Raw genomic sequence first — 144,179 nt, forward strand, 5'->3', positions numbered from 1 at the left:
GATGCAAACCAGATCAAAAAAATAGCAAATTTTGAGGTAGTTGCTTCAGCTTCCTCAATATTATAAGATTTTTGAGTTCTTTAGAGAGGAGGTTGGATTGTGATAAGACAGCAAATAATATAAATAAATAGAAATATAATATAATATAATATAATATAATATAATATAATATAATATAATATAATATAATATAATATAATATAATATAATATATATAAAAAAATGTTTGGTTCAAGGCAGCTTGAATGCATCTTTTGGAAGCCAACCTGACAGGCCTTTTTTCCCTGCTTAATAACAGGAGAGGAAATGAAAATAAGAGTCTAATTTTGCCCTAGTTCTTCCATGCCCCTCACAGTGTGCAGTTATTTTTTTATTTCCTGATAGAAAAGGTGAGACACTTTAGAAAACCTTCATCCGCTTTTAAATTTTATTCGCTGGTGAGCCTTGGCTTCTGCAGTTTAGAAAATTGACCCCACTCCCTTCAATGAAAGGGAAAGAGGTGTGTCTGTTTTTCACTTTCCTGATACTGCAGGGTAACTGGCTCATATAAAACTCTGGGTATGATTACAATATCTGCTTATGGAGAAATAAAAGTTTTGCTAAACTATTTTTTAAGTACCTAAAATACACTTATTAGGTTGAAAAAAATGTGTCTGACAAAATATGTATGAATATATAAATATCATTTACTGCACCAGGCTTACACACATAGGAATAGATATTTTCCTAATGCCCCTAGATTCTTGGATAGAAATCAGTTTCCTGCAGTTCAGAGAAAGGGCCAATTGTATGTTTAAATGCAAAAAATACCCAATATTTTCATATACCCATGAAAAACTATAAACAAAAAAACAGGCAAGTTATGAATTTAAAAAAAAAAGGTTTTTGGACTGAAGAAAGCCTGTTCTTAGATACATATGTTTGAATGTGTTTCCCCAGCAAGTACAGGAATACAATCGCATTTTCAGTCAGAAAGTTTTACAGTCAGAAAGTTTTACTTTCAGCTATGAAACCCAAAATTTACTTTTTGAAAGTCCTCTACACAGTTACCTCTTTTTCTTTACATTTTATTATTATATAACATAGATTTTTTGGGGGGGGGAGGAAGATCACTTAATATACCATTGCATTGCATTCTGACAAATATAACTTATTTCAGGCTTTTATGTGTATTGTAAGAGCAATATTGACTGGCAGTTCATTCTCCCACTACTTTAAGAAATTACCCCAGTGAAAATAAAATTGTTTTGTAATTGAAAAATTCACCGACAATTGCAATTGAAAAATTCACAGACAATTTAGAATTAAATATCTACAAGAAAAAGAATAATTCATACAAATGAATAGCTTCAAAAACTGTAGACAGAGGTGCTCTGGGGCAGGTATATGCAATAATATTGTGTACATACAGCAACTTAAAAGCATAGCTGAAGAATCACTGTATGTTCACACAAGAAAAGGAGCTGTTTTTTTTCAGTGCTTCTTATGATTGATATCATTACAGATAAAAAACAAAACAAAACAAAACAAAATAATCAAACAAGAAAAAAAAAACACTAGAGAAATCAGATTTAGAATCTTCAGTTACAGAGAGAAAAAAAGTGTTAAACAATAAAAAACCCAAATTTTAATGAAAGCTTTTTTTTCTTTCTTTCTTTTTTTTTTTTTCTTTTGTCTTTTTTTTCTCCTTTTAAAGGGAAGAAAGACAAAATGGTGAAGCTCCATATATAAGATTGTACAACATTCATGGCGTATGGTTGTGCAATAGCAGTACACAAAAACTGAACTAATTTTTTGAGAATTCCTGGCTCCCAAGGTAAATGTGTTCCAATGCTAAGAGGGAAACTATGATTAATAGAGACTTAATAATGAATCAGTGCTTTACTTTGTCTTTTTTTTTTTTTTTAATATAAATTTTTTTCCAACAAATGTTAATTAAAAATGAAAATTTCCTAAGAAATCTGTGATACTTTGTTAACAAAGTGAACTGTGAAGGACTGAATTTAAAAGCAAATGTAAAAGTGGGACAAAATTGAATGTAATTGGCTGACCTAAGCTGATTTTCCAAAGCTAAGTCTAGGCTGAGGGTTTAGGAAGTCTGGCAGGAAGAACTGATTTCATCAGCTGATCTCTACCATTGAGAGAGAGATGGGCTGGTCTGGGGACACAAGTTCCTATTTCCTTATTGCTCTACTGCCCACATGCCCTGACAAGGACAGATATCAAGCTGCAGTTAGGTTTATGGAAAATAGAATTAAATGGACTAACCGTAGACTTTTTCCAGACTTAAGTGGAGACTGGGGTATGCAGGCTGCCTTAAATAGAAGATATAGTCATGGGATTTAGCTGCAGATAGAGCAGACCACATATCATTGGATCTGGGGTTTGTGTTTAGGAATGGATCACGAACAAGTAGGTTAACCAGCTGATTTTATGAGTGTTGCAAGAGCCTAGTGTTATGAATTCAGTATGTTATGGGAAGGAATATTTTTTATTAGGAAGCAAGTGATGTTGATGTTGAAATAAGTAGAAGATGATGAAGATGTTGAAATAAGTAGAATTGTCCAACAGCAACTTTTACCTTTAGATTAGTAATAAGTAAATGTGATAGCTGGCTATGGGTTTGGGCATGGGCTAGAGGACAAGCATTTTTGATGCACAAAATCACCATCCCTATACTTGTAACTTTAGTTATGTATGTTCAACATGTTGAATTCCTTTTACAGTTCAAACAGAAAGGTCTGATGTAGAAGAGAAAAAAGGCTGTCTAAAAATGACCAACAATGGTGGTACTTAGAATTATACTTCTGAGTGAGATAAATGTGTGCAAAATGTAATGTCTCTGTATTTTGAAGAGTAGTCTTAAAACAAAATGAAGTGGGATCACATAAATATAGTTTAACAGATAGATAACAGCAGAGATTATTATGCAATAACAATGCATGAAACTAAGAGAAGTATACTACTGCTGGCACATCTTGTTACTTCTGAGTTCTGTACACCAGACATGAAAAAAAATTTTGAAGGTATTTCTGCAAGCGGTTCATTTTCAGTGCAATAGCAACAGAAAAAGATAAACTTTTTTTTTTTTTTTTTTTTTTTTTTCATTGCACCATGAATGCAGTGGTGCGATATATTTAGATTTTGCTGCAAGTTCTTCCTATTTGTTTTAAGACTTTCTAAAATAAGCTTAAAGAATTGTGGTTGACATCTTTGATTTTCTGAACTGATTTTTAACAATTTGACACACTCCTTTCACCTACTATTTGGCTTACCCAGGATATCTTTTTCTTGTTATTTTCTAAAGATAGATAATGAAGATAGATAGATAGATAATGACATAACATGAGAGCCTTATAAAACCACTTTACTTCATGATTAAAGGTCCATAGAATTTATCAAGTCAGATATGATAAGATGTAATTTGAAATCAGCCAGTGGTAGATCAGGTAAATGGATTAGGTATAAGGTGATTTCTCCTGTGGATTGTCCTGTTATAGTCCTGTCCTGTAACTATTCAGGAATGCAGTTCTATAGGACGATAATATACATGAGTGCATTTTAATAAAGAAAAAATAAAAGTTCTCTCCAATTTATGCTACATTTTTCCAACTGTTTTTTACAAAATATACTTGTGTTTGTATTCAGAGTGTTTACAGATGTTTACAGATGACTTGTATTACCAAGTTGAACTGCGTTTTATAGTAGGAATATTTATTGCAGACTTTGTCTTTTTTGTAGTGAAAGGATGTTAATCCATGACAACTATCAAATTATTTTGAAGTCTATAGATTCTGTTCTAGAACGTAAGCAATATAAAAACAATATAAAGTTACATGGCTCTGTCTGGTTCAGGGATACCCAGGAAAAAGTCCACTAAAATAATTCAATCAATGTCAGTTATCTGAGAAGGAAGGGAAGACATTTACATGAAGTTAAACACTGAAAGCAATCTACAAACTACTATAAAAAGGAAGACATGTAGCCCTGGTTATTTACTCATGAAAGATAATAGAAGTTTGAACTCACTGTCAGCTTCAACACAAAACCTCCTTGGCCTTGTGAAAAGCTATGAAGCAACTGTGATTATCTTAAGATGATTATACTTCACCTAACTGAGGAGAAAGAGGACTAGCAGGAGGAATAGATTTGTAAAGACTGTTGAAAATGAAACGTCCTTTATTTTTAAGTTCTATCAAAAATAAATTATTTTATCAGAAATTAAAACAATTTTGGAGAGTGCAATGACAATTGAAAGATTGTTTTGTTACAGAAATGTTAATGATTGAGCAGTGATATAAAAATGAAGGTTTGGAGAGACCTGGTAGGAGGGGCTGGTAATGTCAACATTTCAAACAAAACTTCTTTCAGATGGCATATTGTTTCTCCACAAGTATTTCTACATTAATAAAGAATATGTAATGAAAGCGTGCTTAGCAGGCATTTATTTGGGGAGGCAGAAATCCCAAACCATTGATGTAATCTGAGTGATTTTTGCTTCTAATCAATTGTTGGGGAGCAGATGAAATTAATTTCTTATTTTTCCTCCTAGAGGAAAAAACTTGTCCTGAAACATAAAGGTGCCTAGTTATCTAGTAAAATTTAAGAGTTAACCACAAAGACATCAGCAAGTTTTAAAATTATTGTACTTACTGACAGTGTTGCTGAAATATAGACAAAATATTTTGAATAACAGTAACATAAGCATGTAATAAAAATGGACTAATAACATTTTGATATAGCTGTTGTACTGACAAGCTACAGAACAGGTCTACTGACTGCTTTGCTAGATACAAAAAATGGCTGTAAGTTTCTAATTTAAGGGAAAATTCCCCTTGTATATTAATAAATTGTCAATTTAAAAATGTTCTTGAAAGGCCAGAGTTCAATGATGTGTGTGTGTGCCCATGTTTGATAAAGAGGTTGGAGAGAGGTGCAAAATTATGTATAATGGATATAATGGATAGAAGGGAAAGTCTGTTTTTCATTTGAACTTTTTTTTTTTTTTTTTTTTGTTTGTTTGTTTGGTTTTTTTAGGGATGAGAAGAGATACTTGCAGAAAAATCTCTTTGGTCTTAGGCCAAAGGGGACAGAAGGGGAAGGTTCACTTCTCTGAGTGCTATATCCTGCAACAGGGAGACAGGGTTGATATGGACTATTTAGAAAAGGATACAAGTACCAAAACAAGTTGAAAGTGACTGAGAAGAGGAAATGGATTAGTGGAAGAAATCAAGGAAGGAAAAAAAAAAAAAAAAAAGAGGTAGCATTATCCTTTTCATAAACCTAAACTTAGATACCATATTTAAGGTTTTCCCTTCAACCTCAAATGTTAAAGAAAAATAAAACTTTCTGTATAGTTCCTGCTTCTGTGTTGGGGGGAAAAATCTTATGACAGCAAGACGGGCAAAGCAATTGCAGCTTGTCTTTTGCAGACCACTTAAACACTGGTGTATATAGAAATATGAGACTGCAGGGGAGCTCTAATGTCTATTAGAGCTGAATCTTATTATTATTTTCATTTGGGCTATGAATTGGAGCCTCTTGAACACCTTTTACCTCCCTGTTTCTCTTCCTAGACCCATACAACTCTGCGTGCAAAAGATGATATTATTTTTATAGATTCTGACAGAGTTTTCCCTGATGTCTTGAATGTCTAAAGTCTCTTAGTTGCCCTACATTTTTATAGTCTTTATGTAAATCTGTAAAACAGAGAAAATAATTTGTATTTTCTTGTGTCTTTTATAGTGTTGGTTTGTATGAAAGCAGGAATTTGTATGTTCTTCATGCAGTACATAGCACGATGTGACCTACCTCTTATCATTGTTTACCAGAAAACATTGAAATTTAAATAACAATGGAAAACAAACAAACAAACAGACATTAATAGAAGAACCCTTGATAGCTGCATTCTTGCTTGCTGAATATTTTTGGATTACAGGATTAACACATGAATATGATGTTTAAAATGATAGAAATTAGACTTGAATTTCAGCACTAAGGTTCAGCTAGAGTCTGCTGTGTTGTTTTTGTTTTTGTTTTTTTTTTTGTACTTGTATAACAACATTATAGTGGTGTCCTCAAAGTCTCAAAGTCCTCGACATGTAAAGAAAGAATCAGTCATCAACAAGGATCCTCCAAACTTCTTTACAGTGTTTTTTCCATTGCCTTAGTTATGATATTCTGTTTTTTTCCAGGACTACAGATGCTGATAAGTTTGTCTATAATGATGGATAAAATGATGCTCTGGAAAACAATTTGTACAACATAATTAAGAAGAAAACTTACTTTTCTTTATACTGTGTTTTAATGCTTTTGTCAACACTTTCTAGAATAGCTGAAATAGAGGCAACAAAGCCAAAAGATTGGCAGAACACATATTCTGGATACACCGTCTTCATGAAAAATTCCAATTACAGTTATACATATTGGTATATGTGTCTAGCTGATTGTCTATATCAAACGGAAACCTTATAGTAAGCAAAATTGTCATCAGGACTTTTTAACATGAACAAGTTTTTTTTTTTTTTTTGAACATTTGCAATTCTTGCAGTAGGCAGTTAGTATCAGTAGTGGCATCTATCATGAACCCAGAATTTAGAACAGACTCTTGATTGCACACAAGAAAACAAACAAACAAACAAACAAACACGGAATGTCAAATATAATAAGGCCAAAATAATATTTACAGCAATTATTTTTGTCCACTGCATCCTGGTGTAACAAAGTAGATGGAGTAGGTGGATTTATTTATTTATTTATTTTAACTCTTTAGGGCTACTTTGGACACACTTCATGCTTTTGATATTTAGTTTTATTGGACATTTATTCTGTTTATTCTTTTTAAATCTTCCAAAATGCATACATGAAAGACTGAATTTGTAAGATGGCCTAAGTTACAAAGATGCAGATAGTTCCATGAGATGAAGACAATGTAGGACTTCAAACGGATAGAAATTTTCCTATTTCATCTGATACCTGAAATCTAGGGATCCAAAATTACTAGTTATTACAAAATCACTCAAAAGAGCTCTGACAATTGTACTTGTAATTCTGAGGGTGATAAGTAACTGATACTATATTTTTAAATTTAGTTAATTTTAAACCCCCCAGTGTGTGTTAGACAGACTAATAGGCATGGGGATTCTTGGATATACATGTATACCTTCAGTTTTCATGTTACTACTAAGACCTCGTTTTGTGTGCATTTACTTTAAAAGGGTTACCTGGTATATGATCAATGGCAGCTTCACTTGATGCTAACCCAACATTATGGTTTTATATGACTTTCTCAGAAACCACAGATCATTAAATTTGGAAATTGCAAGGCTTCTCACCTATAGTGAAGTCTGATTGATTTAGATGAGTTTGTCATTGATCTTATTGAGGTCAACAATAGGTAGAAAATCTCCTTTAACTTCTCATAGTTGAACTGAAGGAACACATCTTTCATCTTGTCAACAGAATGTAGAAAGTAGGAAATCTCTGCAGGGCACTGAAGCCTGAGGGTTTACTGTGCATTGCTGTGCAAGAAAAAAAAAGTCATTGAGTTATGTAAGAACAAAGCATGAATTTCAAGCAGAACTATTTTAAAAGTATTTAAAATAATTATGTACAATATAATAAAACTTTGTATTTAGTAGCAGCAACTATTTCAGCTCTAATTATAATGATAAAGCATGATTACTATGTTTAAACTGATGGTCAAAAAAGAATACACTCACCTTTGGAAAGCTTGTTCAGATAACTCACAGCTTTTAAAGAACATGGATAATAAATGTTTATTCGTACTTGCAGTAGTAAAAAAAATAAAAGAAATATATCAAAACTGCTATATTATTTTGCTTTTTAAGCATTATGAGAACAAGGAAAGGAAACAAAACTAGTTATTCTATGATTTCCTTATTACTGTGTGTCAATAATGCTTTGAAACAGTTTACATATATTTTGTTTGTTTGTTTGTCATAATTACCGATTATATGAATCCAGGAATCTAGCAGGGTTATCCGCAGACCAGCGTACTTTGGAGAATATTGTTCCCAAGAAAAAGAGTCAAGAAAATGAGAAAAGAGATGGTTCAGAAGAAGCTGTGAGGACAGAATAGAAGATGACCATGGATTTTCAGTTACTGAGTACCCCTAGGGAAATTCCCATGCAGGTTTGGGAATCTCACAGGAGATATTTTTTAAACTTATGTGCAGTAATACACTGCACATTGGAAAGGGGTTTAGAGGAAAGTATAGACAGAAATTAACCAAGAAGATAAGCAGAATGTAATTATGTTAAGCACAACATGATCACTTAAGTAAATCCTTCCAGTGTTCCCTAATACTTAATATTTTTGAACAAGCTTGTAACTAAATTTTCATTTGTTTTGATGCAGTTTTTAGAACTGGACTTCTTTTGGTTAACTGTTCATCTTTTAAACATATATGTAAATTTAAAATTGGTACATGCTGATATTAGCTTGTTTTTGAGTAATTGCTAAAACCATTGCATTTTGTACACATGTACACATGCCTTTTCCCATGTTTGTCTCTCTTCTTCCTCTTCTACCTCCTCAAGTATACCACCAAAAAGAACAATTTTCCACACAATTACACATCCTGTATTGTTCAAAGCAAATTTTAATACAAATATTTAATTATATTAATTTTACTTAAACAGTGACATTAGATACAGGAATTTATTTCTTCATAACCTTGAACAACAGGATGACGCGTTGGTTATCTCCAGAATCTTGGAAGAATTTTTTACATCCTCGCCTGATGCAGATATTTGTTTCTCCCTCCCCCTCTTTCTCCACCCACATTCCTCTGAAGCTCTGGACATTTGCCATGGCTCAAAGGATGTTGAGCTGCATGTGCAAGTGTTGCTGTTTACTTGAGAAACTTCCCTGGTGCTTGGTTGTGTCATTTTGCTGCACTCTTAAACCACTTGCCAGATTTTTAGGTCAGCAGCACTGTACTTTTTCAGGGTCATCTGGGAAGTTTCATTTAACAAATTCTTTGCTGTAGGGGTGCCAATGATGTGTTCGATTTTTCCCTTCTTAGTGAAGTGTACTGTTTTGTGACCTTATGTCCTTTGTACAAAAGAGATGTGTCTAACCATCCTTCCCAGTGGATTTTTGTTGTATGTGTGTGGTAAGCATGCTGTGGAGCTTTCTGAAATTGGCCTCTTATGCGAAATTAGTGACCCAGGTGACTCTGTGCAGCCCTGTTCTTTTTTGCCCTACACAAAAAATACCCCCAACTGGGTCGCCTCTCTGACATGTAATTGTTTTTTGTAAATAATTAGTTACCAGCTTTTTTTATTATCCATTGTCATGCTCTCTCCAAACATTCCATATTGATTAGTATCGTAATTAAATTTCACACTGTGATCAATCCTCCTAGTCAGTCTTTTACTTTAGATTAGTTTAGATAAATAGGCCTCTGCTCTCAGTAGCTGTGTTTCGTTCAATAGAAGGAAATATGACAAAGAAAGCACCAACAGAAAATTAGAACTTTTTGAATCTTCTTTAATCTTTTGTTTTCTAACCAAAACAAATTGCTAATGCATACATTTTTAACTGAAAAATATATATATTTTCTACATTAGGAAAAGTCATAGAGCTTTTAAAACATTTCTTTATTCTTATTTTCTTAGAAGCTAAAACTACTACAACAACAAACAAAACCCCCACAAATATCTAAAATAAAATATAACAAAATATAACAAAAACAAATATCTAAAGAAAAATCAATTAATATTCATAATCTGGATTAAGTGAATTAACACCGAATAACTAAGAACTACATTTATTGATTTATCCAGATGTGAATTAATAGGCACTATTGAATTAAAAACTCAGGCTATAATGCTGATATTATTTCTCCACTAATATTTGTCTGTGTTCTTATCCCCATCCTCACCCCAAATCTTGCATGTGCACTGTCACAATTTCACAGAAAATTTTAGAGAAAGTTTTTTTTTTTTTTTTTTTTTTTTAAATATATATATACACAGTCCTGCCCTGGAGACCTAAAAATAAGAAGGTGATGATCAGTCTATCTTTGAAGTCCTGTGATCAAGAGAGGAAAAAAAGCATGGTGGGTACAAAAGCCACCAACATATACTTAATAAGCAGGGAAAAAGAGATATATGACTATAAATGATAGAAGCAGGGAAGAGCAAATGTGATATTAGAGCAGAGTTGGTAGAGTAAAGCTGTGTGTAAGTGAGACACAAACACAGAAAATCCAGAAGGATAGAAAACGATGGGGAAAATGATACTGTATGACTGGTGTTTTTTTAGTTTTGTTTTGTTTTAGTTTTGCAGAAGAAAAATAAACAAGGGTGATATTAACAGCAGTCAGAACTTAGCATCCTTTTCCAGACAATTGATACAAATAACTGACGTGGAAAAGTGTAATTAGGAGTAGAGTAGGTGATCTAAACACAGCTCAACACTGTTTTGATCATCTTATTTTCACTTTCTGAATAGAGTTTTACCCAAAGAATCTGTAACTAGAACATTAAATTTAAAATTTAGCTGTAGGAGTCCCCATATATCAATGTAAAATTACTTATTTTTAATTATACAGAAATAACATTATTGCTCAAAACTACTGCTATTTATTCCTTACAGAAGACAACATTTCCACATGATATAAGAGATGTTTTTTGTTGAGCAATATAGTTATTTGAACTGGCAGAGGGAAACGGCAGACCCTGTAACCCAGGGTTTTATGCCAAAATATTCTTAAAGCTAAAAGCCACAGACATATCCCAGACATCTTGGTAAGCAGAGCTCAGAGGCAGCAGGGGTGCAAGACTCCTCTGGGACCTTGTCCTGGGACAAGGCTGGACTTGGGAGCCTGCTGGTTCCTGGGGTTTCTTTACAGATCCTTAACACTTACATGAGGATTAAATTATATAGTATCAACCATATTATTGGAGGTCTTCTGTTGCTCATGTGAGTTAGCTCATAGCACTGCAGCAGAGTTGCACATCAGACACATATAATTAAAAAACATGTTTATCAGCTATATATTAGATATGTGAGCATATAAGGAATTCTGTAGTGCCATTCGTATTATGGTCAGTATCAGCAGGAGATAAATTTAACCACAAAGGGATAAATTCAATAGAGCTAATGAAGCACACATTCCAGAATGTGGGCAATTAGCCAAAGATGCATATTTTGACTCTGTAAGGTATGTAATGCCATTTTAAGTAGGTGGGAAAGCAGAAAAGCAGGTTTGCACATGTTACTTCTGCTTGAGAACCATCCTGGACTGTATAGGAACGCTGTTTAGATCAAATAATCTAAAAGAGAACAATACTTAGCATGATCGTCATTTCCTTCAAAGAAAAGGTGAAGTTTGAATCTCGTGCTGCAGAATTACTCCTCTGTTTTTAGCTGACGCTGTGCTATAAAAAAATCAGAGGGCACTGAACAATTTGAATGGTAGTAGGCTAGTTTAGAGCTGAAGAGAACATAAACACTATAAGATTTTTTTTTATTTGTATTTGTTATTTTTTTCTTTAGTGCTTTGCTGGAATGCTATATTAGCTGAGAGCAACAACTGTTAGCCTTTTCTTTTCTAAAAGTTGACTGAGCCAACCTGCCAAAATCACCATGTATGGTATGGTGGGTACATTCAGTTCCTGAGTAACATGTACTGCATGTTCTGTGATCTTACTGGTTCATTATTTAGCACAGCATTCTTTTTTTCAAGAAAAATAAATAAAACAAACTGTACACCCCTTGTAACAGCCCACTTTAAAAGAATGCGTATATATATGTTTAAGTTTATATATATACATGTATATATGTATGTTTGCAAGTATAGATAAGATTAAGGTGACATTTGAGAATAGTTCTTATACAAATATTCATACTTAGAGAGAACTACTCATTTTATTTCTATCAAAAACAGCTTGATACTGAAGAATATGCAAAATAAAGCTCAGTTATGAAAGGAAATGTTCTTTTATTTTAAAATAATTTTTAGATACAACCTATGTCCACCTGCTGCTAGCAGGAGAAAAAGTAATAATATAATAAACCAGCCATTTACAAATGTCGAACAAATTCATATCTTTATAGTGTCAAACTAGCCTTGCACTGTATAAGTACTCATTTAAATATAGTTAACATTATGGTGGCCAAGAGTCATTTTTGTGGAAAACTCATAGACCAAGGAAAGAAACACAGATATATTTTGAAAATTGGCTAGTCATGTTTTTAATCAGTTTGACAGGAACAATATATGATTCTGATATTTTCTCTGGTGTATTAAAGATGCAATCTCTAAAGAGGTTGCCTATTAAATTTTCACTATTCAGTTTCCACATTCCTATACTCTCAGAAGAATAAGACTGCTTAATTAATGGGGGACAGGATTGTTCCCATAATATAAGATTTTCCTGAATTTGTTGGACATGTATTTTTGACTGTTTCTTTTAAAGACTTTGAAAGGCACTCCCGATCCTCATATGAACCAAATGCTGTTTAATGTAAAATAGAAAATTTTATTGCATTTGATATGTCAAAATAAAATCGTGGCACTTGACTAGAATTGGCAGTAAGAAGGACCATGATAGTCAAAAAATGCCAGACAATTGAAAGTCGCTATCTAGCTGAGTATAAGAAGAGATGAGAGAAGGGTAGTGTTGTTAGTAGACCACATGTAAATTCTTTCCATGTATTTGTGGAGAATTCAGTGAACCATAAGATAGCTTGATGAGAAAAGCCTTTGGTTTAGATAGAGTAGTGAAGAAGAGCTATTTTAATGTCATCACATTTGTGTTCTAGTGTGTCTCTTGACAAAGATGAACTGAAGGCTTTCTAATGAGATCTCCTCCACTGCTTTTCGAACTCAAGCAAATGATAATTCATTCACAGGTTGTCATAAAGATACAGTACAATGAATTTTTTCAAGCACCAGGTGTGGAAGCAGTGCCACTATTTGACTTTTCCCTTTGACAGATGATTGGAATTGAAGATTTGTCTGGTGCAAACATTACCTCATAACATATTTGGCACCAGCACAACTGGAAAGGCTATAAAAGAAAATAGTAATGTGTTAAAATATGAAAAAGAATATAGTTTTTTTCCATCCAAAATCGCAACTTGAGCATTACTACTGCATAGATCACCTGTCTGAGAGTAGCTTATTTGACTATTTGGTGCATAGCAACAGCTGATGTTTGCTGGATAAGCTATGTATGGACATCTCTAACCACTGGAATGAAAAAACCTCTCTGTTTTTAATGATAGGTATTCTTATTTATCATGCTTAAGAAAGGTTAAAAAGGCAGTCTTGCTGTCATTTTGTGTACTAGCATACCAAGCTGCAGCTCTCTTCCTGTTTTCTCAGGCCTGTGAGCTACCAGTCAGATAGTAGCAAGCTAGTTTTAAAGTCATTTCTGTAACAAGAGCTGGTAAGAAGAGGCCTACAAGCTCCAAGACCCCTGGCAGTTGAGTCCACCCAGCAATCTGCTTTCAATTTTCACACAAGCATTCCAGGTTTAGCTTTTCAGCCATTGGGAACTTTATGGACCAGTTTTCCTTTTCCTCTCTGAAACAGCAGAGTCAAGATCCATAAACTCACTGCTGAAAAGTGAAAACAAAGTGCTGACTCAGTCATAGGGAGTTAGAACCAGGTTGCTCCCATAACAGGTTTACACAGAAATAGCTGCTCTGTTAGTTGGGAGGGTACTGTAAGTTTGTCTTTTATTGATATTTCCATATGGACATCTGTTATTGAGCTTTTGCATCATTGCTTGAATCACATGGTCTACATGAACTGTTTTGGAACACTGATATGATAACTCTTGTTGAGCCTACTTATTTATTTGTGTAGTTTTGAATCTGTATTGTCTGGTGTTGATCACTGTGTCCCTTTGCTCTGAAAGGTGGCAGTGCTCACTTTGGGGAACTGCACTGATACAGTTGAACTAGCAGGTACAGGCAAAGACTGAGTGTTTTATGACTTGTATTTTTTCTCCTCTCTTCTGATTATCTTAAGAAGGTGCAATCAAAATTATTCTTCATTTTTAGAGAACTTTATCTCTGAATTTGGTAGGATTTGCTCCTTTGAAGACCTTCCTTGTGCTTCCATTCATTTACATAATTTCTGCAGAGAGAGTTGGATGTAGCAAAACAAAACAAAACAAACAAACAAATAAAAAAACACGTTTCATTAGACTTAATTTTATAAATTTCCACAATAGGCAGTTATCTAGTTAACATATGTTATCTGTGATTGTACAATAGATGATACCAATGCTGTAAGTCACTCAAGGGATTCTGCTGCCGTGATCAATCACAGCACCATTTGCTCTAGGGCCATGTGTTATTATTTATAATATATACTGTTTATACTTCATAAAACTCCCTTATCACTCTTTATTTCATAAAATCAATTTATTGAAAGAAAGAGCCAAAAGATTCATCATTTTATAATGAAATATGTGACTTCACCTGCCAGAAGTAGCCAAATTGATTTTTAACGTCTGTTAATGATTTAACTTTCCCTTTTTACTGACGTCAATAACAGGGTGTTACCACTCCCAGTCCTCAGTGAAAGGGTATTGTCAGTATACAGGAAAATATAGCTTATCTCTGCATAATGTAGTGTACACTTTAATTGCTTACCTGTAAAATGTTGAAGAATTATTTAGTCTTGATAACAAGAAATTTAAAAACTCTTAGTACTGGAGAGTAAGTGGAGGTTTCTTAGTAAGTAATGTCTTAAATTTACTCTTTTTCTTCTATTTGTCATGACTACTTAAAGACATCACTTTGATTTGCCTATTTGTCGATACCATTGGTTACCATTCAGAGATACTCAGATCTAACACTGACTTAGTTAAGCCCCAAGTAGTGTGTGTGTACATTCTTTTTTAGAAAGAAAATCAATCTCAAAAGGATTGAAAATGAATACCATTAATTTAATCAATACTGTCTAATGCCACGTTGTATATAACAAAATTTAGTACACGTAACTAATGTCCAGAATCTTTCTAATTAACTACTTTAAACCTGTGGTCCACTGACAGATTAACTCTGCAGCCTTGTAGTGAAAGCACTGGTTTGGAAGTGTCATGGGAATCTGAATAGCAGTACTCATTTGTATATGCTGTGTCTCAACTTGTTGTGCTTAAATCTCAAATGATTTTTTTTTCCTCCTGATGTAAAGCAGAAAAAGAATGTGATGGTTTGAAATTTTTGAGATAACCATTGCCATGAGCTGTAGTCATGGCAGATACAACCATTGTATCTGTTTTCTTTTTTTTCTTAAAAATGATTGTTTCTTAACTCACTTTGTAGTCTCAAATCAGGTCCAGTCATTAAATAAATAAATAAATAAATAAATAAATAAATAAATAAATAAATATGTATATATTCTGAATAATAATCAGTTATCATTAATGCTTATTAAGACGTTATTTTTACCCATTAATATTATGTTACCAAATTTATTCAATTTTAATGTCTGTTTAAAGAGCATAGCCTTCTGGCTACTTTGGTCTGAACAATGATGAAATGCTGCATTCTTCTTGAAATCTGCTTACTGTGGCTTGAACAGTGGGTAAGCAGAATTGACAGAGTCTACCGTGCTGCAGAGTGAAGCTTGCCAAAAGAGAGTGTCCTAAGAATTCAAGTTCCTTCTGAAGTGCATACAACCAAATGCCCAAGAGTTACTGATGCAATTGATAATAGTGCTATATTACCCAAATTAAGAACTTTGCACAGTATGATCTGTAATCTCATATTAAATGAATGGGTCATGATGAGTGCGGTATTTCAAATTCTTCATTTTTTTTTTTTTTTGTTTGTTTCTTTGTTTTAAACTATATTAAAGAAAAGTACGGACCTCTTCCTTTCTTTCCTTTTCTTTCCCCTCTTCACACTTTTAGAAGAGACACTCTCCAAAGAGAAGAAGTCAGTTTTGAGGCTATCATCAAGAGACTGACAACTTCAGATTTATTTATTTATTTATTTATTTATTTATTTATTTATTTATTTATTTATTTATTTTATGTACCTGCATATCTCTGTTAATGCTCATATTAATATTTCAGCCTCAGGAAGAGAAGACCATTTCTTCTTACTTTATATTAATCTTGCTTGGGTTAATAACTGTCAAAGCAGTTTTTTGCCTACCTTAAATGTATAATTGATACATATATCTATGTAATTGCATTTGACCTAGACACAAGTCCCTCTTGATGGACTAAGCTACTTTGAATAACCAAGTACATAGCGGAGCTTGTCTGTACTGAGATTACTGACTATGGAAGGAGCACCAGAAGGAAAAAAAATCATGTCACAGTGGCAGCTCATAAAAACTAGGTGTGTAGATCATATCTAAGAAGTTTCAAGCTTTGGAAACATCAAAGGTTAATCAGGAGCCTCTAAATGTGGAAATGGATCTAACAAAAATATAAAGAATGTTTCACTTCAACAGCAAGGTTGACTCTTTCAGGAGTTAGAGGACAAGGTAACTTGGCAAAGACAGGTCACAGATGGATTTTCCAGTGCTTTGCAAGACACAATAAACTGTAAATATTTCAGCTACTGCTTATTTCAGTGCTACTGACTCAAAGTCCATTCCTTTATTGGGGCACCCAGAAGCCAGATAGCAGTTACCTGGAAGAATATGGCTGACCCTGAGATCTGTTAATGATTTCCTGAAAATAGGATAAGTCTGCTAAAACTCTTCTCTGAACAGCCCAGTGATAACTGGATCTTATATTTTGGCTTTCTATGGAGAAGTAACTTCAAACTGGCAGGATGAATATCACTTATGGTAATGAATGTATGGTTCAGTTAAATCAAATGATAAAGTTTCTTTGCCCCTGGGGATCCTTGCAGTTATTTATTGATTATGATAACATATGCTATTTTTTCATCAAGAAGCGTGACTATCCGTATAAAGAGCAAATCCACATAATGTAACTGTATCACTTCAGAAAATCAATTTCAAAGCTCTTTCTATAGGTGGGAGAAAAACTTTGAAATTACACTTGAGGACCTCTGCAATACAGTCATGAGTCTTGACTAAAAAGGCAGAAGCCCGTCTGTTTGTTTGCCTAACTATGTAAATATTCTTCCATGAGGTAACACAACTAGTAACAAGAAGATATGCATCACAGCAAAAATTGCTAGAGAAAAGGACTTGATTTAGTCATTGATATGGGATTAAAAATGTACAGTTGACATTAGATCATGGAACAAAACATGCACTGACATGCAATAGCAATGACATAGTTGCATTCACTTATAATCAGCTCTGTGCTCAAAATGGTTTTCATAAAACAAACAAATAAACAAACAAACAAAAATTTAAATACAGTAATGGATATGAGGAATTTAATAAGCTTCTAAAAACAAACAAACAAAGGTTAAAAAAAAAACACAAAACAAAGGTTAAGAAAACTCAAAAGCACTTATGAGAAAAGTTGACGAATTATTTTATTTTTATTTTATTATATTTTATTTTATTTATTTATTTAATGTTTTTATTTTATTTTATTTTATTTTATTTTATTTTATTTTATTTTATTTTATTTTATATTTAAAACTTAATTCTGATCTCAGATTTCTACTTGCAATAAGCTGTTAGCTAGGATGTGAATGATCTATCTACGTAATCCACTACAAGTGCAAAACTCGGTCTATAAAACAGACTGATTTTTCTAGTTCTTGTTTAATTTGATACTTGATTATTCTTACTATCTGGAGCACAAATTGTATTTCTTGCTGATACTGGAAAAACTGTTCACGTGCCCTGGCTTTCTGTGTCATGTAAGGTGTATAATACTGCAAATGAAAAGAGCATGTAATCTCTATGGGCAAGAGAGAAACAAGTCAGTACATGTGTGAGTCAGAAAGTTAAGAATGTAGGGATCTTCCAAATCAGAGTAGTAATAATACCCAGTTTGTTTTCTTACCTAGAGGTAGTTAACCATTTATTGCAATATTTTGAAGGACATTCTAATCACTTTGCTTGAATGCAGAACTTTTGCTGAAAATTGAGGTAAAAGTTACACTGAGCAAAGAGACCTTTTACATTTTTATATATAACTTTTTAACACCCATGGACATACTGAAATAAAAATTGCAGCTTTTAAGAGCCTCAGAGATTTGAACCAAATTGCAAAGAAGCCTGACGGTTTCAGAAACCTAAACAGAAATTGACCTCTAATGTAAGTTCTGGAACAATGTACCTTATGAACTAGAAATAACGTAATGTAGAAATAATGTAACAAGTAATTGGATAAACCAGAATATACTTGGGATGGATGAATAAGAAAAAAACTTTGAAAATATTAAAAATGCTCAAAATATCAACATTTTATTTTCAGAGGTGAAAATCTTTTACTAAAACTCAGTGAAATGTGGGTGCATATGAGCATTTTATCAAACAACTTTTTGGTTAGGTTAAAGAGTTTAAAGTAATATCACTAGAAATTGGAATAATTCATACAGTATTAATAATTTATATATAATAATTTTCATAGTATATAATAATTTTATATAATTATATATATAACTATATTAAGTATATAACTTATATAGTATATAATAATTTTTATATATAATTATATAGTTATATATAATTATATATAATATAAATTATATATATGTGTGTAATAATTTATATAGCATATAATAATTTATATAGTTTTTGTGGGCTAATCCCACATTTTTTTTTCTTAGAAATTTGTGTTATTTTGTTAAATAATGCTAGCCAAAATCCTTCTCAATCCTCTTTTGCTTTTTGCTAACATGATCTACTAGAGTCATGAATGCTGCATTACTTACCAGAAAAAATAAAAGTATTTCCTTTTAACTGGAGATAACAGCATTCTTAATTAAATATCTTTCCCTTTTAGATGCAAAGGAAAATGACTTCCATTTATACAGGCAGCTTGCCTAACTCTGAGCAACTGATAGTGAAGTTCCCAGCAAACTGCTGCATTCCACAAGTGCCTTTAGTTCCTTGCGAGTATTAAAGGGTACAGTGTGGCACTGGATTTGTCCCAGTTGGGTTGGACTGGAACTCAAATAGATCTCAAAATAGGTGTATATCTTTAAAAGATACTAGCTTGCCCCAAACCAAGCTCTTAATTAGATTCTCCAAGTGGCTGCATCTTGTAGAAGTCTGTTCTCTATGCCATGGAGCCTGAGTACTATGCTTCAGTTCTTAAACCTTATACCTCACAGAGGTCTTGCAAAGCCTGATACTGACATGCTGAAAAGGAAAGATTCTGTAGTTAGTTTAGAGCAATAGACAGGACAAGTCGCAGGTTTATATACTGTTCCTTCCTTCCTTCCTTCCTTCCTTCCTTCCTTCCTTCCTTCCTTCCTTCCTTCCTTCCTTCCTTCCTTCCTTCCTTCCTTCCTTCCTTCCTTCCTTCCTTCCTTCCTTCCTTTTTTTTATTTTTCTCAAGGTATGTCTCCTAATACTGCCAAGATGTAGTCAGTAAGTGCTAATAAAGGGCAAAATTCACAGCTTAAAATACCATTGTTACATTGTAAAATGGGACTAAGGTGAAACCTATGGCAAATGAGAGATAAGTTTTCAAAACAAAACAAAAGTAGGTCCTGTTTCTTACTCTTTTCAGTGTTCTTCTAAAGGTTTAAACTGTACTAAATGCCCTGTAGGATAATAAATTCCCGTGCTTTGAGATTAACATTTCACCTTTCTCCAAGCAAACCACACATACTAGACTTTTTAAAAAGTTTTCTCTCATTTCATAACAGAATATATTTTGGATTGGACTGCATCTTTGTTCATTGCCAAGAAGCTCCCAGATGAATGGAGCTGTGAAGGCAGCTGGCTGCCATTTGCTCTAGAGATCTTCTAGAGCTTAGAGATTCTAAGGAATTTGGAGATGAGTAAAGCATGTGAAAGCCGTACCTGTACCATTTCTTCCCTGCTTATGCTCATTAGATCAGGGAACATAAAGACTATATTGTACTGGACGTTACACTACTTTTGTACCACTTAAAAGCCGTATGTTGATTCCTGTATTCTACCTTAAAGCTGTACTTTAGCAACACAGTTAAAAATTCTGAAGAAGAGTAAAACTGACCAGACCTTACTTGGTGGGGTGCCAGAGAACTGTCGTTTACACCTTTTAATGGTGTATTCCTCAATAACTGGATTACACTCAAAATTTAAAAATCACATGCAACATCATAAAAAGTGGTTCAACTCACTAGCTACAATGTATGCAGGCCATCTTTGAAGAAGCATTTAGTTTTAGGAGTAGTTCTAATCAACTTTGTAGTGTATGGTGTATAACTATCTCTTTGTAGCTAATAGCAAGATGGCTTTTAAAATTGAGTTTCACTTTTCAACTGAGTAGTATTTACAGAATTACAGTAATCTGATATAAAGAAATAGATTCTTCTTCTTCTAAGCCAATCCCCAAGATTTTATTACATCCTTCATTTATTACATCCTTCAAGTTAGAAAGTTATTATGTCCTTGAAATTATATTCAACAATGAGATTTCAGCTTTTTAAGAAGATAAGTTTAAAAGTAAGTAAGAAAAAGAATATCTCAGTTGACTGTGGAAAATGAAAATTTGCTCCTTTTTAAAAATTTTAGACTAATTTAATATTTGCTTTAAAACTTAAAAAAAAATAAAAAAATAAAAATACCAAGTGTCTAAATGACCTATGAAAGATTTAAGATAAAATTAACTTATAACATGGGATCTCTTTAATAAGGGAATATGCAGAAACGGCAGTTCTAGCACTGTCATTAAATAATAATAATAATAATAATAATAATAATAATAATAATAATAATAATAATAATAATAATAGTAATAATATGAGTCTATGTAGGGATTCCTGTCCCTACATTATTATTATAATATAAGCTTATTTTAAAGTGCACAGCATCATGTTCAACACTTCAACTCTTTCATTACCTCTGACCAGCTTCTGTGTAATGTTTTCTCAGCTGTAAAGTGAGCACTCTCAGTGACACACAGAGAAAAGGACACAGACTCAAGAACTGAATACAAGACTCCTCATTCAACTAATCAACTAATCTCAATTTTGAGACCATTTCTTTTTCTTCCAGTTGAACCCAGTTTAGAAATGATCTATTGTTTCTGGATCCGTAATGGATTCTGTATCCAGATATAGACTAGGATCTACAATGTCTGTAGTGAGTTATTCTATTTATACATCTATAAACACTGAGAGAAAAGTGATAAATTTATATTAAAAAAAAAAATACACAAAATTATGTAATACTGGGTATTTTCAGTCTCCATTGGAGAAACTACATAGATATAATTATCATATCTTACATTAAATTGCTTATCCTGTATTTACTACTATTAGTGTTACTTTCAAATTATGTAAGTAGAAAAAACAGTAAAAGATATGTTCTTCACAATGAGTTGTGCTTGCTACATACATCTTAGTGTGTCCATTGAGAGCATACATATTCACTGGTAATTGTTTTCTGGATTTTCATTTGAGCTGAGGCATACCTGTGCTTGAACACCCCTAGTACTTTGGGATAAAAATGCCACATGAGAATATATTTTCTATTTTCTGATTTTAAATTCATAAGAAAAGCTAACAGAAAAAGTGACCTTAACTATGTTATCACTTATTGTGAGACAATATTGTATTTGGGATCTCCTATTATACATACAGTTGTGCAGCCAGATGACACATTGTGCTAGATCTTTTTTAAATAAAAACTCTTTCCGAGATGAAGAGTATAGTAAAGGTTAATAATATTATTTTCCTGCAGTTTCTTTTCGATAGACAGTGACTTCATTTTCATATTCCAGAGCTTTTACCCTTGTAGGTAAAATATCTAAGCCTAAAAATACGTGTATACGTGTATAACACATGTATAGAGGTTCTATAAAACTTCAGAGATGGCAACATCATGCCTAGCATGGCAGCACTTCTTAAAAGAAGTTTTGCAGAAGTTCTTATGTGAGAAACTAGCAGTCTCCTGGTGAAACAAGCAGGATGAGGAAGATTAGTAGCTGAAGCAAGCTGTAAAGAAGCAGAACCAAGATCTGCTCAGATCATCTCAGATTCTACTGAGAGGAGTAGAATTCTGTGATTCAGCACAGAAGATTGGATGTCCAGCCTCACTGAAGCTGAAGGTCTTGTGATCTGTAAAAACATTCCTTGAAATACAAAGCAAGTAAGGTGTTTTCACCACATTGGAAGTAGACCAGTACTGGAAAAACAGTACTGACATTTTAGGGAAAACAGTACTGACATTTTAGGAAAAAAGTTCTTCCTGCACTGTTGGGGATGGGTGAGAGTGGGTAGAAAGGTCAGAATGTGAGCACCTGGGGAAGGCTAGGCAAAGACAATAGTCTGGCAATTCAGCTACTGGAAAAATTATAGGATTCCGTGACAAAGGACAGCAAATCAAATGGGTTATAAACTTTACCAGAAGGTGTAGTTGTTTCACTATAAGCACTGGTGTAGGTGGTTTTCTAAACTGTAAAGGTACCATCAAAGGATAACAATCACAGTGCAGGATGTAATCTTGATCATTAGGTGGATTCAGCAAAAACATTCTGTGTGTAATACGCAACTATACTATTACATGAAGTATGTTATAGGCCTCTTTCTACTTGTAAGAAATTCTTTATTTTCTTACTTACTGCAACAGACTTCGTCTATCTGGTATGTCAATTATATATACCTGTAAATATTTCTACTTAAGCCTTTTAAGCCACAAGAAAATATTTTATGTAAGATGTTTTCTTTGGTTTTAGGTGGGGATTTTTCTAATAACTCCATGTAAGTTCCTGGAATATTAATACTTTGAGACTTCTGAACTATTATCTCTGGCTTCTTTTCACTTGTTAGTTTGAAAAGTCTGAGTTTGTTTTCTCTGTCCTTGGACAGGACAAATGGAACAGACATTTAATAAAAGAAAGATCAGACCACGGGAGGCAATCAAACTGATGTACAAGATTTTGTCCCTTCTTTTTTACCTGTGCTACCACTACAATGTCTAGCCTACCTGATAGTGGTAATGCTCAGGAGGTATAGGACTACATCCTGATGGTCCTTGAATCCTTAGTGGGATTTGGTTTCCTCATCTTCACTTTTATTGAAAAGCTGGATTTTACAGAATGCCCTTTCATGACGGGCAAGATTTATCTAAAATGTTATGAATGTCAGTGCTGAAATTCATCTCTCAGCCATGCTGTGAGACATCAGAGAAAGGTCACCACATGATATAACATTTGAAACAGAGAGTCTCATAAGATATGTTACCAAACACCTATTAAAACTTCTATTTTCAAGTAACTACCTGCAGATTTTCAAACTACATTCTCTGTGGTCAGATTTGGGGTTGTCTTGTGAAGTTCTGAATTATAATCCAGCCATAAGTGGGATGTTGATGAGGGAGAAGGATGCTGTGAACAAACAGGTTATGCACAGACACAAAGAATCTTTCAAGTCTGCTGATGTAACTCACCATTGCAACACAAAGCAAAACATATTCAGAAACTTCAAATTGCTTTATATTCATAATGACCTCCTTAAGGCAGAAAAGTTTTACCAGGGCCCCATCATTGCAATCCATGTTAAAATTTTGGAAGTCAGATGGAAAGAGAAGCAACCTGTCACCTTGAATTCCCTTGTACAATATAACAATATTATATGCAATTGCAATTCTACACTTATCTTTCAGAAAGTAGTTGACCACAGTCTGCTTCCTCGTTTAGTTAGATTCTTGAGGTATACTCCTCAAAATATTCTGTTAAGTATAAAACACTGAAACCTTTCCTCTTCAAGCAAAGATATTGAAGGCTTAATTTTAATGTTATATATCTAATTCTGAAAATATGTAGTATTATTTCAAATTTAATCTACTGTAAACAGTTACTGAGTTTGAGAAAACTAGCTTTACAGTGAGTATGAGAGTCTAAGCAGTTAGGTGATAATGGATAGCACATGTGCCAATTAAAACCAGGCTCAGCAACTTACATGCTGGAATGCATTTCAGTATTAGCTACACTGTTTTGATACTCAGAATTGGGTCTCCACTGGTTTCAGTGGGTAGGAAAACTTTGCTCTTTGCTGAAAACAAATAAGCCCTGAGGGTTTCAAATTTTCTGTGAATCAATGGGTCCTCTTGTCTCCTCTCTTCTTCCCCAGTTGTGTAAAAGTATATTCCACTTTCATATCTTGCCAGTTTAAGGTCCTCTTCTTTTTATAGTACAAAACAGTGGTCTAGAAAAGAGTACATATTTAACAATATATTATTGCTTTCCAGAATTATTCTGACCATGCTCAGCTCTTTTCTGCGAAGAGAGAATTTGTATGCTCCTATTCATACAGGAAGAGCAATCCACCTACTAATGTTATTCCACCGTTTTTGCAATAGCATAATCTACAACAGTATGAGAGTAAGGCAGATTGTTTTAAATTACATTGTCAGTGGACTGTTTTAAATTACATTGTCAGTGATTTTCCATATAAGGTCCATATTTCAATTTAAATATGTTAATGAAAATGATTATTACTAGATGTGAATCTTGATTTTATTTTTTTTAGTGATTTAGCTGCCCTGGTAATGCCCACAGCCCACTAGGTCCACTGTGATGTTCACATTTTGTCACATAGATCTATAGTATATATATAGACAAAGTTGGTTCTGCGGTTTGTCAGTACAGTGAATGAGACAGGAGTTCTGTGGATAAACATGTGGATAATTAAAGAGTGCATCTTAATGTATTCTTATAGGCTTAAGAACGCAGTGACAATTCTGAGTGAGTTGATTTCCCACTTTGCAAGAATGTGATCATTCACAAACTATGATCAGTCTTGGCTTACAACTAGAGGCATTCCTAAGCTAAGTACAGAGTGTGGCTCTTCAGTTTTACAAAAAATTCAGGGAAACATTAGCAAAAATGTAGCCTACAAATGTAAAATATTAGTTCTGCCTTGAGATACTTCATATTTGCAAATATTATAGTCTGTCACAATTCAAACATCTTGTTTTTATTTTTGAATAATAATCTCCAGGGTACACTTGCTGTTAAATCTTAATGTAAATAACAGCTCTATCTAAAAATGACATTAATGAAGAGTGCACAATAAGTGAAAAGAAGTACACTGTCATTTTCAAGTGCTAATGCATAGCTAAGATAATCCTTCTATGGAGTGATAATATTATAGCAAATAATGCATGATAACATCTGCCAATATGTTGATTTGACTAACTCAATAGTAATTCTTCTTGTTTCATTATGTGGAATGCCATTACTTGGTCAAGGTCCCACTGTGGTCATTGGAAGCATACATTATCCTCATATGTTACATATGATGTATGTAAAGTGCAGAGAGCTGGGGCAGGCTGGTGTTGTTACTGGTAGGTGACACCGTGTCTATATAACAGGCAGACTAAGAACACATGTTGGATGGTAACTTTTTCAGTTTTATATGCAGTATTATTAACAAATTAACAAAGTGGTTGTATTAGCAAACACTCTTAGCCTGTTCTGAGGGCTGGATTGTTTACTCAACAGCCAGAAGTGTCCAAAAGCAAAAAGAAGCATTCAGGTACAGTCAGTGTCTAATAGTTCTTGACCAGGTTCTTTTAAATAACACATACAAGGAAAGTGAAAGGTTATTCCACTGATTTTTATTGCCACTGTTTACAAGCCACTGTTACTTGAGAAGTAAGCTTTTGAAGAACTCCAGTAGCATCACTGACTCCAGTGAAAAACCTTCTCTTGAATCTTAGAACTTTGCTTTGCTATTTTATAAATGTAGTAACCATTAGTAAGAGATTTTCTGTAATTTTTGAGATTCAATTGTAGATAACATTACAGTGATTTCATTTTTTGGAAATCATGGTTTTGAAATGTATTAGTCTGTTTGTTTACTTCTTTGAATCTTATTTTCATAACTTATTCAACCAAGAAACTGAAATATTAAAATCAGGGAGAATTATCCCATACCTTGAAAGCTTGTTATAGATACTCTATAGATATCCTTTCAGTTCTACCTCTCCACTTAAAATATACCTAGAATGAAGTTTAGAGTGTTTTACTTGAGTAAGAAGTGCTAGAAAGATGTCTTGTTTTAGTATTTCCAGGTCTGGAATACCACACAGCAGTGGTAAAAGCCAAATAACCTAAACAGAAATGATGTGGTATTCTTCTAAGCTATTATGCAGTCTCACCTCTCATGGTTAGGACAGTGGAATTATATGAATATTATGAAAGATAGAATGGAACATAGGAACCAGCAACTTGGCTTTCAAAAACAAAGATGAATTTTTATTTGTTAGACAGTCAGAACAATTGTATTCTTGACTGTAAAATTCATAACCTTGATGTTGTCTTTGACAAAACAAACAAACAAACAAACAAACAAAACAGTTTTCAGTATCACTTGGACAAATCCAGTGTTATATATATTTGAGATGTCAAAATAGTAGTAATATTCACTGAATTTATATTTTGATTTCATAAGCATGATGGAATTCCTCATATATTCATTCATCAGCCACAAAATTTTAAAAGTATGTATTTCTGAGGGAAAAAAAAATTGAGATGGAGTGTAAACAAATATGCACGGGGAGGAGATAAAAGCCTACTAAAATAGGTAAGCTGATTTTGAAGAATAATATATGGGCGGATATAGTTTTGCTTTTGTTGTTTGTTTAATTGGAATGGAAAAGTAAGCCTGTTTTTAACTCTAACAGACTTTCCATGTAGTTTCACTATCTTTCCCATTGTTCTGCCATTTACCCATCTGTAAGATCAGGTTGGTACTTAATAAACATCTTTGGTTTCTAACTTTTATTGTGTGTATGTAGGCTGCAAAACATAACAGAACCATGGTTATATGAAATGGTCATCATGCTGATGTAGTAATGCTCAAAGATGCAAATAAGTGTGGAAAAACAAAGCAAAACAAAATAAAACTCTAAAAACATTACAACAGAGAAGAATTTGTGCTGAAACAATGAACAGGCAATGGGTTCATCAGTTACAAAACTGAATTACATGCTTAACTGAACAAAAAAATTGTGAATCACATACAAATTTGAGATTTTCCTTTTTCTGTTTTCTGTGTTGTTTTTGGGTGAATATTTTGTATGACACCCTGATGACATGAATAAGACAAAATCCTTGTCACCGTGAGGGTAGAATTGTGCCCAGGGTGCTATCTGACTAGGACATAAGAATCTGAAGACTGGGTGAAAACAACAATCCATCAAGACCATGCTATTGATCTCTGACATCAGGCGACAGTGAGAGCCAAGAGATTTTAGGCATGCAGTGCAGGTACACAATGATTTATTTTATTTTATTTTACTTCATTTATTTTATTTTATTTTATTTTATTTTATTTTATTTTATTTTATTTTATTTTATTTTATTTTATTTTATTTTATTTTATTTTATTTTATTTTATTTTATTTTATTTTATTTTATTTTAAATATAGGGCCTCTGGCTGTTTGCGTCTTAGTGGTGGATTATTTAATGACTGTGACCAACGATTCTTTGAGTCTGTGTATGCATCTGTGTATAAATATATTTGTTTCTTGGGATTATACAGTAGTAGTAGTTAGTTTTCAGTGTGTAGTTTATTTGCAAGCTTCCATGATGTTCCAAGATGAAACACCTCTTAGAAATTTTAGGTGGTCAGTAGCCAGTACCCCACCCCCCACCATAAAAAAAAAAAACAAACAAACAAACAAATGAAGCACTCCCCAAAAGCTGAAATCACAGACCAGCTTACACATGGCTCACACAAACAATGGATCAAGCAGTCACACCAAAACTGCTGAAGGTAATTTATTATAGCGAATGTGTTGACTGTTAGTGGTTTGATCCACATACGATTTTTAAAGAAAATCAGGGACATTTGCAGGAATTAAGGACTAAAGAAGTCAGCTATACTCTCCTCTCATACATCTACATCTACACTGGGAAGAGAGTTTGATATCTTACTGGAATTGTTTAGCTTAGAGCTTTTGCTGACTTTGCCTGAAGCACTGGTGTGCAGGAATCATAAGTGACAACACTGACAGTGGTGGATGAGAACTGTGAAATGAGAAGATTGAGTGATGGTGAAGTAATTGTCAAACCAAACCATTAAAGGTTTTTAATTCTACCCATGCCACACAGATACTTGGGTGTACGACTAACACAGAGTAATTTGACTTTATACATATACCAAAAAAATTATTGAAAATCACTTTTTCTTAAGTCCTCATGCAGTTTTATGGCTTCTCCTTTGTACATTTTTGTTATGGTTGGGTTGTTATCCTCTAGTTACTCTTTACTTGCAGATAAAATTACACACTAATTTGCATCTAATCAACAGAAATAATGTTATTTTCAAAGGTACGTTATCATATTGTTATTTGCAATGGTCAGAGTCAAGCAAGTGCTGACAAGCCACTTTGTGTGGCAGTTTCCTTGTCATTAACCTAGTCTGGTCTAGGCTTTGACTTCAAAATAGGAAGTTTTGCAATGGAGCTAGCAATTCTAGCTTGGTCTGAGCATGGATATGCTCAAGGAATTTACTTACATCTGTGTTAGCTTTTTCTTTTTTTTTTTTTTTTAATGCTTTGAAGTTCCAAAAATTGAAACCACAGTTTATGTGGTTTAGTCTTTAGCATAAATAGCACTTCCTGTTTATCTTCTGTAGAATTGTTTTCTTTAGATTTCTGTTATTGACATATATGCGATAATGCATGGCCATACACAACAATCTGGTTTAGGATTTTGAGAAAGTAAGAGTGAAATGCATAAAGCTAAAAAACTGTAGTGTGTTTTAATATATGAGTATATATACATATATGTTAGGAAGTGTAACTGAGGTCATAGGAGTCTTAGCTTTGGTACATCTCTGACTTCAAAACTCAACAGAGTAATTTTAGCAATCATTTTATATATATATATATATTTTTCTACACAGGAGAGATGGATCACTTGTAATATCCATGAGGTCCTCCCAGGAAGGAAAATTAAACTAGCTCATGGTTTAAAAAAAATGATAATAACCTCATTGCAGGTTATTCAGATAGGAAGGAAGAAATAACTATTACTTCCTTTGTTAGTGACAATGAAGCTTTAGTAAAAAGAATTATAGTTATTTATGACATTATAACAGAATATCTTGGACAAAGTATCTGTTAATTCTCTGTCAAACTACATGAACTTTGACTTGTTTTTAGTTTATACAGATATATTCATCTAATTCCTCAAACAATAAAAAGGAAAGCTTAGAATACCTCTGAGAATACAGCATTTATCATGCTTTTTATCATAATTCTATTTGTATTTGGTGTCTTTTTTTTTTTTTTTTTTTTTTTTTCCTTTTCTCTTTTTTCTTTTCAAGCTCCCTCTTGTGGAACTGTGTGAATGTGAAATCTTTCTTTGGAAAGAAAAAGTTTACAATTGCCCTGGTTGTGGAGAACATATTAAATGTGAATTCCAGCATTTTCAAGGAAGATAAAAAATCATCAAAAATTCCTTTGTAATTCTATGTTACCACTATCATTCCCAGAGACCTGAAATATAGTTTTGGAAGATGTGGGGTGACCAACAAGGTTTGTTGCATCTACCTGCACTGGAAATTGAACAGAATGATTCTACTGAAGTAAACTTTTGTGTAAAGCATTATAGATCTTTCCATGTGTAAAACTGCTTGCAGCTGTTTGTGGGAAGATATCTGCGAATTTTCAGAGGCAGTATGGGTAACAGTTGTGGGTAAGATATCATAATTTATTTATTTATTTTTTTATTTAATGGAATTAAAAGTGACAAAAACAAAACAATACAAATAAAACACAGAATGTCTGATACAGCATCTAGGATGCAGGTAAGTCTTTCTGAAGAGTTGATGGCTATTTTAACTTGGTTACCTAGACTAAAGTTATAATGACTTATATATAATATATATATTATTATATATATATAGTTATAATGAATCCATGGAACTATGGTTTTCACAGCTCCGGAGAGTTACCTCTTGCAGTTTAAAGTATCAGTCACCCAAGGCAATGGTTTCTTATCAGGCATTTCCCCTTCTTTCTCTGTCAATTCTGCAGCAGTTGTGACAAAAACACATACACTACAATAATAGTTTTCTAACACATTTGGATAAAACACCATAAAATCTGTCATTCAGAAGTATTCATAGCTTTGCTTTGATGGACAAAAGCATTTAGCTCTGGAGTGCAGCCATGAGATAATCCTGGTATAAAGCATGCCTGAGTATGCTCAGATGTTTTTGTCAATAGAACATTTTCTTCCATTTCTAAGCAGCATAGAGTTCAATGATGTTGCCCAGCTAAGAGAGTCTTTGTTGAGCTGATGCCTTACATTTGTTGTTTCTGCCTGGCTTGCATAAAGAAAACAGAACTCTTCCTTCTAAACACATTTTTTCTGATGCCCATCACCAGAAAGCATCAATTTTTCTCATTTTGGGTGGTCATGATCATTACCTTTTTGGAATCTTTGAACAGTACACTACTGATATGTGGTTGGTTCTTGTTTGTTTGTTTCTTCTCCTTCTCCTTCTCCTTCTCCTTCTCCTTCTCCTTCTCCTTCTCCTTCTCCTTCTCCTTCTCCTTCGCCTTCGCCTTCGCCTTCGCCTTCGCCTTCGCCTTCGCCTTCGCCTTCGCCTTCTTTGTTGTTATTGTTGTCAGAAAATGCAGATTCATTAAAACTGAAACAAAAGGTTTATAAGATTTTTTTGATCATGTTTTAAGCATATTTTAAAATTCTCAGAAAAGATGCGAGTGTTTTGTGTTACAGCAGCATTTTGTTTTGAAACATCAACTATTTGAAAAAATATATATATTTTGAAGCTATACTAATGAAAAGTGATAGCCTCAGAATTACTTTTTTTTTTTTCTTCTTATATTCTTAGGTAATCAATTATAATAATCAATTAGATTTATAAAAGAATTCTGATAATGAATATTTTTTAACTGTTTCTACACCAAAATAGCCTGGCTTCTGTATCTAGGTATTAGATCTTTTTATGCTTTCATTTATCAGTTGAGTTCTCTATTCTTGAAACTTATGCAGGCACTTAAAATTATGTTGAAAAAATCTATTATTATGTTAGTTATTAAACTAACTTTCTGAAAGCATTTGCTATGAGCCATAATGTTTCCTTGATTCCTCACATTATTTTTGTAGTCGATAAATCCATAACTTTTTTCATAATTTATGTATCATTTCTGAAGTGTCAGAAATGAAATGAAACTGAGTTAAGTGGTCCAATGATAGACTCATCAGTAAACATGTGATTGTAAAACAAGCATAACTAAACTTTTATAAAATCTTCCAACAAGAGAATGTGGATTTGGTATTCATAGTGTTTTCAAATTTCAAAAGAGGAGGTGCACATTTGTACACATACAAAGATCTTGGTTAAAGATCTTAACCTTTGTTAAGATTCAAAAATTATCTTGGTTACAAGTAATATAAGGGCTAAATCATATACATAGCATCTCTTAACTAGAGGATAAGGCCTTTAACTCTTTACAGATGTAAGTCTGAATTTTACTCTATTGGACTGAAAGTAATGTCAGGGTCTAGAAAACAAAACGTGACAGAAGTGGCTCACTAACACATAATCCCTGCAGTGAAAAAGAAACAGGGAAGACAAGACCAAAATTCTGCTGATTTGCTGATGCAAATAAAACTCATAGAAATAAAACCAGAAATACATTTTTCAGACTGCAACATTGAAATTCATAAGATATCACAGATTTATTATGACATAAAGACATATAATGACACTAGTGAAATGAATATCCTATTTGAAGGAAAGAAAAAAAAATGGCTTAGAGGAATTTAAGATCTCTCTTCCTAGCCATTTAATTTGGCTTGTCAGTTACCAGCAGGCATGTACAGAGTTGAATGGCTCTGATGTTGCATTTCTTGTCCATTTCCATCAATGGTATAACAAATCCCAGCACAGAACAAAAAATATTATATGATTTTGAGTGAAATCTGAAAGGATGTCATTTGTTAGGTGACAGCAGTTTCTGTCCTTGTGTAGTACTAGTTATGAAGACAGAGTTGTGCTTAAGCAAACCACCTTTTAATCAAGAATAAATGCGTTCCATCCATGACATAACTTCATGAAAGTAAAGAGCCAGAGGTGGACGAGTACCCAACATTTTATTACAGGACTAACTCTAAGGTCGTTTTTTCAGACTGATTGTAAATTGATTTTGCAATTGCCTTTACATAAAATTAAATAAAGATGTCTGAGGTGGTACTTTGACCTGAAGAACTTATTTTGTGTAGTATGTAAAATACATTAGATTTTGTACTTGCAGACTTTCATTATTGTGTGATACGTTGTAATTATCAGTACGGGTTTAAAGTAATACATAATTATTTCTTTATTTTGAATGATGCTCACTTAAACAGTGCAATTAAATATTGTTATCACTTTAAATCAATATTGATGAGTTATAAGGTATAACTGTACACAACATTTGAAAGGATATGATTTATGGTTAATTTAATACACCAGGGGCCATTCTAACCTGTTTTAACATGTGAATGTTGTTGTCTGTTGGGGTATGATTCAACTGCTATAATTGGTTATTGTTACTTACAACTTATAATTGGTTTGTATAGATATGATGAGGTATCTGCTGAAGAGTTTTATACAGTTACCTGAAAATATCAGGTATGAAAATAGTGACTTTCTCAGGGCCAGATTAAGTAAAATAAACTACTGCATAAACTGTGGATAAACTGTGAAGCTCTGACTTATCTCTTAGTCTTTCCTTTACTGGTGTTCCTTCCAGGTGTATATCATAATTCATTTCTCATGCAAGGATGGAATATGGACCTGTGGAAATGTTCTGTTAAATGTGAACAAATAAATAATAAAATAATAAAATTATTTATTTTATTCAAAATTGCAATGCTAGTGTGGTAGGACCATAAATGGAATTCATAAGTTTTGTGACTTACTTTGGATTGTACCTTAATTTTTTTGCAATACCAAAATTAATATATGGTCATAGGTGTCTTTCCAGTGGATATAGTTGGAGCTTTGACCTGCTTTGCTGGATGGTAGCTAAATACATTTTTACTCTCCTGACTCATCCTTACATAGTCAGTACTTCTCACCAGTGCAGGAGAATTTATCCTGGAAAAATGTAAATGTTCACAAAATGACTAGTGTTGCATAATTTAAGGATTTCAAAGCATGGAATAGCAACAAATTGCAAATGTTTACTTGCCATTTTGTGTGTGTGTGTGTGAACTAGGAAATACCTCTGCTTCTTAAAAGCCTGGTGCTTAGTGATATGAATAACCTATTTGTTATGTAATTACCTTTGAGGGGGCTGCCAAAACAACAACAACAATAGCAACAACAACAAAGCCAAGCCAATAAGGTTGAATTTCCCTGAGCTCAAGCACCACAGCCAGCTTGGTAGCTGTGGAGAAACAATGGCTTCATTCTGTTGCTGTTTTGCAGTTGTAGAGGGCAAAGATAAAAGGGAACACCAAGCCAGAAGCTGACTGTTATCCTCCCTCCTACCTCCTAGCCTAAGTAAAGGATATTTTTGGCATCACTGAAAGCTGCCAGGGAGCTTTTATGCACACAGTCAAAATTTGTGCTGCAAGATATTTTTACCTCATTAGGACAGGACCAAGGGGAGTTCACAGAAGCTAGTGTTAGAAAGTTAAATAATGAACAAACCTATGCATTCTGGCCAGGTAGTCATTTTGTCCTTGGCTCAACTTGTTTTGTAATTTTATGGAAATTAATAAGTATCATTTATTTCTGAGACATTTTTAGGTAACTTGCTTTAATGAAAAGTCCAAGGAGTGAAAGCACAGATAGGTATCAAATAATTTTGTTATTTTGAAATCAATACAGATAGCAAAGTTGGAGGTTTTATAACCAAGAGACCCACTCTAAGTGGTGGAACCAACTGGCAACCATAAGTAAATATCAGAAGACTATATTGTGTCTGAAAGTGACAGACAAAGAAAAAGACTGTTTCTCCTGAAGTGGTGCCAGCAGGCAAAGGTGTGCATCTTGAAAGTTATCCTAAAAACATCAACCTATCTGTTCATCCTGTTACCTTATAAACTCACTTGTCAAAGACTTTTTATTTGTTTAGCTGCTGAGAATTAGATACTTTCATAAAACATTTTTCCCATCCCAGTACAAAAAAAATGCATCTATGGTGGAACAAGCTTCTCTTGCACTTCTTAACATGTTTTTGCACAGTATGATGCTTCAAAAGAGGTCTTTGTAGCCTAATACAAGGTCTACATTAATACACAGATAACATCCTGAACATTATTTTTATTTCCTGCAGGGCTCAGTTGAAAATATTTTATTTTTTTTATTTTATTTATTTATTTGTATGTTTATTTATTTATTTTCCCCAGAAAATGTTGGTATTCAGTTAGCTTCCTAAAAACATTTAGATTGATGGGTTGGAATTTTTCAGTTGGGATTCAGAAACTGATATGATCATACTTAAGCTTAGTGTTAGGATAAGTTTGGTATACCTTATCTGCAGAACACTGAGTCCATATACTTTTTTTTGTTTGAATGTGATTGCTTTGAATTGGCTGAACCATTACCTTGTAGTAGGATCAGAGACACAATGAATGATTGACATTGGGTCACTGAGAGCAAGTTGCCAAGGTCCATGTCTAGACAGTTTCTGAAGATCTCCAAGGAGGGGGACTGCACAAATTCTCTGGGCAACCTGTTCCAGTGCGTGGTGACACTCACTGGAAAACCGGGTTTTCTGATCATGGAATAATAGAATGGTTTGGGTTGGAAGGAACCTGAAAGACCACATAGATCCAACTCCCCTATCCTGAGTAGGGACACCTTGCACTAGACCAGGTAGCTCAAAGCCACCTGGTCTTGAACACTTCCAGGAATCCATCTCTCCAGGCAATATGTTCCAGTGTCTCACCACCCTTTAAGTAAAGAATTTCTTCCTTATATCTAGTCTAAATCTTCCTTCTTTTAGTTTAAAACCATCCCACCTCCCCCCCCACCCCCGGTTTCATCATGTCACGATCCACCTGAGCAAAAAGTTGCTCTCCGTCTGTTTTATAAGCCCCCTTTAAGTATTGAAAAGGTGCAATGGGGTCTCCTCTGAGCCTTCTCTTCTTCGGGCTAAATACTCCCAGCTCTCTCAGACTTTATTTATAGGAGCTGTGAAAATTATCTTGACTGTGATTCTCACCTTCCATTCAGGGGAAGAAATTTAGCATTGTTTTCCCATATCTTACCAGCGAATTCTGTTGGCGTGTATAATTCCCACATTTTTCTGTCTATCTCGCTCCACTATGGTAAATGCATTCTTTGTAGGATCAGTATGATTTTTGTCTGCATAAGAAGAGATACCTTTGTAGAATTTTATATTCTATGTATATAGACCAAAATATGGATTAAAAACAGACACTACTTTAAGGAAGATTTAGATGTCATGCCTTTCATACCAACAAGCAGATGAACTAGATCTGTTATGAGGGCACTGGACTAGAGGACTTTTTTTTCACATTTATTTGCAAAACTCTCCAAGCAGTTCTAACATCTATTCAGTATCCATTCAATATACTTAAGAAATTGAAATAAAAGAGCTGATATCATGATATCTTAAAAAAGACAAACATTGGACAAAAGATCTCACATTCTTCAAGAAAAAAAAAATCAAAACTAAATACTGTAAGGGTGTGTGTGTTTTTTTTTTGCCTTTTTTTGTTTTGTTTTGTTTGTTTTTTTTTTTTTTTTTTTTCTCTTTTGTTTAAGATAAAGACCAACAAATAAAGCTTCATCCTTCTTTCTTCTATAGTTGGTTTTACATTTTTGCCAAAATGCCCACTAACATCTATATTTGTGTGTTTTCTAGCTGGGTTAATGTGTGTAAGTTAATCATCTTTACTTCCAAAGGTATGTTAAAAAGAGCTACTAAAGCCCTCCAAATTTGGGGCAAGTCCAAATGTAAGTAAAGGGAATGCAGAAAACAACATATTTCTATTTATTTACAAATCATATCATGTCAATTTAAATAAAAATATAAAGTGCAAAGTGAGAGATTCTTGTCTTCAAAACTTCTGCATGAACCATCTCTAGCACAGAAAAATTAGAGGAATTAAAGTCTCAAAGGGCATATAATTCTTAGTGAACCTAGAGAAGTATTTGTTGGCAAAGTATTTGTCTCACTACGGAAAACAGTATTCAGCCCTGTGGCTGGATGATGAGTGTTCTTCTCCAAATAAGTAAAAGGACAAGATGTCATGATCACTCATCGGCTTCAGTTTTTTCCTTAAGTAGTGAAATTTCCAGGCAGAGAATAAGATTTTTCATTAAAAATGATAAGACTATCTAAACCAAAAATTACAAAAAAATCTCACACTGAGTTTGCATTTACTGAGTGGGAACAAAATTGCTGTTGATATGGAAAGATATTTTAAATGAGTAAAGTAATATGTGAAGTGAGTGACAGACTACTCTCAAAAGGGACATACCACTGAATAATAGTGACCACAGGCATGATCAGTTTAGACCATATAGGCACAATGGAAAACATAGGGGAGTTTTCTTAATGCCTGTATATAATGAGACTTACATAAAAGCGTGGTTTATACAGCAACATTTCATAGTCAATCATTTACACATCCCTTCTTTTGAGGCATTTCTTCTGTTTTCTACCTCCATATGTCTTCCTCGATACCGCATCTAGAAAGACTAAGATATAAGACACTGGCTTATGATAGTTCTTTTGTATATTAAAACCTTTTAAAAATCACTTATTTCCATTGATAATTCAAACAATTTCAACTGATTTGCCCCAAAGGTGCATTCTTGCATTTGGAAATACACAATAACTTTAAAATCAAAAAATAAACAATTTTAATACTTATAAAGAAGAAACAACAAATTTATTAAAAGGGATAAGTTACTCTGTTTTTCCTAAAGTCCATTGCTTAACTGTTTACTTGAACAACTATATGTATTCTAGTTCATTCCAGTTCAGTTCTGCCTTTCATGTCTTGACACCCTGTTCTCTATAGAGCAAAAAATTGCCCTGAAAAGATATTTGGTTCATGTTGAAGAAGTATATTTTTGTACATTTGCACTTAATACCTGTAAATTTAATTCCTACTTTGCATAAATGAAAATGCTAAAGGCTATGGGTTAACACCATGTGATCTCCCAGGATAATGAGTTCAGCAAATGCTTGATGAGGAAATGAAGAGTTAGGATTGCAAGCACATAACTTAAACTCTGTTTTCTTGGAACTGGCAGAAGCCACTGGAAATTATCTGTAAGTGCTCCTGTTGCATTCATTATGTTCTTGTGTCCTCCTACTGTAGCTATGTTTTTCTGAGATGAGGAACACACTACAGTGCAATCTGTAGTCCCAGCTTGGAAGTCACTTGTGCACTTTCAGTTGGCCAACTGTTGCAAACTATTCTTCTAGGGTTTGCCTCTATATCTTTTTTTTGCCTGACCACTCTGGTTGTCCAAGCAAATACATAGATTGTTCTCAATAAGTCTAGGGCATCTGCTAATTCTTATTGCTAACACCTTAGTAATATATTCATTCAAAACTATATCCAGCGTTCTTATATACCTACTTTCCTCATATCACGAATAAATAAGAGTGTGACAAGCTTATAGCCTTGTGTAAATCCTATATTTGTCTGTGTATCAACTTTTGTTTCTTACACTATTCAGTGTGCAAGTGATTTCTAAATAATCCTGTTTGTATAAAGAATGTGTGTTAGACTGTGGTTAGATATACATTGCTGATAATTTGGTTTTGTAGGCACATGTAGTCATGAAAAGAATAGCTCTTGTGGTGATATAAGGTGATCTGAAATATGCTACTCTCCCGTCCCACACTTTTGAGAATGACCAAAAGTTTAAAATACCTGGCACAATTCTCCTAAGTGCTACTGAAGCTAATATATAATTTCTTAAATAGACATGCCTTAAAGTGCAGTAGAAAAGATTTTCAGTGAGCTAGCTCATTATCTTCATTCTGACTTTATTTTTTCCTCACCCAAAGGCAAAATTTGAAAGGGAACCTCTAAGAAGGGTGACTGCCTTTATTCAGTGTCTATCCTCCTTCTTTTGACTTCTGACCTCTCCCTTCTTGTATACCTAATTGAGAGATGTGATGTACATAAATATGTCCCTTTCCAATTCTTTAGCACTTTCTGTTTGAGGCATGTGTCCACCTTAGTTCTTCCTAGCTTTCCATGCAGTCAGAGGGACCAGTTTTCTGTAAGTGTTTTCTCTGATGGTTACTGGGGAAAGGTTACACAGAGCCAAGTACACATGGAGAAAAAAAGTGGAGAAATTCAGGACAGCTCATGTCCTTTCAGTTTTGTTTCTAACAATTACAAGGAACAAGATTGGTTACGTAAGGAAAAATAAAGAAGAAAGAGAGCTGGAGTAAGAAAAGAGTAAGTCACATCTGAAGGGGCAGAAACTTTTCCAGACCTGGACTTCTGCGGTTTAAAATACAGATGCAGAAGAAACTGCATGAGGAGTAAGGAACCTCTGATGATGGTGAGACTGTTTTAAATCTTTTGCTCTTTGCTGTTGTAATTATAAAATGAAGTGAAACATACACATCAAATCACTCAATAATGGAATATTTTAAGGGAGCAGGCCTTTTGGTTATTCTGCTCACATGAATTGGTTTGTGATGCTGGGTCCTGCCTGATGAGAGATTTTGGCTTAAGCATTACAGCTTTTGATTTTATTCTTCTCAAGGAGAATTAAATGCTCTGCAATAAAACAGTCAAATGAGGTTTTCAGATATAGCAAAATGACCAATCACAGTTTGAGCAATTTAAAAAAATACACTATTTGTACTGATCAATTGCTACTGAAGGGAATGGTAACCATTTATTTATTTATTTGTTTGTTGGTGGGAGGGACATGGGGAGTTGTAGGTTTTATCTTAGCTTAGCTCATTTGTCTGAAAGGCTGCTGAAGCTCATGAAATTATGAATGGCATGGATAGCCCATGAATAAAGAATAGGTGGTTATTATTTTTTCCAGTCCAAGAACTGGGGAATCATCAAGTTATAATGGTATTTGATAAATTAAAAGCAGGGGGGAAGGAAGGCAGGAGGAGGAGGGAAGGGACGAAAAGGCACTTTTCTTCAGAATGTACATAATTAAAGAATAGAAAGGTAAAAATTAAAAGTTATGTGGATTAATAGAAGAAAACATTTGGATTGCTATTAAATATGAAGATATTCCTTCTGATCAAGGACTTATCTGAGTTTCAAATAAGCTTATATTTGCTTTGTTTGTATACTCTCCCCTAAGTGATTGCTTTGGCTGTGGTGGAGGCAGAGTACTATTAGAAAATTTCACCACAATCAAGACTAGTTATCTATCTAGAAAAGAAAGCCACATTCTCTATCTGGAGAATAAAAGCTTTTTTTTTTTTTCTTCCCAACTGAAGGGGAAAAAAACTATGAAAAATCCTCCAGGCAACCATCTTCATTCCTGATGGACCAAGTTTAAATTAGCATAATTATAACCAGAAAACATTTCCTATGGCAATACTGGTTTTGCCTGACTGATCTGTGTACGAATATTCTAATATGATTATCACAGAGAGTGCACAACACTTGTTTATGAAAAATCTAGAATCACCAAAGAGTAAACTCATTTAAGTGAAACATTAGAATTTTTGAAAGTTGATATTATCTTAAATTTTAAAGAACAAATATTCAAGAAAAAAAAAAAAAAGGAAGAAAAAAAATGGTAAAAAAAAACACTATACCTTAAGTAAATCCCAAACAGGTTTGCCTGTACATCTATGAAATTTGTGGTGTTTTGTTTTTATGAATAAGTGAAGGAAGAATGCTCATATCTCATAAATTTTTGCAAGAACAATTCCAGCAGGAAAAAACACAGATGTAACTGCCAGTCTTAAGTATCTAACAAATTACTCTGCCAGTCCCATGTGAGGTTCATAATTCAAAATCTCTGTTATGCTGAAATTTAGTGGGGGTGTCTGTGTTTTAGTTGTTTGGATTATTTGCTTGTCTTGGAATCTAAAGTTTTTCATCTTTTTTTTGTATGTCTTTACTTTTACATTTCATATTGAGGATCACAATTAAAAATACCTCCTTCAAATCATTTTTTTCTATGTCATACTATTATTACTCCAAATATAATGCAAGCTTCACGCTTGTATATTACTGTCAAATATAATTAAACATAGTATGAAATCTACCTGAAAGGATTTGGCTTGCAGGCTCTACACTACATTAACCTGACGCAAGCAATAATCTAAATGGAATAATCCCAATGTTAGTAAAGTTTATGCATTCTTGGCAGAAAAGAAGAGAACAGAAAGAAAGATATCTCACTTTTCTATACTATAATCTCAGCTGTCCGAATCTCTTGATATTCTAAATCTCTCTCCTATCCTGCCTGCACATTCCACCATAGAAAGCTTCTTTAGTAGCTCAATACCTAGATTAGGAGTTTATACAGTGGCTGCAGTCCTGCTTGTAAATCTCTGCCTGACATTTGAGCCCACTTGCATGGTTGTTTCAGTGCTGACTATTCATTTTCAATTTTATTCACCGTCATTAAAAAAAGATAGCATGTGTCTGCTGCTGTTTCTGGAAAACATAAACAACTGTGCAGGAAGACTGATTTCTTTGGTTTGTGTGCGCTTTCAGACTGTCCTACAGGCATGCAGAGAAATTGTCTCTACCATTACTTCTTTATCATAAACTTCATAATCCCAGTGTGGATATTGAGTGGTTTCAGCCAATGCTAAAGAAATTATTAAAAGTGTAACGGTCAGAAAGGAATATGGAAGTAAAATTTAGAAGAACAATTAAAACTGGTACTTCAAATGAGTGTAGCTGAAGGGTAGAGAGATACACCACCAGTATTTTACCTTGTCTGTAGCTATCTTTTTTTTGCCTAAAAATAGTTGATATTAGAATTTCAGTAAGTAGGAGCTGCTCTTCTGGTCCAGAAATGATTCTTGTCTGCCATTGTATTGTGAACTTGTCTAGTGTCCTTAGAATATAAAGTGTCTTTTAAAGTATCTTTAGAACCTATGCCCATTGTAAATCATTAAAAATGCTATTTTTTATCACCATCTATGCAAGCTATTTATTTAAAAAGTCAATCTCAATGACAGTGTTTTTACCACTGATTGTTGCTTTCAGTAATATTTGTGCAGTAAAGTTACCTGGAATGTCATTATTTGTCCTCTAAGAGAAAATTAGCAAATTATTTTCTCTTGGAATTTGAGAGAAACAAGTGTTCATTTCCTCTCCATTCCCCTCTTCCTCCCCTCCCCCTCACTTCCCCCCCATCTCCCACTGGCTAAACTCACAATAACCAATAGTAAACAAGTATATCTGGAAAGAGTCCAGCAGAGGGCCACAAAGATTATACGGGGCCTGGAGCATCTTTCCTATGAGGAAAGGCTGAGAGACCTGGGTCTGTTCAGCCTGGAGAAAAGAAGACTGAGAGGGGATCTCCTCAATGTGTATAAATATCTGAGGTGTGGTAGACAAAGGGATTTGGCCAACCTCTTGTCAGTGGTTTGTGGGGACAGAACAAGGGGTAATGGCCACAAGGTGGAGCACAGGAAGTTCCGCACCAACATGTGAAAGAACTTCTCCGGACATATTCAAGTCCCGTCTGGATGCCTACCTGGGCAGCCTGCTCTAATGAACCTGCTTTGGCAGGGGGGTTGAACCTGATGATCTTTCAAGGTCCCATTCAACCCCTTCAAGTCCGTGATTCTGTGATTTGTACTTTAGCTCAGGAAAACTGATAAAGTGAATGTTATCAACCACACATTAATATAAGATTTGCCCAGGGAAGAGAAACATCACACTTCTTTGCAAGCAGAAGTTTTCTCAACTCAGTTGCAGGGTTAACGTGCGATGTATGGCAGAGCATATTTTAATAGGAAGTTTTTCAATGGAGGTATTACTGTAGAACTTCTGGGCCAAATCTTCAAAGACCACTCATTGTTTCCACTGCTTTAATACCACTGGAGAGGCTGGCAGGATGTCACATTATTAACTAGCTCTAAGGACATGTTTTAAGAAGACTATAAGTTGTTTCTGAGTGCTGCTTTGTAATTAATTTTCTGATGTATTTTATGCATAGAATGGGAAAACTGTAACCGTGTTCTGTAGCCATCAGTGTATTTTAATGTGGTATACTTGTCTGTAATCTTGCTTGGTCATTTTACCTAGAGTGCATGTGTATCCCTCATAGAAAATCAGGAAGGTGAGTGACTTTATTTCATTTCCCCTGTTATATATATATATATATATATATATATATATATATATATATATATATATATATATATATATATAAAGATTTTGTTGGAAAATGCATATTGCTATTTTAAATTAAAACTGTCTTAATATTTTTTAAAGTTGTTCAGACTAGTAGAGAAAAGATACTTTGGAATTCTCTCCAGCATTTGCTCTTGTTTAAAAGCTGTTTTGCTGAAAAACCTGGCTTTTGCATAACATAAAGTCCTCTTTTACAACATGCCTCTTGCTGTTAGGAGGATTGTTTGGCTGTTGTTGAGCCAGGCTGTACTCTAATTTCTGTCCAGGTTCAGAAAGGCAAAACCAAACTATTCACATACACTTCTGCTATTGTATCTCCTGGGTTTTGGCTATTTGTTTACCTCGTGGTTGTAATTATTATTATTAATAATAATAATTCTTCTTTTTGTTTGCTGCCGTTGCTTTTGTATGTTTCCTTGTAATTCAAAATTTTGATAACTTTTATAAAAATGAAATGAGTTAAATAGTGTGTACAAACACCACATGCTTGATCTGCATCTGGAAAAATACCCTGTTCCATTGTACGCTAGGCAAGCTGTAAAAAAAAAAAAAAAAAAAAAAAAAAAAAAGTAACTATATTGATCCTGTATCCTATATTGTTCTTGGGACTGCACAGCTAGATACAAAACTTTGTTTTCTTAAAGGTAAAGAGAAATGAGGAGAAAAGTGAACTGACTGCCACATTTCTTTCAACAGGCAGATCTGTAGATCCTAATTTAACTGCAGATATGTTTGTAACCAATTACAAGCATATCTGAATAGTTTCCATGATTTTACATGCCATTTGTGACTTTATTAATGTTAAGAAATTTCAGATGAGGTTTTGAATGGTGGTTGGTCTAGTTATGCTGTTATGCTACCACATACTGTATCATTCTTATTGAAAAATAAAAATAAAAATATTGGGAAATAGCAATTTTGGTGTGGTTCTAAAAAGCTAACTGACATATTTATAACATTTTTCTTTGCTCATCATTTGTGAAGATCTGCTCATGAATACTCTTATTCAGCATAAGAAAATCAGCTCAGTTCTTTCTTGTCAGAATAAATTAGTAATATTTGTCTTCTGAGGACAATAACTGTGTATATAGACTACTTCCATTCACTCTTTCTACTCATGTGAGTAGTTACACTGGTTTCCTTTATTATTTCCTGTACTTTTGGGCCTTCTCTCTCTTTAGCAGTTAAAAGAAGCTGTGTGTTGCACTAGGGAGACTTAGGTTAAAGACTTTCGGCCTTTGGCTTAAACTGCTACAGGGTATAGAGGTTACTACATTTAATGGGAGAATCTTATGGCTATGCTTAGCTGGTTTTGAGTTTCATGAGTGAAACTCAAACAGCCTTTATGATTGGTTTCAAACAATTTCTGCAGCAGGCATTGGCATCAGAGAAAAAATACTATTAAATATATTTGGAGAGTCTTGATCTTTTGGTGGCATAGGGAAGAATATTTCAAAACGTGTTTTTTAACAGCTGGAGAAGGAACTCTATGCAAATTAATTTCCCAGTTAACCCTCAAAAGGAAAGATGCTGAATCATGCAGGGTGCACTCACTTATCTATTCTCCCTATGAACATGCTTTCTCTGTGAAACACAGCATGATCTTTCTCAGTAGTTATTTGAAGTCCTATTCTGTTTTACAGAAAATAGTGCTTATTATCAACTTTGGAAAGAAACACTTTCAGCATATCTCTTCTTTGTACAATAATCTCTGTGATAAGCAAAGTGGTCTTCGTCCACTCGTGCATCCCTTTCTGCTGTTCAAAACAGAGGAAGTTGAGTGAATACTTTATCATGTCTGTTAGATGCTAGCCAAGCAAGCCCCTGAAGGTCACAGACAAGGGTATATTTTCTGCTGTTTTCCTAACACATCTGGAGGGACATACAGCTTCCTCAATGCTAATTGTTCATCTGTGAAAGGGGAGCTCCAGCGGCATGGGAATTTGCTACGGAGATGTAAATTCTTATGGTATTATAGAAATGACATAGCTGAATAATTAAATACTTCTCATGTTATGATTTTATGACAGGCAAATCCTTTAAATATAAGCTCTTTTGGACCTACAAAGGAGGGGTTAATTTACTGTAAAATTCTAATGCTCTCTGTACCACCAGAAGAACAAGGGGAGGACAGTCTGGTGCTCTAAGGGCTGGCTGGTGCCACCTTTTCTGTTCTAAGCCTCAGGGATGTATATTTAACCCAGAGATTTGAAACATCTCCTTTTATCACCTTGTCAGGAGAAGAGTAATCAATTTTGAATATGTCTGCATGTTCATCATGTAATTACATCCCAATTTTGCTACAAGCAAAAACACTGCAAGAAAGGCCAAAATTTTATATTCACTTGAAATAACAGGAAATAATTCAGTTTTGCCTTAGGTTAATTTCCTAGAGTATCTTCTATTCCTTGACTTGTAAATGTCTCATTTGGGGGAAAATGAGTTTGGGGTATTTAACAAGAAGGTAGAGGTGGTCCAACTTTCTGGTTATTGCTCTTTAAACATCCCCTGCTTTTGTGATTACTTCATATCTTTCTGCTTTGAACCACCTTTAAGAACAGAAAGTTATCCCCAGCTGAGTAACAATGCTGTTGACACTTTCAAAGCAGATGTGAACTGACTGCTGCTGAACCTCAAAGCAATTTGGATATGGACCCATGCTTTTCTGACTTTTGCTCATGCCCAGTTTTACATGAAGGATTTAAGGATTTTTGTTTTATTTTATTTTATTTTTTGAAATTTCTTTCTTAAAGGACCTGAAAGTTACTTTTAAACCTGCCATTCTTTTTAATGTTGTTGTAGTTGTTGCCATTAAAAGATCATCTTTCATTCCCTGTTAACATTTGTGGTGTTTTAAATAAGATTATCCAGGTTTAGAATAGGAAGGTACTGCAGAACTGTGCAGCAAATACTCTAATAAAGAAACTGATGTGAAGGAAATTGGATCTGCAGGAAAGGACATATTTCAAGCAAAAACCTTATTACTTTTGAAAGTTTGACCTTTATTGTTCTATGCCATTTGTCAAAAGAAAACTGTTCTTTTGTTAAGGAAAACCATCCTTTTGTTATTTATCTCTCTCTTTTATTTATTTTATTTTATTTTATTTTATTTTATTTTATTTTATTTTATTTTATTTTATTTTATTTTATTTTATTTTATTTTATTTTATTTTATGTTATTTTATTTTATTTTATTTTATTTTCACAGAATCACAGAATTTCCTAGGTTGGAAGAGACCTCAAGGTCATCGAGTCCAACCTCCAACCTAACGCTAACAGCCCTCCACTAAACCATATCCCTAAGCTCTACATCTAAACGTCTTTTGAAGACTTCCAGGGATGGTGACTCCACCACTTCCCTGGGCAGCCTGTTCCAGTGCCTCACAACCCTTTCAGTGAAGAAGTTCTTCCTAACATCTAACCTAAAACTCCCCTGGGTCAACTTAAACCCATTCCCCCTCGTCCTGTCACCAGGCACGTGGGAGAACAGGCCAACCCCCACCTCGCTACAGCCTCCCTTGAGGTACCTAAAAAGAGCAATAAGGTCACCCCTGAGCCTCCTCTTCTCCAGGCTGAACAAGCCCAGCTCCCTCAGCCGCTCCTCGTAGGACTTGTTCTCCAGGCCCCTCACCAGCTTCGTCACCCTTCTCTGCACCCGCTCAAGCACCTCCACGTCCTTCTTGTAGCGAGGGGCCCAAAACTGAACACAGTACTCGAGGTGCGGCCTCACCAGAGCTGAGTACAGGGGGACGATCACCTCCCTAGCCCTGCTGGTCACGCTGTTCCTGATACAAGCCAGGATGCCGTTGGCCTTCTTGGCCACCTGAGCACACTGCTGGCTCATATTCAGCCGACTGTCAACCATCACTCCCAGGTCCTTCTCTGCCTGGCAGCTTTCCAACCATTCCTCTCCCAGTCTGTAGCTCTGCTTGGGGTTGTTGCGCCCCAGGTGCAGGACCCGGCACTTGGCCTTGTTGAACTTCATGCAGTTGACCTCAGCCCATCGGTGCAGCCTATCCAGATCCTCCTGCAGAGCTTTCCTACCCTCAAGCAGATCGACACACGCACCTAACTTGGTGTCATCTGCGAACTTACTGAGGGTGCACTCGATGCCCTCGTCCAGATCATCGATGAAGATATTAAAGAGCACCGGCCCCAGCACCGAGCCCTGGGGGACGCCACTAGTGACTGGCCTCCAACTGGACTTGGCTCCATTCACCACGACTCTTTGGGCCCGGCTATCCAGCCAGTTTCTAACCCAACGAAGCGTGCGCCAGTCCAAGCCAAGAGCAGCCAGTTTCTTGAGGAGAATGCTGTGGGAAACAGTGTCAAAAGCCTTGCTGAAGTCAAGGTAGACCACATCCACAGCCTTTCCCTCATCCACCCAGCGCGTCACTCTGTCATAGAAGGAGATCAGGTTCGTCAGGCATGACCTGCCTTTCATAAATCCATGCTGACTGGGCCTGATCGCCTGCTTCCCCTTCAAGTGCTGCATGATGACTCTCAGGAGGATCTGCTCCATGAGCTTTCCTGGCACTGAGGTCAAACTGACAGGCCTGTAGTTTCCCGGGTCTGCCCTCCGGCCCTTCTTGTAGATGGGTGTCACGTTTGCTAGCCGCCAGTCGATTGGGACCTCCCCCGATAGCCAGGACTGTTGATAAATGATGGACAGATTTTATTTTATTTTATTTTATTTTATTTTATTTTATTTTATTTTATTTTATTTTATTTTATTTTATTTTATTTTATTTTATTTTATTTTATTTTATTTTATTTTATTTTATTTTATTTTTTATTTTATTGCCTCCTCCCCTCCTCCCCCCTCATTTTTTCTTCTTTTTTCTTTTCTCTGTTTAAAGGTGGTTTTAATTTATGTGAGGTTGGGTTTATACTTTACACTAGTAGATTATTTAACCTACTTTTCCACAGTGAATTTTTATCCCCCACATATAATTATTATTATGACATTTTCAATACTGTTACTGTAATTCTATTAGGTAAAAACCAAAAACCTCTAAAAAAAATTTAAAAAAATCCCTATTTCCCTACACACACACATACAAAATAAGCCCAAATGAGAAAATTCTGACATTAAATTTTTACTTCAGTAAATATCGTTTGGGAAAAGTCCATGTTGTTATCCATCCTAGTGTGGTGGTAGGGGGATGGTTGGATCAGTTGATCTTGGAGGTCTTTTCCAATCTTAATGATTTTATGACTCTATGATTCTATGTTATATATAAAAACTGGGGTTGTCTGTTTTAAATACTGTGCTATGCAAAATGTGGAATGAAATTTGTTAGACTATGTTAAATTGCATCTGTAGAAAATAAGGGGTAATTCAAAAATGAGTTTAATTTATTGCATATTTCATAATCAAAAGATAAAGAAAGTGGTAGCAGTGAATGGATCTCCCAGACTGATGTCTGAAACATTAATATCACATAAAGTAGTATAAAAGATGATTTTACACCATCTTATCCTTATTTTTAAAAGAAAATAAAGTTAAGTAAGATAACATTTAACATTTACTCTCTGCAAACATAAATGCTTGCATTAAGACTGCGACTTCTATTACATTTAGATATTTATCTTGTATTAATACAACTAAGATTTAGACCCCTCTTTGTCATCAGCATTTAGGTGCTTGCAGTGGTTGGGAGAATTATTTATTTATTTATTGCTATTGCAAATGGGACAGATTATACATCACTTATTTCACTTATTTGGAATACCTATGCAATCTCATCCTCATCCCTGGAATAAATACCATGAATACTTAGAGAGAGGCCAGTACAGATGCAAGTGATAACAGTTTCTTCATCAATACCTTTCTATAGAAATTGTTCCATAGTGTTTAGAAATCCAGACTTTTTATACTACTTTCCAATCACTTTATTCTGACTTAACTGGTAAAATACCTGTAATTCCCCTCATATTGTTGAAATATGGTCACTGTCAACCATGTGATCCATTTTCTACAGCTGTGGCTGTTTGGGCTGGGGATTCCTTAAATAAATAATTATTTTACTTATTTATTTTTGCACAATTGCTCCTTCCATCCTACTTCTCTGTTTCATATTCATGTCTTTCTTTCAAAATCTGGTGAAAATGTGAGACATTATGACCCTTTGAATATTGTAATATTTTCAAAGGACATTGTTGAGTCCTTTGTATTTGAAGTCTGGTCTAGTAGAATGATAGAATCATATAATATCCTGAGCTGGAATGGACCCAGAAGGACCAAGTCCAACTACTAGGTCCACACAGGACCACCCCAAAATCAGACCCTATGTCTGAGAGTGTTGTCCAAACACTTCTTCAATTCTGGCAGGCTCAGTGCTGTGACCACTGCCCTGGGGAGCCTGTCCCAGTGCCTCTTCACTGTCTCGGTGAAGAACCTTTTCATAAACCCAATCTGACCCTCCCTTGTTGCCGCTCCAAGCTGTCCCTAGAAATCAGAGATAGCACCTTGTCTCTTTGCTCCCCTCCTGTGGAAGTTGTAGGCCACTATGAGGCCTCCCCTCATTCTCCTCTTCCATAGGCTGAGCGAATCAAGGGACCTCAACTGTTCCTTACATATCTCTTCTTCTAGACCCTTCACCAACTTTGCAGCCCTCCTTTGGACACTCTCTAATAGTTTTATGTCTGTCTTATACTGTGCTGCCCAAAACTGCACAGTGCTCAAGGTGACGCTGCACCAGTGCAGAGCAGAGTGGGCCAATTCCTTTACTCAGCCAGCTAGCAATGCTGTGCTTGAAGTACCTTGAACACTGGAGTGAGAGGCAAAATACTAAAATTCCTGTTCACTGTTTTACCAGAGAATTATTGTGTAAGAAGGGAAAAGGGCATAAATCTGTTGAGGTGCCTGTGACAGAACAATACTTTTGTGAGGTTGAAATAAATACTTAGTTGGCTAAAATTTATCAGGAGCTCTGACACTTTTAATTGAATGCTTGCAGAGTTAACTCTGTGCACACATGAGTTTTGTGCCTTCACATTTCTTTTACCTAGTATTCAGTGTGGAAATAAGAGCATTTTCGCTGCATGAAATTTGGTGGGTTTGGCTGATCTAGGCTGTGAACTTACAGTCAAGATTATTTTGCTTTTTCTCAAGGGAGTTGGTAATTCTGCATTCATACAAAATATGACACAAACAAAATCAAATGACCTTTTTCTAATTTGGTTTCTATCTACAAGCAAAGAACAGTCTTGTATTGATCAGTAGCCTAGAACTGGAGCTACTGCTTTACAGTCAGGTTTGCTGATATATTACAACATACTGCAGAAGGCAACTTTTCATGAAAATGTGCATTTTCTTATAAACAATTGACCTGATTATTTAGTTAGTCTTCATGTGTGACAGGCTTGTAAAGGAGCTGTCTAGCCAATCTGTCTGTCATGGAGAGAGAAGGTGATAGAAGTTGCACATCCACAAAATTTTCTTAAGAGAGGTGATGTGGGAAGTCATAAGATGGGTTTGGAAATGAGAAACTGCAAGTCATAACCACATCTCCAAATGACAGCATGTACTTAAAGGAGAATTTCTGAAAGCTCTGTGAGAAGTTATACAGACTTCATTTCTCTCAAGTGGTGAAACCACACACAACCCATGCAAACTATTTGTGTTTTTTAAAGTTCCTCAGAGCTAAATTTCTCAGAGCTTCTTCTAGTATATGCTATTTTTGCAGCAGTTTGCAGATGTTCAATTCAAGCTTCCTCTTGAGAATCGTTCACTTAGTACTCTGGAACTGATACAAGGGAATCTTAGATCATTATAAATCGTCCCAAGTCTGTATATATAATCTGTAATAAAAACTGAGAAAAAAAAAGGAGAAAAAAGGGATGTCGGTTGGCAAATTTTAAATTGGTTTGTTTTCTAATCTGTTTAATGAGTTATGATTTTAGGACTGTATAGAGGTTTTCATTATTATTTTTATTAGGGTATTTTAAAAAGAAGGATCATATGTTTTAGGGGAAAAAATTAAGTCTTTTGTTTAGCCAATTAACTTGGCTAGCTTGCAGAACTTGTGGAATTCTTTTGGGAAGGTGTTAATGTATGAAGTAGTTGCTTTCTAAAATGTGTTATCGTGGATCTTTAAAAACAATTTTGTAGAACTTTAAAGAACTGTAGACCCTAAATTAGTTTAAAAATCCTTCCTTTATTGTAAAATAGCCTGAAATGAATAAAATACTTTGCCTCTGAAACCTGTTGAAGTTCTTTGAAAGAACTTCACTTGCTATCCAAGTATATGGATACAGAAAATTTGGTTGATATCACAGAATTAGAATGACTGAGGTTGGAAGGGATCTCTGGAAGTCATCTGGTCCTACTCCCCTACTCAAACAGGACCACCTACATCTGGTTGTGCAGGACCATATACAGGCAGCTTTTGAATATTTGTCTCCGAGGAGGGAGGCTCCACAAGCTCTCTGGGAAACTTATGCCAGTGCTCTGTCACCCTCACTGTAAAAAGTGTTTCCTGATATTCAGAGGGAACCTTCAGTGTTTCAGTATGTGTCCATTGCCTGTTGTCCTGTCACTGAGCACCACTGGACAGAGCCTGCCTCCAACCTCTTTGCATCGCATCCTGCCTTGTGGCATTTGTACTCATTGATGAGATCTCTCCTGAGACTTCTCTTCCCCAGGCTGAACAGTCCCTACTCTCTGCATCTTTTCTCACAGGAGAGATGTTCCAGTCCATTAACTATGTTTGTGGCCTTTTTTTTTTTTTTTTTTTCCAATAGCTTCATCTCTGTCTTGTACTGGTGAGTCCAGAACTGTGCTCCCAGAACTCGCTCCAGGTGTTTTTTAGGCAATCAAATATGTTGCCTGTATTAAGTTATATCAGACAGAAGCCAACATGAAGAGCTGAAAGAATAACACATGAAACTAATGAAAGGATGAACACTAAAATGGTAATTTAAATGAAATGTGGGTCAATCTGAAGTGACCTTTTTGTGGTAGAAGAGATATCTAATCTCTTCTAATCTCTTCTAATAAGAGATATCTAATCTCTTCTAATCTCACCGAATTTTGTAAGTGAAGGAACATAACCCACGAATATTAATTGACATAAGATATTCTATGGAAATGGTAATACCTAGCACCAGTGAAAAATGCTGAATGTTTAGGAAAGTAATAGAGAAAAATAGAGCATTATTATGCTTCTGCATAATAATAATTCTGCTTATGCTCCTGCAGTGCCTATTAACTTGATTGGTATGTGAACTACTGATCTAACCATCTCAGAAAAAAAAATATAAAAATATCTCCATATATATATATATCAGAATTTAGAAACATAGAATCATAGAATATCTGAATTTGAACTTTAGATTTAAATTTTATATTTTAGTTTTAGATTTAAGACATTTATATTTTTTTCTATGTAGATAATCTCTATTAACAGAGAGAACAATTTATATCAAAATGATGAATTTTGAATTCATAGAAATAAGATAAAGTAGTAAAGTAAATGTCATGAACTAACCTGTTTTTAAGAAGGTAATAGTGGAACAGTCCCTTAGATTGTATTCCTAATAGTCTTCATTGGTCCTATTCTTTTACTAGCTTTCCTGGTTGGCGTGAGACTTTTCTAGTCTGTCAGCTACTGGTATAAAACCTAAAAATATAGGAAATTCCCCAGTTAATTTTATTCTGCTAGACTGTACATAGTTCCTTTAAGGTCTCCTCACATTTTCCTATAACTTCCAACATGTGCTTATAATGGGTTTATGAGTTTTCTTTCCACTTAATGTGCAGTGTGTTGTTTGATGTAAACTGGGCTGCCATAGAACAGGCTGTTCTAAATTACAAGGAAAACGTGTATCCTCATTCTAATTCTCTTCTGAAAAATTTTAGGCCTCACAGCTGAAAATCAAACCCCCTAGCTGAATACTATGACTGGGCACTAAATGCAGTCCTCTTAGCAGAATGTCTCCAGTACTGGGCAGCATGTGGTTCACTTGTCAACTAGTTGCGCTATTGGGCATTTGTGGCGTAAATGCAGGACAGGAATGGTGAAAAAAAAAAAAAAAAAAAAAAAAAAGTAGTAGTGGGATGGCTGAATTTTATTGGAAAGATGAACTAGGTGAAGAATTTTGCCATAAAGTTTTTGGTGTTAAGTGTTTGCTCTAGAACATTTATTTATTTATTTATTTTTAAACAGTTGTCATGTTAGTGCAGAAGCCTGCAGAAAGGCTGCTTTTCTAAATGACAGGAAGACAAGAGCTAGTACAATAGTCTACTGAATACCTTGATAATTGATCAGAATAATATTAATTTTCACTAGCAGCTAATTATAATTTTCCTGCTTACATAAAGTACTTAGAATACCTGGGGAAAAGGGGACATCTCAATAATTAAAATTAAGCTCATCTCATACTGTCTGTAAAAAAAAAAAAAAAAAAAGTGATTAAAGAAAGCAAAACCAGGATATTGTAGGACATACATAAAACTAGGAACTGTGAAAGTTGTTATGTTATCAAATGATAAAGCAAGCTAATTCACGGCTGGAAAGCACTGTTAAATACTTGTGATTGTTTTCTGAACCTTTTATTAATCTTGCTGGAAATTTAAAAGTAGAAAAATAACATTTTTTTCTACTTGGCTATTAGTTGCCTAGTAACAGATTTAAAGCCTATTGAGGTTCTTAGAGAAGTTCCCAGTGTCTACTGTGAGACTTTCTCAGTTTCATGTGGTCAAAAGCTCTTTAAATGCCTTTTGAGTCATGTAAAAACACAATCTTTATCCGTCTGCGAGTTCTATGCACATTCAGAGTCTAGTTTGTATGTGCCAAGGTTCACAGAGGTTTATGCCAGCAGCAACCTATCTAATATATTAGAAAGTCAGCAGAATTTTTAAACTTGCTTACGTGAATTGAAGTATATTTATACAGCAGCTGATACATGAAATGAAGGCGCCTGAAATAACTAAAATTGTAAATTGTCAGGCTGTCAGTGTGCTCCCTGGTTTCCAGACCAGACTGAGTGTGAATATAGATCTGGTTCTGCCCTAAGGATAAATGATTTGAAGTCACGTAAGCAGCTTTTTGTTTGTTTGTTTGTTTGTTTTTGTTTGTTTGTTTGTTTGTTTCTTGCTCTTCAACTTGGAATTTAGTAAGGAAAGGCTATTAAAAAATAAAATGAGGTTCTCCTTGGTTTCTCTGTCAGTTGTTGCTACTTTTCATTAATTTGTTTTCATGTTAAAATAGCTATACTTCCAACGGCAAGAAAAAGAAACATTAGGAAATTAACATGCTCTGCAGTTTCCTCTCTCTCCTTTTCTACTTTTTTTTTTCTGGGGGAGGGGGAGGGAGGGTGGCTGTTTTTTCTTGTTTGTTTGTTTGTTTGTTTTCTTCGGGGGGGAAGAAACAAAACCTTTGCAAATTGTTGGGGCATGTAAGGTTGCTCTTTGCATTTCTACTGAATAATTTATATAAGTACTGTTTAATTTTAAGGGTTGCAGAATCTGCTTTGTTTTACTTTAATTATTATTAGTATTTTTACCTTTGATATATTGTAAGCCTTTTAAAATGAACACAGAAAATGTTGAGGTACATTTTTCCCACAGCTAAATATTTTCAGATATTCCATTAACAAAATGGTTGCTCCTCCTTGCCCTGAAAAAATGAAATTCTGTGCCAATCTGTCATTTTTTATATAACGTTAAAATGTGAAGAATTTATAGTAAACTTAACTATCAGCTAAAACTGTGACAAATCTGTGCTTTATTTATGAGAAATCAGGTTGTATTTTCATTAGTAGTTGAATGAACCTAAACAACATTATATATACCCTTTAAGTTACAGGTGGGTGATGAAGTCAGATCTGGCTTTAATCTCATGTTTCTCAGCAGAAATAACATCAGGAAAACTTGCATAATCACCTTAAATTTAGTCTTATGTTTAAGGTTCAAAGAATCTCTAGATATGGATGGCATTTAATTGGTTTTGCTATTCAAGTTGATTATCTGATTTCAGTACAGTAGCTCTGGCTGGAGTTGTATTTGTTGAAAAGAAAAAAGCCTGGGACAGAGAGGTCACTTTCTTAGAACAGAAGTTGACTGATAATTGGCCATTTACTTCTCAGAAGAAGACAATATGTTTGAGTTTCATGGCCTCATTTTCCTTTCTTCAGGCAGATTATACACAGTGAGACAGATGCTTCTCTGACCACCTTCATTATTTCTAAAACACATAGATAAATTCAATTAAGCTTGACAGTTGCATAGCTGATTTAATGTGCCAGTGAGCTGGCACTGAACCTAGTGAGCTCTACTGTCAACATGTTCAGATGCCTTCTGGCAAACAGGTATAATTCAGGTTTTCATTCATTCTTGACAGTAAATCTGTTGACTAATTCAGTGGATTTTAAAGGTAACTGATTATCATCCTAGAGCTGTTCAAGGTGCTAACCCTCTCTCTCCTTTACAACTTTGGCCTAACTGTGGTAATAAACCAATTTTAAGTATTTATTATTCCTATATATAAGGAAGTGACATAAGACAGAGATAAACAGGCTCTAAAAATAATAATAATAAAAACAAATAAACAAAAAACTTTTTGCTCAGCTATGGCTAGACAGAAATGTACAAGCTGACCTATGTCCTCCTTATTTTGATCAGTGCTGCTATAAGGGTGAATAAATTAAGCCTATCTGATAAAGCAAGAATCTTTTCTGCAGGCTTTGCCTTGTACTTAGTACTGTGGATTTCTGTTCTTTGACTGCCCTAATATAATGCTGAAATCTGCAGAAACATTTTTGGGGTGATTTGACAAAGAAGCTCATGGAGAGCTAGAAAGGGCAAGTCAGGAAAATAACAGCTATCAAAATGATAAAATGAAAAAAAAAAAATGATAAAATGAAAGAATAATATTCATACTGGAGGTGTTGTGGTTTAGCCCTAGACCCATTCAGACACTTGCTTACTCTACCAGGGTGGGATGGGGGAGAGAATTGGGGAGGTGAAATTGTGGGAACTCATGGGATCAGATGAGGACAGTACACTAGGTAAAGCAAAAGCTGTGCATACAAGCAAACGCAAGCAAGAAATTCATTCGCTGCTTCCCACTGGCAGGAAGGTTTTCAGCCACTTGCAGGAAAGCAGGGCTCAGCATGTGTAAAGGCTTCTTGGGAAGGCAAATGGCTTCACTCTGAAAACAAGCACCTCCCACTCCCTTTCTTTCTTCTTTACCACAGCTGTTATTGCAGACTGTGACACCACATGGTGTGGGACACCCCTTTGGCCAGCTTGGGCCAGCTGGCCTGGCTGTGTCGCCTCCCAGGTCTTCCTGGAGCACCCCCCAGGCTCCTTGCTGGTAGGGCAGCACAAGGAGCTGAAAATGCCTTGGCCCTGTGTGAGCGCTGCTTTGCAGCAACTACGAACATCTGTGTGGTATTACCACTATTTTCATCAAAAATCCAAAATGCAGCATAATAGAAGCCTTTGTGAAGAAAATTAACACTGTTGCAGTCAAAACCATGGCAGGAGGGCAGGTATAAAATAATTCTAAAAGGAAGGATGATGTTACTGCAATTGAAGCCACAATGAACTGAACAGTTACAAGCAAATTTAGAAATAGCTATATAAGCTCTTTTACAACATTATTATTTGTGTGTGGTTTCACTCTGATCTTAGCTTCCAAAATAGTAGTGAAAGAGGAAATGCGAAGCATTCAGTAGGTTACATAGTACTGTCCATAGTGGCAATCTTGGGCCTCCACTAAGGGAAATAAAAATGTCAGATTCCTGTGCAGAAGGAGAGGTGGATAAATAATATTCAATGAATAGCCTCTATTCAGCTAATGTGCTTTCCCTTAAGACTCCACAAAGAAAGTGGAAGTTCATGCTGTGAAAGGATGTGACAACAAAAGATGGTAAAAGGCAATGAACCCCAGTGACAACTTCTATCAGATTTTTGCGAGGCACTGGAAAAGATGTTGAAAAAATTAGAGTAGAGGCACACACCTGATATAAAGCAAAGATCAGCCTGTTCTAAATCATACTAAGATGAACCATACAGCATTAACATATGGCAATAATCAGTGGACTGGCAACGTTGATAAAGGCATAAGAAATACAACATGGAGAAATTTGCAGTGCTTTAAAAATCTAAGGTATAAGAGAAACAATTTTTATCACTGCAAGTTCTGTACCTGGCACTTCAAGAAGGGGTGCTTTACAGAATCACAGAATCACTGAATTTCTAGGTTGGAAGAGACCTCAAGATCATCGAGTCCAACCTCTGACCTAACACTAGCAGTCCCCACTAAACCATATCCCTAAGCTCTACATCTAAACGTCTTTTGAAGACTTCCAGGGATGGTGACTGCACCACTTCCCTGGGCAGCCTGTTCCAATGCCTCACAACCCTTTCAGTAATGAAGTTCTTCCTAACATCTAACCTAAAACTCCCCTGGGTCAACTTAAGCCCATTCCCCCTCGTCCTGTCACCAGGCACGTGGGAGAACAGACCAACCCCCACCTCGCTACAGCCTCCCTTGAGGTACCTATAGAGAGCGATAAGGTCGCCCCTGAGCCTCCTCTTCTCCAGGCTGAACAAGCCCAGCTCCCTCAGCCGCTCCTCGTAGGACTTGTTCTCCAGGCCCCTCACCAGCTTCGTCGCCCTTCTCTGCACCCGCTCAAGCACCTCCATGTCCTTCTTGTAGCGAGGGGCCCAAAACTGAACACAGTACTCGAGGTGCGGCCTCACCAGAGCTGAGTACAGGGGGACAATCACCTCCCTTGCCCTGCTGGTCACACTGTTCCTGATACAAGCCAGGATGCCGTTGGCCTTCTTGGCCACCTGAGCACACTGCTGGCTCATATTCAGCCGACTATCGACCAATACTCCCAGGTCCTTCTCTGCCTGGCAGCTCTCCAACCACTCATCTCCCAGCCTGTAGCTCTGCTTGGGGTTATTGCGCCCCAGGTGCAGGACCCAGCACTTGGCCTTGTTGAACTTCATGCAGTTGACCTCAGCCCATCGGTGCAGCCTATCCAGATCCTCCTGCAGAGCTTTCCTACCCTCAAGCAGATCGACACACGCACCTAACTTGGTGTCATCTGCGAACTTACTGAGGGTGCACTCGATGCCCTCGTCCAGATCATCGATGAAGATATTAAAGAGCACCGGCCCCAGCACCGAGCCCTGGGGAATGCCACTAGTGACTGTCCTCCAACTGGACTTGGCTCCATTCACCACGACTCTTTGGGCCCGGCTATCCAGCCAGTTTCTAACCCAACGAAGCGTGCGCCAGTCCAAGCCAAGAGCAGCCAGTTTCTTGAGGAGAATGCTGTGGGAGACGGTGTCAAAAGCCTTGCTGAAGTCAAGGTAGACCACGTCCACAGTCTTTCCCTCGTCCACCCAGCGCGTCACTTTGTCATAGAAGGAGATCAGGTTCGTCAAGCAGGATCTGCCTTTCATAAACCCATGCTGACTGGGCCTGATCGCCTGCTGGCCCTGCAAGTGCCTCGTGATTATTCTCAGGAGGATCTGCTCCATGAGCTTCCCTGGCACTGAGGTCAAACTGACAGGCCTGTAGTTTCCCGGGTCTGCCCTCTGGCCCTTCTTGTAGATGGGCGTCACATTTGCTAGCCGCCAGTCAACTGGGACCTCCCCCGATAGCCAGGACTGCTGATAAATGATGGACAGTGGCTTGGCCAGCTCCTCTGCCAGTTCTTGTTTTTGAAGTGCCCAAACTAGCTTTCATTTTCTTAGTATATCCAGATACAGAAAAGGAATATCACAACAATTCATCTATTCACCAACCAGGCACAGCTGTCAGTCCAGGCAAAACAATAACAATGATACTAATTAAAACAAACAAACAAACAAAAAGCTAATGTGATTTTGAACACTTTAAATGTGTCACTGCAGATGAAGGTTACATGTGTGGTGCAGTTTGCTTCTATTGTCTATACATACCTCAATGATTTCCATAAGTGTTTCTCATTTAATCAATGTTAAATGGGATTTCCCCTGTAAATCACTGCTGTCTGTCTACTGCCTAAGATTCTGTTTAGGTAGCTTATTATTTTCCATTTGTCATATATTTTATGGGTATATTTGCATTCCTTGGAGTATATGGGAAAATTCTACTCCTTTCTCAAACTGAGCACAGTTTGAGAACAGATATAGAAGTTGGTCACAAATCTCAAGCTCTCAGATTAAATTGAAGCCCTAGGGTAACTTATGGGTACACAAGAGTCTTATTAATCTAAGAAAGCCATTCAGAGTCCATAAGCAGAGTCCATAAATTCATTGGGAATAACATTGGGAACAGCTCATGTCCCTCCCCTCCTTTGGTGATGGATTCCTGTGGGTTGAGTGCTGGGAGGATATGAATGTCTGCTTCCTGGTCTGAGAATTTTTCAGTTTTCAAGATAATAATACTGATATTGAAGACTTACTCTTTGATATGTTTTGAAAGATGAGATTTTAAGGCTACACAGGTTGTCAGGGCAGGGATTATACATTATTTATTAATCATTATTTATTATTCATTATTATTATCATCATTGTATGTTATTTATCCATTATATATTATATATTATTGTCTATTATTATTATATATTATTGTTTATTATATGTTATTTATTATTACAATTTTTTTCCTAAAAATAAAAATTAAGAAAAATGATGACTTAAGTGACTTCATTGGACTATTCTAATTGTAGGACCATAATATTTATCCCCCAAATGGTGTCCTCCGACAAAAGAATTACTTCTACACCATACAGCTGAACAAGTGTTTCAGAGACATTGCAGAAAAACAAATATCTTAATTCTCAAGGAGGTAAAAAGCATGACAGAAATTTAAACAGATCGGTCAATATTTTGCCATCAGGATAACAACTACCTAAAGTATTTCTGGTTCCTGTTTCAGCTATTTCTGGTTCCTCTTGCACATATTTCTCTTTCACATATTTCTGTTTCCTCTTTCAATGGGAAAGTGAAGCCTGTGGGTTGAGATAAAGACGGTTTATTAAAACAGGGAAAAAATATATATAATTATATAATATTATACTATATATATTATATATATAGTATATTATATAATAATATAATATTAATTATAATTATAATAATGTGTACGGAACAAGTGATGCACAATGCAATTGCTCATCACCTGCTGACCGATGCCCAGCCTATCCCCAAGCAGCCAGCCCCCCCAACTCAGCTAGCCACCCATATATATTGTTCAGCATGACCCCAGATGGTATGGAATACCCCTTTGGCCAGTTTAGGTCAGCTGTCCTGGGTTTTTCCCCTCCCAGCTCCTGTTGTATCCCTAGCCTGTCCGCTGGCAAGACTGAGTGAGAAGCTGAAAAAGTCCTCGGCTTGGTGTAAGCACTGCTCTGCAACAACTAAAACATCAGCATGTTATCAGCACTCTTTTCATCCTAATCCAAAACATGGCACCTTACAAGCTAGTAGGAGGAAAATTAACTCTATCCTAACTGAAACTATACCAAGCCCAAACTAAAGATGTTATAGACATTATCTTCATACAAATTTACATTTTTCTTCATGGTAGTCCAATGAATTATTGATTCTAAGTTTCATATACAGATTGAATTTCCAAGATGCCAAACATTTAGTGCAGGAAATCTGCCTGTGTATCTATCCCTCCACCCATGACCTTTATAAAATCTTCCTATTAATGAATATTTAAAGCACAACTTTTTCATGTGCAAAAGACTTCTCTTATCAGCAGGAATTATATTTGCAGAGGCTAAAATACAGGTGTGGCTTTTGAAATAGTCTGGGTCTTAATCTTATTTGGAAACCATCTACCCAGTAAACGTATTTGTAAAAGTCTTTGCAGATGTTTTTTGTTAAAAGTTTCTTCTGAAATGTCTAATTGGGAAACCCCACCTCTGGAATGCTCACAACATCATATGCATGCATTTGGAGTGCATGCAAATGGAGTGGACAGGATCATCTTGTCTACACCTGTGGAAAATCATCTGAACATGGCGGTACATCATGAATCAGTCAGACACAACATTAAATTATCATGTTTAACCTGTGCAAAACTAGGAAGGTGGAGTTTTTCTGTATTTAAAAAGTTGTTCTTGCAAGGACAAGAAAAACATGGAGGGCATAAATATCAGTCAGATAGGAGTGAACATCACAGTAAGATCCTCAGGGTTGTTGAATGATTTGGATTTTCATGTTTAGCATCTGTATTTATTTATTTTTTTTTTAAGAGAGAGACTGAGTCAGTCCCAAATTTGATATTTAATTAAGTCCTTCATGTGTCTTCTGCCTTCTGTTACTCTCAGTTTATAAAATATTCTCGAACTTCAGAATCAGTTAACAGGTCTACTTCTGGCTTTTATTTAATGGTGCTCCAAAGTACTATTAATTATTTGACAATTCTGGGAAAAAATTCCTACAGGTATATTATAGTGAAAGAATTTTAAAAATTTTATATTGTGATATGTTGCAAGTCATTCATTCATGACCACTTATAAAAAATAGGATCACCAAGATCAACAAGAAAGTGCAAGGAGTTTGAGAGTGTATTTTTTGCACTAATTCTTAGGTCCTGATAAAAGATAAAAGAATATGAAAGGACATAAAAGAATATGTTTTCATGCATAAACTGACTTTGAATCATTCTCTAGTTATTCAGCTTTTCAAAACCCTTTTCAAAGAAGTAGCAGTCTTCATGGTAAACTAAATTATATGTATTTCTGATTGAGGAAAAAAAAAACTAATCTGTAATAAAAATGCATATATTTCTGAAATACATAGATCCTCCTGAATTGTAAATACTATGGTGTATAATCCCTAATACAATCATATTTGTAAAAATTGCCTTCATTAGTCAAGTGAAATCTTTAAGCAGAATTATCCAGGGTTCGTCACAAACTATGATACCAGTGTTGGTAAAGCCTTCCAGCTGTCTGTTTTGATGCTGTAGAGCACTAATCTGCAATTAGTGTGTTAGCAATCTTTCCTTTTGTTTTTCAGCAAGTCCTAATTATTTCCAGCAGACTAACCATTGTAGTATGTTTGTAAAATTTATGTTGAATGTTTTTTCTGTTTACAGTAGCAACACAGCTGCTCTAATATGGATGAGGAAGAGGGCAAGAGAATAGTAATAGTCTTTGTATACACCAAGGCTCCAGACAGGCTGATGCATGGTCACCTCCCTGGTCCCACCCATACATTATATGATCTGTACTGCTAATTAACTTGTCCACGTGAAGTTCCTTCTGGCCTCTGGGGTCCTCAGCAATTGCCCAGCTGGTTCATCCATAAAACTGTCTCTGAAACATATGCTTGTGACATGCATTACATCAATATGGTAAAGTTGTATAATACATAATGAAGACCTGAGTGTGCCGGCAAGTGTGAGTGATTTTAAGTATTAATGTGAACTTTTAATGCAAAACTCTCCCCAAAACCTTACTATCCTTTATTGTTTAGTATAAAAAGTTTCCTGTTACACAGACATGTTTTACTTCTTACAGTATTTCACTTATTGGCCTTGTGCCCAAGAAATAGGTGAAGTATTTTAAAATAAAGGTTTTAAGTCTCTTTTATGGGCAGATTTCTGTGTGAATTTGGGCGGCCAAATTATAGGGAGAAATTACTTGCAGTTCCTCTCAATTCTTGGGTAGATAGGATGCTTCTCCATGAAAAGTAGCTCTATCTGATTCTGACACCTAAAAATAAAAGTACCAGTAAGGGGCTGTTGTGGTTTAACCTGGCAGACAGCTAAGTGTCACACAACAGTTTGTAGATTTCACCCTGGCCCCCACACCCACAGTGGGATGGGGGATAAAAATGGAAGGAAAAAACAGTAAAAACTCATGTGTTGAGATAAAGACACTTTAATAGGATAGAAAAGGAAGAGAAATAATACTAATAATGATAATGGTAATATTAATAATAATAACAGAATGTACAAAGTAGGTGATGCACAATGCAATTGATAACCACCTGCTGATGAAGGCCCAGCCTGTTCCCAAGCCCCCCGACCCCCCAACTCCATATTAATTTTTCAGTATGATGTTATGTGGTATAGAACATCCCTCCCTTTGGCCAGCCTGGGCCAGCTGTCCTGGCTGTGTCCCCTCCCAGCTCCTGGTGCACCCTTAGCCTCCTCACTGGCTGGGCAGCACAAGGAGCTGAAAAGGCCTTGGCTCTCTGTGAGCACTCACTGCAGCAACTAAAACATATGTGTGTTATCAGCATTATTCTCATCCTAAATCTGAAACACTGCACCATATCAACTACTAGAAGGAAAACCAACTCTATTCCAGCTGAAACCATGACAGGAGCAAGAAGATACTGAGTTTTAGTCCTTTTTGGGTCCTGAAGTATTGCATTCAGCTCTCCTAGAGAACTCTAGTTCTGGGGCTCCCAACATAAGGATATGAACCTGTTGGAGCAGGTTCAAAGGATGATCAAAAGGGCTGGAGCACCTCTCTTATGAACACAGGCTTAGGGAGTTGGGGTTGTGCACCCTGGAGAAGAAAAGGCTCTGGAGTCACCTTATAGCAGACTTCCAGTGCCTAAAGGGGGCCTACAGGAAAGGAGGAGAGGGACTATGTCAGGGAGTGTAGGCATAGGACAAGGAAGAATGGTTTTGAATTTGTGACAGTTTTATCCAGATAGGCAGCTGAACTCCATCACAATCACTCTCACTTTCCCTCCTCAAGGGGAAAGGGGGAGAAAATACAATGAAAAGGGTTCAAGGGTTGAGATAAGAACAGGGAAATCACTCAGCAGTTATCATCATGGGCAAAACAGACTCAGCACAGGGAGATTAAAGTAATTTATTGACTATTACTAACAAGGTAAAGCAGTAAGAAACTAAAAGCAAACTGAAAACAACTTCCCCCCCCTCCACCCTCTTCTACGTCCTTCTCCCAAGTGTTGCAGAGGAGGATGAATGAGGGTTGTGGTCAGCCCCTAAAGCTTCATCTCAATCACTCCTTCATGATCACTCTCTGCCCCTGCTCCACATGGGGTCCCTCCCATGAGATGCCATCCTTCATGAACTGAGCCTGCAGGAGCTGCCCACAGGCAGCAGCTCTTCAAGCACTGCTCCCACATGGCTCTGTACCATGGGGTCCATCCATCCCCCAGGAGCAAACTGCTCCAGCACAAGTCTGCCATGGGTGGGCGGCAGCTCCCCCCATGCCCCCTGCTCCTGCGTGGGCTCCTCTCCACAGGCTGCAGCTCCGGCCTGGGGCCTGCTCCTGCGGGGGCTCTCCATGGGCCGCAGCCTCCTCCAGGTCACATCCACCTGCTCCACCGGGGGCTCCTCCACTGGCTGCAGTGTGGAGATCTGCTCCATGTGGGACCCATGGGCTGCAGGGGGACAGCCTGCTCCACCAGGGGCCTCTCCACAGGCCGCAGGGTAACTGCTGCTGCATGCCTGAGGCACCTCCTGCCCTCCTTCTGCACTGACTTGGGGGCTGCAGGGCTGGTTCTCACTCTTCACCCTCTTTACTGCTGTTCAGCAGCAGTCTATTTTTCCCTTATTTAAATCTGCACTCATAAAAGTGCAAACGACATTGCTTATTGTGTTGGCTCTGGCTAACAGCAGGTCCCTTTTGGAGTCATCTGGAACTGGCTCTGGTCTGACATGAGGCAACTTCTGGACTCTTCTCACAGAAGCCACTCCTGCAGCCCCACACTGCCAAAACTTTGCCATATAAACCCAGTACAGAAGTAAAACAGGGTAGATTTAGATTAGGATGAGGAGGAAAATTTTCACTTAGAGGCTGATGAGGCACTGGAACAGGTTGCCCAGAGAAGCTGTGGATGCCCCATCCCTGGAAGTGTTCAAGGTAAGGTTGGGTGGGGCTTTGGGCAACCTGGTCTAGTGGAAGGTGTCCCTGCATGTGTCACATTAAGGGGTGTAGCCAATTAACCATTATGGGTCTGGTCAGGTTCAGAGTACTGAACTATCACAGTCATGGATTCACTAATAATGTGTCATGCCCTCAGTCTAGACACATCCAATGGGAACTATCATGGTTCAGAACAATGCAATTAAGTGCAATTTATGAGAGCAACAGGTACACAGGTTCTTTAGATTGCCAGTGATAAATTAACTGTCTGCAAAAGCAAGATAGCATGCATAAAATACACAGGTACACAGCCTGGATATTAGTGCATTAAAAGACACAAAGACTCAATAGAGATTTCTAAGTTTCCTGTAGAGTGCAATAAGGTCACCCTTGAGCCTCCTCTTTTCCAGGCTGAACAATCCCAGCTCCTTCATCCACTCCTCCTAAGACTTGTTCTCCAGACCCCTCACCAGCTTCATTGCCCTTCTGGACTTGCTTGAGCACCTTGATGTCCTTCTTGTAGGGAGGGGCCCAAAACTGAACACATTAGTCGAGATGCGGCCTCACCAGAGCCGAGTTAAGGGGGACAATCACTTCCCTAGACCTGCTGGCCACACTGTTTCTTATGCAAGCCAGGATGCCAGGATACTGTTGGCCTTCTTGGCCGCCTGAGCACACTGCTCGCTTGAATTCAGCCGACTATCGACCAATACTCCCAGGTCCTTCTCTGCCAGGCAGCTTTCTAACAAGTCATCTCCCAGCCTGTAGTGCTGCTTGGGGTTGTTGCGCCCCAGGTGCAACTTGGCTGGCCTTGTTAAACCTCATACAGTTGGCATCAGCCCATCAGCCCAGCCTATCCAGATCCTCTTGAAGAGCCTTCCTGCCCTCCAGCAGATCGACACACACACCTAACTTGGTGTTGTCTGCAAACCTATTGAGGATGCACTCGATCCCCTTATCCAGATCATCGATAAAGATATTACAGAGAACTGGCTCCAGTACTGAGCCCTGGGGGACTCCACTAGTGACTGGCCTCCAACTGGATTTAACTCAGTTCACCACGAGTATGGGGCTTGGCTACCCAGCCAGTTTCTAATCCAATGAAGCGTACGCCAGTCCAAGCCAAGAGCAGCCAGTTTCTTGAGGAGAATGCTGTGGGAAATGGTGTCAAAAGCCTTATTGAAGTCAAGGTAGACCACATCCACAGCCTTTTCCTCATCCACTAAGCACGTCACTTTGTCATAGAAGGAGATCAGGTTCGTCAAGCAGGATCTGCCTTTCATAAACCCATGGTGACTGTGTCGATCTGCTTGAGGGTAGGAAAGCTCTGCAGGAGGATCTGGATAGGCTGCACCGATGGGCTGAGGTCAACTGCATGAAGTTCAACAAGGCCAAGTGCCGGGTCCTGCACCTGGGGCACAATAACCCCAAGCAGAGCTACAGGCTGGGAGATGAGTGGTTGGAGAGCTGCCAGGCAGAGAAGGACCTGGGAGTATTGGTCGATAGTCGGCTGAATATGAGCCAGCAGTGTGCTCAGGTGGCCAAGAAGGCCAACGGCATCCTGGCTTGTATCAGGAACAGTGTGACCAGCAGGGCAAGGGAGGTGATTGTCCCCCTGTACTCAGCTCTGGTGAGGCCGCACCTCGAGTACTGTGTTCAGTTTTGGGCCCCTCGCTACAAGAAGGACATGGAGGTGCTTGAGCGGGTGCAGAGAAGGGCGACGAAGCTGGTGAGGGGCCTGGAGAACAAGTCCTACGAGGAGCGGCTGAGGGAGCTGGGCTTGTTCAGCCTGGAGAAGAGGAGGCTCAGGGGCGACCTTATCGCTCTCTATAGGTACCTCAAGGGAGGCTGTAGCGAGGTGGGGGTTGGTCTGTTCTCCCACGTGCCTGGTGACAGGACGAGGGGGAATGGGCTTAAGTTGACCCAGGGGAGTTTTAGGTTAGATGTTAGGAAGAACTTCATTACTGAAAGGGTTGTGAGGCATTGGAACAGGCTGCCCAGGGAAGTGGTGCAGTCACCATCCCTGGAAGTCTTCAAAAGACGTTTAGATGTAGAGCTTAGGGATATGGTTTAGTGGGGACTGCTAGTGTTAGGTCAGAGGTTGGACTCGATGATCTTGAGGTCTCTTCCAACCTAGAAATTCTGTGATTCTGTGTTTCTTGTCCTGCAAGTGCCTCATGATGACACTCAGGCACAAAGTACTTATAAATATAAATTTCTCTGTATCTAGCACAAAGATTTTGGAATTCTCCCACGCTGCACAAGAAATGTAAATAAGTGAATTAAACTGAGTAATTGTTGCTGTGGAAAAAGGTATTCACTACAGGGAAAAAGTACTTCATTATTGAATACTATGTGTTTAGGAATAACAGAAAGAATTTCAGGAAGAAATTGCCTTTCAGGGAGGAGTCTTAGAATTCCCTTACACTTTCAGCCTAACTGTTTGTGTCTTGAAATAACTCTGTTGAGTGCATTTGGTCTGGGAGCTAGTGTGTAAGAAGCATAGTCAGTAGAGTTAGTATCCTCCTTACAGTCTATATTGACTTAGAAAAAACATACAAGAGACTAAATGCTCTGCAGGGTTAGACTAATACCAGCTCCATCCACTAACAGTATTCTACCTCTAGCAAAGGAAAAATCAAATATCTTTTCAGGAGATTGCCTTTAGTCCTATCACCTTTTTCTCCTCCAAAGTGAGAGACGACATCTCTGCTTCCTTCTCTTAAGGAGCTGCTTACAGATTTTCCATGGCAGTGGATGTGGATCAATATGCTTTAACCTGATCTCCTTCTGCTTACACCAAGTGGTCCTTACTTGGAGTAAGTACTTCTACTTAACACCATAGCATCTGATAAGCTACAGTCTACTTTCCACATGAGATGCAAACACTGGAATGACATACAGATGTGGGAGCATGAGTGTTTGTTAAAACAATATGATGTCTTCTGTCTCAGTGACCTTTCTGTTTTCTTAGCTTCTCAGATGCCCCTGTGCACTAAACTGATGATTTCAGAGACCTGCCAAAGCTGACACTGAGATCTCACTCCTGAGTTAAAACTGCAAGTTGCAGTTGCAACCACATCTCTGAGACCCTCCTAGAGTTCCTTACAGTTCCATGAAAAGGAAGGTCAGATGCAAGCCTGAAGGTTTCACAGCCACCTCTCCTCTCTGATTAATGGAAAAAGAGGTGAAATAAAGCTGATCACAGCACCTACCCATGAGAAATGTACCCTGCTTTTGACATTTTTTCATGCTGAAAATGGCATCTAAGCCCTTTCTTTTGTTTCCTCTGCTTTAACTGGCTCCCTATTGCTAAAAGGGTGTTTTCTCCAATCCCACAACAATAGAATTTCCTTACAACTTTTCATGTGAAGCCTTGCCAAATGTACCTTTGTGCATTTTCAAAAAGTTAATGGGGCAAGATTTCCCTTTACAGAAGATGCACTGATGCTTTCTCAGCAAAACTATTGATCCCTCTATGTGTTGAGTAATCATTTCTTTCTCTCTTTTTTTTTTCTTTCTTCATTTTCTTTCTTTATTTTTTTTTCATTTTTCTTTCTTTCTTTTTGAAAGAGAGATTATCATCATGTTCTCAGTGATGGCAGCAGTGAGGCTTACTTTGTAGTCTGCAGGATTCACTCTGGAGCCTTTCCTGTAGATGGGAGTTACAACGGCAATCTGCCAATCCACTGGCACAACGGTTGTTTATAATGGTAGTTTACATACCCTGGCCAGCAGTTATGTAATTTCACATTTGCATGTGGAAGAAACTCTCCAGGCTCATCTCAAAGAAGAAGGAAAGCTGTCTTTTATTTCTCAATTTCAATGTAAAATGATTTAATCCTTTTGGTAGCATAGTGATTTGCTACAGAGAGTGAAAGGAATCGTATTTCACACTTTGCCAGATTGTTTTGTTTAGTAATGCATTTGATTTATTTGATATAAACAAACCTTGCCAAAACTCAAAAAAAATCTCTCAAATCATGTTTTTTAAAATTTTGATCTATGTATATGGGCTTCTTTGCAAAGAGCTTCTTACAATGGTTTTTCAGTAAAAACACTCACAAAGAGCTAAAACAGAGAACTTTTCACTATTATTTTTTGTGATTTATTTATTTATTTATTTATTTATTTTCTAAAGGAAGCATGTGGTATGCTTTTTTAATTCATAGTGTATTTGAAGAATTTGGATACTTCAGAGACATCACATTAACATGAAGTTCACAAAAAATACAAATGTTTCTTTTTGGTGGGGATGGAGTGTACAGAAAATCTCTGGCAGAACTTAAGTGTCTTGACACTCAGCTGTGTGCACTTCATTGTTAAAGATTTCTTCTTTGGACAAATAATATTTTTGGAATTTATTGCATTTATCTAAGAAAAAGTCTATCTCAAATGCAGTCATGCATGACATTAAAGGATATTAAATTCACAAATCTTAAAACTCAGTTTTAGTATTAAAATCCTCTGAATTTCAGGGAGGTGAAGTGCTCCTTGGATGTGCACAGTTATGACATGATTCTGTAGGTGTCTTCCTTTTGTACAGCTCTAGAGAGGCCTCTTAACCAGCAGACTTCACTTTTTTTCTATGCATGAGTTTTTTGAGTTTTGAGCAGGTGAGATGATGATGACAGTGAAAAAATTTTCTCTGTGGAAAGTGTTCAAAGCCGGTAGTGTGACTTTGAACGCCTTTCTTCTTCTATTTCATGGGCTAGGGCATATAGCTGATTCCTTTCCTTGCACCTGTGCAAATGCACATGATCGGTCCTACGCTCATATAATAGGTCCTACCTATTTGGGAAAAAGTCTCTTTGTTTACTTTACTCAAATAATTGACTTGAATATGTTTTTCATTCTATGATTCTACTCAAATAATTGACTTGAACATGTTTTTCAGCCTTAAAACCACAGCTTTTGTCCACTGTAGGAGATGTAGAGAGATTACAAATAGATGCAAACTAGGCCTAACTGATAACTGAACGATCTTAGGTAAAATGAATGCAGAACTTCAAAAGGTTATGATGAGGCTGAAAGGTGAAAGAACCTTGACCCCAATAAATGACCTAACATATATTCCCACTATTAACATCAGGAGAAAAAAAAAAAAAAAAAAAAAAAAAAAAAAGATTCTTTTTGTTCCTTGGATAAATATGTTAATACCTGAATACAAGTTTTCAACTTTTTGCTTTGAAGTAACATCTGAATTCCTCTTTCTGTCAGACATTGCAGCTGCTTAGGTGTTTGAATAGTGAAAAATCATGCTCTGTGGTGATCCTTGTAATGATTAGCTCATCTGCTACAGCTTCCTCACCAAGGTTGGTGCTGCCTCCCACCAGGATAGTCTAGTCAGGATACTTTTGGGCCACCAACAGAACAGGGAGTTGCCAAAGTAAATGTTTTCCAGCAAGATTTCACACTCATGCCTAATGAAATAGACATTTTTCTAGCTGTTGCTTTAGAGCTTAGATTTTCTTTAAGGTTTGTAATGAAAATATTTCATGACCTGTTGACATATTCATATGGTGATTTTCAAAAGAGAGATTTCATTTACAAAATGGTCTTGGCAACAAACTGGAATATCTGGGAAGCTGAACAAGACTGTTGACAGGCAAAATTAGGGCTGAATCATAACTGACATTAGCTTCGCAGCTGAGCCATTTTAAAAACTGACCAATAGGGTTTGCATTGGTATTTTTGAGAATGCGTAAGTGAGGATTGTTGGTGAATATTCATACGTAGTGGTAACTGTGGTTGTGGAGATAGTTGTGTGAATGGCAGGTTGTGGGCTCTTAACTGCTGTGGCTGACCATATACAGTATACAAATGGCACAGAGAAAATGCTTGGCTCTTAAGAAATAAGTCATGGTGAGAAAAATTACTCTCCTTTCCCCCTCCCCCCCCCTCCCCCCCCCTTCCCCGTTTTTTCTTGTTTGTTTGTTTGTTTGTTTGTTTTTCCATTGCCAATAAGACAATAACTAAAGTAAAACTTTAAGTTCATCAGGAGTTGGGCATTCAGTTCTATATGTTCTAAAATCTTACAAATATCCCGAAATTCTCCATATTTCTTCAAGGAATAAGCACAATACTTTATGTAGGATTGAACCGTAAATTCAGTCCTCTTAAAATGCTACACATTTTGTGTGATGCAGGATACCTTATGGATTCTGAAATTTTAATTACAGTTGCAGTCATCCATCAGCTCATAAACTCCTTATATTTTAAAAGGCAAATCCTTCTCTGCAAAATGAATATCTCTTTCCAATAATGGAAATAATACTCCAAACTTTTAGTAGAATCACTTTCAGGGTAACATTGTATATTTCATGCTAGTAGTTACAGGGTGAAAATTAGTAATCTATTACTGAATATGATGCTGGTCACTACATTGATTGCTTTTTTATATTGTAGTATTTCATTGAAGTATGCTATCCATAAGAGTACAACTGTGATGTAGATTTGAAAATACAGATGGCTCTTAGATGACAATTCACAACAGAAATTTTGAACTTTTTTTTTTTTCAATTTTGACTGTACTAAAATTTAACATATTTTATAAAATAAGTTCACTGAGTCAGTGCAGAATAAAGAGTCATATTTGTGGCACACTTTAAATTTACAAGTTGTGTCTAATGTAAGTGAGCAACCTCTAAGCCTATAACCATCAGATAATATAATGACAATTTGATAGTACCATTAGGATAACTTAGGACAGCTGTAGAAAAGACTCTATGGAAATGGTAGAGTTTATAGAAATGTATAGCAATTTCATATATTAAACATTCAAATATATATGCATGTACATGCATGCAAATTAAAGGATCTATGTATTTTAATTTTCTTATAAAGTTAAAAATTTGTAAAATTAAACTGTCCTAACTAAAAATATAATGCCATGTTTTGGCAATACTCATTTTAGCTCGGTATTTGTAGTACCTATTTTGAGTGAAAACAGAATGTTAGGGTTTGCATTAAAAAAAAAAAAAAAAAAAAAAAAAAAAAAAAGAGTAATATTTTTTTTTTAAGCAGTGCAAGCTTTTTTTTTTTTTTTTTTTTTTTTTTTTTTTTCCATCTTTTACATCACCCACAGTCTCAAAAGGGAAAGCACAGTAAGCTGTTTGTTTGCAAAGTCTAGACCACCTCAAAAGAATTTTTTGGGAAAAAAAAAAAAAAAAATAATTTAGCAGAGAGATGTGACTTTGCACAGATGTAGAACTTCACTGCCTGACACTGTGTTGCTTTGTTTTATGGTACCAGCATCTGCCCAAATTTTCTAAAGAACAGGCTATGAAGAAATTTTTGTGGTTATTTGTTCAACTGGCAATTTGTTCAACTGGTGATGAATACTATATGTATAATGAGATATAAAAAAAAAAAAAGAAAGAAAAAATGGTGGGAGAGATAAAAAAAAATCCACAGTGAAAAGCTGTGAGGCTTTTCACTCCTCACTTTCCTGGAATAGTGGTTAAAAGGCTGAAGAGAGAAGCCCATGTGTATGCTTATAGGAAGAGAGCACAGTGTTTCTTACCTGTCAATTTTTAAGGCTTTCTTTCCCTTATATCTAGATGTTTGTCAGTCTTTATTTTGTCAAGTAGTAACCTTTCTTTGAGAAATATTGAATCTTCTTGTGATATTTTTTCCTACAAAAGTGAAAAAAAGATGGCAAATGTCATTGCAGAGATCAAGAATGGGAACACAAGTATGGAAGAGAGACACACTCTTAAGTCTAGTATTATCCATTTTGCAAGTTATATATGGTAAGGATTATATACCATATAAAATATATCATATATTTTGACAAGTATTGTTCATGTTTCTTACTTCTTCAGTAGACTTGAAACCATATTATCTTGTCACTAGACAAGATTCAGAAATTTCCTAAAAATGTTGAAGAAAAAGTTACATGTATTCATTAGGCTGAATTCCTTCTTTTTTACATTAAAATCACTCAGGTTGTGTAGAAAAAATGGCCTTTTATTTTGTAAGAATTTGATTAATATAAAAAGGTGAAGTTTTAGTTCTTCACAAAAGAAAAAAAAAAGAAAAAAAGAAAAATGTTTGGCTATAAATTGAAGTGTTTGTTGTTGTTATTTTCCTTCTTTTTAACAAATAGAAGCTTGAGGAAAATATTTGCTTTACACTGTTCTGAAGAACAACCAATTATGAGAAAGATTAGTCTAGAATATTCTTTTGAAGTAAGTGTTTTGTTTTGTTATGTTTTTGCGTGTTTTTTTTTTAAGTCTCCAGTGAGACCAGTTATATACATCAATAAAATATTATAAATAATATTATAAATAATATGTAATCAATATTCTATGATGACATTGGGAGAGACATTGTCATATGTCTTGCCTTAGGTTCTCACAGCTGCTAATCATACAGGATCATTCTTTTAACATTCTTTGAATGTTAGAAGTGGAATGTCTCAGTTCAGGGTATGTACTGCAGCAAAATATTTTAGATTGATTTTACTCATTGTCTGCTTTTGCTGAACTTGGTAACATATAGCCAAATTTAATGATGTCTGTTCATCATTACAGATGTAATTTGATGTCTGTTCATCAAATTTATTATATTTCTTATACTATGATCGCACAGACTATGGTTTGTCCAAAGTGAAAAAGCACTGTGGGAAATAAAGGATGTAGTACAGTAACCAGCCTCATGAGCTATGGTTTCACTCTTTATATTGTTTGGATTAGATATACTTAGGTATATTTCTTGCACTTGCTTCTGTGTTTTAAAACAGAGGACAACACACTTTAGTTTGGTTAAAGCCAGTACTTTAGAAAACTAAAATTATTTTAGGGAAATATTTCATCTTCAGTAAGTTCAAAGTTCAATGCTGCATTCTCTCTAGCCCAGATTTATTCCCTGTAATGAGCTGGAGTCTGTCAGTCTTGTAGAATAACATACCAAGTCAGTCAGAGGAGAAATTGAAGTATGTCACAAAATTTCTTGGTCTGTTTTTGGCAAGTCCACACAATAAACATGGTTCATTGAAGCTCAGTCTCCTCTGAATTTTTCAGTTTGAGTCTTTTTTATCATTGTAAATTTCTTATTCAAAGAACAATATCTCAGTTTGGTCATATAACAGTTCAATTACATTAAAGATATCCCAGCAAAAACAGTAACTAGCAAAAAAAGTTTGAGATAATTAAAACATTTATTTATAAATCACCGACCAGAGGAAAATTTCCCTACACTACTTCGTATTTGGTAAAAGAGACACTGCTGGACAAAACGACACAATCATCCCTAACAGTTTTTGGAACACTTCAGGAAGAACAATGCTGCATAAGCATGAATTATTGTATTAATAAGAGGAGGGAAAACAAAACAAAACAAAACACTAGTAAATATTGAATAAATTGGTCTTTAAGAAACTTCCTGCAGGTTTTACCTGGTTTAAAAGAGAAGTGACCTGGTATAATTTCTAAAATCAATTTGTGTTGATAGAATTGGTGGCATTGGGAAAGATTTTGTTTTAAGGATAATGTTTAAAATTTCAGGTGTTCAGTAAAAAGGAAGATGTCTAATAGTTGACCAAAATTTGGTTTTGTAATGTTGGAAACTGCCGAGCAGATTTTATTCTGTTTAAAGACATTAGAACTTTTTCCTTTACTATTTTTATTTTTAAATTTCAACAGGAGTTCTGGATATTCATGAAGCTTTATCTGATATACTTTTTGCATTATTTCAATGGCATTTTAAACTGGTGTCAAGGTGATAAAATTATACACTAAAGCTTACTTGACTCAATTTTGAAGCCCTGGAAACCATCCAGACATTTTCCATCAGGCAGCCTCTTGGAGCAAGAAGATGCTATACCACTGAAATATCAATACAGAATGAGCTTAGAGCACACAGTTGTTTTGTTGGTGTTGTTTGTTTGTTTGTTGTCTTTTTTTTTCTTTTTTGTAGTTACAAATCTCAATTTAAAAAAAAAAATTTTTTTTTTTTTTTTTTTTTTTTTTTAAATCTCATCAATAAAGAATGATAAAGAGAGAGGAATGAAGACTACATGAAATTATCATGAAATCATTATTTAGTAGCATATGTAAAACAGGTTTTAGTTTCAACCTGTTTCATGGCAAACAGGTGTGTCTATTACAAAAACAACATTCCTACATCTAATACTAATTGAAACTCACGTTGCTGGGTGTTTAAAAGCAATTGCAAGGATTAAGCTGGAATGAAGCCTAAACTAACCTTTTTCTCCGTAATAAGTACATATAAAAAATAGTTCAATTTTCATGAAAGAGCTGAATTTTCTCAGTGTAATAACTTGTTAAAGCATTATACTTCTGTGCACACAGAAAGCAAAAGAAGTCTATGTAATTGATTCCTGATTTTATTTATTTTTTCTTTAAATCCAAGTTTGACCTTGAGCTCAACGGTCCTTTTCAGAATACAAATGTAGCCTCTTGTTTTGGAAAATAATTTTGATTTTACACATGGAAAATGAATTTAGCTGCATTAGTAGATCAAGAAGTTTTTATGCTGGCTCATGTGTTCATACTTAATAGTATTTAAGGCATGTCTTTGATAGATAATAAATCGAGATCATTTTCATTATATAAAATGCAGTGCAGAAAAGTACTGCAAGAGGTGATTTCAGTATCGGTGCATCCCTAAGACCAGGAAATCAGGGAAGGGGGGCAGGAAACCTGCATGGATGAGCAAGGAGCTCATTGACAAGATCAAAAGGAAGAGGAAGGTTTATGAAATGTGGAAAAAGGGCCTGGCCTCTTGGAAGGGGTACAGAAGTGTTGTCAAGGATGCGACACTGTCCTGGTTTCAGTTAGAACAGAGTTAATTTTCTTCCTAGTAGCTGGTAGAATGCTATGTTTTGGATTAGGATGAGAAGAGTGCTGATAACATGCTGATGTTTTAATTGTTGCAGAGCAGTGCTTATACTAAGCCAAGGACGTCTCAGCTTCTTGCTCTGTCCTACCAATGGGCAGGCTGGGTGTGCAGCAAGAGCTGGGAGGGGACAGACCCAGGACAGGTGACCCAAGCTAGCCAAAGGGGTATTCCATACCATCTGGGGTCATGCTGAACAATATATAGGGGTGGCTAGCCGGAGGGGGAGGGGGCGGACTGCTCGGGGTTAGGCTGGGCATCAGTCAATGGGTGGTGAGCAATTGCATTGTGCATCACTAGTTTGTACACATTATTAGTAGTAGTACTATTATCATCATTGTTATTATTATTATTATTGTTATTATTATTATTGTTGTAGTTATTGTTATTATTATTGTTGTTGTTGTTGTTATTGTTATTATTATTTTCCTGTCTTATTAAACTGTCTTTATCTCAACTCATGGGCTTCACTTTCCGTTTCTCTCCCCCATCCCAGAGAGGGAGGGGGGAGGGTGAGCGAATGGCTGCGTGGTGTTTAGCTGCTGGCCGGGTTAAACCACGACAGACACAAAGCTGGGAGGAGTGGCTGACACATCAAAAGTCTGTGCTGGCATTCAGCAAGACCTGGACCGGCTGGAGAAATGGTCAGGAAGAAACTAAGTGAGGTTTACTAGGAGCAAGTGTAGAGTCCAGCACCTGGAAAGGAACAACCGCATCAGTACAGGCTGGGGGATGACCTGCTGGAGAGGAGCTCCGAGGAGACGGACCTGGGGGTCCTGGTTGATGACAGGTTGACCATGAGCCAGCAGTGTGCCCTGGTGGCCAAGAGGGCCAATGGGATCCTGGAGAGCATTAAAAGGAGCGTGGCCAGCAGGTCAAGGGAGGTGATCCTCCCCCTCTACTCTGCCCTGGTCAGGCCTCACCTGCAGTACTGTGTCCAGTTCTGGGCTCCCTGGTGCAAAAATCACAGGGGTCTCCTAGAAAGAGTCCAGTGGAGGGCTACAAAGATGTTACGGGGCCTGGAGCACCTTCCCTATGAGGAAAGGCTGAGAGACCTGGGTCTGTTCAGCCTGGAGAAAAGAAGGGGATCTTATCAATGCTTATAAATACCTGAGGCGTGGTAGACAAAGGGATTTGGCCAACCTCTTGTCAGTGGTTTGTCAGGACAGCACAAGGGGCAATGGCCACAAGGTGGAGCACAGGAAGTTCCGCGCCAACATGCAAAAGAACTTCTTCATGGTGAGGGTAATGGAGCACTGGAACAGGCTGCCCAGGGAGGTTGTGGAGTCTCCTTCTCTGGAGATATTCAAGGCCCATCTGGACACATACCTGTGCAACCTGCTCTAGGAAACCTGCTTTGACAGGGACGTTGGACCCGATGATCTCTCGAGGTCCCTTCCAACCCCTACAATTCTGTGATTATGTGAAAATGTGATTTCAGCTGTTCTTTTCTGTGGTCAAAGTAAATACATACAGCTCTTTCTTCTTTAAAAGTGAGAAAGAACAGGACCAATGAAGAAACAATTAAACGGCAGTAATGATATGCACTTATTTAGAGCTTTCAGATGGATGCGCTTCAATTTTCTCTTATCTCCTAGAGTGCAAAGCTTTGGGCACCATCTACTGCAATACTCTTGTATATTAGGACAATTAAACTTGGGTGGATGAGTGAGTGAAACATTGGATAGCCGTATATCAGACTCTGCCTGGAGGACAGTAACAAAGGGGTATTCAACAGGATCTGTACTGGGACCTTTTCTGTTTGATCTCTCTCTCAGTGATCTGGAGGAGGGCATGGAGGACATGCCTGTCAGGTCTGTGGATAATGATAAACTCTGGTGAGCAGTCCTTAATCTTCAGGAAATTGTGTGTGCTTTCCTCGCATTTTTCTCATAATTTTTATAAGATTTGTAAACGTAGAACTGAAAATAGCAGTGTTTGTGAGCACAAGATGACATTAATTTCTTAATTGCTTCCTAATGCAGGGATATAATATGGAATATAAAAAATGATAATTAGAAATTTCACTTTATGTGAAATAATGTGCATGTCATGTTCAGCTCAGTGTATTTACCTTGGCTTCATCCACTCAGTTTAAGAACTTGTGAGCTACAGCCGTAAGAAGGGGAAATTAGGAAATGCAAGTTTAGTCTCAATTGTTTTTGTCCCAATTAATTGTTATTACTCCCCAACACACTTTTTTTAATCCTCACCTTCACCTCCTTTTGTCACAATAGTGGAAAGCAGTGATATGATTTTACCAGTACTTCACTGGCATTTTGATCAAGTCATTCCCTGGGAAACTTTCTTGCCTGCTCCAGATAATAATTTAATTAGTTGCTAGAACTAAGTTGCTTTTAAAACTAATAGACTTATAAATACTGATAATTTGAGAAATCTCATAAACTTGGAAAACCTTGGAACATTATTTTGGTGTTGTAATGCTCTTATTTGCTGTTCTTATTGAAGCTGGAATGAAAGAACGAGAGGTTATTGGACCTGTTAGCAGCTATTATTGAGAACAAAGACAGTGCAAAATGATTAAAACACTCTCTTTGGAGATGTGCATTGGAAACCTAGGACACAGTGTTTAATATATTTCTATTTTTGCTTAAGAATGTTTTAGCAATAAACAGTCTCTTGTGTTAATAACTTTCCAAGGACACTTGTCTAACATTAACCTACCTTGTTTTAACATTCAGTTAACAGACACATGGCAGTTGGACAGGGTCCTGTTGTTAGGAACACCCCTACATAAAATGCCCCTCATTATTCATGATCCAAGTGGTATGTATAAAAAGGCAAAGCAGCCAACTCTTAATCTGTGCTTGCCTTTAATGGGGGTGAAGGGGGATACTCTGGAGCCACAGAAGTCAAAAACAGAGACAAACTTAGAAACAGCATGGTCAGGGGCTGATTTAATCACATAATGGGGACATGATGATTTGATCCAGCACTCAACACTTAGGAATAGACGGGGCTTCTGAAAACAGTATATTTCAATGTGTAATAGTTTCAGGTTCAAATGAAATGGATTGCTTTCAACTGAAGAATCAAATATATTCCTCTTGTTTTAATGTATTTAATATTCAGATAAAAGAAAGAGATGAACAGCAAGTTATTACAGGCTACCTTCTAGCTATAGTACAAACCATGCTAACAGGAAGAGCTGCAGAAATTGCCATGACTGTATTTTGGGGTTAAAGTCTGCATCCTTCTGCACAGTGATAATTAGATGGCATAGATTTAGCATTAGATGATCAAGAGTCTTGCAAAGTGGGGAAGAATAAATAGTCCTTGCCTGCTGCTTAGCTACTGTTTTAAAAAACAAAAACAAAATATCTTCCAAAGTCTTGAACGCATTCCTCTCTTGTTTTTGTGGTAGTACTAATGCAGCCATGTATTAAGGGTGACCTTTTAAAAATCAGTTATATTTTTTTCTTAGCAGTGTCTTTTCTGTTAATGAATAGCTCATAATTCTAATGTGAGATGAGATGATTACAAGCAAAATCACCGTTACCACTCAATGCTACCTTCTTTTAGTAAAAAATAAGTAATCTTTCATAAATTCCTTTGGTGTTACTAGAGTTTTGAATCTGTTTCTCTCACATAATCACCATAAATTTGTGAAATATTAAATGTATAATGAATAAGGTCATATGACTATACTAATAATTAGCTATACCGTGAGCTTAAAAAAGAGGTCTCAGAAACTTACACAGCTAGGGTTATATGTTCAGACAAGGATGTCTATCCTATCTTGACTCTTCCCTAAATGGCTGTTGGTGGTTACTGTTTTAGATTACCAGCTGAACAACAGGATTTTGTCTGCCATAGTATAGTTGTTCTTACATTTTTATGTGTATATTCACTGTGAAGGAGAACATGTTAGGTTCCATATGTAATGTTGTTTTAGCTGGGATTGCTTATCTTTGATTCATGTGCTTTTAACTGACTCAAAGCTGAGTGGCTTGGCATATTACAATATTACAATATTAGCAATGAGATTAGTTGACCTGTCACCAGACAGTGAGAGGTGGTACATTAGTCTCCCTAAGCTAGACTTCTGACCACGTACAAACACTGAAATCATAATGGGTGAAATGTGTAGTTTTACAGTCTCTGAAAATGTGGCTTTAGATCTCAGTTCTCTCTAGTTTGAAGATGATCTTCCGAATATGAACTCTGTTTAAGCAACTCTGATTGCTTCTACACGAAGCCTTAAAGAAGCTTTAGGAACCTGTTGGCTATTCTAATTTCTTCTGAAGACTTACAAATTCTCTGCTACTAGATACTTAAGTGAGATCTGCCATATAACACAGAGCTTCTTATACATCTGTTTTCAGCATAATAGGAACCTATGTCTTGAACTGAATATTGAACTGAGATACTGAAGAGAGTATCACCATTCTGGAAGATAGATATGGTCCTAGCATTACAAAGGAAAAAAAAAATGTACCTGTATGATTATTTTGGTAAGAAATTAATAAATAAATGTAATATTTTACTCTTTGCTAATTGTATGTACCTAGTGGTTTGGTATATCTCATATGCAATGGAATTAGCATGTACATGAATCACCAGATTGAGGACTTCTTTATTATTTACCTAATATGTTACTGATCAGTATTGTTAAATGATGGAGGGAAGAGAACTCGACAAATTGGAACACTGCTAATTTTAAATGCTGTAGTGACTGCTAAATTAAATGCCTTGAAACTTTGAGCTAATACCATCTATCTTCAGCACACTGACATTTTTCAAGTTGGTGCTTGAACCTATACATTTAATCTTCAAAACACATTGGTATAATGACAACTAAATATATATATATATATTTAATTGATTTTATTCTGAAATTCTGGGCCATTAACTCCTCTGCAAGGAGATTATCCTCTGTAGGATAATCTGAAGGAACAGTAGGGTATAAACACATCCATATAACTCATGGCAGATTTCTTGGTTACACAGCTGTCAGCTGACACTGCTTGGGCTTCAGCGGAAGCTGCTGCTCTGTGTTTCCCTTACTTGGCTTGCAGCATCTATAGGATTTTAGGCAATCAAATAACATGCTGACCTGACAAAATTGCAGGAATTAGTAGAATGAGAGTTTGAATAAATTAAAAAAAAAAAAAAAAGTGTTTTAACACACCATTGAGAGAAGTGGCCTGAAATTCCAAAGTACTCTACCATCTAAGCAAATGGACATTAGAGAGACATTTATAAATGATTTATATGAGAGACATTAAATGATTTATATGAGAGACATTTATAAATGTCTCTCATATTTGCACAATTTCACCAACTGAGTAGTTAAATCTACATGAATGAGTATTGTGCTTGTAATTCACAAGGCTGGCTTGATGTGGGGCAGGAGTGGGGTGGGGAAGGTGAAAATGAAGCTAAAGGTTTGAGTTTGTTATAGCTATGTTTTGAAAAGATGTTGGGAGTTCCCAAGTAGGAAGGTTGGTTTTTATTGTTCACTAATACCTCTGTTGCCAGACAAGGGGGCAGGGCTTGTCTCCCAAACTGTCTGTCATCCTTGCAGAATGTGGGGAGTGGAGACTAAAGGAGTGCAAAATGAAATTTCATCGTGTAACTGGGGACTCATTGTTAACGCCATCAAGCATATGGCACAGCTGTGATTTTTTTTTTGCGCCAGGCCTGGTGAGCTAGTGGGAAAGCTTGCAAAGCCAAGCAAGCTGTTTCAACCTATGGAGTTGTTAGTAGGAAGAAGCAGATGATAAAACAATTTTATTTAAAAGCTTAGGAAAACAGCCCTGTGATTTATTACCTAAGCCACCAGATGTACTGTACTATACTGTACTACATCATTGAGACAGCATTCTCTGATGTAATAAGGATATAAAATGTGTGTGGGTGTGCAGGGGAGAAAGGACTAGGGAAACTGAGGGCAAATTGAACAAACTTTTGGAGATTTGTTGCTAGTTTTTTTTTTTTTTTTTTTTTTTTTTTTTTTTTTCTCATTGCAGAGTGTAAAATCGTAATATGCCCAAAAATCAAAAGGCTCTTAAAAATAACAGTAGGCTCAGAAGGGCTGGTTTTTGCCACAGATTGAATTCCTGGCAAGCCATTCCATGTGTACAGAAAGATGGTTTGGATTTTGTCATTCTTTTTCAGAGAGTCATTGCTGTCAGCACTGGGAAGGTTAGTGACCAAGGGATTGGGTGTGGAGAGGGGAGAGGTTCAAGCTACTTTGGCAGTCTTCAGATTATTAGCAGGAAGCAGCCAGGAGGAAACGTGCTGTTTCTGGAGCCCTGTTCAATACGTTGAAAGCAACAAGAAGAAAGCAGGGCTTTTAGTAGCACAAACGACTGAGCTGGACACTCAGCATGGATGGCGCCCTCAGACCAGAAGGCTTTCATGTGGCCTCCCAACCTCAACTTGAGAAGGCCTCCATGGCTGTCTGCAAAAGGCATCAACCAAATGGTGGGGGCTGGGAACACAGGTCAGCTGCTGAAACAGCATTAGAGGAAGAGAGGGGGTCAGGTCAACAATGAGAGATGCCCTCTGTGTCAGAAATACATTTGAAACCTGCTCAGTGTTCATTGTGTACCTGTCACCTGCTTTGCATCACAAGATTCCAAAGACACAGAACAAATCCAGCAAAAGTAATTTAGTTTGTAAAACTGAAAGAAAAATAAAAAAAAGAAAAAGAAAAAAAGAAAAAAAAAAAAAATATGTACATGAACAGACTTTTTTGTTGTGTTTGGCTTGCAATTTGACTTTATAGATTTATTTATTTATTTATTGTCCGAGACCGTGCTGTTTGCTTGCCAGCATTTGTTGCAGGTAAAGGTAAATATGTAAAAGTTGAAATTCAAATTTTCAGTCAGGCCTAACAATATTAAAACCTTTTATAAATCCTGTTATATGTGGGGAAAAAAATGAGTATTGTAATTTTCTGGTATTTGCAGTTTTATAACTCTTCATTTTTACTTTTGTCATGTTAAATTTAGGACGTTATCGTGTAAAGCTTCTTTAACTTTACAGGAAAAAGTATACAACATGAAAAGATGGTAGCTTAAACTAAAAACTGATGAATAAATCATTCATTCTATTTATTTCACAAAAGACAGTTTTGTAGGAAAAAGAGGGGAGGTCTTACACAGTCTGCTCAAAAAATTCTTTTCAGAAGATGGATTGTTTTGTTTTCCTCTTGTATATGTACAAAATATGCATTTGGGTTCTAAAATATTTTTGCCTCTTTGAGATGACAGCGTATTCTCATAAATCATGTTAAATTTGGCTGGACAAGAGACACCTTGCTTACATTGTTAATCTTAGTTAAATGAAGTGAAGTAATTTTCATTACATCATAGAACGGGATATCCTGTTTAGCAGCATGTCATCTTTCTTTTCTCCTAAACAGAAAGACTAAGTGGTGTTGCTGTAGGTTTTACTTTCAATGAAATTTTCTAGAACATTTTAGCAATGAAATTTTTGTGCAGAAATTATAGTTTTACTCTGTAACTTTCACTATGTTTATATATATTGGCCTTTCTTTAAAATTGTCACATAATTGTTATTTCTGCATTCAATTGTATGAAACATTGCCTTAAAACAAAAGAAGTATTACTTCCTACTCTTTTCAGTAACTGTGAGTGGTTCCTGGTAAAAACTGAGCTCCTCATACAGTTATTTTTACAAAAAAAAAAATCTACCTCTCTCTCTGAGGGGATTTTTATCCGTCTAAGGAAGGCCAAGAAAGAGACAGGAGATTATACTGATTTCTGGAAAAGAACTAAGTTATATACCCCAAATTTTCAGCCAGCACTTCACTCAGTCACCAAAGGAGTGCCACAAACTTTCCCTGTACTGTGAGTTTATACACTAAGCAGTCACAATCATCTACCAGGAACCTGTGCTGAGGGTACTTTTGCATGCTGCAACCAATATATCAGGCTTTCAGGTGTTGAGAGCTCTACAATTTTGCATGAGATTTATCAGGCCTGAAAAATAGTGAAAACTGCTGGAGAGTAGGAGACCCTTTTGTTTCTACTTGCAGAAAGACATGAGGTGATAGAAGACTATTGAATAAATGAGAGACAAAAATGAGTTGAGAACGAAGCAATACCATGAGCTGAAGTTGCCATGTAACTTGGATAGGAAAGGTGTCAAACTGACAAAGAAGGATTTCAAATGTGGCTCTTCTCTTTTCTACATAAACGTTTTATATACAGTATTATTGCCTGTACCAAGCATAGAGTTAATCAGAAGTTTAGGTCTCTGAAAAGTATATAGCAAACTACAGCAAAATGCATTTTATAAGTTAAAATAATATGGAATTAAATATTTTTTCCAGCCCTAGTTTTTGCCATAAGGTGCTTGCAAATTGAACTGGGAGAAAACAATTGCCTCAGAGTAAAAAATAAATAAATAAATAAATAAATAAATAAATAGAAAAGTTAAATGAAAACAAACCTCTTTTTTTTTTTTTTTTTTTTTTTTTTTTTTTTTCAGCATTTCTGTAGTTTTTTAGGCTTCTTGGGGATGATTTAAAGCTCTTGAGCTTTGAAGGATTTCCAGGATAAGAAGTCTAGGGTTCTGTATTAGCTCCTGTCTCTGTAGAGTCTCTGAAGTTCTCATAAATATGGTTTTATTCTGTGAATATCGTGGAATAGGATGCCTACATGTGACTTTCACTTCATACTGCCCACTGCCATTCCTCCTCTGTTGTGTTGGTTCTCATGGTCATATAATGTTTCCTTGTGTGCCATCACCACATTTTGCTTTTTATCTTGTAGTTCTGAATGCAACATCACAAAATATTCAATACAAGGCCTTAAGAAGCCAACTATTGTTGTCCTGTTCCACCCTGTTTTCAATTTGTTGCAGTAAGATAATTAAATGCCAGTAGTGATGTGATAAATAAGAGTTTAAGATAAGAGTTCTTATCTTCACATGTAGCATATTTACTGTTTCTTCCCTTCCTCACATTCCCCTACAACTCAAATACTATAAATTTTTGAGTTACTTTTCAACACTTGTTATGTCAGTTACATTTACACATTCTCACTTTACAATACTCATTCTATGCTTTTGCCCACATGGTCAGTGTAACTTACATTGTTTAAAATTTATATCACATCTCTTTTTTTTAATATTTTTGTTTGTCTTTTTTTTTTTTTTTTTTTTTTTTGGCAGGGGGTGGGGGACGACTGCAATTTGCTGTCTTTTTATTTTATTCCAGTTTCATGAAGTATACTTTCTATCATTTTCCCACCTTTTAAAATTTCTTCCTCAGGGTCCAAAGGTCCAATCCATGTTCCTGGTAGGGCTTTTATGTAGTTTTGACTTCGGAAATTTAAGCCTTTGTACTATCTTATTTTTTACCTTTCCATGTTTTTTTATATATATATATATATATATAATTACACGGGGACTTCATCCAACTATATTTTCTGTTATTTCACTCCCTCTTTCCAAAACTGGGTCTATGATAGCTTCTTTTTCTGTTAGTTGATTTAGAGCTTCATTAGAAATTTTCCTTGCTTTTGCATCAGTGTAGTGGGTTTACGTGGCAAGGTTTTGGTAGCAGGGAGCCATAGGGGTGGTTTCTGTGAGAAAGATCTAGAAGCTGCCCCATGTTTGGGAAGGACCCCATTGTTTTCAGAGCTGAGCCAATAAGCAATGTTGTTTTGCGCCTCTGTGAGAGCATATTTAAGACAGGGAAAAAACGCTGCGCCACACAGCAGCCAGGAGTGAGAAACAGCCTGCACGTGCCAAGGTCAGTGTAGAAGGAGGGGGAGAGGTGCTCCAGGCGCCGGAGCAGAAGTCCCCTGCGGCCTGTGGTGAGGACCATGGTGAAGCAGGATGTCCCCCTGCAGCCCATGGAGTACCACAGTGGAGCAGGGTTCCATGCTGCAGCCCGTGGAGGAGACCACGGTGGAGCAGGTGGCCCTGCACCAACGGAGGCTGCCGCCTGTGGAAGACCCCTGCCGGAGCAGATTCTGGGCCGGACCTGTAGCCCGTGGAGAGGAGCCCACGCAGGAGCAGGTGATCTGGCAGGAGCTGCTGCCCGTAGGGGAGCCAGGTTGGAGCAGTTTTCTCCTGAGGGATGGACCCCGTGGTACGGACCCATATCTGGAGCAGTTCTGGAAGAGCTGCTGCCTGTGGGAAGCCCATGCCAGATCAGTTCATCAAGGACTGCATCCCGTGGGTGGGACCCCACAGCACAGGGGACGAGAGTGACCGAGAAGGAGCGGCAGAGAAGAAGTGCTGTAGACTGACCATAACCCCCATTCCCCCGTTCCCCTGCGCCGCTCAGGGGGAGGAGGTGAAAGAGGGTGGATGGGGGGGAAGGTGCTTTTGGTTTGCTTTTTCCTTTGGTTTCTCACTTCTCTCGCTTGTTAGTAATAGGCAATAAATCTTACTATCTCCTTATGCCGAGCCTGTTTTGCCCGTTACAATAATTACTGCGTGATTTTCTCGTCCTTATCTCAATCCTTGAGCCCTTTTCACATATTTTCTCCCCATTCCTCTTTGAGGAGGGGGAGTGAGAGAGCGGCTGTGGTGGAGCTCGGCTGCCCACTCGAGCGGAACCACGACAATCAGTAGTATTAAGGTCATTGCCCATATCCAAATGATATTGTAGTTTCTATGAAATTTCTTCCCCAACATGGCAGATTTATAATTTGCCCAGAAAGATATTTCTCAGAGATAACTTAGGCTGATGAATGACAGTCTCCCGACACCACCAGTTTAGGATACTTTCCAGCATTGAATGTGCACTTGTAGTATTCTTTTGACAAATAGACGGATACTCTTTCTCTGTTCTCTTTGGTGACAAGCACAGATTCTCTTTGTAAAGGCACCAGGGTTATCTACCTCTTTTTTTTTGTTGTTATTACTGAATTGATAGTCATATATCTCCCTTTCTTCTGCAAATATATATGCATATTTATGTAATATGTTTCATGTATCTCTGTTCTTCAGAAGCAAATTTCTTGTATACCAATGATTGTAGCTTCATACTTCAGTGGTCACTTTTTCTAGGTAACAATCCACTATTGCACAGACACTCACGGGCAGAAAGTTGGCTTAAGAAAAAGTCCTGATTTTTGTCATATTGGCATGTAGTAGTAATAGTGTGAAATCCTACAGATGGGATGATTGGTTACTGTCCAGATAGAGATTGGAATCTGTAGTGAAAGGGTCTTGCAGTGGTGACAGGATCTGTGACAGGATCAGTTGAAAATCTCTGAACTAATTCATTCAGTTTTCATATGCGGATGGCTCATGGTCCTGCCTGACCACTCCAGCACACATATCATACTTCATTACTGATTATCTTGGATTACACAGCAAATGCCTCTTAACCATACATGCTGTGTACAAAAGATGCTGTACATGACCACATCTGCATCTGTGGGAAGAGTTTCTACTGAATATTTATTGCTGTCATATTCATGATTTGTTTCAGTTTGCATACAAATTGCCTAAGGGAGAATCAGGAAGGATGGGTGATGTCAATCAACACATTGAAATATACAATCTTGCACACTGACCGGCTCTCAGGAGATATTTTCAATACAGTCTAAAATTCTGACCTGAAGCATACCTGGACCACATAGACAAATACTTTGTTCTGAAGATGGCCTGGATTTCAGTGAATCACCTTATATCTGGTTAAGTCACTGTTCCACATCAGTCCATTTTCTTGCCTATGCAGATGACTGTCTGGGGAGATTCTGTACCATGACAAAAACTAATTACTTCACTGGGTTCACCCACAGACACAGCCCTGATACTAAACTAGACCAAGATTATAGGGCAAACTTGAATTTCATCCTTATATCTCAGCCACTAGCTAATTTCTGTAGCTCTTTCTACAATGCTCTTCTGTTGTGCAGGTTTCTGAAATCTCATTTTCAGTGAAGCTCTGTTGTATCTTCAAAATTATCTGTCTTTCTACTGTATTTTTTGTCAGCTGATCATTTTTGAAAGAATTTACACATAATTAGTTTCTATCAACTATCCATTCCAGTAAGTAGTTTTGCCTGTAGTAATCATAGAATCATAGAACGGTCTGGATTGGAAGGGATCATAAAGATCATATAGTTTGAACCCCCATTTCCATGGGCAAAGACACCTCCCACCAGACCAAGTTGCCCAAGGTCCCATCAAACATGGCCTTGAACACTTCCAGGGGTGGGGCATCCACAGCCTCTCCGGGCAACCCATTCCAGTGCCTCACCACCAAATTAAAGAATTTCTTCCAAGTATCTAATCTAAATCTACGCTCTTTTAGTTCCAAATCACTAAACCTTGTCTTATCATTACACTTACTGACAGAGTCCCTCCCCAGCTTTCCTGTAGGCCTCCTTTAGGTACTAGAAAGCTGCTGTAAGGTCTCCCCAGAGCATTCTCTTCTCCAGGCTGAAGAAAAAAAAAAAAAAAAAAAAAAAAAAAAAAAACAACTCCCTCAGACTGTCTTCATAAGGGAGGTGCTCCAGTCCTTTTGGTCATCTTCATGGCCCCAGCTACTCGAAACTACTTGAAGATTACTGTTTGTATTTCAGGTTGAGGCATAGACAGAGACAGAAATCAGCAGCTGAGAGTCTGAATAGACGCAGACAAAGCAGAGAACAAAAGAGCATCTCAGTAAGCTCCCAAATGCCTGCCTCTGGGCCTGCATGTCTTCAAGGAATTTGAAATCAGCTCCCTCCAAGTCAGAAACTACTGGAAAATTTGTCCTTTCTGGTTTTTTTTGGCTCATTTTATAGTCCAGGAAACATACCTTGATCCATAATTCTAAAAGGTAATTTTACTTTCAACTCTTTCTCATTTATCATAACCCATAGTAAAATGTAGCACTCCTTGTAGGCATTAACTTTAAAAGAAGCAAAAGATGCACAAAAGCTTTCAGATATAAAATGCACGATGCATCAAAAATCCAGATGGAAAGATGCTCCCAGCTGATCAAAACCTCTTTGCAGCTTTCAATAGCAGTTTCTGTTGTCACACATTTTCACATAATCACATAATCACAGAATTGTAGGGGTTGGAAGGGACCTCGAGAGATCATCGGGTCCAACGTCCCTGTCAAAGCAGGTTTCCTAGAGCAGGTTGCACAGGTATGTGTCCAGATGGGCCTTGAATATCTCCAGAGAAGGAGACTCCACAACCTCCCTGGGCAGCCTGTTCCAGTGCTCCATTACCCTCACCATGAAGAAGTTCTTTTGCATGTTGGCACGGAACTTCCTGTGCTCCACCTTGTGGCCATTGCCCCTTGTGCTGTCCTGACAAACCACTGACAAGAGGTTGGCCAAATCCCTTTGTCTACCACGCCTCAGGTATTTATAAGCATTGATAAGATCCCCTTCTTTTCTCCAGGCTGAACAGACCCAGGTCTCTCAGCCTTTCCTCATAGGGAAGGTGCTCCAGGCCCCGTAACATCTTTGTAGCCCTCCACTGGACTCTTTCTAGGAGACCCCTGTGATTTTTGCACCAGGGAGCCCAGAACTGGACACAGTACTGCAGGTGAGGCCTGACCAGGGCAGAGTAGAGGGGGAGGATCACCTCCCTTGACCTGCTGGCCACGCTCCTTTTAATGCTCTCCAGGATCCCATTGGCCCTCTTGGCCACCAGGGCACACTGCTGGCTCATGGTCAACCTGTCATCAACCAGGACCCCCAGGTCCGTCTCCTCGGAGCTCCTCTCCAGCAGGTCATCCCCCAGCCTGTACTGATGCGGTTGTTCCTTTCCAGGTGCAGGACTCTACACTTCACAGAATCATCTAGGTTGGAAGAGACCTCCAAGATCACTGAGTCCAACCTCTGATCTAACACCAACAAGTCCTCCACTAAACCTTACCACTAAACTCTAAATGTAAACGTTTTTTAAAAGACCTCCAGGGATGGTGAATTAACCACTTCCCTGGGTAGCCCATTCCAAAGCCTAACAACCCTATCTCCCTAACAAGGTCATCGCACAGCTTGTGGTTGTTCCTTCCCAGGTGCAAGACACTTGCTTTTGTTAAATCTCATCTGGTTTCTTTCTGCTCAACTTTCCAGCCTGTCCAAGTTTCACTGAATGGCAGCACATCCTTCTGGCATGTTATTCTAGTATGTCCACATCTTTCTTATGCTGGGGGCCCCAGATCTGAATGCAATACAGTGAGATCTTACGAGAACAGAATAGGGAGGGAAAATCACCTCCTTAGGCCTGCTGGTCTGGCTTCTTCTGATGCAGCCCAGAATGTGGTTGGCCTTCTGGACTGCAAGTACACATTATCAGCCCATGTTGACCTTCTCATCAACCCCTGGTCCTTCTCCTCAGGATTGACCACAATTCATTCTCAATTCAGCCTATATTTGTCCTTGGAATTTCTATATTTGTGTGATTAGAAACTTACATCAAATAAATTTGCAATATTTGTATACTTTTTTTTTTTTTTTTTTTTTTTTTTGTAATGAGTATTAAATATTTAAAATATTTTGAAGTGTAAAACAATTAAAAGGCAATGGCAAAACACTTCTCAAAAAATACTTCTAAGTGTCAAGGGACAGGTCTGCAGATCTTTTCATTAAGTTCAAAGCATATGGGTATCCCTACCAAATGCTTTTACTCACTTATGAGTTTTTATTTTCTACCTTAATATGATTCTCAAGAAATTTCTCATTAGCTACACTAACTACTTCTTGTGGAAACTCAGTTTAACCTTTTCTGCATGATGGTGAGGAACTTTGCTTTATGATGAAGTATACAATTGAGCTAGAATTTGGTGAAGCCATTAAAGCTATTACACTATTGGAGAAGAGTTAAAAATACCAGTTGCTAACTTTTGAAAAGTTATTATCAGTCTTGGGTTTTAGAACAGCTTTCTATTCCATTTCCAGATGAACTGAAAGGGCATGGAAAACATTAAACTTGAAGATAAGAGTTTAGGCCTCCTAGAACTCTTCTAAGAGGATTAGAGAAACAAGAGACATAGGTGTTTATATTGTATAAAGAATCATCATTCTTTTAACCTTCAGAGTGAGGGAGAAAAAGTGTAAGAGAAAGACTGTTTCACAGTCAGAAGGAGAAAAGAAAGAAAAGGAGGGGTTAGACCTAGGGTGAAGAAAAGAGGAGTTTTTATTTTCCTTTCAAATGTAATTGACTTTTCCTAATTTTCCTTAGTTTATTTTTAAACTAAAACAAAACAAAACAAAACATGACACAATGCAACTTCAGTTTGATCTTTTCTAGAATGTCCGTCAGGAGAATGAGAAACAACAGGTAAGCATTGAAATAAGAAAATCCCTAGCTTCCCTATGAAATGAGGGGAGCTAACCAGCAGTTTCCTGACTTTATTTTTCTGGTGCCTTTTCAAGTTATTTGTGATTCATTCATTCATTCATTCATTCATTCATTTATTTATTTTTGAGTTGCAAACCCTCCCTTCAGAAAGACTAATGTCTCTTTTTGCAGACATTATGCTTGATTTTACAATGTGACCTTTTTGTATCACTGCTCAGAAAATAGACTGGTACTAGGAGGCTGGAAGATTTGAACTTTTTTAATTTTTTAAATTTTTTAATTTTCAAACATTTTTCTTGATTTAATATTTATATTTCTTAAATTTTCACCTACATTTCTTACTACCTGGGGATTACTTTTGTTTAATGTCCCTTCTCTCACTGAGGCTGGATATAAGCCATACCAGTGACCCACTGTAATTCTCTGTAATCTCCTTTCCTGTGTCTTTCTTTGGGGAAGGTAGAAGTAACAGCTACAGGATGCTTTCATTCATGTGGCCAATCTTCTCCCAAGTAAAGGCTTAAGATTGCACAGCTGCAATTCCTTAGTGGAAGCAGATGAACCATGACCTACTGTTGATGGCCACTTTGGGTTACATCATCCCACTAGTCACCACCCACCACTGCAGACAGCCAGCCGGAGGGATGCAGCTAACAGGCAGCCTTTCATTGACACTTCATGAATAAACAGCTAGGGTCTGCTTAAGAGGAGCACAGTTGGCATCTCTTTCTCCTAGGAGACCCAGTGTTTGAGATCCCCATGGCAGAAATTCAGGGAAAAGAGGATGGATTATTACAAGTATCTCCTTGTTGTTTTGGAATTGTGTTGTCCTTTTGGCAACAGTGCTTTTTTTGTTTTGCATTTTTTCCTTCCATGCTACTAGGATAGCATATTACCTAAAAAGATAACCCTCTTCATGCTGAATGCTTGAGGGAAAGTGCTGAAGACAAATTCCCATTCCTCTTGCATGACATCCTTTTGGTTCTTATTAAAAGATGACTGCATGCCTCTGTTTCTTATCATCATCGTTTTATACTTCAGCTTTCAAATGGAGTGATGTGCACTGTAGTGAGAAAATGCTTCCTTTCTCTGTCTTAACTGATTTGAGATCTAGTTCTATGATGTGATCAGTTAGGCTGCCTTCAGTTAGAACTTTCAGATTAGAAATAGAATGAGTGATCAAATAAAAATGAGCTAAACAATGCCTTGCTGTTGGATGGAAGATCAGCAAAAATTCTCTGTGAATACAATGTTATTCAGTACACTAAGAGTAAAGCTGATGAAAAGTCAAGCTATTTTTGAGTGGCATTTCCCCACAATCACATGTAATCTGAAGTAATACATGTATACTTTCATTAAAGAAGTGAAGAAATTCTCCAGAGCAAAAAATTTTAATCAGAAGCAAGGTCTCTCAAAAATTCTCACCATCAGTGCACTAGCTAGATATGAAGGACAAAAGATGATCTAAGCAGACAGGATAGTCACATATCATTGGTGGTCTAATCCAAGTTACTAATATATAATTTTGCAAAAAATACTTTATACGGATAATTTTTTAATGTTAGTAAAAGTGCTTTTAAGTTTGAATCCAACTTTTCTCCCACAAAAATATTTATGATTTTGTAATAAAACAAAACAAAACAAAAAAAAAAGAGGCTTTGAAAATTCATGAGTATACTGTAAACCACCTCATCTGAATGTTATTTGAAAGACAGCTAATAAAAGTTGTGTCTATGTCATCTCACAATAAAAGTGAGGCAAGTACTTAAAAATTTATACTTCACTTTTGAAGTACAGTTGATATATCAAGATTCATCCACCTATCTTACTTTAGAAAATTAGTACAAATTGGGCATTTATAAAAAATTATCTAGTAGTAACAACTTCCGTGACTTCATATCTTTATTTATTTCGGCAGTATTTTACTTGCAAATTAAGTATGGGAAGTAAGAGAAATAAATCCATGGGTCAATTTATTTATTTATTTTTAATTCAAATATGCTTAAAATTAATTAAAATGTGATAGGTGATAGCTTGAAATAAAATAAGGGGTTTTAGTTTATATTATCTTTGGTTTGTACTTATTCAACCATATTCATAATAGGCTTCTGTATGATAGTTGCCAGTTTTATACAGGAACCAATTCATAGAATCATAGAATCATTCAAGTTAGAAAAGATCATCTAGTCCAATCTTTAACCTAATACTGACAAGACCACCATTAAACCATGCTACTAAGTTCTACATCTACATGTTTCTTGAAGACCTGCAGGGCTGGTGCCTCAACCACTTCCCTGGGAAACATGTTCCAATGCCTTTCAGTAAAGAAATTTCTCCTAATATCCAACCTTAGCCTCCCCTAGTGAAGCCTGAAATCATTTTCCCTTGTCTTATCACTTGGTGCTTGGGAGAATAATTAAATTTAATTAGCCTATTCTAAAATGAAAATTAAAGTATTGCTGAAGATAAAATAGATGCAACTTCTGTACATATTTTATCTAGGATATTAATTCTACAAACTGTTGCATCATCCTCATTTAAGGAGACTTGTCTAGATGCTACCTCCATTGGTAAAGAGAAAATCTTGGAAGATTTGATTTCTAGATTTGATTTGAATAAATCTCTTAAAGATTTCTACATTTATCACAATTTTTGTCTGAGTCACCAGAGAATATCTGCACAATTTAGCAGGGAATTGCTTGAAAAATGACTGTATGACTGCTAGTATTTCCTGCCCCTTCTTGCTCTGGAAAGGCTGTAAGTACAGTTGGTCTGTCTTAATGGAGTTTTAGCACTTTTCTCTCCTGGGAGAAATGAAACTGATGGGAAAAACAGGAAACCAAATATCTTAGTAACTTCAAAATCATTTGTGGTTTTGGTTTTAGAAATATGAAGCTTTTTGTAGGTGGAGGCACACATTCATTTTTCTGAAGCAATTTACAAGCCCATAAAAAGTTCATCAAACCAATGACTGTTAGTTACTCCCTTTTTATCCACACATAGTGGTGTATAAATTATGTAAGTGCTGTGGTAATAAAGATAACAATGATTTAAATAAAACTGAAGGGATCCATTTTCCCAAGAACAAAACATTAAGCAAACTGTTGAACAATCTTTAAAACTTTTCCTGCTGTCATATGAATAAATATAATAGTTCTGGAGCTGGGTCACTGTCAGGAAAGAGAAAAGTAGGGAAATCCGTTTAATGGAACAGTGCAACTGGGAACAGAGTTGTTATTGGAAAACACCTGTTTCTTCCATTATTTCAATAATACAAATATACTCTAGTGATCACATTTCCCATTCTGTAAAATTAAAATTATAGGACGAGAGACCTCTTTAGTTCTGCTAAATCCTGGAATAGTGCTCACAGATGGCTGAGAATGTTTAATAGCTGAGAAAATACATACAGTAGATAGGAATTACGATTATCTGAGATGAGTTAAGTGATGATTTCCCTGGTTCAAGATATCCTGTAAATTCCTGCTGTAGTTTAGATAAAAATAGTTCATAGAAACACATTTTAGGGATTATAAGGAGGTACTATTAATATGCATATGCTGCCTGTAGCATGCCAAGATTTTTTAGACAACTATGCTTAAATAATCCCTTTCAGAAATTTGCCAAAATGTTTCCTGAGTTTAGTTCCTAGTCTTCAAAATTAATAATAAAAGGAAAGTAACATATAATAAACAGTACATTTGAAGTGATCCCTGCTTGTGTCTGACTAAATCTTTTGCTTGAAGTGGAAAAAAAATAGGACTGAACTGAGGGAATTTCAAGGCCTTATGTCCAGTAAAAGACAGATTGTATTTTTTTTTTTTTTTTTTTTTTTCTCAAATAAATGTGGTGTGCATGCAGAGGTACACTTATCAGAAGAAGGAGGTGCTTCAGAATAGGTGTTGAAAGATATATACATATTTTTCTGCTGTGGGAATCAGTTTTCCTACATAAGAAAATAGAACCAATAGGAATTTCCAGAACTATTTAGTCCAGTCACCAACAAGGTACACAATTACATTTTTTTACAGGCCCAATTTTGAGCTACACTTTTTAATTAATTTTGCTGGTTTTGTTATTTTGGCACTCGTTCTCATGTGGAGAAGCTTTTCCAGAAAAAGCTCCATCTGATATTAAGAAAGGAGTGTGCCAAATTACTTAATGTGTCAATAAAATAACTGTTTTTTGTTTGTTTGTTTGTTTGCTTGCTTGCTTTTTCCAATTCCTTGCTACTATATTGAAATTAAATTAGTTTTTGTCTCTAATATGACAGTCAAATATACAGAAGCAAATGCCAATAGATTGAGCACCTTGTTGCACGAAGTATGAACAACTTTAAGAAGGAAGAAAAACTCCAGTACTTAATGTGTGAGAACGGAGTAATGGAAGGTAATAATATATAGAAATAAAATAGAACAGGTCAATAGAACTCTAGAGTACCTATTAATTTCAATATCATGCCTTAATTTTCCATTTAGACTGAAATGATTTACCATGATCACTCTTCTACATAAGCTTATATTCATGAAGTTTCTGTGTAAATCCCCACCTCATTACAATTTACAATTCTCCTTGTAAGAGAAAGGCAACTTTATCTTACATTAGTTAAAAGTGGAAAATAATGAAGCCTGATACTATTGCCAGGAAGCTTCCCAACCTGGTACGTCCCTCTGACTATTATCCTCTTTTGATAGTCCAGGCAGGTAGTGATGACATTGAAGAGAGAAGCCTGAAGGCTATCAAACAAGACTTTAGGGGGCTGGGATGGTTAGTGGATGGAGCGGAAGTGCAGGTGGTGTTTTCATCCATCCCTACGGTGGCAGGGAGGGGTACAGACAGGACACGGAAAGCCCACCTGTTAAACACGTGGCTCAGGAGCTGGTGCCAACGCAGAAATCTTGTTTTTTTTTGACCATGGGGCACTTTACTCAGCACCCGGCCTGATGGCCGTAGACGGATCCCTATCTTTTAGGGGAAAAAGGATCCTGGGCCAGGAGCTGGCAGGGCTCATTGAGAGGGCTTTAAACTAGGTAGGAAGGGGGATGGGGCTGAAGCAAGGATTGTTGGGGTTGTGCCAGGGGGAACAATAGCAAGGCCAGGGGATAAGGCAATGGCCCAGCTGAAGTGCATCTACACCAGTGCACACAGCATGGGTAACAAACAGGAGGAGCTGGAAGCCATCGTGCAGCAGGCAGGCTACAACTTGGTCGCCATCACAGAGACATGGTGGGACCACTCTCATGACTGGAGTGCTGCAATGACTGGCTATAGGCTCTTCAGAAGGGACAGGCAGCATAGAAGGGGTGGTGGTGTGGCTCTCTATATTAAAGAATCTTTCGATGTTGTAGAACTCGAGGCTGGGAATGACAAAGTCGAGTCCCTTTGGGTTAGGATCGGCAGGGACAACAAGGCCAGTGTCCTGGTCGGGGTCTGCTATAGACTGCCGAACCAGGATGAGGAGACGGATGAGGAGTCCTACAGGCAGCTGACAGAAGTTGCGAAATCTTCAGCGCTTGTACTCATGGGGGACTTCAACTTCCCTGACATATCCTGGAAGCACAACACATCCTTGAGAAAGCAGTCTAGGAGGTTTCTGGAGAGTGTGGAAGAGAGCTTCCTGACGCAGCTGGTTAGTGAACCTACCAGGGGTGGCGCCCCGCTAGACCTTCTCTTCACGTATAGAGAAGGACTGGTGGAGGATGTGATTGTCGGGAGCTGTCTTGGGCAGAGTGACCATGAAATGGTGGAGTTCACTATTCTTGGCGAGGCCAGGAAGGGGACCAGTAAAACCGCTGTATTGGACTTTTGGAGGGCTGACTTTGAGCTGCTCAGGACACTGGTTGGTGGAGTCCCTTGGGAGGCGGTTCTGAAGGGCAGAGGGGTCCAGGAAGGCTGGGCGCTCTTCAAGAGGGAAATCTTAATGGCGCAGGAACGGTCTGTCCCCACGTGCCCAAAGACGAGCTGGCGGGGAAGAAGACCAGCCTGGCTCAACAGAGAATTGTGGCTTGATCTTAGGAGAAAAAAGAGGGTATATAATCTTTGGAAAAGTGGGCAGGCCACTAGGGAGGACTATAAGGATGTTGCGAGGCTGTGCAGGGACAAAATTAGAAAGGCCAAAGCTCATCTGGAGCTCAATCTGGCTACTGCTGTTAAAGATAACAAAAAACGTTTTTATAAATACATCAACACAAAAAGGAGGACTAAGGAGAATCTCCATCCTTTACTGGATGCGGGGGGAAACTTAGTTACAAGAGATGAGGAAAAGGGGGAGGTGCTTAATGCCTTCTTTGCCTCAGTCTTTAGCGGCAATACTGGTTGTTCTCTGGATACACAGTACCCCGAGCTGGTGGAAGGGGATGGGGAGCAGGATGTGGCCCTCACTATCCACGAAGAACTGGTTGGTGACCTGCTACGGTACTTGGATGTGCACAAGTCGATGGGGCCGGATGGGATCCACCCAAGGGTACTGAGAGAACTGGCAGAGGAGCTGGCAAGCCACTATCCATCATTTATCAGCAGTCCTGGCTATCGGGGGAGGTCCCAGTTGACTGGCGGCTAGCAAATGTGACGCCCATCTACAAGAAGGGCCGGAGGGCAGACCCGGGAAACTACAGGCCTGTCAGTTTGACCTCAGTGCCAGGGAAGCTCATGGAGCAGATTCTCTTGAGAGTCATCACGAGGCACTTGCAGGGCCAGCAGGCGATCAGGCCCAGTCAGCATGGGTTTATGAAAGGCAGATCCTGCTTGACGAACCTGATCTCCTTCTATGACAAAGTGACGCGCTGGGTGGACGAGGGAAAGGCTGTGGACGTGGTCTACCTTGACTTCAGCAAGGCATTTGACACCGTCTCCCACAGCATTCTCCTCAAGAAACTGGCTGCTCTTGGCTTGGACTGGCGCACGCTTCGTTGGGTTAGAAACTGGCTGGATAGCTGGGCCCAAAGAGTCGTGGTGAATGGAGTCACGTCCAGTTAGAGGCCGGTCACTAGTGGCATTCCCCAGGGCTCGGTGCTGGGGCCGGTCCTCTTTAATATCGATGATCTGGATGAGGGCATTGAGTGCACCCTCAGTAAGTTTGCAGATGACACCAAGCTATGCGCGTGTTTTGATCTGCTTGAGGGTAGGAAAGCTCTGCAGGAGGATCTGGATAGGCTGCACCGATGGGCTGAGGTCAACTGCATGAAGTTCAACAAGGCCAAGTGCCGGGTCCTGCACCTGGGGCGCAACAACCCCAAGCAGAGCTACAGGCTGGGAGATGAGTGGTTGGAGAGCTGCCAGGCAGAGAAGGACCTGGGAGTGATGGTGGATAGTCGGCTGAATATGAGCCAGCAGTGTGCTCAGGTGGCCAAGAAGGCCAACGGCATCCTGGCTTGTATCAGAAACAGTGTGACCAGCAGGGCTAGGGAGGTGATCGTCCCCCTGTACTCGGCTCTGGTGAGGCCACACCTCGAGTACTGTGTTCAGTTTTGGGCCCCTCGCTACAAGAAGGACATGGAGGTGCTTGAGCGGGTGCAGAGAAGGGCGACGAAGCTGGTGAGGGGCCTGGAGAACAAGTCCTACGAGGAGCGGTTGAGGGAGCTGGGCTTGTTCAGCCTGGAGAAAAGGAGGCTCAGGGGTGACCTTATTGCTCTCTACAGATAACCTAAAGGAGGCTGTAGTGAGGTAGGGGTTGGTCTGTTCTCCCACGTGCCTGGTGACAGGACGAGGGGGAATGGGCTAAAGTTGAGCCAGGGGAGTTTTAGGTTGGATCTTAGGAAGAACTTCTTTACCGAAAGGGTTGTTAGGCTTTGGAACAGACTGCCCAGGGAAGTGGTGGAGTCGGCATCCCTGGAGGTCTTTAAAAGACGTTTAGATGTAGAGCTTAGGGATATGGTTTAGTGGGGACTGTTAGTGTTAGGTCAGAGGTTGGATTCGATGATCTTGAGGTCTCTTCCAAGAGCATTAGAGGTTAATATGAGTTTTAATCTGTATATATATATCTCATAGTGAAAGACAATGTGAATAATACAGATATCATATAACATAAAGCATGAAGAACACAATATATCTCTTCTATGAGGAAAGGCTGAGAGAGCTGGACCTGTTCAACCTCACAAGAAGAAGACTCGGGGAGGAACTTCTAAAGGAATATTCAATCTGTCTTGAATTCAAACAGAATACAGCTTAAACCACAGTTTGGATTTTATATTTATTTTTTTAGTAACTTGTTTGAGGAACAGAAGTCATACCGAAATCTATCCAAATATCTCCTAACTATCCATTAAATATGAAACTAAATAATGTTCCTTAATAAAATCCCTGCTCTTGTTCATTACACTTTCTTGCCCCTGTGCATTTCTGGTAGCTACTTCTAGAAAGTTCTAATCAGCAGGATATAAAAGGAGTTGTCTATTTTTGATTCGTTTGCTCCTTTGTGACTTTTTTTTTTTTTTTTTTTTTACTCAGTCTGCTCTTCTTCTCTTCTCTTCTCTTCTCTTCTCTTCTCTTCTCTTCTCTTCTCTTCTCTTCTCTTCTCTTCTCTTCTCTTCTCTTCTCTTCTCTTCTCTTCTCTTCTCTTCTCTTCTCTTCTCTTCTCTTCTCTTCTCTTCTCTTCTCTTCTCTTCTCTTCTCTTCTCTTCTCTTCTCTTCTCTTCTCTTCTCTTCTCTTCTCTTCTCTTCTCTTCTCTTCTCTTCTCTTCTCTTCTTCTCTTCTCTTCTCTTCTCTTCTCTTCTCTTCTCTTCTCTTCTCTTCTCTTCTCTTCTCTTCTCTTCTCTTCTCTTCTCTTCTCTTCTCTTCTCTTCTCTTCTCTTCTCTTCTCTTCTCTTCTCTTCTCTTCTCTTCTCTTCTCTTCTCTTCTCTTCTCTTCTCTTCTCCTTGACTTTTCCTTTCCCTTTTCCTTCCTTGTTTTTTTCTTTTTTTTTCTTTTTCTTTCCTCCTCCTCTCCTCTTCCCCCTGCCTCTGCCCAACTTTCCCAACATTTATTTTATTTTATTTTTTTTTGGCCAAGGTTGCTTGGCAGCAAGAGAATTGGTGTATTTTTGTACATTCTGCATTTTTGCCACTCCATTTAATGGGGCCATATTGGCTTTCTCTCTTGTTGGTACACTGCGGGTCAAGTGTAGGCGTGTGCATGCTTTACAAATTTATCCCCATCGTTGCTAATGTCTGTCCAAGATGTTAGTAGCTGGTGGTGGTGTTTGAGGGACACTTCATGCTGTAATTCTTGAGTGCAAATCACTTTTTGTTTCTTTTGTTCATTTATAATGAGAGACTGAAATGGAGCTTAAATAATTCTTTTAATGAATACATTAACCACTCTTCTATTGTGGCTGTTTAAGAACTGAAAATAATTAGCACAAAGCCACATTTCCTTCACAGAGCTTTAAAAAGAAGTCAGGGCATTACCATTAAGATAATCATGAATTCAGTTTCTGTAGAAAGAAGGGGAGGAAAGAAAAAAGATTAAATATATTTCAAGACAAGCAAAAAGATTTCTGCTGGGAACATTTCACCATTGAATAAAACATTCCCTTGGGAAATAATTTGCTATTTGGGTTTGTATTTTGAGGTACTTTGTGAGTACCTTCACAGACTTCAAATAAGAACCTCTTTAAAAATTCTAAACTTACAAAAACATTACAAACAGTAGCTAGTTTCCTAAGAGACTAGAAACAATATTCAAAACAAAAATTCAGAAACAATAAAATCTTCAGAGTTTGGAAAGGCTGGAACCAGAAAACAATATTGTTGATGTTCAGGTCTCAAGACAAATTTAATTTCAAAAGGACTAAAGATTTTTTTTGTTTGTTTGTTTCTGTCATATGTTTCCCAGGACATGGAATTGTATTTTCAAATGTTAGAAAAAGACATTGCAGTACTGAAAAAATGGTAGTTTAGAATTGACCTCACTTTTAAATTTTGATGAGCCTTTCTCCCATTTATAAAAAAAGTAGCAAGCAGAGGATTAAAGCAATAAGATACAATAGGTGAAAGACAAGAAGTAGCAACCAACTATCCAAGCCAAGGAAAGCTGGGAATCTAACCCATAAAGGTTGCCTTCGGAAGAAAAAAAAAAAAAAAAAAAAAAAAAAAAAAGTAGGCTTAAATAACCCGATTTGTTAAGTTTGTTGAATGTTATTTTTTTTTCCTAATTTTTTAATGCTGGTAATAATTTTCTGTGTTATTTGGGCTTTGAGAATCCAAAATAAAAGCTGTGGCTGAGCAGCTGGTTCCTTGAGGTCTTGCCTATGTTGTTTGGGATGTATCTTTTCACCCTCACGCTTGTGTAAAATCTTTCATTCTCTTATTCTATTTTATCCTCTTCTGTGTTTTCTTATTCCATGTCTGACTTTTCAAAGATTCATCCTGGACTAACACCATTGGGTCTAATGTATCAATTCATTCTTTAGACTGATCCAAGAGTGATAGCAACTGAACTAAAAAGGATAAAAAGATTATTGATTAGAATTTTGCTGGTTTCCTTTTCAATTTCAGAAGGTCTTTGTAAGGATAGTTGGGCATCTGATTACGCACATATCTTCCTGATGCTGTTAAATTTTGGTGCTATGTTGTTATCTTCATGTATGCATTAGTAAAACCTCATCTGCAAAGTTTGCAGGTTGTTGACTAGCCACATACTATTGCAGATGCTGACTTCAGTCATCTAAGTGACAGATTTCTGCCAGGCTATTTTTTTTGCGTGGTTTGCTCAGTGCTTAGGAAGTTGCTTTATATTTGAGGACTGGTTTCTAAGCTATTCTGCCCATAAACTGAAGGAACAGAGATGGGATGTGTTACAATAATAACGGTTTTCCCAAGAGAATGAAATGGCAATATATATGTAACCTTAAGGAAGAGAAGGCCTTAAGGAAGCTTGAAAAATGGAAAACAGTCTTTCTGGATATTAGTCCAATTTACTGGCATTTATGTTAAATGGATTGATTTCTGTTCTCTCAATAAGTTCTCTTAGACCATCCTCTGCTAGGTCTAAGTTTCATCAGCAGATGCATAGGTTACAATTACACAGTGCACCCAGGAGGAACTGCTGTTCAAAGGGGAAACCCATTTGTTATAAATTAAGAAGAGAAAAAATATTTTAGATGGCTGCATGCTTCTCAGTTGTCTCCTTTTTTTCAAGACCTTATCATTATGTTTTGCTGAGCAAAAAAATATATATATTCATGTTTTCATTACTGCTTCCTTTGTTTTTTCATCTTCTTTCAACCTCAGTTTCCCATTGTCTTTATTCTACTCTTTTTCTATGTATTCTTCCTGTGTAGTGCCTCTGGCATCCACTTCCTTGGCATGTAACTATAAGCTATGAAAGCATTAATATTGGTATGATAAAAATTGTAAAGTTTAGAGATATTTTATTGATATTTTTGATACCACAAACACATTCTTTACACAGTATTGATTGTAGCTATTGATAATTTAGGAAGACAATGTGGTCCTGAAGTAGGTTGGGTTTATTTTTGAAAACTATCTAGAAATTTTGAAAAATAGAAGCTGGCTGATTTTAGAGGGAAAAGATTTTGAATATTCTGAGTTTGCTTAAAAATAAGCAAAGCAGAAAGGTGCGTCATTGGTGAGGAAGCATTTTTTTTTTACAGTTCATCATCTGATTTCTGAAATTAGGAACACAAAATCATGAGAAACTTTAGCTGATCATAAATTCACCATCAAATTTACTTATCTTCATCACTTAAAATCACAAATAGGGACTGCTACTTTTAAGGATAATGAAAATACAGATTTCCTCTTATAAAAAAAAAAAAAAAAACAACTGTTATTGATGAACATTTTTTTGCCACTCCTGTGGTTATGTGGTTATTTGTTATGAAAAGTCAACTGTTTCGGGGACACTTTTTGTTTATAAAATAATGATTTGTCCATAATTTTAATTAAGAAAAAATATGTGTCAGTATCAGGGCTTTATTTTCCTTTGGACACGTACATGTATCTTTTTCTGAAATTGCAGAGGATTATTCATCAACATAACTCAATAATATGATAGTATTATTAGCGGGTGTATCTCTCAATGTTGTCGGCAAGATATGAATTTTAATGCCCCAGAATCACAAAATTCTCTTTTACAGAAATTTATTTATTTACTTATTTATTATTGCTTCCCATTACCCTCTTCAAAATGAGATTGCTACCCCCACTTCAATTTTATTAGTTTATCTCCTTATAGTCACCCCAGTAGCTGCACTAACTTTCCAGGAGCTCTGATCTCACTTCCCAGATGGCATGGAGGACTGCCTCCTCTTAAATGGCAATACAAACTGACTTGCAAATCTATACTTCATTCTCCCTCCCTCTGGACACATCATATTTGCAGTACTCCCAGACCCTTCTTTCTCTCTGAACTTCTCAGCTAGGATAACTAGAACCAGGATACATATGGCATCTGGCTTTGCAGAAGGATGAACACAAGGAATAGTAATAATAAAAGCAGCAGAGCATGGCCTTTTTTCTCAGCAAAATAAATTCAGTAATACAGCCCTAGTGCTTATCTTAAAAAAACATGAGGAAATGGCATATTAGTCATTCCAGATTATAGGATCTTGTTCTTCAAATGAAGAAACAGAGAAAAAGGTATCCAGAAATTCCACTGTTGCCTTGTAATTATATCTCAATATTGTATTACCAGAAGATAAATCAGTATTTCATATATATAAAATATGACCATTACATTTGGGTAATTCATACCAGAGTTGCACTCTCTACTGTCAAATGCTAAAATACAAAACATTCTTACTTGCCCATTTTGATAAAACTGATTATTCTTTCAAGCTGATTCACCTTCCAGTTGTGTTGTGAGATGTTGAAAAAACTCCTCTTGATAATTCCTATTTTGGTCATTAATAGACTTTATGGATATTTCACCTGCAGTAGAATTTTTTTATGTTCAGTTTCATGAAAAGCAAGATCTTCCATTAATACGGAAAAAGCCCTAGGTGCTTTAATTTCAGTTTCCAGCATTTATATTATCTAAAAATAAAATAAAAAAGCCATTCTTATGTCTTTGGCTTGGATAACCTAAGAAATAATGGAGATGGGGAACATGAAGAATGATGTGCATTTATTTGCATTCATTTTCAGAAAATACTGTAACAATGCCTTAATAGTACCTATGACATTTTGATAGGTATTGTTTAGATACTTATTGAAGAAACAAACTCCTTCTCCAATAGCTTATATATCTTGCTAAACTCAGAAACAGAAGGTGTGAAGTAAATTTAAATGATTTTTAATGCACATGCGTATTTAAGTTTGCTATCCAATGTATTTACATATAAGGTGGTTTTTTGTTTGTTTGTTTGTTTGTTTGTTTTTCTGGCTATCAGAAATTTTTAGCTCTATTTTATTAGGACAATATGATCAATCTGATGAACAAATATAAATTGCTCCAAAAATAAAAAGTACATTCTAAATATTATTCTCTCAAAATATTTAAATTCACTTCAGAAAAGAAATTGTATGTTTTAATCGCTTTATAGGCCTTAGTTAAAAGTAAGAAATAGCAACATACATGTATTTTATAAACAGAATCTCTTTTAAATGGCCGTTATTAACTTACTGGCTTTCTTTCAATGCATGCATCAGTTTTCATTAATGTCAATGGCAACTGGTTAGAATGAGTTTAATAATGGAAGGCAAATGACCATTAATGGACATTTCAGTATTCCAGCCTTATTTATTTGGACACTGTATCTATGGTAGAATTGAAATATCTCTTCCTAATATCATTTTTTTAATAGGTTTGTGGAGACCAAAACCAAGGAGCGGTTTTTCTGCGTGAATTTACATTGATTCGGAGAGAAAGCCTTCATGATGACTTCCTGTCTGATTTGCTGAATAACCACAAAACAGAAGATCCGGTAGGACTCTATTATTCTAAAAATTTTAACAGAAATACCTGCAAGAATACAAATTTTTGCAGATATATTGGGTGCTCTATCAACTTACAGAAAATTACAAATTTTATTTACTGATTAGAAATGTTGCCCTAAAAATATTGGAAATTCCATATAAATAAAGATATGTTCATAGGGTGGTTGCTAGATGCATTTGAGTTTTCATTCTTTTAAGGAGAGATTATTTTCCAAAAGAAGCACAGATTGGTCTATAGCTTTCTTAGGAAAATGTTTCTTACTCAGAATTTTGGCAGTCTAATTTGCTACTGTTATTTGATTTGCACATCCAAAGGGATTTTATTTGTTATTAAATTTTAAATGAGTATAGTTCAATTCTTAGATTATTTAAGAAACAGGCCTTTAAGAAATATGTCTTTAAAAAGACATATTTTATACAAATGCAATTTTCACTCTCTTCTGTGCATGTCTGACAAGATGTTTGTTTTGAAGTCTGAAGAATTTCAGAATGTCTGTTAAGCAGCTAATTCTCTGATGTTGCATAAGAGAAGAATATGGAAGTAAAGAAGCCGAGAGTCATAAACGTAATCCTGCTTTAATACGAAATAAAGCAAGCCAGCTAACTTTAAACTGAAGTAAATGTATAGTTCTTTTCACTTTCAACGGTTGAAATTTTATGGTGTCCAACACACCGTAGTATGACAGAAATAGTGGAGCATTAGCTTCTGATATTTCCATGTACTGCTGATGTATTTTAAGGATTAATATTCAAAATAAAGACTCTATAGAACAGGAAAATAAAAGTGACTCTAGAATAATTAAATGTGGGCACAGCCATGCTCACTTCCTTTTAAATCAACTTTTTTCTCATAGCCTTAGAGGGCAGTGCCTGAAGTTACCTTTCTTTCAAGAGTGAATGTTAGCCAATTATCATTGGTGGAAGCATGTATAGGATGCTTCAGAAGGATGGGGTGGAAGTCTTTTGATAAGTCTTGTTGCTCGGGTCAAAGAATCCAGTTAACAAAAGAAGTGAAGGCATTAAGCAATCCACTGTGTTTGTGTTAATCCATCTTGTCTCTGACAAGCTATCCTTAGCGCTTAGTGCTTTCCTCTAAAAGAGTTTTCAGATCAGGCAAAACCAACACTTTTTTCTTTCACTGTGGGTAATTTTATGGCAGTTAAGAATTGCATCAAGCAAGTGCTTGACTGCCAAGACTAAAATAAAGATTCACTGAACAGAGAGTGCTGGTCTTTCGCTACATCCATCCACTCTTCAAGGGGTATGGCTGAAATTGTTATTCATAGAAACCATTCATTCCCTGTGGTCAGGAGGACCAAGCAGTATTTTATTGCAGTTGTGTCAGTACCAGTGAACTGATTTGTTGTTTTCTGAATTGTGCTGGCTTTGTGCCAGTCTTCTGCCTATTTATAAGTGTATCTTCATTACATTCACCTAAGCAAAAAGTAATCTGAAAATGATTCATAGATTTTACTTCCGCATAGTGGTCTTTTACTTTTTAATTTCACAAAGATGCTGTATCATACCCATGACCTTCTTTCTGTGAGGACATGTATGTATGAAAACATAACCATGTTAAAAGAATATCGTGTAGAAAATGTAACATTGCAGTCTTCATTTAAGTATGACCTGGGGGACTTGTACTGCAACCTAATTTCTTTGACATAGCTTTAACTACGGAAGCACATACTGTTTCCACTGCATGACTGATTCAGTCAGGAATAGGTAATATGGAATACCTTGAAGTAACTCTTCTGTATATTGTCTCACACATTTTGATTGTATGTGTGGTCTCACGACTTGTTTATTGTGTGCTATGCATTTCAAAGATAGGCATTGATTTCAAGAAAAGCATTTCTCTAGTATTTAATTTAAATACCCATTTCTGAAATACTAGTGAATTTACCTTCATAAATTTCTGTAACCTATACAGGACATCATTCTGATTTTACAGATATAGACTCAAAGGCTCACAGACATTAACATCAAAAGCACATACATGAGGTGTCTGTCTGAGTCACAAGGTCCTATTTTATTCAATTCACTTCACATTAAATAGAAACCAAGTGGAAAAATTTTGACTTCATATGCAATTATGAGTGCTCAGCACCTCTGTCTATTGAGTGGAAGATAGCAGGTAAGGCATCTTCAAGAATGAAGACTGCATACCAGAAAAAATGCTACAAAGTGTCTGCAACACAAAATCCGTTGTTGCAGATGCAGTAATATAGAATGTAGTTTTCCAGGACAGACAGCACAGACCATATCTACAGGACCAATATGTCAATTCACAGGATTAATCCTTTTTTTATTTCCCCCTGTAATTTTGCACTGTGATCACCACATATCTAATAAGAAAATCTGCTGCAGAGATGTTTTTCTAACAAATGAGCTACAGAGAAAAATGTATCAAAACTGTATCCAAAAAAAAAAAAAAAAAAAAAAAAAAAAAAAGTTATTATTTTATTACACTTCCCCCTGGATCTCCCACTTCAGTTATTTGTAGGAGTCCTGTGACAAACATAGGTTAGGCTTCTGTTTGCAAATTTTCAAAATCAGTGAGCACACAGTTTAAGTTGTGCAGTGAGAATCTTAATTAACAGTTACAAAAGTCTTTACTCCTTGTATTTTTCTCTGATGATGGCATGAGCTGATCTGATGCTTTCTGGGAAAATTCTCTGGGAATGGCCCACATTTAGAAGTTACCATCTGAACAGTGTGTCTTCACTCTTCAAAAATTATGTCAAAGATTCTTTTTCTTTCCACTTGTTTCCTCATCCTTGCTCTACCTTTATTAACTTTAGGGATAAAAATTTACCAGAAGCAGAGGAAGATTTATATTTTTATCATTTTCTTTCCTTTGCATATCCAGTAACTGTGAATTACACCAACAAAATTATTTAAAGGCAGCCACTGAGATGCGAAACTTGTGATTCCTAAATTCTGTTGGATTTGTTTCTTATATTTTTTCTGCAAAAAATAATAAAAATAATTTAAGAACTATGGAAAAATAAATTAAAAATTAGAAGACCAAAAGAATTCAGAATATTTAGTGGAAACAAAACTTAAGGTTAAGGGGATACCTATTTTAAATAACACCCTAAAGATTATTTTCCTACAATTTTAGGAGAATACAACATAAAAAGTTCCTGTCTATGCTGTGATATGTTCCTGAATGTCAGTGATAATACTATTTGGGATTTAAGAAGCCTTCCACCATTTTAGAAGTTATTGTTATGATGGCGATGCTGGTTTCACACAAATGGGCAGCTAAATCCTAACACTCCACTCTCTCACTCCCTCTCCTCAAAAGAACAAGGGGAGAAAATATGTCAAAAATAAAAATATCTCATGGGTTGAGACAAGGGCAGGGAGATCCTTCACCAATTGCTGTCATCAGCAAAGCAGTCTCAGTGTACAGGAGATTGTTATAATTTATTGCCTATTGCTATTGAATTGCAGCAATGAGAGCTAAAGAAAAATAAAAACGCCTTCTACCCAACCACCCTCTTCTACTTCCTCCCCAAGTGGTGCAGTGGAATGGGGAATTGCAGTTATGGTCAATCTGTAACGCTTCATCTGTACCACAGCTTTGTCCTCCCTCTCTTTTCCTGCTCCAGCATGGGTTCCACCTGTGTGGAGATCTGCTCCACATGGGACCCATGGGCTGCAGGGGGACAGCCTGCTCCACCAGGGGCCTCTCCACCGGCTGCAGGGGAACTGCTGCTGCGTGCCTGTGGCACCTCCTGCCCTCCTGCTCCACTGACCTTGGTGTCTACAGGGCTGCTTCTCACTCTTCTCTCTCCCAACTGCTGTTTTGCAGCAGTGCTTTTCCATTCCTTCAATCTGCTCTCCCAGAGGCCCAACCAGTGTCACTCCCTGGCTCAGCTCTGGCCAGCAGTGGGTCCCTTTTGGAGCCGTCAGGAGCTGGCTGTTGTCTGACATGGGGCAGCTGCAGGGCTCTGCTCATAGAGGCCACCCCTGCATCTCCCCTGGCTGCCAAAACCTTGCCATGTAAGCCTGAATCACTAGGAAATTATTTTAAAATTTCATATTATTAATTGAGAATGATAGCAAACCCTGCATTCAGTAATGACAACCAAAGACAAGTGTCTAACCTTGAGGTTGGTTTTTGTTATTTGTTTGGTTTTGGTTTTGGTTTCTGTGTAATATTTGATACGAAGTGTATTGCTCATACATTTTAGAAGGAGGGCATAAGTTTCTGCATTTAAATAGAAAAAATATATTTATTCTTTATTTTCTGAGCCATGGTTTTTATTGTTGTTTTTCCTTTGCAGTCTGAAATAATTGATGTGTACAGTATGCTTGTTAAGTAAGGAATTTCCAAAGTGCTCAGTTCAAGATCACATTTTTCTAAGCAGTTATAAAACCATGCTGCAGAATCCTGTTATGAGCTCCTTAGGGCTGGAGAAATCTTCACCAGTCTGCAGGAATTACAGAGCCTGTCCTGTACTGACATGATGAATAAAGAAATATTATTTGGTGAAAAGAAGGGCTCCTCTCTCACTATCTCTATTTTGTATTTACTCTGTAGAGGACAGATCTCCCATGTGAAATCAAGAGAGCCTTATATTTGCTGCTCCCAACCCAATTATTAACAAATCATGAGTCTCTCCAAACAAAGCAATGAAATCAAGCTCAATATTTTGGGGTGTATGGAAGAGCTACATGAACTCAGACTGCTACTTGCAGTCTGATATTAGGAACTCTTTAAGCATTTTCTGACCAGGAAATATAATACCTTCAGAGAAAGATCCCAACTCAAACTGGTACATTCTCTGTGGCTGTAAGGAAAGCAGTGGGAAACAATTAGGTCACAGACTTCTCACAGGTCACCTGTAGCAGATGCTTGGTGTGATAGAACATGGTTGTGAACCTTGCTTTCATGCCATAACCAATCGGTTTTGTTAGATCAACACGACCTAGGCTACTGTTTAACTATCACTGTTGTAGGAGAATATAATCTCTTTAGAAATGAAAGAAGCTTGTTCAGGTTTTTCAGTGAAACGTAAACCTGACTGCAGATAATGTGATTTTGGATCTAATCCGGTTCATTTGATTCAGCACTTCAGAAAGTCACTTGGCCACTGGCTGGTAAATTGTGTTCTTATTTTACTGAGTAACATCATATTTCTCACCTCTTTTATCACAACTGATAATTGTCAAGTTCATATATCTCAGTAGTCTTAAAAATATATTTTGTTAAACTTCTACCTCATGGTTCAACCCATGCTCATAGCTGCTCCTTATCCACTTACCATTTTGAACACTGATATTTTTCAGTGTAAATCTTTTCCTCTCACAGCTTTTTTGAAATGTTTTTCAGTCTATACTTACTTTATAAAAATGTTAGTTATTTCTTCCAGATTAAAAAGTTTATCAAGGTTTGCATCTTAAAGTTTTATTTATTTTTTTAATCATGTATTAAATATACTTAGAGGTGTGTGGATAATCAAAAACAAAAATAGGATGAACCATTGGCATTTCCTACATGCCTCAGTTCTGAATCTCAGTATTTAGATTGCAAAGGGTCCTAATGCTCTTCTTTGTCCATTCTTCTGATTGCCTCTTAATGATATTTTTTAAAAGCTTTAAAGATAGAAGCATGACCATTAAATGGTTTGGACCTCTTACTGTTCCTATTTTTTTTTTCTTTTTCTGTTAGAAAGCCAATCAAGACACCACTGCTCGGGAAAAAAAAAAAAAAATCCATTCAAAAATGGCATTTTGAATTTGGCATCCCAAAGCTTGGAATCCAGGTTCCACAGCTGCCAAAAGTGTCCTGTGACTGCATCTAGTGCTGGAGTTGACATAGGAGGAAAAGAAGCTGTTTTTAGAAAGACTGAGTTATTAGTCTTGCCTACAGTAGGAAAATGAAAAATTGAAAAACAGCTAAGCCATTGTTTGTGTAATGATACAGAACACTGTTTGGTCTACCACAGTACATAAACAGAGCTTAAATTTATTAAGGACTGTTCCCAATACCTGTTCCTAACAACTGAAAAATTCCCTAGTTTCCATCAGATTAAGCAGCTATTTTGTTTGCTTCAGTGAAGTTCTGGAAATTCTTCTTCATGACACTGTTTCCACTCTAGGGAATTCAAATAAGTAGCAGCTTATTTTGCACTAATAACATATGGGGATATTCTTTATGTGTGTAACTCTTGCTTCTGTATGTGTCTTGCTTCTGTACATTTTAATAAAGGTCTTATGGTACTGTAAATTGGAAATATAGTGTAAATAGTTCATGAAGAAAATCAGTTAAGAACAGTTATTACACTTAAAATATGTACAGTTCAAACTTTTCAAAGTAGACATTCAACATCACTGTTTTGTAAGGTCTTTATTAAAATAAGTAGTGCCTCTTTTTCATATTATTAACAGATTTTGTTTAGTCATTTTAATGCAATTTATTAATTAAGGTACAATGGGTATATGGCAAGCATCAAGTAAGTAAATGAAAGAATAATGTAAAAGATCTCTCGCAAGGAAGACAGGATGCTGTCTTGAGGTATTCCAAACTTCTTTCTCTAGCTAAGAATCTATAATCTTTTAGCAGCCAGTGATGATGAAACAAATAGCTTACTCAAATGTTTTGGAGGGAAATGTTCAATTTTTTGAAGGAGGAGGGGGGACTTAGCTTGCCTCCCTGACTAAAATAAATAAATAAATCTTTCTCCTGCTAAGTAAATATTTCCCGATTTTCTCTTTTATAATTTTTAAGCTATTGTACTAGTAATAAAATGTGGTTGCATAGCTTTATATGCTTGCAAGTTAGTGCTTTTCATGCTTTCATATATCTGTGTTAGGTTAATATAACTTTGAAGTTCTAATAGCTTTCTTACTTTCTTCGTATGTGCTTATATATTTATGCCACATATAGCTAGTTGCTGTTTACTTGCATAGATTTAGGCACATGCACCTTTATATATATGTATAGGCCTATCTAGATGCCACATTTTTAATACAAGTCTCAGAACTCTGAAGCAATGTAGACATTTTAGCAAATTCTTACTGGTAAATTTTCTGAAACCGAGTGGAGGAACAAGTTAGAGCTAATTCATTCAGTGCTGATTTTCTAGCAATTATAATGAGACTTCTGAAAAATGGCCTGTGACGCTTTCTGACTAGAAGCTTTTCAGGAATGCTTCTCTTGCTTCCAAATTGTATAGAGCCTTCTTTGCTGCACAGAATACAGGTATAATTACTTTAGGCTCAACACTGTCTCTAACAGCCAGTAGAGACTGTAACTGTGGCACTTCTCTCTTGGTCACTCACTGCAAATGGCAAGGGGACAATTTGTTTCCATTCCCTGTTGTTGCCATTCCCTGTTTGTTTCCACTCCCTGTTTACATGGACTCAGGCTACCTCCTGAGGATGAGGGCTGGAGAATGCAGTGGAGGGAACTTTGACTATCTAAGGGAGAGGTAGTATATTGGAGGGATTAGAGAACATGAGAGGTGCTTCAACTTTTTCCTTTTTGGGTCACACTAAGCTATGCCAGGGCATTATTCCTAGGAAAATGATACTTCTGTAAAATTACTGGCAGAGTTCTGAGTTAAAAATTAGTTTTCTGACTTAAAAGTAAGTCTGTATGCCTGCATACTTCCTTGCTGTCATGATTGTGAGTGTATCCTGGTGTGGCTTATTGGGTTGCCTCTGTTCTAGAACATTGATAAACGGTTTTGAAAACTCTTGCTCCTGAATTATGGGCACTTTCAGTTTCAGTATCAACAAAAAGCACAGATAGGTGGGTATATATTTTGCAACAAGGGTCAGAAGGCTTGGATCACATCTTCACTCCTCGTGCCAGAAAATCTGTTTCCCTCTCCCTAAGACCTTTCCTTCCTTCCTCCCTTCCTCCCTTCCTCCCTTTCTCCCTTCTTCCATTCCTCCCTCCCTTCCTCCCTTCCTCCCTTCCTCCCTTCCTCCCTTCCTCCCTTCCTCCCTTCCTCCCTTCCTCCCTCCCTTCCTCCCTTCCTCCCTTCCTCCCTTCCTCCCTTCCTCCCATCCTCCCTTCCTCCCTTCTTTCCCACAGACTTTTTTTTTTTTTTTCTCTCACAGATCAACTTTCCATAACCTTCTTAGTTATAAATCTTCAGCATGGCTGTATTTTAAATAGCTTGTTTCATGGGTAGGTAATGTGATCCTTCTCTTATGGTTGCCATAATGTTTACAACGGTGGTATTCTTTGCACAAACATACCTGTAGGCTAAATTTGTGTATATCCATCTAGAGAATAAGGAAGCAGCAAGAGGGTTTGTAAACCTGGCTAAAGCCAGTACATTTTCAGAATAAACTGACTTCTTGCAGAACAGTTTTGAGGCATTTGCTCTGCTTCTAATAGCTTGATTTTGAATGTTAATTACTTTAAAAGCTGTGAGTGGATGACCACAGTCTCTGAATAAATTCTTTATTGCTTATCAACTGCAGTGCCATATGTGAAAGCACAGTGTGCTTTTGATAATCCGTTGCCACATATGGAATGGTTAAATCATGATGAATATGCTTAATCTGTTGACACTTTAATTAACATTCCATAATTGTCTTATTAAATCCTTATTTGAAGATTACATTCAAATCAGCTTCAATTTTATTCTTGTATGCTCTCCATAACTTCTCTCCCCTCCTTGTAGCTTTCAGATCAGTAGTGCAGGCCTGTATCCAAATATGTTGGCTGTACTCCATTATGCCTTATAACAATATATTTGTCAGTCTGATCATACCAGATTTGTTGCAGACATTTGAGAAACAAAGCAGCAAGAGATTTGTGGTAAACTGTGGATTTGTCAAAAAAAAATCTGCTGCAAGATATAGGATGCATAATATCTAGCCTTTAAATGGTAACCCACAGTAATACTTTTTCTGCTACACAGTGTTGTTTCAGTGTGTTTTCAAATTAATTGTATTGAATTTTTGGAATATCATCTTGTACAGACATTTATGCCTATATTGTCTTATCCAAAGGGTATTAGTTTTTTATCATACTACAGAGAGATTACCATTTGAATGGGAAGTTTATTTTTGTTCTATGTAGGTTTTTGCTCTCTCATTGTTACTAAACACTTTCAGTAGCAATGATACTTCCCTCCTTCTCAGGTGGAACAGTATAGGCAGTGGAACAATTTTCTTATTTTAGTATGCATGTACTATGTTATGTATTTATTATTATATGTATTTATATTGAAGACAGGAATAAAATTTCATTAGAACCAGAAGATAGTGAGGTTATTAGAAAAACTTTTACATTTTTTCCCATGGGATAGGAATTATATTTCTTATTATGTTTCTCATTATGGTTTTCTGTTTCAAGAAAGGCACTCAATTGATATGACTTATTCCTGCATGCATTGCTGACCATTTCTGTTATCTGCATTGAACTTTTATATATATATGTATTTTTTTTCCTTTCAGTTCTGTATGACTTAAATCAGAACTGTGATTAAGTAGAATGTAGAAATATGGAAGTGTTAGAATGAATCCAGAGGAGGGCCACAAAGATAATCAAGGGGCTGGAGCACCTCTCCTGTGAAGACAGTCTGAAGGAGCTGGGGTCATTCAGCTTGGAGAATAGAAGGCTCCAGCAAATATGTTATAGTAGTTGCCTTCCAACACCTAAAAATGGCCTACAGTAAACCTGGGGAGTATACTCTTTGTCAGGGAGTATAGTGACAGAACAAAGGGTAATGGCTTTAAACTAAAACAGGGTAGATTTAGATTAGAGGAAATCTAAATCTAGGAGGAAATTCTTCACTGATGAGGGTGGTGAGGCACCGGAACAGGTTGCCCAGAGAAGCTCTGGATGCCCCATCCCCGGAAGTGTTCAAGGCCAGGTTATATGGGACCTTGGGCAACCTGGTCTGGTGGGAGATATGGGTTGGAATGAGATGATCTTTAAGGTCTCTTGCAATTCAAACCATTCTAGGATTCTTTGATTCTATGAATATTTTTCAGCTTTTTACATTAATAGCCTTGAAACACTCTGGGTTCTGTATATGGACATAAAGCACTCAAATAGATTATTTTTTAAATATATTAAGAAATATAACTAAGAACCTGCAAGAGATACTAAGTGTTCTGTGTCCGTTTAGAAACTATAGTGGCTGGTGTATAGTGAGATTGGCTCCACAGAGCTTGATATATCTTTCTACAATTTTTTCTGTCTTTGGTTTTAACCTACCAAGAAGAAAATATGGAAGTGATTATTCCAGAGGCAGCCCTGTGAACTTTTTATTTCTCCATTCCCTTTTCTCCCATCCCCACAATCAGCCTGTTCGACTTCATTGTCTTAAGATGGTGGAAGGCTGAGACCTGAACTCGGACTTAGATGAATGGTACATTCAGTACTACTGAATGACTCTTCAGCAACAAATTCAAAAACCACTTGATTTTCATGGCTTCATAGTCCAACCAGATGAGTTAGTGGTCTGCCAATTTCAAAAGGAGCAACCAGTTCTGAAAACAGTTTCAAAGGAGCAACAAAGAGAAAGAAAAAGTGTGAAGACAATGTTGTATGTATTGGGCAGGTATCTGCTCCATGTACTCTTTCTCTGAACTGAGAGTCTGCTAAGCTTAGAGAAAAGTACAGTCTTTTTTGAACTTCAGAAAACAGATCTGCATTTTGATTTAAATTGCTTCTATTTAAATAATGCATTTACAGTATAGAAACACATATTTGCTGACTTTTGCAGACTTTTTTTTTTTTCTTCCAAAGAACTGTTTTAATTGTGTTAACAAATGTGTTTGGTTGGCCTTGATGAAACCAAATCCACATTTCAACATACAACTGTAAATTCCTGTTATTATCGTGTACAGATATGGTTCACTCATTTATTTTCCTTCAGTATCTCTGTATGCTTAAGTAAATGTCCATTGAAAACTATGCAAAATAATATTAGCAAAATTAAGTCACACTGTATCCTTTGTAACCACTTTGGAGTACAGAAGGGAAAAAAAATCCCTTTAGCAAGCTCCACTGACTTTGCACAATTTAGAGCAGAAGGAAAATAAACCAAAATTCAATGCATTTAAGAAAAAACAAAATAAATATATATAATTATATTCTAAATCCTTATAGTCTGTTTCATGAGTGTAAAATCAACTTTATGATAGTTCACAGTTGCTGCAATTTCCATTCACTTGACGCTGTAGTTATGAACACATTACCAATAGATATCATGTTCAGGTCTCTTTGGCACCATCATGGTCCCTTCCAACCCCTTCAATTCTACGATTCTGTGATCTTCTCAGTCTTTACTTTATATGTTTTTCTCAGTCTTTTCAATGTTATTTAGGCATTAAGAAACTAGGTATACAAGGGAAATAATAAGAAGAGTTTGGATATTAGGAAGGTGTTGGAAAGAGGGAATGTACTGGAATGTACTTTGTATCAGAAAATAATGAAAAAATCATGAATTTAATAAATGGAAAGGTATTAAGGATTCAATGAAGAGAGGCAGTTGATTCTGGTAGTACAAACCCCACAGACTAGCATGTGAGTCTTTGGAGCAGAAACTAGCATAGAGGCAAATTCTGCTGCATGAAGATAGTGGATAGTGGATCTTTCCTTTCTTAGGAAAGATATATAGAGGTAGGATCACCCTAATCCTAGGTGCTATAAACCAAACCAAAGCACATTTAACTACTGCTTGCTCACAACAGTCAGAGACCCACATGCTCCCACCATCTGTCAGGGCCCTGCAGCCCAGCCCCGGTCCAGAGCAGGCTCAGACTGGGCTCAGGCCGGGCTGCTCAGGGCTTTACCCAGCTAGGACACGAAACCTCCAGGCCACAAAGGCCTGACCTGCCTGGGCCTTGGCTCCACAGTCAGGCTGTCCTGGTAGGGAAACGGCTTCTCCTCGTCTCCAGCCTGAGCCCGTCGTGCCTCAGCCTGTGCCCTGCCTCCCCCCCCCCCCCCCCCCCCCACCATGCCCCCTGGGCAGAGCCTGGCTGCATCTCCTCCTGATGGTGCCAGGGCTGCTTCTGGGTGCCTCCACAGCCACCCCTTCTCACAGCTAAACCTTACTTCAAAGGGCAATGCCTCCAGCACCACCACCTTGGTGCCTCCCCTCCACTCCAGCCAGTTTTTCAATTTTTTTCTTGCATTCAGGGCAGTAATCATGACATGGTCTGAGCACAAAGAAGGAAAGACTCTACAGCTCTCAGGGCCATGCCAACCAGGGTGCTGCCCCTTCCTTGATGCCTTCCTTGATGCTGACAGCAGTGGCTGGCCCCAGCTTGGCTCAGCTTTTTGACTTTGATTTGCTTTAAAATTTATTGTGAATAATAAGGCTAAGAATACTGGCTTTAATTCTGGTATTGAGATCTTTGACAGTAATACTTCTACTGTAGAATGTAATCTGTAGGCTATATCAGAGCACACTAAATTACAATAAATTGCCTTACATAATTAATACAAAATACACATTGGGCTGCAAAGGATCTCAGATGTGCAGAAAATAGTTGCATATGCTCAAGCCTTTCATTGCATTTTGCTTTGTGAGTAAGGACTGTTTCTTATAAACAAGAAGTTGTGCCAAGGGGGAAGATGTGCCATTGCTCTTAATTAAAGATATAGTGCTGACATCTGAAACACATTTTCCCAGTATCAAATTTAAATTTAATTTGATAGCTATGGTTCATATCTTCTGTTCCACAAAGAAAATCTACCATAGGGTTGTGAGTTAATAGCCTTCTGTTTAAACAAACAGAAATATGCTTTCCTTTGATTTTTAATAGAAAAGGACAAAAGTTAGGAGTATTTCTAGCTACCTGCTTAGCCATGAATATTTCTTTGAGAAATGTAACATAAATAAATGAATGCTGAACATTATTCTTACCTTGTTCATTGATTTTATTGTTCTTCATAAACGTAATGTTTGTTATACTAAATTTACGAAGAGCAGAGTAGCTTTCAAATTTCCTAATGATTAACCTAATATTTTATAAGCATAAATATAAATATATTTGTTTCTAAGTATCTCTATAGATGTAAATTTATATGGAGAAGAAATTCTTTATATTGCTAGACACAAATGTAATGTAAATATAAGTGTTATAATTATCTACCCTTATTTTATATTTTCAGATAAACTATAAGTGTACTTATCTTTCAGCCAGGAAAAAAAGATGATAGTAGGCAGTTAAGAGTAATGAAGCAAATCTCATGAAGCAAATCTCTCATGAAGCAAATTCTAAATTCCACAAAGATTCTAAAAGCATATGTCTATTGCAATAAGCAATATATAGATGGCTTGAAACTTACCATTATGAATACTATAGCATCCTCTCTACCATCTCCACTCTCCCCTCATAAAAATATATAATAATAATAATAATCTTTTTAAAAAACATGTAAAAATGTGAAATGGAAAATGACCTCACATATCTGTAAGGAATGGTCACCTGCAATATTTTTGCCCTCATTAACTAACTAGAAATTATATGATTTCAGTGTAAAATGTACAGACAATTTTTGCTTTTGTTTGCGTTGTCATTCTTTTAGAAGTAGTTTTGTTGTAGTTTTGTTGTGTTGTAGTTTTGTTGTAGTTTTGTTGTGTTGTAGTTTTTGTTGTGTTGTAGTTTTGTTGTAGTTTTGTTAGATGTTGTGGATCTTTGATATTGTTTTAGCTGAAAGGCATCACTGGCATCACTGGTACATCTTGTACTGTCTTCATCAAGGCCTGCAGCAAAATATATTACCTATTTGTTCATAAAGGCTACAGAGCATTATCATATTGACATTGTTCTGAATAAGAGATATGTTTGAGGAAGTGGAAAGTCTTTGACTTTTACTACCAAAATTCTGCAAAAAATAGAAACTGTCTTATTCTCTTCTGAAACTCTATACAAATGTATGGTTATGAACATATTGTTCCTTATTGTGAAACATTCATTAAACATGATTTTGATTGCACTGCCAAAAATGCCTATAAATGCCTAAAATACCAAAAATACTTATTGTAGCTTGTCTTTTTGTGGCTTGGTTACTTTTTCTGTTATAAAATGAACTTCAAAGCATATGCATCAAATATTAAAGACAACATTAAATCTCATTACTACACTGCATTTCAATGACTCAATTTCCAAAATCCTTTCAATAAACCAAAATCAGGTACAGAAGGTAAATCAGCAGATTGTGATAGGCAATAATGGAAAAAAAAAATCAAAGTAAAAGCTTTCCACTCAGCTATATTTCACTCTCTGGACTTAAGTTCTAGGAAAAAGACACATAAAGATGATGTCGTCTCACATCTGAAGAGAATCTCAAGAAGAATGAAGAAACATGGTACATATACAAAAGGGCATGTGTGGGGAAGGAGGAAGTAGCAAGAATGAGAACCCATTGATTTCGGGGGTCTATACTATCTACACTGCAGCTAAGGACTGAGAAAGTGCTTATGAGAAAGAACTTCATCATATAAGAGAAAAACTGTAGAACTGGAATTCTAGCAGAGAATTTTACACCAGTGTTTTATACCACTGTTCCCATATACATGAATCTAAAATAGGTTTTGTCTTTTTTTTTTTTAAGCTTTTCTTAGTTCTACATTAATTTTCATTCACCACAATTGACCTCTTACTGTATAACCGCCCTATTTTTTTTCTTTAGTATTTTTTCATGTACTTTTTCATTGGATTTATTCACATTGTTCTATTTATTTGTTATAGGCTGATGAAGGTCTTCAAATTTTCTTCACAAAGCTTAGTGGGAAGGTCACAATTGTCTGTTTTCTCATAAGGCTATTATCTATAACAAGTTTTATAACTCTGTATATAAATTGTCAGATTTAAAATGACACTTCCTCTTACAGGTTTAGTGACTCATTGGTGAAGAACTTTCTGAGTTGCTGTAACCAGAAATCTCAGTATCCTGTTGTTAGTAACTATCCATGTCTGGAAAGACAGTCTCCTGTAGTGACACAAATCCTACTAATACCAGTTCCTCCAGTAACACTGCAGGACTCGGTATCCAAAACAAATTCTTGATTGTACCTACCTAAAAAAAATTTGATCTGAGGTAATCTCCTTTTTAAAAAATTCTGTCCCTTCTTCTTCTTTTAAAAGCTGTCATGACCAAGTGAGCTTTGTGGGTAAACTATTTAAAGCAATTTGAGAAAATTTTAGCAAAAAGAAATATTCCAGGATAATGTTCATTGATGAAAGTTATGTTGGTGACCTGAAGGTGAGAAAAGGCAGTTGGATGTCATTGATACACCATGTTGTTCTACAATATTTAAACATCCTTGCTTTTATTCTTGAGCATAGATGATAATTCTCAGCAGCTTTAGTCATGATTGTAGGTCCCCAATGCAGAAAGCTCTAGTTTTAGGGGTTTGTCCATGCCTAAAAAGTCTGTTTTTCTCATTCATCAGAAATTTTATCCTACCTGTTGTGCTGCCCAGGATCTTTGCACAAGTGCATGTTTCCTACTTCCATATCCATGCTATGGTTTTATACAATCCTTTGAATCTTGGCTCCCATCTGTGTCAGCACTTTTATTCCTCACTATTCTTTATCTATTTTTAAGTTGTCAATTGCTTATTTCTTTCATGTGCTTTCGTAGCACAGGCAGCTGAAGGACATGTGTGTCAAATGTTCCATGTCATTATAGTGTTTATCCCTTGTGTTTTCAGAACAATGGTGAGCTTCCCAAAGGCAACAGCTCTTCAAGAACCACTCCAGTATGGGTCCATAACATGTGGTCCATACTTCATACTTCATACTTCATACTTCAGCAAACTGCTCCCCACAGGTGGCAGCTCCCACCAGATCACATGCTCCTCCATGGGCTGCAGCGTAGAGATCTGCTTCACTGTTGTACCAATGGGCTGCAGAGGGACAGCCTGCCCCACCATGGGCCTCTCCACAGGCTGCAGGGGAACTTGAGCTCTGGTGCCTGAAGCCCTTCTGCCCCCCTTCTGCACTGACTGGGGGGTCTGCAGGGCTGGTTCTCTTACTCCTCTCTCCCAGCTGCTGTGCACAGCAGTTTCATTCCCTTTCTTAAATCTGTTCTCCCAGAGACCCATCAAGCATTGTTCACTGGCTCAGCTCTGGCCAGCAGTGGGTCCAAAAAAGGTTTATGGTAATCTTTAAAAAAAAAAAAAAGAGAAAATGATGGTTTAGTTTAGTTTAGTTTTGTTTTGTTTTTTGTTTGCTTTGTGGTTTTTTTTTTTTTTCAAAGTTTCTGAACTGTATCACAAGTCCATTTAACACTAGATTTCTTTTGCAAAGGTCATGTGATACTAGGTTGTTGTTTTTTTTTTTTAACTGTCATTTTATTATCTGTGTTTTTCTTCTTTGTTTTTTATTTAAAAAAAAATACAAAAAACACATGCATTTGCAAAGTCTTTCTGTGCAAATAAGTCAGACTTCCAGGTACTGATTTGCTGGCTGCTTGTTGCTGTTACGTATTCATTAAGGGTTACGGGTGAAAATCTTACTCCAGGAATCTTTTTCTTTGTTTTTCTCTCAAAAGAAACTCAATGTCATAACAGACTGTGTGAAATGATATATGGTGTGAGTTGCCCTCTGTGCTGCAGAGGAGCTGAGTGCTTTACAGATATATAACTTAGTAATAATGAAGATTAATGAAGATAGATACAGTAAAATATACTGCTGTTTAAAAAAGTATTTAAAAATGTGTCATCAAGCTGAGAAATGAGGAGTCATAATGTCAAAAAGAAGAAAAAAAGGGGGGAGGGGAACTGAGCGATTCTGAGAAACAGCTGCCATAAAGTGAGATTTTTTTTAATCACTAGTGATTGAGCAACTATGAATATTGGACAGGGAGATGCTGCATTAGATTATCTTATCACTTTCAGTTGCACAGCAGGAAATTAAATTCTTTTGTGCTTTATTCAGTATACTGTCAAATGTTTGACTGAGCCTAGTTTTAAATTAGTTAAGTAAAAGATAGGGGAAATTCCTTGATACTTTCTGGAGAATTTATGCAAATCTAACGTACAAACCATGAAATTCCAAAAGGTGGTCAATATCCTGGGGGAATACCTAGGTAAAGAACAATGAATATTGTGTAAATGTGCCTAATGATTAGGCTGGTGGTAAAGGAGTGTGAACATGATAATTGATGAAATCAGACCCTTTGGTATTGATTTTAAAAATCAGCAGAGAATGCTATTATATTTGCAATCTGCAGCTCAGAAGACAGCCCAGATAAACGAATCCTGATGGAACTTGAATTTGCAGTTTTGAAGAACATGCACGTGCTTGTGCAATTGTGTCTTCACCATGTAGTAATTAATAAGAATCGCTCCTTGAATGTGTCTTTTTGTGAAGACATTGCAGATGGAGTGCAGATGGAGAACTCTCCACCTGCTCTTAGAGACTAGAGTAATTGTAGAGTGAGTGAAGGAAAAGGTGGCATGACTTCTAAATTACCCAATACACAGCTTTATATGGAAAGAACATCGAAAACACTAGCAGCTTTGTTCTTTGTGCTGTTGTCGTGGTTTTACCTTGCTAGGCAACTGAACTCCACTACAACTGCTCTCTCACTCCCCCTCCTCAGAAGAGAAGAGAAAGAAGAAAAGGAAAGAAAAAACTTATTGGTTGAGATAAGGATAATTTAATCAAAGGAAAAACAATTTTAATGGAAAATTATTAATAATAAATAATTTAACTAAAGGAAAAATGGAAAGGGGAAAAGGAGAAAACAAAACAAACAAAATAAAACAAACACACACACACAAAACAAAAACAAACAAACAAAATGCTGTGTGGAAGTGCTGTGCACTTACATTCAAAAAGTACCTCCCTCCCCTCACATGACACTCCTTCAACTTAAAGAATCCTTAACAAAGGAAAATTTCCTATGAATTCATCAAGTTGTATCTTTTTCCATGGACATCCCATTTCTCTCTCTTTTATCAGATTGGGTGCCAGTTGAATCACCAAACCAAACACCACGAAATGTGACTCTTACAATGTGAAACTGAAAAGTCTGTTTTTTATGTGCAGAGACAGGATTTTTTAAAAAGTCCTTTCACAGGTGAAAATAAATCAAAGTTTCTTTAAAGCACACTCCTTTCTTGATGGTCCAAGTTCCTTCTTTCCTCAAGGTGTGGTAAGGCAGGCTCTTAATATTGTTTCCCCACATCTCCCAGTCATTAATATTAAGAGAATGTTTAGCACTGACAGTTGTTTAGTTTTGGTCAGTTTCATAAGGAACACCTCAGTTCCTACGTTTGTTCTTCAGATGAATGTTCTGTAATCACAGTTTTCCCTTCCCTTCCCTTCCCTTCCCTTCCCTTCCCTTCCCTTCCCTTCCCTTCCCTTCCCTTCCCTTCCCTTCCCTTCCCTTCCCTTCCCTTCCCTTCCCTTCCCTTCCCTTCCCTTCCCTTCCCTTCCCTTCCCTTCCCTTCCCTTCCCTTCCCTTCCCTTCCCTTCCCTTCCCTTCCCTTCCCTTCCCTTCCCTTCCCTTCCCTTCCCTTCCCTTCTCTCGCTTTCTCCAACATTCATTGTACTTGGATAAGTTATCTTGTCCTTTTGGCTTTGGCTTTAGAGACTTGAATTTGTTTTCTTTCTTTCTCAACTACATAATACAGAATATTTGATCATAATATTTTTTTTTTTTCAAATATTGTTACAGGCTTTATTTAGAAATGATCCATAACCATGTGCTCATAGTAAGCTACAAAATAATGAAAACAATGTTTTAATTTTTGGGGAGGAGGTGAGAGAATCTCTGTTTACAAATACACAGCTGATTAACTATCAGTTGACCTATCCAATTTTCTAATAAGTTGTCAAGAGCCTGTATTACTACATTAACTTACATGGTGAAGAAATAAAACAGCATGCAAGGAATATTCTCAGGAACTTGGCAAGCTGGAAGTATTTTGTATTTTATAATTACAAATAACTTGCAGGTTGTTTGGGGACAGGTCATTATCCAACTGATGGCAGTACTTAAAATGCAACCTTTCAGACTATGATATGTTGGAGGACTTGTTTTGAAATCCAACTCCAAGTAAGGTAAAAGAGTATTGTCACAATTCGAACGCCACATACTATGCTTAATATTTTACTGTATTTGCATTGAAAGTCCTGTTTAAAAATATGTCACTTTCCATGAAAGATTTTTAAATAATTTTACATAGTATGTTTCTCTTTAAATTATCCTCACCTACTTCTTCACTTAGCTTATGCTGACAATGGGAATATTCTTTCCAAAAAAGTTCTTTCTTTAATGGGAATATTCTTTCTAATCAACAGCCTGTGATGTAATGCAGCAGTTGAATTACTCTGTCTGCTCTTGGAACCCTAAGAATAGGATAGTTCCTTTTTGTGTAGTACCATTGCCATTGGCCTTCATATGAGTTCACATATGAGTTCACTGGTTTTCCTATCACCCACAACTATTTCAGCCACCAATCAAGTGCTGAAAGGAGTTCTGTGGCAGGCAGAAGTTGCAGACAAATTTTGGTTCATCTTCCACCCTAACAGAGCTATTTTTCTATGACCTCTAAGGCTATCTGTGTCTATCACTGAAACAATTTTTTTTCTCCTAAATTTTTGAAAAAGTGATATAGGGGTGATACAGAATTTTTGACTTGCTTCACAGGTTGCTTGTTGAAATGTCTAAATATGCATTTTGGATTCAGTTTAAAGAAATATTTTCTACATGTTGGCTTTGGCTTCTAAACATGGTAAAACAAGTGTACATTTTTCTGATTACAAATCTGTATTTTGTAATGGGTGTGTTCATTCTAGAAGTTGCATGGCAGGAAATTTCTCCAAGATAGACAACTTGATAACATGTTTCTAACTATCAAAAATTATGGCACCGATTTGAACAGGTAGCTTTCTACCTTCTTAGGTTTTCTAGTTAGAGATATACTAAGACAAGACTGAACAGTTTGCAGTGGCTATTCCTGATTATTTCTTAGCTTGTTTAATTCTTTAACGAGTTTCAATGTGTTATATTACTGTTATATCATACCACAGCCCAAACACCTTTAAACCTTTAAATGCTTTACATTTCTGTAAATAAATGGGTTTGCCTCAGGTGGATATTATGTGGTCTACAGAGCCCACCCGTGAGCTGATGTAGATTTTTTTCTATGGGGAAGGATGTAAACAGTCAAGAAAAAGTAACTTTTGAATGCTTTTTGCTATAAAAGTTTTGGGCCCCTCGCTACAAGAAGGACATGGAGGTGCTTGAGCGGGTGCAGAGAAGGGCGACGAAGCTGGTGAGGGGCCTGGAGAACAAGTCCTACGAGGAGCGGCTGAGGGAGCTGGGCTTGTTCAGCCTGGAGAAGAGGAGGCTCAGGGGTGACCTTATTGCTCTCTACAGGTACCTTAAAGGAGGCTGTAGCGAGGTGGGGGTTGGCCTGTTCTCCCACGTGCCTGGTGACAGGACGAGGGGGAATGGGCTTAAGTTGACCCAGGGGAGTTTTAGGTTAGATGTTAGGAAGAACTTCTTCACTGAAAGGGTTGTGAGGCACTGGAACAGGCTGCCCAGGGAAGTGATGGAGTCACCATCCCTGGAAGTCTTCAAAAGACGTTTAGATGTAGAGCTTAGGGATATGGTTTAGTGGAGGGCTGTTAGCGTTAGGTCAGAGGTTGGACTCGATGACCTTGAGGTCTCTTCCAACCTAGAAAATTCTGTGATTCTGTGATTCTGTGAAAGATTTATAAATAAGAAACAAACAAACAAACAAACAAACAAATAATGATGGAAAAGCAACAGCAACTTAACTACAGGAAGGGCATTGAGTTGCTTGACCCTGTGCAGAGAAGAGAAGCAAAGCTGGTGAAGGCACTAGAAAACTCAGTCACACTCATGGTTATGGAACTTGTTCGTTCAGTCTGGAGAAAAGGATACTAAGGGGACACCTAATTACTCTCTACAGCTACCTGAAAGGAGGTAGCAGTGAGGAGGGTGTCAGGTTTTTCTCAGGTGACAAGTGATAGGAAATGATAAAATGGTCTCAAATTGTGTCAGAGGAGGCTTAGTTTGGTCACTAAGAATTTCTGCATGGAGAGGGTGGTCAAGAGTTGAAACACACAGTGCAGAAGTGGTGGAGTCACCATCCCTGGTTGTATTTAAGAAAAGCGTGTATGTGGTACTAAGGGACATGGTTGGACCTAATGATCCTGAAGGTCTTTTCCAACCTAAATGGTTCTGTGATTCCATGATTTGAATCAGTGAAATGGCTGAAGGAAAAAAATATTTTAAGTGCTTATTGTGAAGTAATCGGTTGAATTCTAAGCTGAATTCCTTATCTGAGATATATGATCATTTTGTTTTGTGAGCTAAAAGTAGTTTGGGAAATGTTTGGTTTCATATATAATTTACTTACATGCACTTTAAACATGCATGTAAATGCAGCTTAATGCATTCCTACTCCATTTTTGGTGTGCTAATTGATTTTCTTATACAGTTTAATGTATCTGTCTATACAAATGAAGTTAAGTTTTTCACGGTTAATTGTGGGGAGTGACTTTGGCTTTTATATATAGAATAAAGTGCCTAGACATGTTTTATACATTTTAAATCCTCTTGTTAAAAATAATAATTATTATAGTTGAGATTGAAAAAATTGTTAAGTAACGTAATATGATAGGTTTAGGAAGGGTCAGAATGCCATGATACTTTCAAGCCCTGATGTTTCCTTGCATCCTTTAATACTTAGGTATTAATTTCAGAGTATTCAACAACGGGAATTGAAATTGATCCTAGTATATGAAGTGTTTTTCTCTCAGTGCTGCATTGGATGTTTGTGTGGAGGTCAACTCTGGTGCACATTATATTAATGGTAATTCACATTTGTTTTCTTTCCAAATGAGGACATCAAGACCAAGGACTGTCTTTATAACCAAATTTCACACTTTGAGAATGCTGTACTTATGTGGTACAAAACTAAGGTTTGTTTTTGCTATTGTTGTGATCCTTTCCCTAAATTGACATGTTAAAATGGCTTATGCCATGAAAATTTGTCTGTGTTCAGATCAAATGGTGTGTCTGCAGATCAAATAATTATGAGACAAACAACAATTTCTAACTGTTGCTAAGAAGTTCAAAGACCCTATAATAGTGAGAGACTAGGCTTGTGATGAGCATGAGCTAGTGTCATGTTTTTGGCTGGCACAGAGTTAATTTTCTGTGTAGAGGCTCCTGCAATGCTGTGTTTTGGATTTTTGATAACATGCCACTATCTTCACCACAATGCTTTAGTTGCTGCATAGCAGTGCTCACACAGAGCCAAGGCCTTTTCAGCTCCTTGTGCTGCCCAGCCAGCGAGGAGCCTGGGGGTGCTCCAGGAGGACCTGGGAGGGGAAACAGCCAGGCCAGCTGGCCCAGGCTGGCCGAAGGGGTGTCCCACACCATGTGGTGTCATGTTCAGCAATAACAGCTGGGGTAAGGAAGGAAGAAAGGGGAGAAGTTCAGAGTGATGGCATTTGTCTTCCCAAAAAGCCATTCTACTTGCTGAGACCTGCTTTCATGGAAGTGGCTGAATGCCTGCCTGTCTGTGGGAAGTGGTGAATGAATTCCTTGTTTGGCTTTGCTTGCACATGCAGCTTTTGTTTTGCCTGGTGAACTGTCCTTATCTCAACCCATGAGTTCTCGCATTTTTACCTTTCTGGTTCTGTCCTACACCCCAACTGGGGAGAGTGAGTGCGTGGCTGTGTGGGGCTGAGCTGCCTGCCGGGGCTAAACAACACTTAAAACATTATATACAAGCAACATCGTTTGCCATACATGTCTTTTGTAACTACTCTTTCTCTTTCAAGTTAGTCTAGCTTTCCTCCATATGTGATTTTTTCTCTTGTAAATTTCAAACACTGTTCCAGTTCTGGGCTTTTAAGCAAAATGGAGTATCTGTAGCTGGACCATTTTTTCCAAGTAATTTTACACCATTTAGTACACTGAAGATCCAAATCTGAATGAAGCCTGAGACAGAGTGGGGACAAAAAAGGAAAACCAATAACATGATGCTTGCATTTGTTTTTGTTTTTGTTTTTTCATTTGGGTAGTTGGTTTTGTTTTGTGTGTTGTTTCTGTAACTTCATCTTTTAAGACTTGCATTTTATACTCCTCATTAAATATATCTGTCCTCATTGCAAGTTAAAGTAACTTTTTTCATTTTTTTTTCCTCTTTTTTCCAAAGCCATAGGTGTAAGAGCCCTAGATCAGAATAGCAATGCAATGCTCCCTCTCCACCTTATAAGGTCCCTGCTTTCTAAAGTTTCAGTGGCCAATGGAGTGGTATGTTGACAGAAAAAAAAAAAAAAAAAAATAGCTTTGGCAATTTTAGGGTCTTCTGGTGTCGTTTGTGTGCAACTTTGTATAGGAACTTTTGCTGTGCTTATGCTTAAAAAGTACTTTTAAGTATGGTGTTTATTTCACATTTTTTGTCAGGGATAGCATGAACACAGATATTACCTGAAACAATTTGCAGACTTCTCAATATGGGCAATGTGCCTTTACCTTGAAGTTCTTACCAAATAGACGTTGATATATTTGACATACCTGCTAACGTTTACCCACAGTTCTGTAACACTTGTCTGAGACCAGACTTTTTCCTTGCCATCTTTTTCTCTATCCAATGTAGAATATTTGGCATTTATATCCATCTACAGATTGTGTTTGTATTTCTGGAGAACAAGGAAGGTTTATTATAACGTTTATGTTTTTGGAGAGACTGTTAAAAGGAGGCAGGTTGCTTCCCTGTGAAATTCCTAACCATGTTTTGTGGGAACAATCAATAAAATGCCCAGCCACTAGTGGAAATAAGGAGGATTTGTGAATTTGTAAAAACTATGAAATTAATAAGAAATTCAGTTAAGTTTCTGGTTACAGTCATATCTGTAAAGATATAACATTACTCTAAACACTTCATCTGAGTCTGAAACAGCTCTGTACTAACACGTGTATACATGCACAGAAATCGAAGACTGTCCTTGCCTCAGAGAGCTGAAGATCCAAATAAATCATGAAGAGGAACAGCGATACAGGGAGGTGAAAGGCACTTCTGGGTCAGACAGAGCTAAGAACAGAATTTCTATTTTCTAACCCATAAATGAACTAGTCTAATGTGATCTAACTAAACCTAAACTCCTATAAATACTAAATCATAAACAATAAATGTTAATAAAAATATAAGTTCTTAAAGAAGTTTTCCCAAACCTTGTGTTTTCAGACTTTCATGGTGCTAGCATCCATCTACTGCTACCGCTAGAAACAGATTTAGGCTTGTGTGAAGAGGAAACAAATATTCTTGTTAACTGCAGTGGTCATAAATTCCTTCAAACGCTCTTCCCATCACTTGTCAAAAGACTGTAATGTAATTTTTCAAAATGTACACTGACTTCAGTGTTACTAGGATCATATTGGTCAGATGTTTCTTGATTCATATCCTCCAAACTTCCTTCTGGCAAAAATCCTAAGGAAGTCTTGTCACTCCACACACATCCCCCAAGTCAAATAGGATAGCTCAAGACAATATGAGAGAACAGAAGTTCTGATGTTCCCACCATCAGAAATGTAAATACTGTTTTTTGTTTGTTTGTTTGCTTGTTTGTTTTTCCTCTGTTATGATTATAACATTATATTGAAAATCACACATATTAATTATTTATTTTTTCTAATTCAAAAAGGCAAAATTTTAACTTACTTTTTATTCTAAGCAAAGATGTTCATTTAATTTGACACCAAATTAAACCACTTGTGAATTGCAGTATACTAGGCCAGTCTGATGTTAGTTTGAGATTTCTGAACCTTGTTTCCAATAAATGAGTAATGGCTATTATATGAGAACAAGTCTTGTTTTCCTCAAGCCAGCTTAGAATTTCATTTTTGATTGAAGTGAATTTCAACAACCTACTGAAAGCAAAATAAAATTGTTTTCCTTCTCAAGTCTGTTTTGAATTTTATGGACTGGAAAAATAATTTTTAGTGCAGCTGTACCACAACTTTTTTTCACTCTGTAATTTTATTCTCCCATGAACACAACACAGCTGAAAACTAACTGTACAGCAAAGAATGTTAGCTTAAAAGGATAATTAGCAAGAACAGTTTCCAACAAAGAAGGATTATCCTGGTAGTTACCAAAAGCTAATGGAAGTTACAAAGTGCTTACAAAAAAACACATACTACATCTTCAAAAGTTAGTGAGAAGAGCTCTAAGCAGAATGAAAAACGTGGAAATCTGCTTGCTAAATCATAGAGTTATTGGCTCTGGTAACCTCCTCTAGGGCTGAAATCTCTACATATGTCTTGCTCTGAAAATCTTACACACATTTAATCCCATCATTTAGAAATACTGCAGATTATACTATGAGTCATCCCGACTTCTTAATCAGAATATACTTTGACTTTTATTAGCTACAGCACAATTGGTATTTCTGTCTACTGTTTGGTATGCTTTACCTGCAGGGAACTAATGTCAGCTTTTGAAAATCATGGGACATGATTTGGGATATTGCTAAGCAATAAGTAAAAGTGCTTACAAGTTGCAGGATGTGAAACAATTTTAAATTGATTGTTTAGATTAAAAATAAATAAATAAATAAATAAATAAAAAGCTTATTTATTCATGGCTGTCCTACAAAACGTTTTACTTTGATGCAGAGCCTGAAACAAGCTGAGACATAAGAAGAACTTTTGTGCAATGAAGACTCTCCTTTTCCTTTCCTTTTTTTTTTTTTTTTTTTTTTTTTTTTTTTTTTTTTTTTCCCCATTCCCTGTAAGTCTTTTGTAGGTGCTTTGTAACATGTTTTGAAAACAGAAAACACAGGGTTAGGATAATGAGAATACAGTCTTATCTTCTCCTTTTGTTATTTAAAGCTACAATTATAGCTACTTACAAGTTGAAGTCTGGTATAGTACAATATCAGATCATGTAATTTCTCTTGCATTAACTTGTTTCTTCTTCTTGGTTAAACTTTTCATTCCCTTAAGCACACATTAGCACACATTCCGTATGCTAATTGGAAATATTTTTTGATTTTAACCCCAGAAAACTCAGGAGCTCTACTTACTGAATTGATCATAACATATCCTCCTCCTGTCACAAAAAGTACGATATAGTAAAGTTGTTCTGTATTTGTGAGAAAAAATATATATGTATTTTGCTAGGAGAAAAGTTGTACAAAAAGGAAAATATCACATCAAATTTGCAAAAGAACATATCTGTATGAAATCTTTTTAGCATGAGGAATTGCTATCTGCAGAAAGGTTATTGTGATTTAATTTACTGTTGAAAGTGGTGTTCTGATTAAAGGAGAGAGCAGCATATATCTTAAGACATGTCTTTGCCTCTAAATTAATCTCTCTATTTTCTATAGATGATATTTTCACTAAAGGAGGTCTTAGCCATCAAATTAGATTTGGATTGTAGCTGTACTGGTATAATTCATTAGTGCTCTGAAACTGCTCCGGTGGTTTGTACACATTTGATGAACAGTATACAAATATTATATCTTTGCTTTTGTAGATCATTGATCTAAGCATCTGACATTGCTTTCATTGATCTAAAATTGTTTTTACTGAAATCATAAATCCAAATAAAATGCCTATAATGCCCAACTCTTAGTTTTGTTCCTAAGAAAATGTAATTTTTAATAGCTGGCAATACTTCTGCTTCTAATATGTTTTTGCATAAAGTCTCTTACTGCCATGATGTAATAATCCTGTTTAATTTCTTGGCTACAAGGGCATACATGTCTCTTTACTTTTCTGAGTTAGGATGCTCCTTTTTCTTCACTCACCAGTGTTTGACCATTTCTAAGTAGTTGGCAATAGATAAACTGAGGATTTGCATCAGGACTAACTCATTGTTCCAACATTGTATATGTATTACTGTGCAGGAAATTATTTGAATATATGCATACATTGTTTTCTGACAGCTGACACTTTCTTCTATATTGTATATTTAGTTAGATGATGCAGTTTAGCTTACTTTCTGTTAAATTGGAATAAAAATTAATGAACACTGCATTTAAAATGTAGTATTGGTCTTCAGACTTACATTATTCTTTTTATATACAGCTGTGTTGTTTTGAAAAGAGATTGGAGCTACTTTACTGACAAAGGCTTGTAACTGCAGGCATGGAGAGTCATTTATTTCTCAAGAGCTGGGGCAATCATCAGTATTGACTGACAGAGGAAGCTAATTATTCCTGAACATATTACTGATATCGCAGAATCACAGAATGGCTAAGGTTGGAAAGGTTGGTCCAAACCCAGTTGAACCTCTGGTCCAACCACCCTGCTCAACCAGAGATGCTCAGAGCAGGTTGCCCAGGACCACGTCCAGATGGCTTTTAAAGATCTCCAAGGAGGGAGACTCATCAATCTCTCTGGGCAACCTGTGCCAGTATTCTGTCCCTCACACAATAGTGCTTCCTGCTATTTAGACAGAACATCTTGTGTTACAGTTTGGGCCCATTGCATCTTGCCCTGTTATTGGACACCATTGCAAAGAATATGACTTCATATTCTTTGCACTCTGCCCTCAGGTATTTATTTATACACACTTTATTTATAAGATACGCCCTGTGCCTTGTCTTCTGAAAGTGCCAAATCTCTCATTCTTTCCTCACAAGAGAGATGCTACAGTCCCTTGCTTGTATTGGTAGCCCTCCATTGGACTCTTTCCAGTATGTCCAGTTCTCTCTTGTACTGGAGAGACCAGAACTGGACACTACTCCAGGTGTGTCCTCAGGGTTGATTAGTAAAGAAAAGTTTTAGGTGCAGATTGAACCAGAAGACGACAGGGACAATCCTGAGGCCAGGAAGAATGCCCGGTAACAAAGCTGACTATACCAATTATGTGAGTTAAAATAAAAATTTTTTAAATAAAAATTGTACTACTTTTGAGACACAAATCAAAAATTTGGAAATCAAAATGCGTTATTTCAGGTTGTCCTGATAATAGTTTTTGAAATCCAAATTTGACCCTAGCTAGTATAAAACCAGAGATTAAGTCTATTTTTACAATTACATTTTAGATAATAACTGGTAGAATGGAAGTAAAATATCTTTTGTGTATAGAGCGTGTATGTGTATTGCCATAATATGGAGCTAAATATGGAGCTAATGTGGGGAAAAAAAAAAAAAAAAAAAAGAAAAAGACATGAAAATAATCTAAATGTAGCATTTACTGAATATCAGACCAGTAAACCTAGCCTGAATGTTGACGTATGGAACATTTAAGTTATGCTCAGGCTTTATTTTAGGATAATAGGCTTTATTTTCTGGAATGAGAAAGAGGATAAGGGCCTACTTTTCCATCAGCTCTACTTCTTACCTGAACTGTGTGAGTCACTGCTCTTGTTCACATTTAAAAGCTAGTTTTGTGTTATGCATGTACCTAATTTATTTTGCCTTGTTTTCTGCATATCATTAACCTTTCTTTGTTGTGGGAGTTTCAGAGGTTTTTCTCAAACATTTTAACTAGGCTTACATGTTTGAGCTCTTACAAAATTTGCATATTTACATGTTAGAGGATGAAGAATGGGAATATTTCAATATATGGTTATCAGAACATATGGAAATGATACAGGCAATGACTAAGTAGAAAGAATTTTGAAGATGGAAAGCCCACCGACTATGGTGGGATTTTTGGCATTATATGACATTGTCGTGGTTCCGCTCGAGTGGGCAGCCGAGCTCCACCACAGCCGCTCTCTCACTCCCCCTCCTCAAAGAGGAATGGGGAGAAAATATGTGAAAAGGGCTCAAGGATTGAGATAAGGACGAGAAAATCACGCAATAATTATTGTAACGGGCAAAACAGACTCGGCATAAGGAGATAGTAAGATTTATTGCCTACAACTAACAAGCGAGAGAAGTGAGAAAACAAAGGAAAAAAAAAACAAAAGCACCTTCCCCCCCCATCCACCCTTTTCCACCTCCTCCCCCTGAGCGGCGCAGGGGAACGGGGAATGGGGGTTATGGTCAGTCTACAGCACTTCTTCTCTGCCGCTCCTTCTCGGTCACTCTCGTCCCCTGTGCTGTGGGGTCCCACCCACGGGATGCAGTCCTTGATGAACTGATCCGGCGTGGGCTTCCCACAGGCAGCAGCTCTTCCAGAACTGCTCCAGATATGGGTCCGTACCACAGGGTCCATCCCTCAGGAGAAAACTGCTCCAACCTGGCTCCCCTACGGGCAGCAGCTCCTGCCAGGTCACCTGCTCCTGCGTGGGCTCCTCTCCACGGGCTACAGGTCCGGCCCAGAATCTGCTCCGGCAGGGGTCTTCCACAGGCGGCAGCCTCCGTTGGTGCAGGGCCACCTGCTCCACCGTGGTCTCCTCCACGGGCTGCAGCATGGAACCCTGCTCCACTGTGGTACTCCATGGGCTGCAGGGGGACATCCTGCTTCACCATGGTCCTCACCACAGGCCGCAGGGGACTTCTGCTCCGGCGCCTGGAGCACCTCTCCCCCTCCTTCTACACTGACCTTGGTGCAAGGCTGTTCTCTCACTCCCTTGACTCTCCCGGCTGCTGTGTGGCGCAGCGTTTTTTCCCTGTCTTAAATATGCTCTCACAGAGGCGCAAAACAACATCGCTTATTGGCTCGGATCTGGAAAACAATGGGGCCCTTCCCAAACATGGGGCAGCTTCTAGATCTTTCTCACAGAAACCACCCCTATGGCTCCCTGCTACCAAAACCTTGCCACGTAAACCCACTACAGACATAAATTCATGCTCCTTCTCATTTTGGTGTATTGACCTCTGCTGGTTGTTAGACCCCTACTTAGCTACTCTCACAATTCCCATCCTCAACAGGACATGCCAAAAAAATAAAATAAAATAAAATAAAAATAAAAATAAAATCATGGGTTGAGATTTAAAAAATGAATAATAAGAGGAAACATAAAAGCTGTATGCAGAAGCAAAACAAAAATGAAGAGGAATTTATTCACTACTACTGCTCATTGGCAGGCAGATATTTAGACACTTCCTGGAAAGTGGGGTCTCAGCACACATAGGTTTTTATTTTCTTTTTCAGTAGGCAAACACCATAAGCATGAATGTCCCTGCATCCTCTCCTTTTACCCCAGCTTTTACTCCTAAACACAATAGTGAAATGGTGTGAAATACCCCTTTGTTCAGTTTATTTCAGTTGTCTGACAATGTCACTTCCCACTCCAGCTGCCCACCTGCAGCCTACTGGTCTTTGAAGGTGTTGGAAAGAAAACCTTGATGCTGTGTAGGCACCACTCAGCAATAGCCAAAATATCAGTGCATTTTTAGCACTGTTTTAGCCTCAAATATAAAGCACAGCACCATATGAGCTGCTGTGAAGAAAGATAACTCCATACTAGTTACATCCAGTACAAAACAGAAATTTCTCTGTATATTGGTGTTTTGAAAATCTTATTTACATGCTCATGGTGCACCTGCAGGCCAAGAAGCACAAAGCTACAAGCCAACATGTTTGTTGCAGAGATGGAGAAAGAGTGATCATGTGTTCACAGCTGGAAATTGAAGAACTGACTTCACTTATTCAACTGGAGAGATAGCCATTGCATTCTGGTCAGATTCCAGTCATGGTATCTATTATTCTATCTATGTAATTTCCAGTTACGTGAAGCATTTTATTCTGCGTTCTGTCGTAAGTTATCTCATCAAATTGCCAAGTGTTATTGAGCATGACCATGTATCAACATTCAGTGTTCACTGTTACCAGTATTTGGAAATGATTGGAATTATGGGAAGTAGCATAATAATTATGGGAAGTAAAAAATAAAATGACAGTATCCCACTTAATTAACAGCTGCTTATCTGAAGGGAATTCTATGGCACTTTATTTAATTAGGGAATTGCATTAACCCATTTAACCACAAATGTTATTGTCATCTTTTATTTTCATTACAGATTGCCAGTTAGGACTCCCAGCATTTTACAAATATATAAATTTTTCATTTTGCATTTAATGAACATTCTCCTACAGCTCTTTTGAAATGCATGATGTGTTTTGGATTGCAACCTTAGACTATATGATGCAAATTGAACTTACTGGATTCTTTAATATGACAGTCTTCCTTCCCTGATGTCAGCAAGAAGGCTGTCCTTTTTTTTTTTTTTTTCCCTCTGTACCATTTTTTTTCAGACTTATATTAATTATAATAACTGAGATTATTCTGAATAACCTCTGTGCCTAAGACAGAAGTCTTTGTGATGAGAAGTGAGAGAAACATTTCTGTCCTTAGAATAAACACTTTTCAAGAGAGTTTTGCAAGAATCACACAGATTCAGGTACTTTTCAAAAGCAAAAGTAACATGGAACAGATCTTACTGCTTTTTCTAGTGATCAGAATGGGCAAAGCCTGCAAGGCAGGTCCCAGCAGCTGCTGAGTACCACCTGGCTCTGCAAAACCCTTGGTGGTAAAAAACACAGAAGCCCATGCAGATCTTTAATTTATTTTTTTTTCATAGTTAAACAGCTGCTGTGCCTGGATGACACAGATGAAAGTTATTGTGAATACCTCTTTATCAGTCTACAAGATAGATTCTGAGAGGTTGCAAAAGCATTGGACACAAGAAGAGAGATCTTCTTTCCCCTGGATCACCTACCTGAGACACCTGCTTGCTCCCACGTTTCTGGGGACTGACTAGTCAGCAATTTTTGCAGTATTTCAGATTAAGTTTTTCATCTCTCTTCTTGGATTGGTTTCATCTTGTCAAAAAAAAAAAAAAAAGTACACTTACAAGAACAGGGAAATGCTACATGACCTTCCCATATCTTACAGAGCTATCCTATTGCAAGATCCTTTTCACTTTTCCTGTAAAAAGAAATATTTACTTGCTTAAAGCAGGGAGGAGCTACTTCATAAAGGAAGACACAGAGAAAGAACTTTCTCCTTTCCAGTCACCTAAGAGGTGATGGTGTCTTGTTGGACTATGGTAACTGGTGTTCAAGCTCTTCTTGTTGATCAGGCAGCATGGGGATTCAACAGGAATCCAAAGTGACCTTCCCCGCAGTATCCTGTTCCCAGGCTTGTTCTTCTCCCCAAAACAAGAGATACTGCAAAAATGTCTAGTTTTAAAAGTGCTATTGGTGTTTAGTAGCAAGTGTCAGGGATTATGTATTTATTAGATTTACTTAAATCAGTGTGTTTTTATGACACATTGTTTTAAAATACTGCTGTGCATGTGATAAAAAAAACTCAGTAGTGATAAAAAAATAAAAATAAAAATCAGAAATATGAGTGGAATCAACAGCCAGAGGAATTCATAAATCGAAAGTAGATTTTAGATATATCGAGGCTCTGCATAACAATACAAGAAAAAGCGTGACTCACCTTGAGCTCAGCACTTGGGCAACAAGCCAACTTTGCTTAGCACCTGAGGCAAGCAGTCATCATTTAATAATCTTTCATGTTGTTTCACAGATAGAACAGAGATTTTTAAATTAAACTGAAACACAATTAAACAATAGTTGGTTGTTTAAAGCCTACCTCTTCTAGAGCACATTTTATCAGTATATTGCAAAGGGATGTATAAAAGTTGGAATATATAATTTTATGACTTCATTTTAATCCATTTATATTTTATTTTTGGAAAATGTTATTCAGTACTGGATCCTAAAATCTCTAAAGTCAACTGCAGTCCAAGCCACTGTTTCTGCACTCTCATGCCTTTTGAAGTAACATCAGCTTGGACCAAAACTGACAGATAAGTCAAAACCTGGCTTAGAGCAGAGAGGGCTTTTTTTTGAGCAGAGAGTGTGTTTGTTTGTTTGTTTGTTTATTCATTCATTCATTCATTCTTTCCTTCAGACCACTGGTTCCTCCCTTAAGTTGTTAAGGGCCGTGTCAGTCTAATCTGTATACACTTCGAAAGCTTCAAACAACAAACACTATGGCTAGGGCTGACAGATGGTTTGAAGGGACCAAAGGACTGTGAGACTTGCCAGGGTTTTCAGTGCATTTTAAAGTAGATTAGAATTGATATTTAAATATATATATATATATATATATATATATAAAATTTGAAAGAAAAGTGTTATTTTTATTCTTTATCCATTTTTCTTTGTATGTGATCTAGATTTTACAAGGAAGAACATCTGTGTACCTTCAGATCTATGTGAAATTTCTCCCCTATGAAAAAGGATGAAAAATTCTTTAGCCTGTTATCTTTGCAAAGCTAAATATCTAGTTCCACTGATCACTTTGTTTTGCTGATTTATTGATTTACTGTGGAAGTTTATGGTGATGGTGAAGAGCTGTTTACTGGCAGAATTAAATATTTAGATGTAAGCAAAAGGAATTGACAAATACTCTGCACATAAAAGAACAAAAACTCTATTCAACAAAATTAAAATGTTGACTGTCTTATATATCATAACTTCCACCCCAAATCAACTAAGGTATTTAATAATAATAATAATAATAATAATAATAATAATAATAATAATAATAATAATAATAATAATAATAATAAAAACAATGTGTGTTTCTGTTTTCCATTCATATATGGAATGAGGTTGAAGACAGAAATTAAACTAGGCCTTGAAAATGTGACTTTTAGTTATTTAGTTCTCTTTAGTTCTCTTCTAACATCTTTAAATTATAATACCTAATTCTTTAGCGTTTATTTCAAAGTACTTTCTCGTGTTTAAGGTCATATGGAAAAGATATGCTGTTTGCTCTTAGCTGTGTGCACATAAGTAATTCTGCCACTCAGAGGGACCTCAACAGGCTGGAGGGTTAGGCCGGGAGGAATCTTGTGAAGTTCAACAACGGTAAGTGCAGGGTCCTGTATCTAGAGAGGAATAACCCCAAGCACCAGTACAGGCTGGGGGCTGACCTGCTGGAGAGCATTTCTGCAGAGAGGGACCTGGGAGTCCTGGTGGACAGCAGACTGACTACAAGCCAGCAAAGTGCCCTTGGAGCCAAGAAGGCCAGCAGTGTCCTGGGGTGTAATTGGAAGAGTGCTGCCAGCATGTCAAGGGAGGTGATTCTTCCCCTCTACTCAGCTCTGGGGAGGCCACAGCTGGAGTATTGTGTCCAGTTATGGGCTCTCCAGTACAAGAGGGACATAGGACTACTGGAATGAGTCTAGAGGAGGGCTATGAAGATGATGAGAAGGCTGGAGCACCTGTCATACAAGAATAGGCTGAGTGAACTGGGCCCACTTAGCCTGTAAAAGAGAAAACTGAGGGGAGACCTTATCAATGTGTATAAATATTTGAGGGGAGGGTGTTGAGAGGATGAAGCTAGTGTCTTTTCAGTTTGCACAGCGAGAGGACAGGAGGCAACAGGCTCAAACTGAAGCAGAGGAGATTCTGTCTGAACATGAGGGGGCACTTCTTTACTGTGAGGGTGACTAAGCACTGAAACAGGTTGCCCAGAGAGGTTGTGGAGTCGTCTTCTGTGGATATTCAAAACCGGCATGGATGGCACCCTGCACAATGTACTCTAGGTGATCCTCCTCGGCAGGGCGGTTGGACTAGATGATATTCAGAGGTCTCTTCCAATCTTGGCCATTCTGTGATTCTTTAATTCTGTACCCATAGTAAAAGCTGATTTACATTTTAGTGGAGAATTAGTATGTTTGTCATAACCCTTGACTGAAAAATAACTATGTGGATGTGAAAGAATATCAAGAAAAATATGAGACTGATCTTGTTGGTAAAAGGAGTCTTCTCTTTTTGCTGATTTCTGTAGACATCACAACATCTCTCATAGTGAATAACTTTTTATCTACATTAAAATAATCTATAATCACTTTGTGGAGCTATAGGTGAAAATCTAAGCAAGTCATTATCAATAGTGTGAATTATTCATTTTTTGGTAAATATTAGTTTTGTTCATTTGAAAGTGAGGCATACTTTGGGTAAATAGACTTATTAAATGTGTTTTTGGTTTTAAGGTTATCCATGCAAGCCTGATAAGTCACTCACACAGTAGATGCTATAGAACAGCACATTCAAGTGTGCTGTCCAAAATGGTTCCACTAATGTCTCAAGCTGCAGACCTTTGCCAGGAAGAGCTGCCTATGGAAAGGGATCTGGGGCCTTTGGTCAATTGGTCAATAACAAGTTGAACATAAACCAACGGGGTGCCCTGGCAGCCAGAAGGGTCAACTGTACCCTGCCCTGGGGTGTATCAGTCACAGCACAGTTATTCAGTCAAGGGAAAGGATTGTCCTGCTCTACTCTGTGCTGGTGTGGCCTCACCTTGAGAACTGTGTGTAGTTTAGGACATCACAATATAAGAAAGACATAAAACTATAATAGCACATCCAAGAGAGGACTATGAAGATGATGAAGTGTCTAGAGGGGAAGAGGAAGAACACAATGATTTCCTGCTTACCACTTGAACTTGTGACATCATGACTGGGTTACCTCAGACCAGAAAAGGCTACAGTATACATTATAAAATATACTAGGTTGATTATACAGGAAAGAGTGTATGTAAAGGAGACCTTTCCCTATTATACATGTAGGCAGCTGAACAGCTTGTCCTGTGCTAATGACACCTGAAACTCATGTTTACATCACTCATGTTCAGAACAAACAGTAGCAGAGAGAACTTGCTCTTTAGAAGCTTGCAAAGCTAGAAGATTACCTTGTTAGTTTGAAAAGTAAATTAGATGCCTTACTAAATACAACATGACAAATGTTCTTAAAATTTTGTTTATACTTACTCCTCCCTTTTATCACCAATACTATATACAACATAATGGGAAATCATTCTCTTCATGTGTAATTCTAAAAACACCAATAGACATTTGCTAACCAAATAACCAAAATAGACATTTTACTAAGTCGCATAATTTTAAAATACCAATGAGTTTCACTTTTAACAATGAACTTACAAGAACAAGTGACCATTCATTACTCAGAGTGCTTCAATCTGTACAGTGCAAATGTCTCAACAGAAGTTAAAGTTAAAAGACAAAACGTAAGTTAATTTATTTAAATCATTCTGCAGTGATACTCTGGAGTGCTGGAAGTAGCTCAAGTTTATGGGAAAAAATCGGACTTGATCTAATAATTAGGTCTTCAGTGTAATGAAATATAAGGTGATGATGTCTTGATACTAAAGAAAACAAACAAACAAACAAAAACAACAAAAAAGTTTTGCTAATATCATGTACCTGATAATATTATGACAAGCATTAGAATAGGCCAAACAGAGCTGGAAGAATGAAGAGAAAGAAACACATTCAGCATGTTAGCTTAGGTAAGACATATGCGCATTCAGACATCTGCAAATGATAATTTAGGCCTTTTATTGTTTAGTTGTTATTTTTTTTTTTTTTTGTAGCTAACTGTGTGCTCTGCATAGGTAACTGAATGTTACCAATGCTCACCATGAGTCATCAAAATGTGTCTGCAGCCCAGAAAGACAACCATATCCTGGGCTGCATCAAAAAAAAAAAAAAAAAAAAAGTGTGGTAACAGGTGGTAACAGCAGGTAGTGTAGTCACAGCAGGTCAAGGGAGGTGATTCTTCCCATCTACTCCTCCCTCCTGAGACTTTACCTAGGGTAGCTGCTTTCAGCTCTGAGGCACCCAGTATATATGTAAGAAGGACATGGACCTGTTGAAGTGAGTTGAGGAGAGCACTGAAGATGATTAGAGGGTTGGAGCACCTCTCCTGTGAAGACAGGCTGAGGGAATTGGAGTTCTTCAGCCTGGAGAGGAGAAGGCTCCAGGGAGAGCCTGTTCAAAGTCAGATTGGATTGGACCCTGACAACCTTGATCCAGTAGATGATATCCTTGCCCATGGCAGAGGGGTTGGAACGAGATGATCTTTAAAGTCCTTTCCAATCCAAACTGTTCTGTGATTCTATGAGTTTATAGCAGCCTTCCAGTACCTAATTGGGGTCTACAAGGAAGCTGAAGAAGTATTTACAAAAGCAAAAAAGGGTGTTTAAATTGAACAAGGGTAGATTTAGATTAGGTATATGGAGAAAATTATTTACTCAGAGGGTGGTAAGGCACTGAAACAGGTTGCCCAGGGAAGCTGTGAATGTCCCATCCCTGGAGGTGTTCAAGGCCAAGCTGTATGGAGCTTTGAGCAACCTGGTCTGGTGGAAGGTGTCCCTTCCCAGGGCAGGGAGGTTTGGAACTAAATGATTTTTAAGGCCCCTCCCATCCCAAAGCACTCTATGATTCTATGATTTTGTTACAGTAAAACCTTTTTGATTCTTGAATATATCAACTACATCAACTATATTGTTTGAAAGATCATCTACATGTGGCTTAGATAATAAAGTAAAATTTGACCACTGAAATAGTTTCCAGATATAACTGAGTGTCAGATGTACTGACAAAGTCATTGCACTGGGGAATAAATGCACTGAAAGATTTTACCAGAGGTAAAAATTCCACAGTGAAGAGGCTTCTATCTACATTGCTGTATTCTCTCACTTTGCCCAGCTTCTGGACTGGATCAGAATTCAAGAAAGAAACGTACTCTTTTAAAAGGAGGTCTTTTACTCTCAGTTAAAACAGTTATAGGAAATAATTTATTAATAGGTTGGCATGGCAAACATACTGGATATGCTTCACTGTTTGCTACAATGGTAATATTACTGATCAGCTGGTTTAAGCCATAGCAACCCGTTGGTGTCACAGACAAGACTGCTCAGAGCTGCTTTGTACTAAGTTTGGAGTGAGATCATCCTGCTTATATGGTTTTTAATCTTTCCAGACATACACAAATGGAGAAAAGCATCTGCATCATTTTACAGCTGAAGAAGAACACAAAGGCAGTTTACCTTATTCAGGTGTGTCCCTGGCTGATTATTCATAAACACAAAACAAAACACTGTTGAGATAACGAAACTGGCTGTACATATGTGCATGTGGGAGGATTACCCTAAAATTTCCTACTCCTTTTTAAAAATTTCTAATTCCACTTAGTTCCTCAGACACCTTTGTGTCTTTTTTTTTTTTTTTTCTAATAATAAATAAATAAATATTCATTTTTAAAAGTGACTGCCCTAAAATGCTACATTTCTCATGTCCAAGCCACCGTTCTGTTCTTCATGAATCACATTTATGCCCAGCGGAGAATTCCTCTGAGCTGTAAGTCTGAAGTAAAGGAAAGCCAGTAGGTATAATTCTCTCATAAAGTGCAACAGATCGAGGTGTGCCATAGCTGGAGGTAGCAGGACTGTGTGTTTGTCCTCCTGTTGTGGTTGGGCTATCCTCACAGAGTTGCAAGTGAAAGGATTCATTGCTATTTTCCCTGGGGTGCCACCAGCCACAGCTCTGCTCTGTGTAACTGCTAGCACTGCTCAAAAGCATCCAGTGACACACCCACTGTGAAGTGGCAATGAAATAGGAAATAGTTCTGGTTTCAGTGAAGGTCGGGGGTAGTTTGCTTTGCTTTGTTTTCACTGGATTCTGCATCAGAAAATGTGGAAAGGCCTCTTTCCTTGTTACAGTCTCATCTCAGGACAACTTGTAAAGAAAACAATGGGTAGTGGAAATTCTGGTTGTGCTGACAATGCCAACTTAGCCTATATCATTAGTCCAAGGGTGGACTATGGAAAAGTTGCCACCTTTTTCCTTTTCCTGAAATAACAAATATTGAAATTGGCAGGTCTGTTTCCTGCGTGCTAATGTTTCCAGAGGACAAAATATGTATCTTTTTCTCTTTACATGAGTTCTTGCTAATAATTTCCACAGATAAACCTATTAAGGGGAAAAGCAACAATTATGAAAATGATGTAGCTGCACTGGGTGATAGGAGGAAACAGTTTCAATAAGTAGAGTTCATCAGCAGAATTATGCAACAAAAAGGCACAAAAATACCAAGGAGAAGGAAACAATATTGGCATTTTATGGATGATTAAAGGTCATGTTTCCCCCACCTGCCTACAGCAAAACAACACAAAACAAAGCAACAACAACAACAACACCTTAAGAAAAAGGGGGAGGTGATAGGGGTGAGAGCTTTCATTTCCATTACCTGATAGAGTCTAGAGGAAAAGCTGTTTTTCGGTGTCTCCCTATTTCACTGCATTACAAGCTTGTTCCATAAGAATCTCTGCAGTAAGCAGTGAGATAACTTTTAGGGATCTGGAATAGGCAGAAAAAACAGATGTTTAAACAAAGTGTTTTGAGTTTTCTTCTTCCCAGGTTGATCTCCTGAGGAGGAACTCAGGTAGCAGAAAAAGACCAAGTTAAATCTTTCTTTACTCACAGAAAGTCCATGGGTTGGGCTGAAAAGCTGCTATTTGTCATGAAAGAAACCACATGGGAAAGTGTTAGTATGGACTATCACTACCATGAAAAGAAGATATGTCAGTATTCAGCCTTCATTCAGTTCCAAGAATTCACCAAGACAGAAAAAGATAGATGGTACTAGAAACCAGGTCATCCTCACTTAAACAGAGAACTAGTAGGGTTGGAACTGAGATATCTAAAAACCAGTATGTCTTCAGGTTGTCCATATTCCTTTAGAAATGTGATAAAGAAAAAGACAATGTTGACAATGTTAAAGGATTGCAGATGTACATATATAACATATATAATATCATATATGCTGTTTTCTACACAAAATGGGCATTTCTACTTTTGCTAAGCCTTTTTTTCTGCTGGGAATTCACTGAGGTTGTTGCAAGTTTAGGAAGTACTGAACAAGTTGAGTGCTGTTTAACTGTTCAGCCTGGGTGTTGATTAATTAATACCACCTTTCTGCTAATTCATGCTAATTCAAGTTAAACCACAAGAAGACGGGGAAAATATTTTCCCCTCTAGTCCTTGTGCTGCAGGCTGGACTGGAAACATCAGTTTTCTACTGATGTGGGATACTGATTTTATCTTCTTCCTCATTTAGCCCTTAAACTTGATGATAAAAAGCTGTAAATACCACCTTTATTTATTTATTTATTTATTTATTTATTTAGCTACAATTCCCACAAAAAAAAAAAAAAGTTCAAGCATGTTTAATCTTTCCACTCAAGAATTTTAGCATTTACAGCTATAAACTTAGAATA

The sequence above is a fragment of the Aythya fuligula genome, chromosome Z (assembly GCF_009819795.1).
Source record: "Aythya fuligula isolate bAytFul2 chromosome Z, bAytFul2.pri, whole genome shotgun sequence".
Classification (NCBI taxonomy): Eukaryota; Metazoa; Chordata; class Aves; order Anseriformes; family Anatidae; genus Aythya; species Aythya fuligula.